The 144,179-nt window shown below is 44.8% G+C and overlaps 1 protein-coding gene across 5 annotated transcripts; it reads left to right on the top strand.

The window, feature by feature from the left end:
• The first annotated feature begins 88,078 nt into the window (after window positions 1-88,078).
• Window positions 88,079-138,407, top strand: LOC141074232 (uncharacterized). 5 transcript variants are annotated; one of them, XM_073561814.1, is made up of 6 exons: window positions 88,079-88,142; window positions 97,948-98,074; window positions 102,893-103,148; window positions 103,256-103,353; window positions 103,455-103,572; window positions 109,516-110,523. In XM_073561814.1, the coding sequence occupies exons 2-6, from the start codon at window positions 97,997-97,999 to the stop codon at window positions 110,232-110,234; spliced, it is 1,269 nt and encodes a 422-aa protein (XP_073417915.1). In that variant the 5' UTR covers window positions 88,079-88,142; window positions 97,948-97,996; the 3' UTR covers window positions 110,235-110,523. The 5 variants fall into 5 exon arrangements, with proteins under 5 accessions (XP_073417915.1, XP_073417917.1, XP_073417914.1 ...); XM_073561816.1 differs by lacking the exon at window positions 88,079-88,142 and adding an exon at window positions 90,467-90,606 and having other exon boundaries at window positions 102,893-103,067; XM_073561813.1 differs by lacking the exon at window positions 88,079-88,142 and adding an exon at window positions 90,469-90,606.
• Window positions 138,408-144,179: the final 5,772 nt, after the last annotated feature.

Genomic DNA, 144,179 nt, shown 5'->3' with positions numbered 1-144,179 from the left:
GTAGCAAATATTTCTACACCAGATAATAATACTACATAAAATATATATCATATGTGTATGGACTTATACACTGATCAAACACATCAAATTCATGTCAATAATTAGCAGTACAATCATGTTCATGGAGTTCACAAAATAATGTTACTACTAATCAGAATCAGTACAATTACATGTTAAGGAAAACCGAACCCAAACCAATTTGCTATTAACCCAATTGTAGCAAATTATTATTTTTACATAATATACACATTACATCAACACACACTCTGGCTTAACCTAATGCACTCATTCAGTAAGCAGGAGAGATTCTCATATATAGACACACACCCTTTGGGTACCCACACATTTGCATTGCATGACTCAGGTGTAGGTGAACAAAGCTATATCAAGACATTAACAAACTAGCATTCATTGAAATCATTTAACATATATATTCTTCAAAACCCAATTTGCATGGGAGCTCCCAAAAAAATAAAAAATGTTAAAACTCAAAAATAAGTCATAAAATATAATCTTATATTATGTAGATGGACTCCTTTTTCACTACTGCAGGAATGAACAATTTACTGTGCACTGTATTTACATGTTAATTAAATGGCCAAGGTTTATTCTTTCACTCCTGCAAACAAACAAAAGGTTAATTACACCCCCCACCCCCAATCCAACATGTAGTGGACTGAAAATAGAAAAAAAAAACAATTCCTTTAAAAAACAAGAATGCTAAACACAGTACAATTAAAATTCAGAAAATGAGCTCATAAAAAATAAAAATATACCAAATAAAAGGTAAAAATAAAAATACCACGTGGATTTTTTCTTTGGCTGTGAACCAATTTTAATCAAGGGATATCTGTTGTGAGTTCATTTTCCACTTCACCATTGAGGTCTGATGAACTCCCTCTTCTGGTGAAGGAAGGTAGTGAGGCTGATTACCAAGCACCTGGGCAGGATGATGATGACTGGGTGACGGGAATTACTGACTGGATATAAGGCAGCCGACGCCCTTCTGCCTTGCTGGTGATCTCTGAGGGATTCTAGGAGACCAGTCTGATTCCTGCTCCTCAAAAGCTAAGTTTTCTGCTCTACTTTTTGCATTTGTGTTTTGGTTTTGCTTTGCATTGTTTTCCTTGATTTCTGCCATTCCCTGCTGGGGTAAGCTGAATTCCTTTTTGCTCTGTCTTCAGAAAATACCTGAGTACTGATATAGTCTTTTTGAAGCCTAGTGTCTTCAGGGCTTTTTTCCCTATCAGCTGTTGGCTCTTGTTTTGATAGGGTTTTGGCGGATTACAGACAGCAGCTTTTCTATCCTGTCCTATCTAGTTAGCTTGGGCCCCATCATTTGCTTAGCCTATCTTTCTATCTGTGTTAGTGTTTTTTCATCTTGCTTCACTGTCATATGTTGGGGCTGCCTATTGCTTTGGGGTCTGCTCTGGGGCAGTTTAGATTTCCCTTTCTGTCTTTAGGCTATGTAGTTCTCCAGCTGTGATCGAGGGGTCTAGGGCACCGTAGGAACCCCCCACGGCTACTGCTAGTTGTTGTTGATAGGTTCAGGGGTCTGCAATCCGATAGCTGCCAACTTCTCTGGTTTTCTGGACTTAGCTAGTATTTCTGTTTTTGCCTCCTACGGTGACTCATTCATAACAGAGTCTGCTCTGGGGCAGTTTAGATTTCCCTTTCTGTCTTTAGGCTATGTAGTTCTCCGGCTGTGATCGAGGTGTCTAGGGCACCATAGGAACCCCCCACGGCTACTGTTAGTTGTTGTTAGGTTCAGGGGTCTGCAATCCGATAGCTGCCAACTTCTCTGGTTTTCTGGAATTAGCTAGTATTTCTGTTTTAGCCTCCTACGGTGACTTATTTCATAACAGATATCCATGACAAATACACAAAGCACGTACAGTGACAAAGACAAACACTTAGTACAAATAAGTCATCTATTATCTTGTCAACCCCCCAGTATATTATCAGTCATCTAACTTTAGGTCAGTCTTAAATTCATTGTCTGTACTGTCACCCCCTCTTTGCCTTGTATGTTTCCCTCACAATGGCTCCCACATACAGAATCATCTTATATCTGCTGTGGTCTTTTGCCTTTTAAAACATCAAGGTCTATTACAAACCATCAGGTGAGGAATGCACATTTATGCATCACCAATACCAAACCCAATTCATCATAAATCAGCCAGCGCATACGTCACAGTATGCTCACAGGAGTATTTCTCTAAGAAACTCTAGAATGAAAACAAACATCATTAGACATCAAAACATGGCAAAACTGTTCAAACAACAATTTTCAGGGATGTTCCACAACTTTTATAATTAGTCCAAGAGGGAATCTTGGCAGGGGGTGTAGTATGCCAAGGTATTGGAAGAGTGCAAGGGGTGGTTACAGTGGGGACTTTGCATGCCTCCATCAGGTGTCCCACCTCTAACTTTCCAACCCCCTGTCTCATTTGTCGCCACCCTCTTGGGTCTGGCGAGTTGCAATCTACCTTTTCTCCTCAGATCTTGCCATCTCCTCAACAGGTCACTTATAGAGATCCCATCTATATCCTGGAATGGAACTCCACTAGCTATCAGGTCACAAAAAACTCCGTCCTGCTCTTTCTAATTTGAGTATCATCCTCTTTTATCCTTTCTTGATCTACTCTCTTTACTGTACTATTTGTTGATACTTTTGCTCTCTCAAGAGCAGATAGCTGGGAGATTAGATTGCGTGCTGTGTAGACATTAGTGGAATTTCCCATAAGTGCACTGAACATAGTGAACAATGGGGCTTTGTATGACGCTGGGGCACCTTCTATGAACTTATTCTTCATCAATACTGTCAATATTGCAGCATCTGGTCCCTTCCAATCCTCTACAACAGCAAAGTGATCATTCAGATCTGGCACAGGATTGCGAGTTATGCCACCTATACCTGCAATTTCTCTCAATCTCTGAACTCCATCTGCAAGAGTCTCCTATCGTGTCTGTGGTATTAATTCCATGGGAGAGTCATACACTTGTGCCACAGAATCCCTCACCAAATGCAGCAAAGAGAAAGTCTCTGTAGTGTCCCTTGTCCCTTGCACGTCTCATTTTAAGACGCACCATAGGATCAATACAAATACTACAAAGTCCTACTGCCTCAAGACGGTTCAAGATTATAGTATCGGCTCCCTGATCCTATAATCTGAGAATCCATGCTAATAAAGGTTCTCCTGCTTGCTGCCTGTACCTGGTAGCTAATTCTGTTAATTCTCCGGCTGTATAATTCCTAGTTTCCTCGGTCATTGAAGCTTCTGCTCCTACAGCTGCGTTTCCTGCATCCATCGTATCTCCACTACGCTGTGTGACTTCTCTCCTAGTTTTAGTAGTCACAATCAATCTGGCTTGCTTTTCTTCCCCATTTGTCTCGCTGTCGGAGCCATCCCATTCTAGCAAATCTGACCATTTCTCACGTGCAATCATGGTTCTAATCTGTGCAGTACAAATATCTGACACTGGCTGCTGTCTCCTCCTGCGCCTATTCTTATTCACATTTTTCATTACATAAGCTTCAAAATTCCTTTGCATATTGTCATGCTGTTTCATTTGATCTCTCAAGGCTGATTGCAAGCTAATCCTTTGCTCTATAGCTGTATGCAGCTCTAAACGCAAATGATCTATCTCCTCCTGTAAGCTTTCAGACACTTGCACAAAAATCCATCCAACGGCTGCTGCAGCTTTCTGCTCTTTTGCATCATACCTTGAGAGATCAAATTTTGCAGCCACTTCCTGGGGATTTGATAACCGCTGTCCCTCCATACACTTGTTACATTCCTGTGCCATTTCAGTCCACTTTCCTGGTAACACCCATTCTGGCAAAGATCTGACACTACTCTCAACTGCTTTCCTACTCTTAACAAACTTATTCAATTTTGCAAACACTTTTATTCAAAACAATCCCACTTCTGACACCAATTTGTATTGTAAGGGTTCCAATGGATTGCAATGAATAAGAAAATGCTCACACAAGAATTGAATTTACTAAATTGATTTACTTAATAAGTGATAAGATCAAATAAACAGTATGAAACTATAAATACATATGCATTAATCAGAAACAGGCATTATTCATACATTACATTATTCAGATATTCTCATCTCCATGTCCTCCCTCTGGTCTGTCACATCTCTTTCTCTGTGTCTCCCCTTCTGCTAATCAGTACCCTCCTTTTATATGTAAGAACTTCTCTAAAGCCTTTGATGTCCCAAAGTAAATGTGAGACTTAAACAGTATCTATCCTTGGATGCCAGTGAGACGACCCCCTGAGGCCAAATAGATGAGATTTTACCAGTTGACAATCCATGGGGAAAGTTAACACACCCAATCTAATTATGGCAACGAAGGTCCTTTGTTGGTAGATAAGTGTAAGCCAGTTATTTGCTCTGCTTGGACAATTTGACCATCTGGTTGAAACAAGTTTCAATGACCTTCTAGGAAGGTTCAAAGATCTGAATATAGTATAACTGATTGAAACTATATCAATAGTTGGTATTAATTAATTGGAGTGTTGAAACCATTAAAAATAAATCATAGTATACAATTTGGAACATGCATCTTATTTATAAAAATATACTGTTTTCATAGGCAGTTTGTTCAAAAACATTGCAATTATACTAGAATATTAGATGACTGGAAAATAACAATGACTGCAATTCATATAGGTAATTTAGAGAAAATATGAGGAAATATTTTTTGCAATAATTTGGAACACAGTGTATATCACTTTGGAAATGTTTATTTTGAATAAAAATTGACAATTTAAAAAAAAATGCTTACTGTACCCCTAAATGAATTCCACAAGAAGTTTAGCTTCCAAAATGGGGTCACTTGTGCGGAATTCTGCTGTTTTGGCATGTCAGGGACTCGTTAAACGTGACATGGTATCCTCAATGTATTACAGCCAAAATGGAGCTCCAGAATTCAGTTGTTGGCACTCTTTCTCTCCTGAGCCATACCATGTGCCCAAACTGTAGTTTTCCATCACATATTGAGTATCGGTGTACTTAGTAGAAATTGCTCAACAAATTGTATTGTCCATTTTTTCCTTTTACCGTTGTGAAAATGACAAATTTATGGCAAAAGCTACATTTTTATAGGAAAAATGTTTTCTTTTTTTCATTTTTGCAGCTCAACATTATAAAATTCTGTGAAGCACCTGTGGGTTCCAAATGCTCACTACACCTATAGATAAGTTCCTTGAGGGGTGTAATTTCCATAATGGGTCACTTGTTTAGGTTTTCCACTGTTTAGGCACATCAGGGGCTCTGCAAATGCCACATGGCATCCGCTATCTATTTTAGCTAATTTATAACTCCAAAAGTCAAATGGTGCTCCTTCCTTTCCGAGTCCTGCTGTGCACCCAAACAGTAGTTTTCCTCCATATATAGGGTATTGGCGTCCATACAGTATAATGCACCCCATAGTCCTTTGTTTAGTATAGTGTACCCCATACTCTATACAGTACAATGCACCCCATAGTCCTTTGTTTAGTATAATGCACCCCATAGTGCATACAGCACAATGCACCTCATAGTCCTCTACACAGTATAATGCACTGTAGAGTTCATACAACATAATACAATACATGGTCCATACAGCATAATGCACCCCATAGTTTATACAATATCATGCACCCACAGTCCTCTGTATAGTATAATGCACCCCTCAGGCTATACAGCATAATGCACTCAATAACCATACAGTATAATTTATCCCAACATCAGCATACCCATCGCTCTTCCCCTCTCCCCATCTGCTACTAACCTTTTATCTCTAACCTCTTCTTTCGGCCTTTCGCAGCTTACGAACTCTCTAACGTATGAAGACAGAAACTCCCTCGACTTGGTCTTCTCTCGGCTTTGCTTAGTAGATGATTTCACAAACTCCTCTCTCCCATTCTCTGACCACAACCTTCTCTCATTCTCTATCAAGAACTGCCACTCCGCTCAGGTCACCCCCACTTTCCATACTTATAGAAACATACAGGCCATTAACACTCAGAAACTCATGAAGAACTTGTAGTCATCATTGGCCCCTATCTCCTACCTCTCATGTCCTGACTCTGCACTGAAGCATTACAATGAAACACTTCAAAGTGCACTGGATGAAATTTCACCTCCTATACATAAAACAACACGACGCAGATGGCGACAACCCAGGCACATCTTGCAAACACGCTTTCTGCAGCGGTGCTCCAGGTGCGCCGAACGTCTGTGGAGAAAATCCAACCTACACAAAGATTTCACCCATTATAAGTTTATGCTTAGAACATACAACACTGCCCTTCACCTCTCCAAACAAACCTATTTCAACACCCTCATTACCTTACTGTCCAAGAACCCGAAACGTCTCTTTGACACTTGACACTTTTCATTCCCTACTCAACCCAAAAGTGCCGGTCCCAACCACGGATCTTCGAGCCAACAGTCAGGCTAATTACGTCAAAGAAAAAATTGACCATATCCAACAGGAAATTATCTCCCTATCACCTCATACCATGCATCTTCCTTCCTCCCCAGTGCAGCTAGCTCACTCTCTGATTTTGAACTAGTCACAGAAGAAGTAAGCAGGCTCCTTGCATATTCTCACCCAACCACTTGCACCAGTGACCTAATTCCGTCACATCTCCTCCAATCCCTTTCCCCTGATGTCACCGCCCACCTAACAAAATATTTAACCTCTCTCTCTCTTCTGGTATCTTTCCCTCCTCATTTAAGCATGCCATCATACATCCACTACTTAAAAAACCATTCCTCGACCAAAACTGTGCCGCTAACTATAGACCTGTCTCTAATCTTCCCTTCATCTCTAAACTCCTGGAACGCCTGGTCCACTCCCATCTTATCCGCTATCTCTCTGATAACTATCTTCTCGATCCTGTACAATCCGGTTTCTGCTCTTTAAACTCTACTGAAACTGCTCTCAATAAAGTCTCTAATGATCTACTAACAGCTAAATCTAATGGTCACTACTCCATGCTAATTCTCCTGGATCGCTCTGCAGCATTCGACACTGTGGATCATCAGCTCCTCCTCACTATGCTCTGTTCCACTGGCCTCAAAGACACCGTTCTCTCCTGGTTTTCCTATCTCACTGACCGCTCCTTCACTGTATCTTTCGCTGGCTCCTCCTCCTCTCATCTTCCACTTACTGTTGGGGTTCCTCAAGGATTGGTTCTAGGACCCCTTCTATTCTCTTTGTATACTGCCCCTATTGGTCAAACAATCAGTAGATTTGGTTTCCAGTACCATCTCTATGCTGATGACACCCAATTATACGCTACTTCTCCTGATATCACGCCTGCCTTTTTAGAGAACACCAGTGATTGTCTAAACGCTGTCTCTAACATCATGTCCTCCCTCTACTTGAAACTGAACCTGTCAAAGACTGAACTCCTTGTGTTTCCTCCATCTACTAATGTACCTATGCCCAACATTTCCATCTTGGTGTGTGGTTCCACTATTACTCCTCAGCAACATGCCCGCTGTCTTGGGGTCATACTTGACTCTGAGATTTCATTCACCCCCCACATCGAATCACTGGCTCGCTCTTGTCATCTGCATCTCAGAAACATTTCCAGAATTCGATCTTTTCTTACTTTTGATTCTGCAAAAACTCCTACTGTTTCTCTTATTCATTCTCGTCTGGACTATTGTAAATCTCTACTAATTAGTCTTCCTCTTACCAAACTATCCCCCCTCCTATCTGTCTTAAATGCTGCAGCCAGGATCATATTCCTCAACAATCGTTACACCAATGCCTCTACCTTGTGCCATTCCTTACACTGGTTAGTAGTTACCCATCCACTTCAGAATCCAGTACAAACTTATTACCCTCACCCACAAAGCACTCTACAGCTCAGCACCATCCTATATCTCCTCCCTCATCTCAGTCTACCACCCTACCCGCGCCCTCCGTTCTGCTGATGACCCGAGGTTAGCATCCTCAATAATAAGAACCTCCCACTCGTATCTCCAAGACTTTACACGTGCTGCGCCAATTCTTTGGAATGCACTACCCAGGTAAATACGATTAGTCCCCAATCCCTACAATTTTAAGCGTGCCCTAAAAACTCATTTATTCAGACAGGCCTACCGCCTCAACACATTAACCTAACTATCCCTGGGTGGCACAGTCAAAAGTTTTATCATAACCAGGTTCCCGCATCATGTTCCCACATGCTTTATGCATCTATTATCTCTCTGTGTCCATACTGTTACATACTCAACACTATGGCTGGTCTGAATAATGAAGACAACTGTTACCACCCACCTTTCGTGCCTCCCTTCTTTTTCCTCATAGATTGTAAGCTTGCGAGGAGGGCCCTCATTCCTCTTGGTATCTGCTATGATCTATGTGGCTATTGTTATGCTGTAATGTCTATTGTCTGTACAAGTCCCCTCTGAAATGTAAAGTGCTACGGAATATGTCGGCGCTATAGAAATAAAATTATTATTATTATCCAATTTTCTTCTGCATAGTATAATGCACCCCATAGTCCTTTGTTTAGTATAATGCACCCCATAATCCATACACCATACTGTACCTGATAGTCCATACAGAATATTGCACCCTATAGTCCATACAGTATAATGCACCCTATAGTCCTAAAAGCAATGTGAGAATTCATTTTTTGTTCTTACAATTTCTCCTCGCTTGGAATTTTTTAATGTTTTCCTGTACACTATGTGGTGAAATGAATGGTGTCATTCAAAAGTACAACTTCCCCCCCCCCAAAAAAATGAAGCCATCATATAGCTATGTGAACAGAAAAATAAAAAAGTTGTGAGTTTGGGAAAAGTGGAGGAAGAAACAAAGACGCAAAACTGAAAATTGATCTTGTTGTTAAGGGGCTTAAATAATGACTTTACAGGGAGCAAGAAAGCAGATGACAATTACTCTCTTCCATTGGACGATCTAGTGAACATGTTACACATCACACTTCTCTCATCACATGACTTTAGTATCATCATTATTACATAGGGTTTTCACTGCTGCCATTTCCCAAACATCAGTTAATAAATGGAATAACATGACAACTTCCCCAAATATCACTAATTGGAATAGAAAAATATTCAGGATTGAGAGTCCTCAGTAGTTGATACCTGTTAATGGCTAACTAAAGGTATCAACTACTGAGGACTCTCAATCCTGAATATTTTTCTATCTACTGGCTAACACGGTACAAAGATATACATCTTTACTGTATCACTAATTGGAATAAAGAGGGAAACTACAAAGATAGAGATAAAAGTCATACACTGCATCTCCTTATAACATTACTAGAATGCGCTGTCCCTTTAAATTTAGCGCCGTATGCATCATGTGTCTCAACCATCAACCAATCACATCGCAGGATTTGAATTCAAAGAAAGAAAAAAAACGTCAGTTGGTGCCAGTCTGCGATTGCTCTATTAGAGAAAAGACCGACTCCTTATTGATTCCTAGAAGCGACACTTTATTGCATTTATACCCGGATCGTCACCTGCTGATTGGGAGAGACAGCCGCCACCGGCCGCTCTACAGAGGTGAGAATCATTGTGTGATGAGTAAACTGCCGATTTATCTCATCCCGGATACTGACAGTTGGGATCTATACTGGAAGCAACACATAGAAAAAAGGAAATGATTTCACCATAGAGACCCAAATATAGATAACGGGGTGATAACTAGTGTTGAGCATTCCGATACTGCAAATATCGGGTATCGGCCGATATTCGCTGTATCGGAATTCCGATACCGAATACCGATATTTTTACAATATCGGAATCGGAAGTTCCCATAATGCAAAGAGCCACTGCTGTGGCTCTGATTGGCTGCCGAAATGACAGCATCATGATGCGCAGTCTGTGCGCATCATGATGCGCCGTCAGTTCGGGCCTTCCGGGGGGGGGTCTATGCCGACTGCCCGGGGTTCCGTACCGGCCTGCCGGGGGTCTGTGCCGACTGCCCGGGGGTCTGAGCGGACTGCCGGGGGTCCGTGCCGGCCTCCCGGTGGTCTGTGCCGACTGCCCGGGGGTCTGTACCGGCCTGCCGGGGGGCTGTGCCGGCTTGCGGGTGGTCTGTACCGACTGCTGGGGGGCTGTGCCGGCCTGCGGGTGGTCTGTTCCGACTGCCCGGGTGTCTGTGCGGACTGCCGGGGGGCTGTGCCGGCCTGCCGGTGGTCTGTACCGACTGTCCGGGGATCTGAGCAGACTGCGGGGGTCTGTGCAGGATCGTCCGATGGGAATACAAGTCCCATCGGGCGATGCCTGCTACCATGACGGTGATTGACACATTAGCCAATGATGGGACAGTAGTAGAATGTACAAAAAAAAACAAAATCCCTACTACATACATGCTACATACATACTACATGCTACATACATGCTATATACATATTACATGCTACATACATGCTACATACATGCAACATATATACTACATACATACTACATGCTACATACATGCTACATACATGCAACATACATACATACTGCATATATACCACATGCATACAACATACATACATACTGCATATATACCACATGCATGCAACATGCATACTACATATATACCACATATATACTACATGCATGCAACATGCATACTACATATATACCGGGGGTCTGTGCCGACTGTCCGAGGGTCTGTACCGGCCTGCAGGGAGGGCTGTGCCGGCCTGCAGGGAGGGCTGTGCCGGCCTGCCGGTGGTCTGTACCGACTGTCCGGGGGTCTGTGCAGGCTGCGGGGGTCTGTACCGGCCTGCCGGGGGGCTGTGCCGGCCTGCCGGTGGTCTGTACCGACTGTCCGGGGGTCTGAGCGGACTGCCGGGGGTCTGTGCCGGCCTGCCGGTGGTCTGTACCGACTGTCCGGGGGTCCGAGCGGACTGCCGGGGGTCTGTACCGGCCTGCCGCGGGGCTGTGCTGACTGTCCGGGGGTCTGTGCCGACTGCCCGGGGGTCTGTGTGGACTGCCGGGGGTCTGTACTGGCCTACCGGGGAGCTGTGCTGGCCTGCTGGGGGGCTGTGCCGGCCTGCCGGGGGGCTGTGCCGACTGTCCGGGGGTCTGTGCCGACTGCCCGGGGGTCTGTTCGGACTGCCGGGGGTCTGTACCGGCCTACCGGGGGGCTGTGCTGGCCTGCCGGGGGTCTGTGCCGACTGCCCGGGGGTCTGTGCGGACTGCCGGGGGTCTGTATCGGCCTACCGGGGAGCTGTGCTGGCCTGCTGGGGGGCTGTGCCGGCCTGCCGGGGGGCTGTGCCGACTGTCCGGGGGTCTGTGCCGACTGCCCGGGGGTCTGTTCGGACTGCCGGGGGTCTGTACCGGCCTACCGGGGGGCTGTGCTGGCCTGCCGGGGGGCTGTGCCGACTGTCCGGGGGTCTGAGCAGGCTGCGGGGGTCTGTGCAGGATCGTCCGATGGGACTACAAGTCCCATCGGGCGATGCCTGCTACCATGACGGTGATTGACACATTAGCCAATGATGGGACAGTAGTAGTCCCATCATCCGGCTAATGTGTTGAATGTACAAAAAAAAAAAATCCCTACTACATACATGCTACATACATACTACACACTACATGCTACATACATGCTACATACATACTACATACAAGCTACATACATGCAACACATATACTACATACATACTACATGCTACATACATGCTACATACATGCAACATACATACATACTGCATATATACCCCATGCATGCAACATACATACATACTGCATATATACCACATGCATGCAACATGCATACTACATATATACCACATATATACTACATGCATGCAACATGCATACTACATATATACCGGGGGTCTGTGCCGACTGTCCGAGGGTCTGTACCGGCCTGCCGGAGGGGCTGTGCTGGCCTGTCGGAGGTCTGTACCGACTGTCCGGGGGTCTGAGCGGACTGCCGGGGGTCTGTACCGGCCTGCCGGGGGGCTGTGCCGGCCTGCTGGGGGGCTGTGCCGGCCTGCCGGTGGTCTGTGCCGACTGCCCGGGGGTTTGTGCGGACTGCCGTGGGTCTGTACCGGCCTGCCGGGGGGCTGTGCCGACTGTCCGGGGGTCTGTGCAGGCTGCGGGGGTCTGTACCGGCCTGCCGGTGGTCTGTACCGACTGTCCGGGGGTTTGAGCCGACTGCCGGGTGTCTGTACCGGCCTGCCGGGGGGCTGTCCCGGCCTGCCGGGGGGCTGTGCCGGCCTGCCGGTGGTCTGTACCGACTGTCCGGGGGTCTGAGCGGACTGCCGGGGGTCTGTGCCGGCCTGCCGGTGGTCTGTACCGACTGTCCGGGGGTCTGAGCGGACTGCCGGGGGTCTGTACCGGCCTGCCGCGGGGCTGTGCCGACTGTCCGGGGGTCTGTGCCGACTGCCCGGGGGTCTGTGTGGACTGCCGGGGGTCTGTACTGGCCTACCGGGGAGCTGTGCTGGCCTGCTGGGGGGCTGTGCCGGCCTGCCGGGGGGCTGTGCCGACTGTCCGGGGGTCTGTGCCGACTGCCCGGGGGTCTGTTCGGACTGCCGGGGGTCTGTACCGGCCTACCGGGGGGCTGTGCTGGCCTGCCGGGGGTCTGTGCCGACTGCCCGGGGGTCTGTGCCGACTGCCGGGGGTCTGTATTGGCCTACCGGGGAGCTGTGCTGGCCTGCTGGGGGGCTGTGCCGGCCTGCCGGTGGTCTGTGCCAACTGCCCGGGGGTTTGTGCGGACTGCCGTGGGTCTGTACCGGCCTGCCGGGGGGCTGTGCCGACTGTCCGGGGGTCTGTGCAGGCTGCGGGGGTCTGTACCGGCCTGCCGGTGGTCTGTACCGACTGTCCGGGGGTTTGAGCCGACTGCCGGGTGTCTGTACCGGCCTGCCGGGGGGCTGTCCCGGCCTGCCGGGGGGCTGTGCCGGCCTGCCGGTGGTCTGTACCGACTGTCCGGGGGTCTGAGCGGACTGCCGGGGGTCTGTGCCGGCCTGCCGGTGGTCTGTACCGACTGTCCGGGGGTCTGAGCGGACTGCCGGGGGTCTGTACCGGCCTGCCGGGGGGCTGTGCCGGCCTGCTGGGGGGCTGTGCCGGCCTGCCGGTGGTCTGTGCCGACTGCCCGGGGGTTTGTGCGGACTGCCGTGGGTCTGTACCGGCCTGCCGGGGGGCTGTGCCGACTGTCCGGGGGTCTGTGCAGGCTGCGGGAGTCTGTACCGGCCTGCCGGTGGTCTGTACCGACTGTCCGGGGGTTTGAGCCGACTGCCGGGTGTCTGTACCGGCCTGCCGGGGGGCTGTCCCGGCCTGCCGGGGGGCTGTGCCGGCCTGCCGGTGGTCTGTACCGACTGTCCGGGGGTCTGAGCGGACTGCCGGGGGTCTGTGCCGGCCTGCCGGTGGTCTGTACCGACTGTCCGGGGGTCTGAGCGGACTGCCGGGGGTCTGTACCGGCCTGCCGCGGGGCTGTGCCGACTGTCCGGGGGTCTGTGCCGACTGCCCGGGGGTCTGTGTGGACTGCCGGGGGTCTGTACTGGCCTACCGGGGAGCTGTGCTGGCCTGCTGGGGGGCTGTGCCGGCCTGCCGGGGGGCTGTGCCGACTGTCCGGGGGTCTGTGCCGACTGCCCGGGGGTCTGTTCGGACTGCCGGGGGTCTGTACCGGCCTACCGGGGGGCTGTGCTGGCCTGCCGGGGGTCTGTGCCGACTGCCCGGGGGTCTGTGCCGACTGCCGGGGGTCTGTATTGGCCTACCGGGGAGCTGTGCTGGCCTGCTGGGGGGCTGTGCCGGCCTGCCGGGGGTCTGTGCCGACTGTCCGGGGGTCTGTGCCAACTGCCCGGGGGTCTGTTCGGACTGCCGGGGGTCTGTACCGGCCTACCGGGGGGCTGTGCTGGCCTGCCGGGGGGCTGTGCCGACTGTCCGGGGGTCTGAGCAGGCTGCGGGGGTCTGTGCAGGATCGTCCGATGGGACTACAAGTCCCATCGGGCGATGCCTGCTACCATGACGGTGATTGACACATTAGCCAATGATGGGACAGTAGTAGTCCCATCATCCGGCTAATGTGTTGAATGTACAAAAAAAAAAAATCCCTACTACATACATGCTACATACATACTACATACTACATGCTACATACATGCTACATACATACTACATACAAGCTACATACATGCAACATATATACTACATACATACTACATGCTACATACATGCTACATACATGCAACATACATACATACTGCATATATACCACATGCATGCAACATGCATACTACATATATACCACATATATACTACATGCATGCAACATGCATACTACATATATACCGGGGGTCTGTGCCGACTGTCCGAGGGTCTGTACTGGCCTGCCGGAGGGTCTGTGCTGGCCTGTCGGAGGTCTGTACCGACTGTCCGGGGGTCTGAGCGGACTGCCGGGGGTCTGTACCGGCCTACCGGGGGGCTGTGCTGGCCTGCCGGGGGTCTGTGCCGACTGCCCGGGGGTCTGTGCCGACTGCCGGGGGTCTGTATTGGCCTACCGGGGAGCTGTGCTGGCCTGCTGGGGGGCTGTGCCGGCCTGCCGGGGGTCTGTGCCGACTGTCCGGGGGTCTGTGCCAACTGCCCGGGGGTCTGTTCGGACTGCCGGGGGTCTGTACCGGCCTACCGGGGGGCTGTGCTGGCCTGCCGGGGGGCTGTGCCGACTGTCCGGGGGTCTGAGCAGGCTGCGGGGGTCTGTGCAGGATCGTCCGATGGGACTACAAGTCCCATCGGGCGATGCCTGCTACCATGACGGTGATTGACACATTAGCCAATGATGGGACAGTAGTAGTCCCATCATCCGGCTAATGTGTTGAATGTACAAAAAAAAAAAATCCCTACTACATACATGCTACATACATACTACATACTACATGCTACATACATGCTACATACATACTACATACAAGCTACATACATGCAACATATATACTACATACATACTACATGCTACATACATGCTACATACATGCAACATACATACATACTGCATATATACCACATGCATGCAACATGCATACTACATATATACCACATATATACTACATGCATGCAACATGCATACTACATATATACCGGGGGTCTGTGCCGACTGTCCGAGGGTCTGTACTGGCCTGCCGGAGGGTCTGTGCTGGCCTGTCGGAGGTCTGTATCGACTGTCCGGGGGTCTGAGCGGACTGCCGGGGGTCTGTACCGGCCTGCCGGGGGGCTGTGCCGGCCTGCTGGGGGGCTGTGCCGGCCTGCCGGTGGTCTGTGCCGACTGCCCGGGGGTTTGTGCGGACTGCCGTGGGTCTGTACCGGCCTGCCGGGGGGCTGTGCCGACTGTCTGGGGGTCTGTGCAGGCTGCGGGGGTCTGTACCGGCCTGCCGGTGGTCTGTACCGACTGTCCGGGGGTTTGAGCCGACTGCCGGGTGTCTGTACCGGCCTGCCGGGGGGCTGTGCTGGCCTGCCGGGGGGCTGTGCTGGCCTGCCGGGGGGCTGTGCCGACTGCCCGGGGGGCTGTACCGGCCTTCCGGGGGGCTGTGCTGACTGCCCGGGGGTTTGTGCCGACTGCCCGGGGGTCTGTGCGGACTGCCGTGGGTCTGTACCGGCCTGCCGGTGGTCTGTACCGACTGTCCGTGGGCCTGAGCGGCCTGCCGGGGGTCTGTACCGGCCCGCTGGTGGTCTGTACCGGCCTGCCGGGGGGCTGTGCAGGTTGCGGGGGTCTGTGCAGGCATCGTCCCATCGGGCGATGCCTGCTACCATGACGGTGATTGACACATTAGCCAATGATGGGAAAGTAGTAGTCCCATCATCCGGCCTATGTGTTGAATGTAAAAAAAAAAAAATGCATACTACATACATACTACATGCTACATACATACTACATACACACTACATGCTACATACAACATATATACTACATGCATGCAACATACATACATACTGCATATATACCACATGCATGCAACATGCATACTACATATATACCACATATATACTAGATGCATGCATACTACATATATACCACATATACCGGAGGGCTGTGCCGACTGTCCGGGGGTCTGTGCCGACTGCCCGGGGGTCTGTACCGGCCTGCCGGGGGGGCTGTGCCGGCCTGCCGGTGGTCTGTACCGACTGTCCGGGGGTCTGTGCAGGCTGCGGGGGTCTGTACCGGCCTGCCAGGGTGCTGTGCCGGCCTGCCGGTGGTTAGTGCCGACTGCCCGGGGGTCTGTGCGGACTGCCGTGGGTCTGTACCGGCCTGCCGGGGGACTGTACCGGCCTGCCGGGGGGCTGTGACGACTGCCCGGGGGTCTGTACCGGCCTTCCGGGGGGCTGTGCCGGCCTACTGGTGGTCTGTGCCAACTGCCCGGGGGTCTGTGCGGACTGCCGTGGGTCTGTACCGGCCTGCCGGGGGCTGTGCTGGCCTGCCGGGGGGCTGTGCCGACTGCCCGGGGGTCTGTACCGGCCTTCTGGGGGGGCTGTGCCGGCCTGCCGGTGGTCTGTGCCGACTGCCCGGGGGTCTGTGCCGACTGCCCGGGGGTCTGTGCCGACTGCCCGGGGGTCTTTGCGGACTGCCGTGGGTCTGTACCGGCCTGCCGGGGGGCTGTGCTGGCCTGCCGGTGGTCTGTACCGACTGTCCGGGGGTCTGAGCGGCCTGCCGGGGGTCTGTACTGGCCTGCCGGGGGTCTGTACCGGCCTGCCGGTGGTCTATACCGACTGTCCGGGGGTCTGAGCAGGCTGCGGGGGTCTGTGCAGGATCGTCCGATGGGACTACATGCATACTATATATATACCACATATATACTACATGCATGCAACATACATATATACTACATATATACCACATATATACAACATGCATGCAACATATATATAATGCATATATACTACATGCAACATACATACTACATACATACTACATATATACCACATGCATGCAACATGCATACTACATATATACTACATGCATGCAACATATATATAATACATATATACTACATGCAACATACATACTACATACATACTAAATATATACTACATGCAACATACATACTACATATAGACCACATGCATGCAACATACATACATACTACATATATACCACATGCATGCAACATGCATGCTACATATATACCACATATATACTACATGCATGCAACATACATATATACTACATGTAACATGCATCCAACATATATACTACATGCATGCAACATACATATATACTACATGCATGCAACATGCATACTACATATATACCACATATATACTTCATGCATGCAACATACATATATACTACATATATACCACATGCATGCAACATGCATAATATATATATATATATACCACATATATACTACATGCATGCAACATACATATATACTACATATATACCACATGCATGCAACTTGCATACTATATATATACCACATATATACTACATGCATGCAACATATATATAATACATATATACTACATGCAACATACATACTACATATATACCACATGCATGCAACATGCATACTACATGCATGCAACATATATATAATACATACACTCACTGGCCACTTTATTAGGTACACCATGCTAGTAACGGGTTGGACCCCCTTTTGCCTTCAGAACTGCCTCAATTCTTCGTGGCAGAGATTCAACAAGGTGCTGGAAGCATTCCTCAGAGATTTTGGACCATATTGACATGATGGCATCACACAGTTGGCGCAGATTTGTCGGCTGCACATCCCTGATGCGAATCTCCCGTTCCACCACATCCCAAAGATGCTCTATTGGATTGAGATCTGGTGACTGAGGAGGCCATTTGAGTACAGTGAACTCATTGTCATGTTCAAGAAACCAATCTGAGATGATTCGAGCTTTATGACATGGCGCATTATCCTGCTGAAAGTAGCCATCAGATGTTGGGTACATTGTGGTCATAAAGGGATGGACATGGTCAGCAACAATACTCAGGTAGGCTGTGGCGTTGCAACGATGCTCAATTGGTACCAAGGGGCCCAAAGAGTGCCAAGAAAAAATTCCCCACACCATGACACCACCACCACCAGCCTGAACCATTGATACAAGGCTGGATGGATCCATGCTTTCATGTTGTTTACGCCAAATTCTGACCCTACCATCCGAATGTCGCAGCAGAAATCGAGACTCATCAGACCAGGCAACGTTTTTCCAATCTTCTACTGTCCAATTTCGATGAGCTTGTGCAAATTGTAGCCTCAGTTTCCTGTTCTTAGCTGAGAGGAGTGGTACCCAGTGTGGTCTTCTGCTGCTGTAGCCCATCTGCCTCAAAGTTCGACGCACTGTGCGTTCAGAGATGCTCTTCTGCCTACCTTGGTTGTAACGGGTGGCAATTTGAGTCACTGTTGCCTTTCTATCAGCTCGAACCAGTCTGCCCATTCTCCTCTGACCTCTGGCATCAACAAGGCATTTCCGGCCACAGAACTGCCGCTCACTGGATTTTTTTTCTTTTTCGGACCATTCTCTGTAAACCCTAGAGATGGTTGTGCGTGAAAATCCCAGTAGATCAGCAGTTTCTGAAATACTCAGACCAGCCCTTCTGGCACCAACAATCATGCCACGTTCAAAGGCACTCAAATCACCTTTCTTCCCCATACTGATGCTCGGTTTGAACTGCAGGAGATTGTCTTGACCATGTCTACATGCCTAAATGCACTGAGTTGCCGCCATGTGATTGGCTGATTAGAAATTAAGTCTTAACACACAGTTGGACAGGTGTACCTAATAAAGTGGCCAGTGAGTGTATATACTACATGCAACATACATACATACTACATATATACCACATGCATGCAACATGCATACTATATATATACCACATATATACTACATGCATGCAACATACATATATACTACATATATACCACATGCATGCAAGATGCATACTATATATATACCACATATATACTACATGTATGCAACATACATATATACTACATATATACCACATATACACTACATGCATGCAACATATATATACTACATGCAACATACATACTACATACATACTACATATATACCACATGCATGCAACATGCATACTACATATATACTACATGCATGCAACATACATACATGCTACATATATACCACATGCATGCAACATGCATACTACTTATATACTACATATATACTACATGCATGCAACATACATATATACTACATACAATACATTCATACAATACATACATATAGACATACAGTACATATAACATGGAGTACATACTCACCATCACTTGTCACTTTGATCCCCGAAGCCATTGTCGTCTATGGAATAAAGATTAAAATAACAAAGCACAAATATACTCACCCCTGATCCGCAGAAGTCCACGGGTGTCCCACAACGATCTTGCGTGGAGAACAGCAGCATCAGCTGATGCTACCGTTCTCTACGGGCTCCAGGAAACCAGTGTCGGGAGGTAGGTATCCTTCTGCCCTGTATTCCTCCGCCACTGTAAAGAAAAAAAAAAAGTCCCTAGTCTCATTTCATGGCATTGCTGTGTGAAAAATTTCCCATGCAGCTTTTGCCATAAAGAGAGACTAGGGACTTTTTTTTTTTTTTTTTTTACACTGGCGGAGGAATACAGGGCGGAAGGATACCTACCTCCCGACACTGGTTTCCTGGGCCCCGTAGAGAACGGTAGCATCAGCTGATGCTGCTGTTCTCCACGCAAGATCGTTGTGGGACACCCGTGGACTTCTGCGGATCAGCCCCCCAGAAGGCCGGTACAGACCCCCGGCAGGCCGGTACAGCTCCCCGGCAGGCCGGTACAGCTCCCCGGCAGGCCGGTACAGACCCACAGCAGTCCGCACAGACCCCCGGGCAGTCGGCACAAACCCCCGGGCAGTCGGTACAGACCACCGGCAGGCCAGCACAGCCCCCGGAAGGCCGGTACAGCCCCCCGGGCAGTCGGCACAGCCCCCCGGCAGGCCAGCACAGCCCCCCGGCAGGCCGGCACAGCCCCCCGGCAGGCCGGTACAGACACCCGGCAGTCGGCTCAGACCCCCGGACAGTCGGTACAGACCACCGGCAGGCCGGCACAGCCCCCCGGCAGGCCGGTACAGACCCCCGCAGCCTGCACAGACCGCCGGACAGTCGGCACAGCCCCCAGGCAGGCCGGTACAGACCCACGGCAGTCTGCACAAACCCCTGGGCAGTCGGCACAGACCACCGGCAGGCCGGCACAGACCCCCGGCAGGCCGGCACAGCCCCCCGGCAGGCCGGTACAGACCCCCGGCAGTCCGCTCAGACCCCCGGACAGTCGGTACAGACCACCGGCAGGCCGGCACAGCCCCCCGGCAGGCCGGTACAGACCCCCGCAGCCTGCACAGACCCCTGGACAGTCGGTACAGACCACTGGCAGGCCGGCACAGCCCCCCGGCAGGCCGGTACAGACCCTCGGACAGTCGGCACAGACCCCCGGTATATATGTAGTATGCATGTTGCATGCATGTAGTATATATGTAGTATGCATGTTGCATGCATGTGGTATATATGCAGTATGTATGTATGTTGCATGCATGTGGTATATATGCAGTATGTATGTATGTTCCATGTCTGTAGCATGTATGAAGTATGTATGTAGTATATATGTTGCATGTATGTAGTATGTATGTAGCATGTATGTAGCATGTAGTATGTATGTAGCATGTATGTAGTAGGGATTTTTTTTTTTTTTTTTGTACATTCAACACATTAGCCGGATGATGGGACTACTACTGTCCCATCATTGGCTAATGTGTCAATCACCGTCATGGTAGTAGGCATCGCCCGATGGCATCGGACGATCCTGCACAGACCCCCGCAGCCTGCTCAGACCCCCAGACAGTCGGCACAGCCCCCCGGCAGGCCAGCACAGCCCCCCGGTAGGCCGCTACAGACCCCCGGCAGTCCGAACAGACCCCCGGGCAGTCGGCACAGACCCCCGGACAGTCGGCACAGCCCCCCGGCAGGCCGACACAGCCCCCCGGCAGGCCAGCACAGCTCCCCGGTAGGCTGGTACAGACCCCCGGCAGTCCGCACAGACCCCCGGGCAGTCGGCACAGACCCCTGGCAGGCCAGCACAGCCCCCCGGTAGGCCGGTACAGACCCCCGGCAGTCCGAACAGACCCCCGGGCAGTCGGCACAGACCCCCGGACAGTCGGCACAGCCCCCTGGCAGGCCGGCACAGCCCCCCGGCAGGCCAGCACAGCTCCCCGGTAGGCCGGTACAGACCCCCGGCAGTCCGCACAGACCCCCGGGCAGTCGGCACAGACCCCCGGACAGTCTGCACAGCCCCGTGGCAGGCCGGTACAGACCCCCGGCAGTCCGCTCAGACCCCCGGACAGTCGGTACAGACCACCGGCAGGCCGGCACAGCCCCACGGCAGGCCGGTACAGACCCCCGGCAGTCCGCTCAGATCCCCGGACAGTCGGTACAGACCACCGGCAGGCCGGCACAGCCCCCCGGCAGGCCGGTACAGACCCTCGGACAGTCGGCACAGACCCCCAGTATATATGTAGTATGCATGTTGCATACATGTAGTATATATGTGGTATATATGTAGTATGCATGTTGCATGCATGTGGTATATATGCAGTATGTATGTATGTTGCATGCATGTGGTATACAGTATATGCAGTATGTATGTATGTTGCATGTATGTAGCATGTAGTATGTATGTAGTATATATGTTGCATGTATGTAGCATGTATGTAGCATGTAGTATGTATGTAGCATGTATGTAGCATGTAGTATGTATGTAGCATGTATGTAGTAGGGATTTTTTTTTTTTTGTACATTCAACACATTAGCCGGATGATGGGACTACTACTGTCCCATCATTGGCTAATGTGTCAATCACCGTCATGGTAGCAGGCATAGCCTGATGGGACTTGTAGTCCCATCGGACGATCCTGCACAGACCCCCGCAGTCTGCTCAGACCCCCGGACAGTCGGTACAGACCACCGGCAGTCCGCACAGACACCCGGGCAGTCGGAACAGACCACCCGCAGGCCGGCACAGCCCCCTGGCAGTCGGTACAGACCACCCGCAGGCCAGCACAGCCCCCCGGCAGTCGGTACAGACCACCCGCAGGCCGGCACAGCCCCCCGGCAGGCCGGTACAGACACCTGGGCAGTCGGTACAGACCACCGGCAGGCCGGCACAGCCCCCCGCAGCCTGCACAGACACCCGGGCAGTCGGTACAGAGCCCCGGCAGTCCGCACTGACCCCCGGGTAGTCGGCACAGACCTCCGGAAGGTCCATACACCCCCCCGAGAGGCTGTACAAGGAGAGAAAAGGGTTTTTCTTATTCCGATACCGGAAGTCCCATAGACTTGAATGGGACTTCTGGTATCGGAATCGGCGATACCCGATACTTTTTTCGTATCGGGCCGATACCATCCGATCCGATATTTTAGGGTATTGGATGGTATCGCTCAACACTAGTGATAACGGATAAATGGGATAAAATATGGGGATTCTGAGTACATATTTACAATGTGGATAATGATGTGTAAATATTAATCTGAAAAATACGGGGCCACATATTTCTCCTAGAAATTCCCAGACCTAATATTTAGAAGTGCATGGCCATTATTAGCCTGTATATAATAGTTATATAATACATATAGTGGAGATATGAAGAATATGTTACTGGCTCATCAGTTACTATACAGGGAGGTAGCGGATATATGCAGAGGTTTATATGGCGGGTCACAGTGCAGTCAGTATAGTGTAGATATGTGTAGTCTTCTCTTACCATAGGGCATAAAATCAATCTGGATAGACATAGATGACCGATTATATATATATTTTTTAAAGCACCACTCCAGCGGTTCTCTTTCTCGTTAGTGCACCGCAGGAGTGGTGCTTTATATGTGATTCTCCTGGCCCCTGCCTCATCCTCATCTGTCACTACTTTAATCCTTTTCCAGTGTTGTTCCTTTCAGTCTCTGGTGAAAAGTGACCTACCATCAGCGCCAGTGTTTCATGGAGCGGCGCAGAGGTCCCTTTTCAATACATCTGTATGAGAGCCTAGTTCTGGCGCTCATAGACTTGCATTGAGATCTTGTGACGTAACTTCTCACTTGCAGCCAGTCAGAAGTTACGGGCACAAGATGGCACCACAGGAGCGGAGCACCGTCGGTATAAGAACGTGGTCAGGCGGCTTACATTTAAAGCGCCACTCCAGCTGTACAAGCAAAACAAAACACTGAAGTGGCGCTTTAAGTAGAAAATAGGGTTTGCTTTGTTTACTAGCTACAGCGCCACTTCTGTCAGTGGGTCATGTTGGGTATTACAACTAAATACCAATCAAATCAAAAAGCTGCAATACGGCAACACATGTAATGCAGGCCGTGGCAGTTACGTTTTTGGTTACACATTAGGTTGATAGCATTACTCTACTAGAGATCCTATAGAAAGCGTAATACTCTGCATACTCAGGTTTTCCTTTTTCTGTATGGTAGTTTCCAGGAAGAAGAGTAAGAATGGCCATGAGGAAGCGGAAGAGAGAACTGATCGCCCAGTATGAAGAGGAGTGGTAAGTAGATGAGGTTCCATGACTGCGGTCATCACAATCCATACACTTACACCGGAAAGTCCATAGTGACCATTACACATCACCACTACACATATGTATCCCATGTACAGCTCAAAACTAATGTCAGATCCCCATGAGGACAACACCCATCAGGATGTGAGTTATGTGTAGCCACAGTACGGCCATGAGCGTGAGGCCTAATACTATAATATCTACCTCTTCTATTACAGCTCACGGTCTGCCGCCCAGGAAGAGGCCAAGAGGAGGAAGACAGAAGATGCCATCCCCCAGCCGGAAGAGTGGGCAGCTTTCACCGCACTCCTTGGTGAGACTCATTGCACCTTCCAAGATTTCCAGATACAAAGTGTTAGATTATATGACATGTATTTCTATATTAATCTATTTTATGTGTATTATGGTGGAGAAACATGTAGGGAAGTGTTCTCCCTCCTCCTCTTATAATCACAGCTAGTATGATACAGCAGACACTATGTGGTGAGCAGTGTCGGGGCTTTGGTGTCTCCTCAATACTGATGGCATGTCTTTAGGACAATTCTTCAGTATCTGATCAGTGGGTGTCAGGCGCCAAATCTCCACCAATCTGACACTGATGAGCGATCCTGAGGATAATCCATCATTGATGAGGAGCCCTGCAACCCCATTAATTTAGAATTAATAGCAGTAAAAAGGATTTCATTACAAAGCTCATAGTGAAATAATTCTATTTTCTCATTTTTGTAGAAGAAGAACACATCAGGTGTTTTCTAGCCAGGGACAGCTGTCTTAAGATTTCGGACAAGGTATTATTGTAGTGAAGGATAAGAAATCCTCCAGATCTGAGAAGATCCATCATAGGGAAATAAAGGGCTTATTCTTATGTAATAGTTGCCAGATATGACCAAACCTAGGAATCTCCTGACAGATATGTGCTGCATTATATATCCCGCTAACTCTGCTTCTCCTCCCTCCAGTATCTCCTCGCCATGGTCGCCGCTTACTTCAGGAGAGCAGGACTGCCATCTTCAGAATATGGAACCTTCTTCTTTCCAGCTCTGTGACTCTCTTTTATTATTACACATTCACGTCTATAAATAACATTGTTTTATTTTACTGTAAAACCAAAATCTCTTTTCTGCCACTCGGCTAAATACATGATAACGGCATTTGTTGTTGTCTGTACTTTCTTCTGAAGTGGATTGTAATTTATCTGGTTTCATTTCTCTTCCCTCCAAGGTTTTTAGCCAACCAGTTTGAGCAAGAAGAAGTACGATGTCGACAGGAGATCTACCGCTGGGCCCTTGGACGGAAGTGGAGGATGAAGAAGGACCGACTGCTACAATGCCGCAATGTTCTGCTCACCAGGATGGGATTCCGGGCTTGGGTGGATCGGGACACGTGTGATCTGGTGAGCAATACAAACCATAATAATATAAAGCTGATCTGTAAACAGAGATCACAATATAAACAGTATGCTTAAATAAATCCCTTAGACCTGATGAGGCACTTGTACTTACTCTGTAAAGCCACGTCAAAATGGTCGTGTAATCCTGATATTAGGCAGAGCATTTTATGACTGCAGCCATAGCTGGACTCATAACATGCTTGTTTTAATGTCAAGCAAGAAAACTTAATAAGTGATTATAAAGTCATTCTGCCATGGATTTTCAGTCATCACACCAGTATCATTAGGCCTAAAATATATGCAAATTGGATTATGATTAATGGTGACATATGCCCTTTACACTCTGATTATAATCACTTATTTTATTCTAGATCATGGCAGAAGACCCTGACCACTGGGCATGGAAGAGAGAGAGGACTATCCACTGATGCCTGGAAACCGAGCTGCAGGACCTACAAGGAGAAGAACATGGCTGGAAGAGGAACATGGCTGACGGTCCGAGAAGAACAGCTAGAAGACGTGACGGATGAAGAACTGGAGAAAGTAGAGAAGTATTGTGTACAGGGGATATATACTAGATTCCTTGATAGGGCGTTGATCCAGGGAACTAGTCTGATTGCCGTATGTGGAGTCAGGAAGGAATTTTTTTCCCCAATGTGGCGCTGTTTGCCACATGGGTTTTTTTGCCTTCCTCTGGATCAACATGTTAGGCTATAGGTTGAACTAGATGGACTTAAAGTCTCCCTTCAACCTCAAATACTATAAATCTAACATGTTAAATATATAATATATTAATATATATATTAAATATATATAATATAATAAATAATATAATTTAATAAAATATAATATAATAAATATATAATATAAATATAATATGTTAAATATATAATCAATTAATATATATAATATAATAAATATATAATAAATAATAATAATATAATTTAATATAATAAATATATAATAAAATATAATAAATATATAATATAAATATAACATGTTAAATATATAATATATTAAAATATATATAATATAATATAATAAATATATAATATAAATATATGTTAAATATATAATAGATTAATATATATAATATAATAAATATATCATAAATAATAATATAATTTAATATAATAAATATATAATATAATATAAATATAATATATTAAATATATATAATAAATATATTATATAAATATATAATATATATAAATATAATAAATAATATATAATAAACTTACCACTATTTAAACTTTCCATGATGTGTCTGAGTCTTTATTTTATACTTTTATGTGTGGACAGGACCGCCATCAGAGCATTACTGCCCTCACTGTTGTGAGGGACCCAGTGAGCAGAAGCACAAGAGGGAGGGCCCAGACTCAGTCTGCGTCCTCCCTCTTGTGCTTTTGTTCACTGGTCTCCAGGGTATAATAAATGAAACTGAAGAAAAAATTGAATGCTGACTTCATAAATATAAACAAATATATGTTTTTTATTTAATCAAAATCAGTAATAAAGAAAATATATACAGGCTGTACATCAAGAAAGAAACAACAAGTGTCACCTGGGGAGCACTCACAGTACTTGGGCTCTCATAGAACAGAGGAACAATTGAAAGTATATAAAGGATAGTATAAATCCAGCAGATAAACATACATCACCTCAAAAGATGGGAAAATAATCACAGCAGACAAAAAGTTATCAGTATGAGTCAAGTACATCCATAGCTTCTCTATATATACTTATCCTAAGAGAGGTAATGTGTAATGGTGGCTAATATGGATATATCTAAAGTGCGCGTCCGGAGAAATCCCCCGATGGCGTCACAGACAGGTGCGTTGTCAAGTTGGATTCCAGGAAAGACGGACCTACGTTCAGGTCATAGAGCGCACTCTCAGCTGGCGGCCATGTTTAAGGAGTCCCATGGAGTCTACCATTATTAGTGAGGTAAAATAAATCACCATATTAGATAATGAAAACAACAGATATTACAAGTGCCAGTGTAAAATCATAACCACTAGTCACATTAATGAAAGTGTGTCACACAATGGGGTAACATTAGGTACAATAAAGTGCACATGTGCTTAATATACTCAAATAGAGAAGACAACATTATTGCATTGGAATCCACTAATATACCATAGCATTATAAAGTGCAGCATTTAAAAAAAACATATAATTAAGGTGCACATGTGCAGAAATGTAAATAGCTATATACAAGAGTACATGAACAACACTATTATTACTGTGTCAACCAATAATATGGCGTTCAAGATGAAGTGTTCATAAGTGTTCATCCTGACACCAGAGGGGTCCTCATATGATGGTCACACAAGAATCCTATATCACACACAAATTTCATGAATAGCCATAAGAAAAAGATAAATCTTCAATAATGTATCAGCTACAAACAGACGAAAAACACACATAATTAAAATAAAAGCGCAGAGATATCAGGAACCTTGAATATTCCCTATACAATGGACATTGTTGATGTTGATGGATTATTCAAAGAAATGGGAGAAAGCTTCATTTTTCAGTTAAGTCTTTGGGGAGCCATGGATCCCAAATGACTGATCCACTGGCATTCTAATTGTGCCAATATCTGTTTTAAATCACAACCCCTAATTCCCCCATTAACACAATCAATCCCCTTTACCTATAGACTTTTCGCATCACATACATGAAAAAACTTAAAATGTCAAGATAACGAGCCATCAGAGGACATAAATTCTGTACTCCTGATGATATTTTCACAGGCCCAACAGTCACCACAGGGGTAACAGCCCGTCTCGGTTTACTTTCGGAAGAGGTGAAGGGATTGGACACCTTGGCCGTATAATGGCTCCTCAGTAACAAGTCCTTCAGACTCCTACCCCTCCTGGCCATCATAAGGGGATTTTTTGGTAATTGTGCTGCCAGAATTGGGTCTGTTTTTAGTACAGGCCAATGCTTGTGGAGAATGTTTTCATCTCTTTCCACTCCGGAGTGGGCCTGTGGGGGAGGTCTTCATGTGGTGCTCTTCTTAGCTTTTCATACCGATGGCTTCTGTCAGGTCACTGATCCCTCAGTGATCTGCCCCCTATTTTACACACTGACTATATGTTTTGAAAAAAAAATCACATTCACCAGGCAGGCGCCGGCGGTTTGCTAGAGGAAAAAAATATTGTCTCCACCAAGATTGGTCATCCAATAGATGTTACTGCGCAGGCGCGGCCGGTGCCAATTTGAGAGAGAATTTTACTTTCATCTTAATAAATTTATATCAGCAAATAAATTAATTAAATGCATATTAAAGATGTGATCTTGCTGCATTTGATGATCTGGAGAATAGATCCCGGTGAAGCAATCTTAGGATCATGGGTTTACCAGAATCTATTACCTGTAGCCAGCTTACAAGTATATGTGTGGCGCCCCTGAGGCTCAGCCGCCACAGAGGTACTGCACCTTCTCCTAAGGTGTAGTGCCCCACCGACTAGGTAAGTTGGGAACTCCTTTCCACACTCCAACACCTGCATCCCACACACAGGATAGTTCAGTAGGTCCGCCTAGCAGCTTCAGGCTGGGGGTAGCAGAGCACCCTTCGTGGAACCCTGCTTCGTAACATGAGATGTGCTGGGAGGTGGGTGGAGTTAGTATAAAAGAGGGGGAAAGTAGAGAATTGTAGGTCAGTCTGACGGGAGGTCAGGCGAGAAGAGTTCAGTTCTGAAGTTAGTTTAAGTTCAGTTTGAGTTCAGTTTAGAAAGAGTGCTGCAGCTGCCTTAGTGATCTGAGCCAGCTGGCACGGGAGAGAGAAGAGAAGGATAAAGACGTAGACCTGCAACCTAAGCTTCCATAAGAGAGAGAAGGAACAGCGCGGAACGAAGGAGTAGGAGAACAGAGAGGAGTTGTGGGTTGAGAGAGTACCCTGCCTATAGGTTCTCAGCGCAAGGCCGGGGCCCAGTCCCCGAGGTTGTATGGACACTTATGGTTCTGCAGCAGACACCGGTGGAGTAGTTGGCTGTAAATGCACTGCTCCCATCAAAGACTTGGGACACAACAGCAACCGATTAGTGAGCCAGGACTCTGAGATGAGTCCCCGATAGAGGCTACAGCTGTCTGTCATACAAGTAATGTTCTAGGAACATCTGACAGGAGGAATTCCAGAGAACTACGGTACTGGAGTTCTTCACACTAAAAGGCGCAATAGAGGAGTCATTCAAGAAAGGCACATGTTGGCGGAGTGTTGGAGAGGAGAACCCTGACTTGCCCTGGAGGTTGATTGAGTCTCTACCCCGGAGGACACGGCACGGAGGCAGGCACCAGTGGGTACCACGAACTGTGAGTCAAGCTTTGAAACTGCAAGCCCTGGTGTCCTCCATTCATTCGCCGCTAACACCTTCAGCACTGTTACATCTGGGTACCAGCATCTATACCATTCTGCGCCTCTCCTCATCCATTGCACCCACACTGCCCTGGGACTACAGCTCCACCTGTGGGGAGCTACACCATCTTTGCTGCACCACACCATCAGTCCCAGTGGATCTGCATGCAGCGTTGGCTCAACATCTTATTTGCTTATTTGCCAAACACCACGGGTGGCGTCACAAACTATCCATATAAACTATACTATTAACTTCACCGCCATTGATCTTGGGCGCCCAGGGCCACGGACCGGGTCACTGCTGCTGTGACACATCCCCCTGACACCGGCCTGGTACCGGGTACCCCGCTGCCCTGGATATGAGAGGCTACCCGATTTTGGCGTCACGAACAGGATGACGAGACCCGATGCCATCGGGTTCTGTGCGCCTGAAATTTGTGAGACTTTGTGCTTTTGAAAATGTGCAGAAGACCAAATTTAATAGACTGTAAAATGGACATTAGAAATGGCCGCTGGCACGGTGAAGAAGGGCGTGAAGAGATGGGAGGTCCTAAGAAAAGACAGCAAAGAGTATTGGGCCTTCCCAGCCTGAATTACTATGTGACAGATACATGGCCCACCCCCCGAGGGGTTCATATACTGGCTTGGTATGGAGGCGCTGGAAGAAGACGCCGCCCCCGGAAGGAGGGGCAGAAGAAGCCAGTGGCGGGAAAGGGGCCGAGGCAGGAAGAACGCCAGAACGCCATTTTGGAGAGTGAGGGAAGGAGGCTTGCGGAGCGCGGGGAAATGGATCTCCCCGGCGCCATGGCTGACGGCTCCAACCCGAACTATGAGATGAACTGCCAGCAATTAGAAGACGAAATTACCGAATTGACCACCCGTCTGCAGCTGAGGAAGGAAACCTTAGAGAAGCTGAGAAGGCAGCGCGCCCCGGCGGGGCCTACACCAGCGGTACCCTCTCCATCGGTACCTGCCACTACCGCACCTGACTGTCCCCGGTCAGCGCTGATCTATACTTCTACTCTGACCGTACGGCTGAGTGCCACCTGCCCGAAGGGGTTACCGGAGGAACCGGAGTGGAAGCAGAGCTCCCGCCCGGACCTGACGCGGCTGCGCAGGTCCCCGCAGAGACCCCTGCGGACCAGGAGCCACCATCCGCACCATCACCACCTGCACCGGAGCAGAGGCCGCACCGCAAGGAGGCCCCAGGTATGTCGGATGTCCATACACCTGGGGAGGCCCTGGGGTGTACCACAGTTGCAGCGGCTGGCCAGGTCGTCCTGGATCTGGTCTGGGACCGGGATACCAACCCCAGGAGGGGAACAGCATTAAGAAACACTTTTCAAATCTCGTTACCCAGGAGGGTTTGTTTGCACCAGTTGTGCCTTGTGTTGCTATCATGTTTTTCCGGTAGCACTTTTGTTGCCCTGTTTTTGATTGGCAGCGTTTCTACATTTGGAACTGAGGAGATCATGAACGCTGTATGATCCAAAACTTTTACTGTACATAGTTTGCACCTCTTTAGGTGCCCTTTCTTGGTTTTACATAAAAAGACACTTTGCGAAGATAATGTCAAGTTTTGCATAAAAAGACACTTTGCGAAGATAATGTTCTTGCATAGACACTTTTCGAAGATGATGTCTACCTCAAGGGACACTGCAAGAGATCCCGGCTGGGAGCTGTGTCCAGCACCTTACAAGAATAACTGTTGAATGTTTTACTGTGAAGTATTTGATAATGTGTTTTATAAGAGTATTAGTAACTTAGAAATGGCTTTTATAGAAGAATTAGGAATGTCTGATCTAGAGATGACTGATGTGAATAAAGAATTGAAAGTAGACAGGTGACGGACCAGGTACTTGCGGTCAGCGTCTTACGTCTAGAAGAGACAGTGAAAGTAGAAAAATAAATGTGTACTGATGAAAGAAAATGAGAGAAACTGTGTTACAGAGAATAGCACTTTGAATTGAGAATTGCACTTAGAATTAAAAATTTTAGATAGGATTTAAGATAGAATTGTTTGTAACCTTCAAGATGAGTACCTCCTATACTAGGAAGATTAGTATAAGAAAAGTTGTTATGCATTACAAAATTTTTGTATGTTTCTTTGCTGTCTGCTTTGTTATCTTGCAGCCCGCGGATGTGCTGTGTTTAACGGGGGGTATGTGGCGCCCCTGAGGCTCAGTCGCCACAGAGGTACTGCACCTTCTCCTAAGGTATAGTGCCCCACCGACTAGGTAAGTTGGGAACTCCTTTCCACACTCCAAGACCTGCATCCCACACACAGGAAAGTTCAGTAGGTTCACCTAGCAGCTTCAGGCTGGGGGTAGCAGAGCACCCTTTGTGGAACCCTGCTTCATAACACGAGATGTGCTGGGAGGTGGGTGGAATTAGTATAAAAGAGGGGGAAAGTAGAGAATTGTAGGTCAGTCTGACGGGAGGTCAGGCGAGAAGAGTTCAGTTCTGAAGTTAGTTTAAGTTCAGTTTGAGTTCAGTTTAGAAAGAGTGCTGCAGCTGCCTCAGTGATCTGAGCCAGCTGGCACGGGAGAGAGAAGAGAAGGAGAAAGACGTAGACCTGCAACCTAAGCTTCCATAAGAGAGAGAAGGAACAGCGCGGAACGAAAGAGTAGGAGAACAGAGAGGAGTTGTGGGTTGAGAGAGTACCCTGCCTATAGGTTCTCAGCGCAAGGCCTGGGCCCGGTCCCCGAGGTTGTATGGACACTTATGGTTCTGCAGCAGACACCGGTGGAGTAGTTGGCTATAAATGCACTGCTCCCATCAAAGACTTGGGACACAACAGCAACCGATTAGTGAGCCAGGACTCTGAGAGGAGTCCCTGAAAGAGGCTACAGCTGTCTGTCATACAAGTAAGGTTCTAGGAACATCTGACAGGAGGAATTCCAGAGAACTACAGTACTGGAGTTCTTCACACTAAAAGGCGCAATAGAGGAGTCGTTCAAGAAAGGCACATGTTGGCGGAGTGTTGGAGAGGAGAACCCTGACTTGCCCTGGAGGTTGATTGAGTCTCTACCCCGGAGGACACGGCACGGAGGCAGGCACCAGTTGGTACCACGAACTGTGATTAAAGCTTTGAAACTGCAAGCCCTGGTGTCCTCCATTCATTCGCCGCTAACACCTTCAGCACTGCTACATCTGGGTACCAGCATCTATACCATTCTGCGCCTCTCCTCATCCATTGCACCCACACTGCCCTGGGACTACAGCTCCACCTGTGGGGAGCTACACTATCTTTGCTGCACCACACCATCAGTCCCAGTGGATCTGCATGCAGCGTTGGCTCAACATCTTATTTGCCAAACACCACGGGTGGCGTCACGACCTATCCATATAAACTATACTATTAACATCACCGCCATTGATATTGGGCGCCCAGGGCCACGGACCGGGTCACTGCTGCTGTGACACATCCCCCTGACACCAGCCCGGTACCGGGTACCCTGCTGCCCTGGGTGTGAGGGGCGACCCATATGCACACTAGTTGTACCAAACACTCTGGGCATTAATACACCATTGTACAGCAGTACAATTAAAAAATCATATTTTTTCCACAAAAATGATCGTTTCACCCTCAATTCTTATTATTCCAAGGGTAACAGGACCCTAAAAGTTATTGTGCAATTTGTCCTGAGTACGCTGATACCCCACATGTGGGGGTAAACCACTATTTGGGCGCATGGCAGAGCTCGGAAGGGAAGCAGCGCCATTTGACGTTTTTGGCTGGAATTGAGATCGGACACCATGTCGCGATTGGAAAACCCCTGACGTACCTAAACAGTGGAAACCCCCCACAAATGACACAATTTTGTAAACTAGACCCCCTAAGGAACTTATCTAGATGTGTGGTGAGAACTTTGAACCCCCCAGTGCTTCACAGAAGTTTATAACGCCCGGGCGTGAAAATAAAAAATGTGTATTTTTTCCACAAACATGATCTTTTAGTCACCATTTTTTTATTTTCCCAAGGGTACCAGGAGAAATTGGACCCAAAAGATGTTGTGCAATTTGTCCTGAGTATGCTGATACCCCATATGTGGGAGAAAACTACTGTATGGGCACACGTCGGGGCTCGGAAGGGAAGTAGTGACGTTTTGGAATGCAGACTTTGATGGAATGGTCTGCGGGTGTCATGTTGCCTTTGGAGAGCCCCTAATGTACCTAAACAGTGGAAACCCCAACAAATGACCCCATTTTGAAAACTAGACCCCCTAAGGAATTTATCTAGATGTGAGGTGAGCACTTTGAACCCCCAAGGGCTTCACAAAAGTTTATAATGCCCGGGCATGAAAATAAAAATATCGTATTTTTTCCACAAACATGATCAATTAGTCCCCAATTTTTTTATTTTCCCAAGGGTAACAGGAGAAATTGAACCCCAAAAGTTGTTGTCCAATTTGTCCTGAGTACGCTGATGCCACATATGTGGGAGAAAACTACTGTATGGACACACGTCGGGGCTCGGAAGGGAAGTAGTGACGTTTTGGAATTGTCACGTCGCCGTCAGACTCGGGGCCCGCTGTTCCGCCCTCAGCCACTAGGAGGCGACGGACTGTCACGCCGCCCTCGGGCTTGGGGCCTGCTGTCCAGGCCTCGGCCACCAGGAGACGCCGGACTGACATGTCGTCGTCGATCTCGGGGCCTGCTGTTCCGCCCTCAACCACTAGGAGGCGCCGTGGCTCGCGCCCGAGTGAGGGCGGCAACAATGAAAGGGCTTCTGCGCAGGCGTCTACTGGACGCAGACTCCGCTCCTCTGTCAGTCATGATGGGGCTGGTGCATCATCATCAGGTCTGGTCCTGGGGGCGGTCCTGATGACATCACCAGCCCGGGAGCCTGTGAGGGACGACCTGATCCCTCAAATACCTTGGGACTGGGCTTGCAAGCCGCCGGATATATTCTTGGTTCCCCTACGTGTTACTTGTGATTGCCTATCGTTAACTCCGACCTCAGCCTGAACTTCTGACTACTCTGTTGCCTGCCGTTTTTGTACCTTGCATTTCTCCTGATTACTGACGCTGACCTTGGCCTGGATTCCTGACCCCTCTATTGCCTGACGATTTTGTACTTCTGCTATTCTCCCGGTTTTTGACTTTGGCCTGGATATTCTGACTCTGCTACTGCCTAACGATTCTGTACCTCTGCTGCCCTCCTGGTTTTTGACTCTGACCTTGGCCTGAATTTGACTCTGCTATTGTCTGCCGTTTCTTGTACTTCTGCTGTCCGCTCGGTTAAGACTCTGATTCCCAACTACGCTTTTGGTCCCGTTTTTATTCCTCTCTGACGACCGTCCTGCTCTGGTCACTGTTCATATTCAGACAGCGCCTCCTGGGCTCTGCTGTAAATCCAGATCCCTGTATAGGGGTAAAGGGTATCAGTGTTTCTCGGGGTGTTGTCTGGCTGCAGCCCAGAACCGCAGACGGACGTTACATTATATCCGGCCCGACAAAATAAAACTGCTTTTTGTGTATACTCCTAACATATATAAAAGCAGTTTCCCTGAACTTTTTTTTTTCTTTCTCCTGACTGAGCTGATTGTTGGCCTGAACACCTGTTGCACTGCACTGCTTGGAAGATCACTCTCATTCTCCTGCACAAGCATGCTGCAGTCTGGAATCTTCAGGGAGAGAGCTATACGTCAGAGATCCATGCTCCTGGGACGTCGCCCTCTGGGCAACCACTCTGGCTATGGTTGTCCAGAGGCTCAGGTATTGCCCGCAGATGCGGCGAAAGTTTTATTACCTATCTCAGTTTTATTTGGTCAGAAAACTCTCTGTTTAAATGCGTATGTGGATAGTGGGTTTGAAGGCAATTTTATGGATTCTATGACTGCTAGGGATCTGGGTGTACCATTACTAAAACTTAATATTCCAATTAAAACCACGGCTATTAATGGCACATCCATTATTCAGGAGGGGGTTAAATTTGTTACTGCTAAGATAACTATGTCAGTAGGAGCACTACATACTGAGCTTATTTCCTTTTTTGTGTTGGACAATCTATCTTCTGCAGTCATTTTGGGAATGCCGTGGCTACGTCAACATAACCCTGTCATTGACTGGCACCTGGGTGATGTGGTGCGCTGGAGTTCGCAATGCCAGGATAATTGCATGTCTGTAGCAGTAAATCAAACCAAGCTTAAAAAACACCCCTTCATACCGTTTGCTCTCAGGGATTATGGAGATGTCTTTTCCGTTATAGAGTCTGAGAAACTACCGCCCCACAGAGAGTATGATTGTCCTATAAACCTAATTCCAGATGCCCGTCTTCCAAAAGGGAGAATATTTAATCTCTCTGGTCCAGAGCGTCAGGCCATGAATGAGTACATAGCGGATAGCTTAAGAAAGGGGTTCATTAGACCATCTATTTCACCAGTTGGAGCTGGGTTCTTCTTTGTAGAGAAGAAAGATGGTGGTCTCAGACCCTGCATTGACTACCGGGAATTAAACGCAATCACTATAAAGAACCAGTACCCGCTTCCACTCATCCCTGATCTTTTTAATCAGCTAATTGGAGCCCGTTGGTTTACTAAACTTGACCTCCGGGGGGCATACAATCTAATCCGCATAAGAGACGGCGATGAGTGGAAGACAGCGTTTAATACACCTCTTGGTCACTTTGAGTACCTAGTAATGCCTTTCGGACTCAGCAATGCTCCTGCAGTGTTTCAGCACTTTGTTAACGATATTTTCAGGGACATCTGTGGTGTGTATGTCGTTGTGTACTTGGATGATATTTTGATTTACTCCACTGACCCTGTGACGCATGCTCAACACGTCCGTTCAGTACTGCAGAGACTACGGGAGAACTCCTTGTTTGCTAAGTTGGAGAAATGTGTCTTTTTCGCTGAGGAGGTACAATTTTTGGGGTACATGGTCTCAGGCAGGGGGTTCCGCATGGATCCTGCCAAGATCCAACCTATTAAGGAGTGGGTGCAACCCAAATCGCTGAAAGCATTGCAGCGATTTTTGGGATTTGCCAATTACTACCGTAAGTTTATCAAGAGTTTTTCTGAGATTGCCAAGCCACTCACGGATCTAACCCGAAAGGGGGCGGACGTGACCAACTGGACTCCCGAGGCCATTCAAGCATTTTCTACGTTAAAAGAATGCTTTGTGGCCAACCCGGTTTTAGTACAACCTGACTTAGACCGCCCATTTATTGTGGAGGTGGATGCCTCCGAAGTCGGAGTGGGAGCAGTGCTATCGCAAGGCACTGCAGCCCTCACTCAGCTGCGCCCATGTGCTTTTTTTTTCCCGAAAGTTCTCTGCCACAGAGAAGAACTATGATATTGGGAATCGGGAATTACTAGCAATCAAATGGGCCTTCGAGGAATGGCGTCACTTTCTCGAAGGCGCCAAACACAAGGTCACCGTCATTACAGACCACAAAAACCTGACCTACCTGGAGTCAGCTAAAAGACTGAATTCCAGGCAGGCCAGGTGGGCCTTGTTCTTTTCAAGGTTCGATTTTTTTTTTTTTTTTTTTTTTTTTTTTTTTTTTTTTTTTAATCACCTTTCGCCCTGGCACGAAAAATGTGAGGGCCGATGCCCTCTCTCGCAGTTTTTGCCCCACACAAGCCGAAGACTGTGAACCCGTTCCGATATTAGCCAATGGGATCGTCGTGTCGGCAGTTTCCTTGGACCTTCTGGAGGAGATCCGTAGGTCTCCAGAACGAGCTCCTGACACTACACCCCCCAAAAAATTGTTTGTTCCGAATTCCTTTCGCCTTCAAGTTCTTAAAGAGTCACATGACTCTGTTCTGGCAGGTCATCCTGGGCTCAACAATACCACCAGGTTGGTAACTAGGAACTTTTGGTGGCCGACGGTGGTCAAGGACTGTAAGAACTATGTTTCAGCATGTGAAGTCTGTGCCCGCGCCAAATCCACCCATAATCGCCCTGCTGGCTGGCTTCAGTCCTTGCCCACCCCTGAGAGTCCATGGACCCACATCTCCATGGACTTCATCACAGACCTGCCGACCTCAGATGGGAAAACATGTATCTGGGTGGTGGTAGACAGGTTCAGCAAACAGTGCCATTTTATTCCCCTGTCTGGCTTACCTAACTCCGAAACCTTGAGCAAATTGTTCCTTGTGCACATTGTACGTCTTCATGGTGTTCCGTCAAATATTGTGTCCGACAGAGGTACCCAGTTCGTCTCAAAATTCTGGAGGGCGTTCTGTAAACGCATCGGTGTTGAGTTATCCTTCTCCTCGGCCTACCACCCCGAAACAAATGGGCAAACCGAACGTGCTAATCAAGCTCTGGAGCAATACCTCCGTTGTTACGTGTCAGGACACCAGTCCGACTGGGTAGAACATCTGCCATTGGCTGAGTTTGCCTTAAATAATCGCTACCAGGACTCCATTAAAACTACCCCTTTTTTTTGTAACCTTGGATTGCATCCGCGCTTTGGGTCGTTCTCGGCTAGGATGTCGGAGCTCCCTGGGGTAGAGAAAAACATACATCGCTTGAAAACAATATGGTCTGAAGTAAATACGAATTTGAAAGGGGCTCAAGTTAGACAGGCTTCAGCTGCAAACAAACGACGGTCCAAGGGGCCACACTTGGGGGTTGGGGACAAGGTTTGGCTTTCGACTAAAAACATCAAACTGAAAGTACCGTCTGCCAAACTGGTCCCAGATTTATCGGCCCATATGAAATTATAGAAGTGGTTAATCCGGTAGCCTTCCATTTGAAACTTCCGCAGTCATTTAAATTACCTAACGTGTTCCACAAGTCTCTCCTCAAACTGTATCGCTCCCCAATTCACCCTGTCCAGTCCCCTCCTCCTCCTGTTTCGGTCGGAGGGTTTTTGACTCTGACCTTGGCCTGAATTTGACTCTGCTATTGTCTGCCGTTTCTTGTACTTCTGCTGTCCGCTCGGTTAAGACTCTGATTCCCGACTACGCTTTTGGTCCCGTTTTTATTCCTCTCTGACGACCGTCCTGCTCTGGTCACTGTTCATATTCAGACAGCGCCTCCTGGGCTCTGCTGTAAATCCAGATCCCTGTATAGGGGTAAAGGGTATCAGTGTTTCTCGGGGTGTTGTCTGGCTGCAGCCCAGAACCGCAGACGGACGTTACAGGAATGCAGACTTTGATGGAATGGTCTGCGGGTGTCATGTTGCCTTTGGAGAGCCCCTAATGTACCTAAACAGTGGAAACCCCCCACAAATGACCCCATTTTGAAAACTAGACCCCCTAAGGAACTTATCTAGATGTGAGGTGAGCACTTTGAACCCCCAAGGGCTTCACAGAAGTTTATAATGCCCGGGCATGAAAATAGAAAAATCGTATTTTTTTCCACAAACATGATCAATTAGTCCCCAATTTTTTCATTTTCCCAAGGGTAACAGGAGAAATTGTACCCCAAAAGTTGTTGTCCAATTTGTCATGAGTACGCTGACACCCCATATGTGGGAGAAAACTACTGTATGGACACACGTCGGGGCTCGGAAGGGAAGTAGTGACGTTTTGGAATGCAGACTTTGAGGGAATGTTCTGCGGGTGTCATGTTGCATTTGGAGAGCCCCTAATGTACCTAAACAGTGGAAACCCCCCACAAATGACCCCATTTTGGAAACGAGACCCCCTAAGGAACTTATCTAGATGTGTGGTGAGCACTTTGAACCCCCAAGGGCTTCACAGAAGTTTATAATGCCCGGGCATGAAAATAGAAAAATCGTATTTTTTCCACAAACATGATCAATTAGTCCCCAATTTCTTCATTTTCCCAAGGGTAACAGGAGAAATTGGACCCCAAAAGTTGTTGTCCAATTTGTCATGAGTACGCTGACACCCCATATATGGGAGAAAACTACTGTATGGACACACGTCGGGGCTCGGAAGAGAAGTAGTGACGTTTTGGAATGCAGACTTTGATGGAATGGTCTGCGGGTGTCATGTGCGTTTGGAGAGCCCCTGATGTACCTAAACTATTGAAACTCCCCCCAAGTGACCCTGTTTTGGACACTAGACCCCCCCATGGAACTTATCTAGATGTGTGGTGAGCACTTTGAACCCCCAAGTGCTTCACAGAATTTTATAACGTTCGGACGTGAAAATAAAAAAATCATTTTTTTCCCACAAAAATGATATTTTTGCCCCCAATTTTTTATTTTCCTAAGGGTAACAGGAGAAATTGGACCCCAAAAATTGTTTTGCAATTTGTCCTGAGTAGGCTGATACCCTACATGTGGGGGTAAAACACTGTTTGGGTGCATGTCAGAGCTTGGAAGGGAAGGAGCACCATTTGACTTTTTCAACTCAGAATTGGCTGGAATTGAAATCAGATGCCATGTTGCATTTGGAGAGCCCCTGATGTGCCCAAACAGTGGAAACCCCCAATTCTAACTCCAACCCGAACCCCAACACACCCCTAACCCTAATCTCAGCCCTAGCCCTAGCCCTAACACTAGCCCTAGCCCTAGCCCTAACCCTAACCCTAACCCTACCCTAACCCTAATGGAAAAATGGAAATAAATAAAAAAAATTTATTTTATTATTTTTCCCTAACTAAGGGGGTGACAACGGGGGGTTTGATTTACTATTTATGGCGGTTTTTATGTTTGGCGGCTGTCGCACGCTAAAAGACGCTTTTTATTGTAAAAATAGTTTTTGCATCACCACATATTGAGAGTTATAATTTTTCCGTATTTTGATCCACCGAGTCATGTGAGGTCTTATTTTTTGCGGGACGAGTTGACGTTTTTATTGGTACCATTTTCGGGCACGTGACATTTTTTGATCGCTTTTTATTCCGATTTTTGGGACGCAGAATGAACAAAAACCAGCGTTTCATGAATTTCTTCTGGGGGGGGTGCGTTTACACCGTTCCGCGTGTGGTAAAATTGATAAAGCGGTTTTATTCTTCGGGTCAGTACGGTTACAGCGATATCTCATTTAGGTCGTTTTTTTATGTTTTGTCGGTTTTATGCAATGAAAACTATTTTATATAAAAAATAATTATTTTTGCATCGCTTTATTCTGCGAGCTATAACTTTTTTTTTTATTTTTTTGCTGATGATGCTGTGTGGTGGCTCGTTTTTTGCGGGACAAGATGACGTTTTCAGCGGTACCATGGATATTTATATGCGTCTTTTTGATCGCGCGTTATTACACTTTTTGTTTGGTGGTGTGATAATAAATCATTATTTTTTGCTTCGTTTTTTATTTTTTAAGGGGTTCGCTAAAGGGGTTAACTAATGGGACAGTTTTATAGGGCGGGTCGTTACGGACGCGACGATACCTAATATGTGTACTTTTATTGTTTTTTTTTTATTATTTTCAAAAAATGGATTTATTTGGGGGAATATTTTTTTTTTTTTTTGTAATTTATTTGGCTTTTTTTTTTTTTTTTTTTTTTTTTAAATTATTTTAACACTTTATTTTTATTTTTTTTCAGCGATCTGTCACAGGCAGTGCACAAGGCTTCATCATGCCTGCGCTTTGCAGGCACTGAGGAAGCCAGCTTCCTGCAGGCCCCCGAAGGCCCCCGTCGCCATCTTGGATTCGGGGGCCTGCAGGAAAGGAGTCCCCGGCAGCAGCGCTGCACATTGCGCTGCCGTGGGGGGCTCAGGGAAGCACGGAGGGAGCCCTCTCCCTGCCGATGCTTCCCTTTAACCTCCGGTACACCGCGATCATGTTTGATCGCGGTGTGCAAGGGGTTAACGTGTCGGGGGCGGTCCGTGACCACCCCTGACACATTGTGCCGGGTGTCAGCTGTGATAATCAGCTGACACCCGGCCGCGATCAGCGGCGCTCACCACGTGGGCGCCGCTGATCGCGGTAGACGTACTATCCCGTCCATGGGCATAGGGGCCCGGGTCCCATGGACGGGATAGTACGTCGGATGTCAGGAAGGTGTTAATTAGATGAGGGTTTGTCGGTAAAATTTTGGACTTGTAGGGGTTAATTTAAGGGGTTAATTTGTTGTATGAAATTGCATGGACTCCTGCTGACGTCACTGAGGCTGCAGGGAGTCCCCGTAATTTCATACAAATTAACCCCTTAAATTAACCCCTACAAGTCCAAAATTTTACCCACAAACCCTCATCTAATTAATTGTGATAGACATAACAAAAAAAACATGAAATGAAATGGTTAGCTATATGTAAACCATGTGTCATTTCATGTCGGGCAGGAGAATAATTATACAAAAGCCGGCAAATGTTTCTGCGGCTATTCTGCTATGATGAACTGTATGAATTTGTAATATATATATTAATGTGTCTCTGACATGTATAAAATATATATATATATATATATATATATATATATATGTCTAGATCTATTCATTCTTTATTTAACCGGTCTCTGTGATTTTACTATATTGGAAGAATTGCCGGCTTTTGCTAAAGGATACCGGGTGCGATTTTATCGCAAGTCACACATCTGGTCCGTTTTTAGGCTGTGTGCCCACGTAGCGATTTTTAAGCGTTTTCGGCGCGAAAACGCTTAAAAATCGTGTACAGAACGCCCCCCATGCATTCCTATGGCATTCCGCACATGCTGTGCTAATGCTGCGCTTTTTTCCGCGGCGGAATCGTATCGCGGAAAAAATCGCAGCATGATCATTCTTTTGTGCGGAATCGCAAAGAATTGCCGCGATTCCGCACCCATAGGAATGCATGAGAATCGCTTACTTCCTGCATGTGGCTATGCCCACCATGCGGGAAGTTAAGCATCTCATGTGCGGTTGGTACCCACGGTGTGGAGGAGAGGAGACTGTCCTCTAGGCCCTGGGTACCATACCCCTGTAAAAAAAAAAGAATAAAAAATAAAAAATCGGGGTATATTTACCTTCCGGCGTCCCGCGCTGCCATCCCGGGCCTCAGCGTTCCCAGTAATGCCTTGCGGCAAGGCCCTGTAATGACGTAGTCTCGCGTGACTCTAGCGGTCTTGCGAGATCGCTATAGCAATGCGAGACTACGTCATCACAGGTCTCGCAAGGCATTACTGGGAACGCTGAGGCCCGGGATGGCAGCGCGGGACGCCGGAAGGTAAATATACCCCGATTTTTTTTTTTATTTTTTTTTTTTTTTTTAGCATTTTAACATCCTATCTTTTACTATTGATGCCGCATAGGCAGCCTCAATAGTAAAAACCTGGTCACACTTGTCAAACACTATGTTTGACGAGTGTGACCAACCTGTCAATCACTTTCCAAGCGATGCTTCAAATCGCTTGGAAAGTGCTTGAATAACGCACACAAAAATCGCGGCAAAATCGCGGTGAAATCGCGCTGAAAAAACCGCCCGATTTCTGGGAAGGAGTCCGGTTTTTGGTGTGCGTTTTAAAACGCTACGTGTGCACATAGCCTTAGTCTCATTTTTTCTCGCCCCCATAGACTTGCATTGTCGAATCCAATCCGAAAATCGGTGACAATCGCAGCATGCTGCGATTGTCTCGGTCCAAGGATCGGATCCGATCAAAAATCGCATGATGTGAGCTGCCCCATAGAAAAACATTGGGACGAATGCAATGCGTTTTTTTTTTTTTTTGTTTTTTTTTATCGCATTGCATTCGTCCGATTTAATTGCCAGTGTGACCCCGGCCTAAGTGTTTTTCCTGGAGGAAGAACACAACATTTTCAGCACCAGAACAAGCATCAGACTTTCTTAAAGACAGAGAAGATCTTCTCACGGAAAACAGCAGAAAAAAGAATCACCAACAAAACGTCTGAGTATTGTCGGGACTTATTCTGATTATCCCCTTTTGAATGATTAAAACTCTTTCTCAAAGGGATAAAAATCTTACACTATGCAAAAGACTGAGAAATCTTATATCGCTATGAGAAGAGAAATTTTGGGAGTTGATATATAATTGCGGAGGAGAAGGGGGTGGAGATTAGGGAGAGAGGAGGGAGAGCAATGGAAAAGGGGAGGAAAAAAGGAGAAAGAGTCCACGTGAAAATGTTGTGAAAGATGTACTTGTTACGAATTGCTCTTGTGGAAGCTATAAGAAGACATTGGAATGTATTTTTTTTTTTTTTCTAGAAATAATACATGTTCTGACTAAAGAAGGAGGAGTAGAGATAGAGGGTTCATTCAATATTGGAATACTTTGAAGATATATATATATATATATATATACAGTGCCTTGCGAAAGAATTAGGCCCCCTGGAACTTTTCAACCTTTTCCCACATGTCATGCTTCAAACATAAAGATACCAAATGTAAATTTTTGGTGAAGAATCAACAACAAGTGGGACACAATTGTAAAGTTGAAAGAAATTTATTGGTTATTTTAAATTTTTGTTGAAATTCAAAAACTGAAAAGTGGGGTGTGCAATATTATTCAGCCCCTTGAACTTAATACTCTGTTGCGCCACCTTTTACTGCGATTACAGCTGCAAGTCGCTTGGGGTATGTCTCTATCAGTTTTGTACATCGAGAGACTGAAATTCTTGCAAACAGCTCGAGCTCAGTGAGGTTTGATGGAGATCATTTGTGAACAGCTGTTTTCAGCTCTTTCCACAGATTGTCGATTAGATTCAGGTCTGGACTTTGACTTGGCCATTCTGACACCTGGATACGTTTATTTGTGAACCATTCCATTGTAGCTGTTGCTTTATGTTTGGGATCATTTTCTTGTTGGAATACAAATCTCCGTCCCAGTCTCAGGTCTTTTGCAGACTCCAACAGGTTTTCTTCAAGAATGGTCCTGTATTTGGCTCCATCCATCTTCCCATCAATTTTAACCATCTTCCCTGTCCCTGCTGAAGAAAAGCAGGCCCAAACCATGATGCTGCCACCACCATGTTTGACAGTGGGGATGGTGTGTTCAGGGTGATGAGCTGTGTTGCCTTAACGCCAAGCATATCGTTTGGCATTGTTGCCAAAAAGTTCGATTTTGGTTTCATCTGACCAGAGCACCTTCTTCCACATGTTTGGTGTGTCTCCCAGGTGGTTTGCTGCAAACTTTAAACAACACTTTTTATGGATATCTTTGAGAAGTGGTTTTCTTCTTGCCACTCTTCCATAAAGGCCAGATTTGTGCAGTGTACGACTGATTGTTGTCCTATGGACAGACTGTCCCACCTCAGCTGTAGATCTCTGCAGTTCATCCAGAGTGATCATGGGCCTCTTGGCTGCATCTCTGATCAGTCTTCTCCTTGTTTGAGATGAATGTTTAGATGGACGGCTGGATCGTGGTAGATTTGCAGTGGTATGATACTCCTTCCATTTCAATATGATCGCTTGCACAGTGCTCCTTGGGATTTTTAAAGTTTTGGAAATCATTTTGTATCCAAATCCGGCTTTAAACTTCTCCACAACAGTATCACAGACCTGCTCGTTGTGTTCCTTGGTCTTCATGATGCTCTCTGTGCTTCAAACAGAATCCTGAGACTATCACAGAGCAGGTGCATTTATACGGAGACTTGATTGCACACAGGTGGATTATATTTATATTTATCATCATTAGTCATTTAGGACAACATTGGATCATTCAGAGATCCACAATGAACTTCTGGAGTGAGTTTGCTGCACTGAAAGTAAAGGGGCCGGATAATATTGCACGCCCCACTTTTCCGTTTTTGACTTGCCACAAAAATTTTAAATAAACAATAAATTTTGTTCAACTTCACATTGTGTCCCACTTGTTGTTGATTCTTCACCAAAAATTTACATTTGGTATCTATGTTTGAAGCATGATATGTGGGGAAAGGTTGAAAAGTCCCAGGGGGCCGAATACTTTTGCAAGGCACTGTGTATACAATTGTGGCCAAAAGTATTGACACCCCTGCAATTCTGTCAGATAATGCTCAGTTTCTTCCTGAAAATGATTGCAATCACAAATTCTTTGGTATTATTATCTTCATTTAATTTGTCTTAAATGAAAAAACATAAAAGAGAATGAAGCAAAAAGCAAAACATTGATCATTTCACACAAAACTCCAAAAATGGGCCAGACAAATGTATTGGCACCCTCAGCCTAATACTTGGTTGCACAACCTTTAGCCAAAATAACTGCAACCAACCGCTTCCGGTAGCCATCAATTAGTTTCTTACAATGCTGTGCTGGAATTTTAGACCATTCTTCCTTGGCAAACTGCTCCAGGTCCCTGATATTTCAAGGGTGCCTTCTCCAAACTGCCATTTTTAGATCTCTCTACAGGTGTTCTATGGGATTCTGGTCTGGACTCATTGCTGGCCACCTTAGAAGTCTCCAGTGCTTTCTCTCAAACCATTTTCTAGTGCTTTTTGAAGTGTGTTTTGGGTCATTGTCCTGCTGGAAGACCCATGACCTCTGAGGGAGACCCAGCCTTCTCACACAGGGCCCTACATTATGCTGCAAAATTTGTTGGTAGTCTTCAGACTTCATAATGCCATGCACACGGTCAAGCAGTCCAGTGCCAGAGGCAGCAAAGCAACCCCAAAACATCAGGGAACCTACACCATGTTTGACTGTAGGGACCGTGTTTTTTTCTTTGAATGCCTCTTTTTTTTCTCCTGTAAACTCTGTTGATGCCTTTGCCCAAAAAGCTCTACTTTTGTCTCATCTGACCAGAGAACATTCTTCCAAAACGTTTTAGGAATTTTCAGGTAAGTTTTGGCAAACTCCAGCCTGGCTTTTTTATGTCTCGGGGTAAGAAGTGGGGTCTTCCTGGGTCTCCTACCATACAGTCCCTTTTCATTCAGATGCCGACGGATAGTACGGGTTGACACTGTTGTACTCTCGGACTGCAGGGCAGCTTGAACTTGTTTGGATGTTAGTCGAGGTTCTTTATCCAACATCCGCACAATCTTGCATTGAAATCTCTTGTCAATGTTTCTTTTCCGTCCACATCTAGGGAGGTTAGTCACAGTGCCATGGGCTTTAAACTTCTTGATGACACTGCGCACGGTAGACACAGGAACATTCAGGTCTTTGGAGATGGACTTGTAGCCTTGAGATTGCTCATGCTTCCTCACAATTTGGTTTCTCAAGTCCTCAGACAGTTCTTTGGTCTTCTTTCTTTTCTCCATGCTCAATGTGGTACACGCAAGGACACAGGACAGAGGTTGAGTCAACTTTAATCCATGTCAACTGGCTGCAAGTGTGATTTAGTTATTGCCAACACCTGTTAGGTGCCACAGGTAAGTTACAGGTGCTGTTAATTACACAAATTAGAGAAGCATCACATGATTTTTCGAACAGTGCCAATACTTTTGTCCACCCTCTTTTTTTATGTTTGGTGTGGAATTATATCCAATTTGGCTTTAGGACAATTCTTTTTGTGTTTTTTCATTTAAGACAAATTAAATGAAGATAATAACAAAGAATTTGCAATCATTTTCAGGAAGAAACTGAGTATTATCTGACCGAATTGCAGCGGTGTCAATACTTTTGGCCACAACTGTATATACAAACACATTGCCATGGAAGGTTCAGATATCGATCAGATGCTGGAGAGGGCCTGTGTTGAGAGGAAGATTTGTTCTCTGTGCCAGTAGGACTGTAAGCATCTCCAGGCTTGGTAGACAGTCGGCTGTAGCCGAGGACCGTTCCTGTGGGCCATTGCTTCCACTGCAGGCGTACGGTATACATGGGCTGGGGCTGTGCTTCATGGTACGGCGATGGCCGGTGTATATCCTGTGACTCGCATATCTAGGACTTGGGGCCTAGCGGGAAATACCGGTGACCCCCACTAGCGCCAGTGTAATGATCACAGGAGCTTACGGAGACTGATGGGGACAGGCCTAGTACTGAAAGTGACACCCGTCAAAATGTAAAGGCATAAACAGCCATTTAACTGCTAGAAAATTAGACCATTCAGAACAGTGTATATAATAGAACACAGTGTCGGACTGGGGTGCCAAGAGCCCACCAGTAACATTGACTTTGGGGGCCCACTTTTCACCTGCATGCAAATATTACACGACCCTGGTTAACAAATTTACCTATAGCTCTATATAATAATTAGTGTTGAGCGACTTTTGGTTTTTTAGGGTCGAGTTTCGTTTCATGAAACCCGACTTTTCCAAAAGTCGGGTCGAGCAAAATCGGCCGACTATAGGGAAAAGTCGGGGTCGTCCCGAAACACGAAACCCAATGTAAGTCAATGGAGAATTAAAGTCGGCATTGAGAGGAGGACAGGAAACACACCAACAGTGCCCATTTGAATGCCAAAAGCATAAATTCTTGTTACTGAAGCTTGTCAACCTTAATTAACTTCATAATACTAGTTACGCACTGAAAAATGGGGGTTATTTGGCTACAGTTGTGGGGGGGGAGGGCTGGCTCCAGGTTTTCGTGGGCCCAGGGCCAAAGAGCGCCCCTTTAACACATACCACAACTTATGATGCTCCGATACGGCAGAGAAATAGCAGTATAGTACAATGAAAAATACTTCACTTCTTACATCTCATGACTGATATCCATTTTAAATTCTCCAATACCTCCAAAAACGGACAGTATATAACTCCATACAGTATTATGGCCAGCGCTTAGTGCGCTATACAGAGTAATGAGGCCCATATATTTCTCCATATGGAATCATTGATCCCATATAATGTTTCAAACCGTATATGATGAGCTCCACATAATGCTACAGTATATGTTGGTCCCAATGGATGAAGCTCCACTGTCTTATGGGCCCAAATAATGCTCCATATATAATGGGCCCCATTTCTACTGCTCTAGTGTATAATGGGCCCTGTAAATGCTGCTCCAGTGTCTGATGTCCACCTTTAGAATGCTCCAGTGTATGGTGGGCCCCATATATTATTCACCAGAGTATAGTGCTCCCCAAAAATTGCTGTCCCAACATTGAAAACCATTACATAAGTCTCCTTGCTAGGGAATCCCTGCACTACTCTGAACTCCTTGTCGTCCCCATCTTCCATCTCACTGCACTTGGCTGTTTAGGCCCTCCCACCGGCAGAGACACTTTTGCGTACTATGCGGTGCCCTGTGCCAGTGCTATCGCCCATGAGTATGCCCCCCCCACCTGCTCAAGGAACCTGCACTTTCATCTGCACCTTCCTCTTTGTCACCGTGTAAGGTGGTATAGTATGCGGGAAGGGGAACCTGAGTTTCCTCTGGGTCAGATTCTGGCTGTGTAGAGTGCGAGGGGAATGTAGTGGTCTGGGTCAATGTACCAGCAGCATCATCCAGCAGTGGCTGGGCCTCAGTGCACTTGTGGCGTCCCCAAGAGTACGGTCGCCACTGTGGCATTGCCTTCCTCCTAGGGAGTGTGTTGTCAAGCTTGGGAGCAATGAACGATCTCTCTAGCAGTGAAACCAACACACAACACATTTCCCACTCCAAGCCAGCAGGAAGACCTCTGAACCTGACTGCTGAGGAGCTGCCCTCTGTGGTCGGGAGGAGGTAAGTTAGGGCACTCTGTGCAGGGAAGGGGAAGTGTGTGGACGTGAGAATGGGAGCTGGAGGATGAGCAGAGTTAAGGCTCACTCCTAGCTGGAGCGCATGGTCCGGATTCCGGTCTCCGAGTTTGTAGGGACACTGACGTTCCTGCAGCAGAAACCGGGGGAAGTAGCAGCTATAAATGCTCTGTACCCAACTAAGGCTCGGAGGCCCCAGCATCGACGTGTGCGAGGCAGAAGGAAAAGGCTACAGCTGTCTGCCATACAAGTAAAGTCTGAGGAACATCTGTTAGACAGGAGGCGTTTCAGTGAACCACGGTCCTGTGAGTGCTTCCCCCACAAGCGCTAGAAAGGAGACGTTCAGGAAGGTACATGTTGGCGGAGTGTTGGAAGGGAGCTTTCCATTCTGGTCCCGGAGGTTGGCAGAGGTCCTGACCCGGAGGACACAGCACGGAGGCAGGCATCTGTGTAACCTGCAGACTGTGAGTAAAGCTTTGGAACTTAATGCTCTGGTGTCCTACAGTTATTCCAGCACCGCTACATCTGGGTACCAGCACCTACACCGCCTGTGCCTTTCCCCCATCACTACATCTACACTTCCCTGGGACTCCAGCTCCACCTGTGGGGAGCTTCACCATCTTTGCTGCACAACACCATCAGTCCCAGAGGATCTGCATGCAGCGTCGGCCTAACATCTATGTTGCAGAACACCACAGGTGGCGTCAAACTATCTATATAAACTCTTTACCATTATACCACGCCATTTACATGGGCGCCCAGGGCCACCGCTGCTGTGACACATCCCACTGACACCGGCCCGGTACCGAGTACCCCACAGCCCTGGGAGGGCGACCCATATGCCGACTGCTGATCGGGCGGCGTTATTCCCACGAACCTCCAAACAGCATCCCTGAAGGCAAAGTTTTTGGTTTCCGGGGGGCAGTATGATTGCAAAGCTGAACCTTAAAGGAATGTCCAAAAGGGCACCACCAGGAGTGGAGCCTGTGGCTTAATTGGACTGCACCCGGGAAACCACTACCATACAAGCTACAGAAAAGATCGACAGATTGCAAGCTTTGTCGATACTGTGTGTGGTGTGGTATGTCCGTTTGTAGTTGTGCTAGCGATTTCTCAGCTTTATTCCGTTAACGACCGAGACTCCGGCATGGCCCCGCGGTACGCGTCAAGCTTACTAGAGGGATACGCGAGGCTGTGGCACGTGAGATCGAGCAATAACAGGTCTAGCATTCCAGTACATGTCCGGGGCTGCATGCACGCTACACTGAAAGGACCAGCTTTTGTCGCTTACAGGTGCAGATAACCTGCTGAACTCCGTTAGTGATGGGGATCTGGGATTCAAATTATTCCCCGCGAACGATGATTTCCCAGTAAGTTCAGGTCAACCGCAATTCCGGAGTTAGGCATAACCGTCATTCCTGAAAAAATTACATGTCCAAACCACAGGTGCTGTAGCTTGCTTAACAGCTCGGCAGCCATTCTCAGGCCCAGTATGGATTCAACAACATTGTAGAAAGTTGATAAAGGGTACAGTTTCACCGAATAACACGTACAGTGGGGCAAAAAAGTATTTAGTCAGTCAGCAATAGTGCAAGTTCCACCACTTAAAAAGATGAGAGGCGTCTGTAATTTACATCGTAGGTAGACCTCAACTATGGGAGACAAACTGAGAAAAAAAAATCCAGAAAATCACATTGTCTGTTTTTTTTTCATTTTATTTGCATATTATGGTGGAAAATAAGTATTTGGTCAGAAACAAGCAATCAAGATTTCTGGCTCTCACAGACCTGTAACTTCTTCTTTAAGAGTCTCCTCTTTCCTCCACTCATTACCTGTAGTAATGGCACCTGTTTAAACTTGTTATCAGTATAAAACGACACCTGTGCACACCCTCAAACAGTCTGACTCCAAACTCCACTATGGTGAAGACCAAAGAGCTGTCAAAGGACACCAGAAACAAAATTGTAGCCCTGCACCAGGCTGGGAAGACTGAATCTGCAATAGCCAACCAGCTTGGAGTGAAGAAATCAACTGTGAGAGCAATAATTAGAAAATGGAAGACATACAAGACCACTGATAATCTCCCTCGATCTGGTGCTCCACGCAAAATCCCACCCCGTGCGGTCAGAATGATCACAAGAACGGTGAGCAAAAATCCCAGAACCAAGCGGGGGGACCTAGTGAATGAACTGCAGAGAGCTGGGACCAATGTAACAAGGCCTACCATAAGTAACACACTACGCCACCATGGACTCAGATCCTGCAGTGCCAGACGTGTCCCACTGCTTAAGCCTGTACATGTCCGGGCCCGCCTGAAGTTTGCTAGAGAGCATTTGGATGATCCAGAGGAGTTTTGGGAGAATGTCCTATGATCTGATGAAACCAAACTGGAACTGTTTGGTAGGAACACAACTTGTCGTGTTTGGAGGAAAAAGAATACTGAGTTGCATCCATCAAACACCATACCTACTGTAAAGCATGGTGGTGGAAACATCATGCTTTGGGGCTGTTTCTCTGCAAAGGGGCCAGGACGACTGATCCGGGTACATGAAAGAATGAATGGGGCCATGTATCGTGAGATTTTGAGTGCAAACCTCCTTCCATCAGCAAGGGCATTGATGATGAAACGTGGCTGGGTCTTTCAACATGACAATGATCCAAAGCACACCGCCAGGGCAACGAAGGAGTGGCTTCGTAAGAAGCATTTCAAGGTCCTGGAGTGGCCTAGCCAGTCTCCAGATCTCAACCCTATAGAAAACCTTTGGAGGGAGTTGAAAGTCCGTGTTGCCAAGCGAAAAGCCAAAAACATCACTGCTCTAGAGGACATCTGCATGGAGGAATGGGCCAACATACCAACAACAGTGTGTGGCAACCTTGTGAAGACTTACAGAAAACGTTTGACCTCTGTCATTGCCAACAAAGGCTATATCACAAAGTATTGAGATGAAATTTTGTTTCTGACCAAATACTTATTTTCCACCATAATATGCAAATAAAATGAAAAAAAAACAGACAATGTGATTTTCTGGATTTTTTTTTCTCAGTTTGTCTCCCATAGTTGAGGTCTACCTATAATGTAAATTACAGACGCCTCTCATCTTTTTAAGTGGTGGAACTTGCACTATTGCTGACTGACTAAATACTTTTTTGCCCCACTGTATATATGTAGCCTAGTTTACACATTAAAAATATATGTCTATAGATCAGGAGGCAGACTCAGATGTTCTCAGGCCCAGCATGGATTTGACCAGATTGTACAAAGTTGAGAAAGGGTACTTTATCACTGGATAGCAGGTATATATAGCATAGTTTAAACATGTAAAATCTCCGTGTTCTCAGTATGGATTACACAGCAATCTAAAAAGTGGAAAAAAGGAAATGCATTTGAGGCGTACACAACTATATACTTTTGGTGTTATTTTTAAATCTTCATATGTATTTCTGTCTTAGTAATACAGTCCAGCCTCTCCGCAATAGGAAATGAGATGCATACAATTAGTGACATAAAGGCTATTGATTGCAGAAATCTAGGAATTATTATTCACGGGAAAAACTTCCATCACAATTCTCATAGGCGATGCTGACCCTCAATTAATTTGTGTGTTGAGACAGTGAAAACATTTTTTTGTGAATAAAGTCTTGCTGTATCGCACTTCCGTTGATTCCATCACTGTTACTCATCTCAATCCAATTTTTATCACAGGGAGCGATGTAAACATGGTGCTCACTGGCTATCATGATCTGTCAGGTAACTTTGGAGTGCAAAAGACAGAAGCCACAGGCCGTAGGCGATTCTATTTGATTGGCATGAGAGGGCACATTTTGATATGTGCGTCGGAATGTCACACGTTTGTGAGTAGGAAAACTGTGAAAGCTGATGATAAACCACCACTGCATGTAATTGCGAGTCGACGTCCATAAGAAATGGGCAGCACGGTGGCTCAGTGGTTAGCGCTGCAGCCTTGCAGCGCTGGGGTCCTGGGTTCGAATCCCACCAAGGACAACATCTGCAAGGAGTTTGTATGTTCTCCCCGTGTCTGCGTGGGTTTCCTCTGGGCACTCCGGTTTCCTCCCACACTCCAAAGACATACTGATAGGGAATTTAGATTGTGAGCCCCATCGGGGAAAGTGATGAAAAATGTGTGCAAACTGTAAAGCGCTGCGGAATATGTTAGCGCTATATAAAAATAAAGATTATTATTATTATAAATGGAAGCCACTGATCATCTGGAGCCAGAGCCTGGCCAGCATAGCTACATCTTAACCATCATCTTTCAGTTCAATCAATTTGTAGTGGCAGTCCCAGTGAAGGATTTGATAGAGGTAAACATTGCAAATGCTGGGGCCCTGCCCAAGCAAGGGGGGCACACTCGTGCACGTCGGTACTGGCACTGGGCCCCTCATAGTACGGTGGTGTGTCTGACGGCGGGTGTGCACCACCACTGTCAGACACTTGATTGCACTATGAGGGACCCTATGCCAGTGCCCGTGCCCAAGAGTCGGCCTACCCACCTGTCCAGGGCAACGGCACTCGCACGGTTTTGTGCGCTAGGTGGTGACCCCGGCCATGGGGGGGGCCGCCCACTTAGGGAGGTTTACAAAGTGGCATATGTAGATGTGGGTCATTCAGCTGCTGCAAAAGGCGAAATAGGTCAAGTTCGCGGAATAGGAGGAGGACCAAAGCAAGCCATTTTTCTGGCAACCTATGTGTCATCAAGGGAAGGTGGGACAAAATCCTTGGAAACCCATGCATGGTTCATTTTAATGAAGGTTAGATCATCCACATTTTGGGTTGACAGACGGGTCCTTTTTTCTGTCAGGATTGATCCAGCTGCACTGAAGACTCTTTCCGATAGCACACTTGCAGCTGGGCAAGCGAGCTCCTGTAAGGCATATTGTGCCAATTCAGGCCAGGTGTCCAGTTTAGCGGCCCAATAGTCAAAGGGGAATGACCTGTGCAGGAGAACATCGATATGGGAGGAAAAGTAGTTGTTAATCAAAGTTGACAACTGCTGTCTCCTGTCACTTTCCATTGATGCAGTATTACCAGTTGTGTGAGCGGTCCGTGAAAAATCAGTCCACAACATTGTCCTGAAACCCCTGTCTCCAACGCCACTTCTGCTGTGTGCACCACGAACACCTCTGCCAAGCTGCCCCCGGCCCGTACGGCTCGTGTGAGAACCCTCACCGCTGCTGTGTGCTGGGAATGCCCCAACCAACCGGTTAACCAGAGTTGCTTGTTTAGTAGCCAATATTAGGTCAAGGTTCTCCTGTGGCATGATGTTTTGTAATTTGCCTTTATAGCGTGGATCCAGGATGCTGGCCAACCAGTAGTCGTCATCGTTCATCATTTTGGCAATGCGTGGGTCCCTTTTTACGATCTGCAAGGCATAATCTGACATGTGGGCCAATGTTCCCGGTGTCAATGATGCACTGCGAGTGCTGGGTGGAGGAGCACTTTCTGGCAAATCCACATCCCTCCAGTCACGCACAAACCCTGTACTAGACCTTGCCACGCAAACATTTTCACTTGCCCCACGAGATGCATCCTCCTCCCCTAAGTAATCATCCCCATCATCATCCTCCTCCTCCTCCTCTTCTTCCTCCACCTCGTCCAGGAGAGGTCCCTGAGCAGACAATGGCTGAATGTCATTAAGGATTCCCTCCACCTCTTCCTCCTCGTCAACATTGGCTGCAGACGCCTGCTCCTTAAGGTGCGTCAAAGTTTGCATGAGCAGACGCATAAGTGGGATGCTCATGCTTAGAATGGCGTCGTCTGCGCTTACCACCCCCCAATCTGGGCCCTACCACATGTGCACCATGAACACCTCTTCCATTGTGCCCACTACGGCTCGTGGGAGAACCAGCACCGCTGCTGTGTGCTGGGAAAGCCTCAAACAAACGGTTTACCAGAGTTGCTTGCTTGTTTGCCAATATTATGTCTAGGTTCTCCTAAGGCATGATGTTGTGTAATTTGCCGTTGCAGCGTGGATCGAGGATGCTGGCCAGCCAGTAGTCGTCATCCCTCATCATTTTGGCAATGCGGGGATCCCTTTTTAGGATCCGCAAGGCATAATCGCACATGTGGGCCAATGTTCCAGGTGTCAATGATGCACTGCCCGTGGTGGGTGGAGGAGCAGTTTCTGGCAAATCCACATCCCTACAGTCACGCACAAACACTGTCCCTGACCTTGGAACGCCAACATTCTGTTGCCCCCTGAGAAACATCCTCCTGCCCAAAATAATCATCCCCCTCATCCTCCTCCTCTTCCTCCACCTCGTCCAGGACAGTTCCCTGACCAGACAATGGCTGACTATCATCAAGGCTTCCCTCCTCCTCCTCCACTGCAGACGCCTGATCCTTAATGTGCATCAAACTTTGCATGAGCAGACGCATAAGTGGGATGCTCATGCTTATGATGGCATCGTCTGCGCTTACCAGCCGTGTGCATTCCTCAAAACACTGAAGGACTTTACAGAGGTCTTTCAGCTTCGACCACTGCACACCTGTCAACTCCATGTCTGCTCTCAAAGTGCCTGGCCGTGTATCCTCCCACAAATGCATTATGGCCTGCCTCTGCTCGCACAGCCGCTCAACCATGTGCAGGGTGGAGTTCCACCTTGTTGCAATGTCGATAATGAGGTGGTGGTTGGGAAGGTGGAGCAATCGCTGCAGCTTCTGCATACGAATGGAGTGTACAGGCGACCGGCGGATGTGCGCGCACAGTATTCGCACCTTCTGGAGTAGGGCTGTAAACTCCGGATAATTATTGAGGAAGCACTGCACCACCAGGTTCAAGGTGTGAGCCAAGCAAGGTATGTGGCTGAGTTTTGAAAGGGCTATGGCTGCCACAAAATTACGGCCGTTATCACTAACTACCTTGCCTGCCTCAAGATGTACACTGCCCAGCCATGACTCAGTTTGTCGCTTCAAGTACTCGGCCAGCACCTCGGCGGTGTGTCTGTCGCCCAAACACATCATCTGCAACACAGCCTGCTGACGCTTTCCACTAGCTGCTCGATAGGGGGACACCTCGTGTGCAACAGTGGCAGCTGCAGATGGAGTACTCGTACGACTGCGCTCTGTGGACGAGCTTTCGCTTCTGGAGGAGGAGGAGGAGGAGGGTCGAACGCCTACAGCCAACTGTTTCCTATACCGTGGGCTAGGCAGCACTGTCCCACCACCGCTGTCCCCTGTGGACCCTGCATCCACCACATTAACCCAGTGCGCAGTGATGGACACGTAACGGCCCTGGCCATGCCGACTGGACCATGCATCAGTTGTGAGGTGCACCTTTCGACTCACTGACTGCTTGAGTGCATGGACAATGCGGTCTTTCACATGATGGTGGAGGGCTGCGATGGCTTTGCGAGAGAAGAAGTGGCGACTGGGTAGGTCATAGCGTGGTACTGCATAGGCCATGAGTTCGCAGAAAGCTGCGCTTTCCACCAACCGATAGGGCATCATCTCTAACGAGATTAGTTTGGCAATGTGGGCATTCAAACCCAGTGTACGCGGATGAGAGACTGAGTACTTTCTTGACCTACTCATAGTGTCTGGGAGGGTGAGCTGTACTTGAGAGCTGCATATGGTGGAAGTAGCGGTGGACAGGGCGGACTGAGAGAGGGTTGATGATGGTGATGGAGTTGGTGTTCTTTCTGATGACCTAGATTCAGTCTTTCGTTGGTATAACAGTGGGATTCCCTGACTGCTGTGGCCTTGCAACGACACCTCAACATTTGCTGCTGTGCTAACCGGTGGGCTTACAGTGGGGGAAACAATGTAGCATTGCTGACTACCTTCTTTGTGATCAGTTGCACATGTGGTACTTGAGGTTTGGTGTTGTGTCCACACTTGCAAGTGCATGCTGGTTAAATGTCTAAGCATGCAACTGGTATTCAAATTTTTCCCTCGGCTAAAGGTCTTTGCGCACTTCTTACAGATAACCTTGGCCTGATCATGAGGATTTTGTTCAAAAAAAGTGCCACACTGCACTCTTCCTACTCTGGCAGACATTTTGCGGCCTAGCACGCTGTGATATTTTGACCCTCTGGACAAGCTGTCCAGCAACTCTTTTGATTTTTGGAACCTGTCTTTGGAGTGCTCCGGGCCTGCCAGATAACAGCTGTTGCGATGTCGATGTCTGCTGTGGATGCTCCTCCTCCTCATCTGAACTATTGGAAGCAGCACCCTCTTCCCCCAATGGATGCCAATCTGGGTCAACAACTGGGTCATCCATCACCTCCTCTTCAATGTCATGTGCACCTTCCTCTGTGTCACCGTGTATGGTGGTATAGTGTGCGGGAAGCGGCACCTGAGTCTCATCAGGGTCAGAATCTGGCTCTGTACACTGCGAGGACAATGTAGTGCTCTGAGTGAATGTACCAGCAGAATCATCTATCAGTGGCTGTGCATCACTGCACTCCATGTCAGATTCATCTTGTCCTGGGTAATTCACCATTTCACTTGATAATCCAGGCATGGTATGTGAAAACAGCTCTCCATGGAGTAATCAGTAGTATGGCCTGCGTCATCCTTCAATCTTGGTTGGGGTGAAGGACACAAGGAAAGGTGTGGTTCATGAACATGAGCCTCCAATGACGACTCAGTGCTTTTATTTTTTACAACTTCAGAAGAGGAGGCGATAGAGCTGGAGGCTGAGTAAGCAATGTAAGCCAAAACCTTTTCCTGAAGCTCTGGCTTTAAAAGCGGTTTGCCAACTCCTAGAAAACTAAGCCTTCGAGGCCTTGTGGAGCCAGACGATGACACAGGCTCAACACCTCCTGCATTCGGTCCTATTTTGCTTTTGCCACTACCATCAGATCCACCACCAACACCATCATTACAAGCTGCCAACCGCCGCCAAATTCCACGGCCTCTTCCACCAGCCTTCCTCATTTTTGGTAGAAATGTAGACAATATCCAACAAACTATATAGTAATGTAAAACAAGGTACAAGGTGTCTATAGGACAGGGGAGATTTTGAATTTCTGCACACACTTGTGGACACTGGACACTTTTGGATTGTGTGAGGCCCACTGAATATCACAGCGCTATGTCACAGGCTCGATGTCGCAGGTGTGAAAAATGTCACTAGAGGATAACGGAGATTTTGAATTTCTGCACACACTTGTGGACACTGGACACTTTTGGATTGTGTGAGGCCCACTGAATATCACAGCGCTATGGGCAAGGCAAGGGGAAAGGGACGGGGAAGTGGAAATGATGCTGATGGTGCATGCAGAGGACGAGGCCGTGGCCAAGCTGAAAGTGGGTCACAGCAAAGACCCACATCTTCACGCTCGAGCTTCCTGTCCCAGTTTCTAGGGGACCGCACCACAACACTATTGAAGCCAGAGCAGAGTGAAACAGTTGGTGGTTGGATAGCGGATAATGCTTCAAGTCACCTAGCCACCAACACCACCATGTCTTCCACACGGTCAAGTCTGAGTAGCCGTGAGTGTGGACCGGATATTACTCACCCTGCTCCTCCTTCCTCCCACCATGCCGAGTGCCCTGAGACATCTGCTGCCACACTTGGACACTCAGAAGAGCTGTTCAGTCATCCATTTGTAGATTCGGGCCTCTTGCCCGCTCCACTAGAAGTGGGGCAAGATGATATTCCATGTAGCGATTCACAAATCTTTGAGCAGCCACAGTCACCTGAGGTGGATGATGATGAGACACAATTGCCGGAAAGTCAGGAGGAGAAGCAGGGTGCAGATGTGTAAGACGAGGTGGTGGATGACATAGGTACTGACCCAACCTGGCAGGAGGACATGCAGAGCGAGCAAAGCAGCACACATGGGGAAGGAAGCATATCACCCCAACAGGCAAGAAGCAGCAGTGTGATGGCCTCAGACAGAAGGCGTGCATCCGTTCCCCGTCACACCAACAGGCCGGAAGTTGCTATTCAAAGTGTTAGATCTTCCAGAGTCTGGTTATTTTTTAAGGACTCTGCCGATAACCCCAAACAGGCCATTTGCAGCACTTGCCATGCCCGCATCAGCAGGGGTAGTAAAACAACTAGCCTGACCACCACTAGCATGATTAGGCACATGGCATCAAAGCACCCGACTTTGTGGGCAAAACCACAGTCTCCAGAAACACTGTCTGTAGGTGACAACACTTCTTCTTTCATTGTTTTGCATACATGCCAATCCCCAGTTCCACGTGTCTGTGAAGATGCCTCGAGCCCTGCACCTGTTGTTTTCCACAGTCAACCAGCACCATCATCAAGCCCGTTCATGTCCTTGTCCCAGCCCAGCCTTCAGTTGTCTATACCCCAGCCATTGGGACGCAAGCGGAAATACCCAGCCAATGCACCACAGGTCACATTACTTAATTCGCACATCTCTCGTCTGCTTGCGCTCGAAATGTTGCCTTTTAGGCTTGTGGAGACGGAAGCTTTCCGCAACTTGATGGCAGCGGCTGTCCCAAGGTACTCGGTCCCCAGTCGCCACTATTTCTCCCGTTGTACCATACCGGTCTCACACTACCCGTGCCCTCAACAATGCTGTTACTGGTAAAGTCCACCTAACCACGGACACGTGGACAAGTGCCAGTGGGCAGAGACGTTATATCTCACTGACGGCACACTGGGTTAAAATAGTGGAAGCCGGCACCCTGTCGGACCTTGGGATGGAACACATCCTTCCCACACCGAGGATTGCTGGCCCTACTTCACTCAGGGTTGTTCCCACAGTCTACAGTTCCTGCACCTCCTCCTCCTCTTCTTCAGCCACCATCTCTGAAATGAACACATCAGTCAGAAGCTGGAAGCACTGCCTCAGCCAAGCCGCAACAGGCTGTGCTGAAGCTAATCTGCACAGGTGACAAACCACACAATGCAGAAGAGTTGTGGACAGCGCTGAAGGAGCAGTCAGATATTTGGCTGAACCAGCCAATGGATAGAATAATTAATTAAAATATACCTCTTATTGATTTTTTAAAATTAAAGTGCAAGGTGCTCAAGTAACGTTAAACACAACAAAGAAGAACGCATAAATGAAAAAAGCTAGTATTGCCCATCGTTACTGAGTATCCCAATTATCAAGCATATTCATTGGGTATTTTAAATCAGTCCAGAACAACCAACCTTTTCAAAAGACATAAGAGTTTCTCAAAATAGTCTCTAGACTTATCATATCATAGCGTTGGCCGTTTTTATTGGAAACCGGTGTCATGCCATCAGTATGTTCCCAAATATGGCATACCCGTTTCCCTCTCCTCATCAGGAGTACTGTATACTACAGGGTACAATACTGCTATACAACATAAAACAGAACCACATAACCTCAGTTATTACGTTCGCTGCAGGTTCTATGACACATACATAGTATATCAGATAGAAATGTATCAAGTGTCCTATAAAAGATATAATCCCGCATACCCTCCTTATATATCAGCAACAAATCTGAATCCACCAAGTATGCATAAATATCTTAGATAGACCGTCTCTTATATAATGAGACCAATATCTAGACACCAAAGTATTATATACAACACGGAACAATCTCACCCAATTAGCAGGGGCATTTTTTGATTGATTGCCATCTCCGTGACTAGTAGGCGCGACACCCCTTTCTCCCGACGCGTTTCGTCCTATCAGGGGAGTCCAGTGGGGTTCATCTGAATGGTGTATCACGCATGGCCGTTCTATACTTCATCCGACATTATGTGTACATACACTCATGCATGCCTCCTTTTAAATGTTGGCGCCGTGGCGTCTCAGGAAGCCGTCACTTCCGGTCCCTGATCCACCTCACATCCTGTGTTCGGGTCGCGCGCGTCATCAGCGTGCTCGCTCAACAGAGCGCGTCACACGCTGAGAGCGCGTACCACCAACTGGGCATGCGCACATAGCGCTGCCCCCTCCAAAGGGAAAATGATATATATACTTTATATTATTATATTGGCGTCATTTAATTGCGGCATCACACAGCCCCTGTTGCACTATATATGCGCCTATCATTACCATCCATACAACAGCAAAATATCATCTCATGCTAATTGTGGGAGCCCCTCTAGAGTTTTAATTCTTGGAGATATTTATCATATTTTGAAATATCCCCCTACTACGATCATGTGCAGGAATTCATATATATGGGATTAGTTCCATATTAAATCAAGGGTTTTAGTTAATACAACTGCAGAATCAACAGACTCCTTCAGAAATATATCAGTTCTAGAAAAATAGGCAGTTATGAAAATTATTGCTATGACAGTACCGACTCACTTTGACCAGATGGGCCTTATAACCACCGAAAAAGTGAAAGGGGTGCCACTATATTCTCCCTATAACAGTTCCTAGGCTACCTCTCCCTACCTACCGCGGAGATTGGCACCCTAAGACCTGCGCAGATGGCGTCCCCACTCAACGTAGGCTTTCCCTCACTGCTGACCCTATTAATCCCTTTGCTAGATGAAAGATACAAAGGATAGTTGATCATTAAGACCCTTTGGATATGTAGTTTGTAACCAGAAGATCCATTTTGTTTCTTTTTGAAGGATCATCTGGTCCCAATTGCCTCCACGTGTAGGTGGTCTTATTTTGTCAATACCCATAAATGTAATAGCCTTGGAGTTACCCTGATGGTATCCATTTATGTGGTTAGCAATGGACGTGTCTCTTTTATTACTGATGTCACGTATGTGTTCTCCTACTCTCCTCCGAAACTCTCTCCTGGTCTTTCCTACGTATTCCAGGCCGCATTCACATGTTGCCTTATACACCACTCCTGTGCTTTGGCAATTAATAAACTGTCTGATAGAGTACACCTTTCCAGTGTTATTACTTTTAAAGGTTTTACCCGGGGATATAGAAGCACAAGTTTTGCATTTCCCACATCTATGACATCCCAGTGGAGGTGACCCCAACCATGTCTGGTTGCACGGATTCTGAAAATGACTGTGGACCAATCTATCCCTCAGTGATCTACCTCGGCGAAAGATGACCTGAGGGGTAGGGCCCACTGTATCCCTGACATCCAAGTCCATACACAACACTGCCCAGTGTCGTTCTAAGATTTTACGTATCTCTTTAGCCCCACTAGAAAACTTCGTTATGAACCTAGAGATATTATCCTCCCGTTTCGGAGGTGCATGGCTCAATAGATCTCTTCTGTTTTTTGTCAGAGAGTTTTGGTAGGCTTCCGTTAGCACATTCTTAGGATAGCCTCTATCCAAAAACCTTTGCCTTAAATCATCAGCCTGTTCCTTATAATTGGCTGTATTTTAGCAGTTCCGACGGATTCTAAGATATTGTCCCTTCGGAATGCCTCTCTTAAGGGAGTTGGGATGCCCACTTTCCCATCTTAAGAGGGAATTTGTAGCCGTAGGTTTACGGTAGTTTTTTGTCATGAGCTCACCATTCTCATTCTTTTGGACTAGGATGTCTAGGAATGTCAGACCGCATTTATTAACCTCATAGGTAAAATGCAAGCCAATCTCATTGTCATTTAGTCCCCCAACGAACTGACCAAAGTCAACCTCTGTACCTTTCCATATGACGAACACGTCGTCTATGTAACGTACCCACATCACTATCTTCTCGCTGAATTCAGTGAATGTATCATTGAACACTATATTCTCCTCCCACCAGCCCAGGAGTAAATTTGCATATGTAGGGGCACAGGGGCTCCCCATCGCAGTACCCCTGAGCTGGTGGAAGACCTTGTTATCAAACAAGAAGATATTGCTATTTAGGCAAAATTCCAAAGCTTTCATGACGAACTCATTATGTCTATGGTATTGACAACCTCTTGTATGTAAATAACTATCAACTGCTTTAAGACCAGCATCATGAGGGATTGAGGAGTATAATGCTTCCACATCTATACTTCCCATTATCATATCAGCATCTAAACATACACCATCTAGTTTCCCAAGAAAGTCGGTAGTGTCACGCACATATGAATTTAGAGACAGGACAAATGGTCTGAGTATCTGATCGAGATATATACCCAAATTTTGTGTAATACTGTTAATACCTGCTACAATCGGTCTCCCCTTAAGGGGATTCGTGCCTTTGTGAATTTTCGGAAGGCAATAAAACGTAGCCATAACAGGGTGCACTGGAATGAGAAAATCTCTCTCATTCACATCAATTACACCAGCATCAAAGCCTTCATTAATCAGGTTTGTTAGATTATGAACAATGTTATTAGTGGGATTACTCTGGACCACTTCATAGTTTTCACCATCATTCAATATTGCCATACACATGGACTTATACTGCATTATGTCCATCACCACTACATTTCCTCCTTTATCTGAAGGTTTAATTATGATGCTTTTGTCCTGCTCCAAAATCTTCAAACTACCCATTTCCTTATTTGTAAAATTGTGAAAGTTAGCCTTAAAGGTACTTGACAAATTCATTAAATCATTCGACACAAGATTGACAAAGACATCTATCGAGCTTAAATCTCCCGTTGGGGGTGGCATTTTTGTACTCTTGTTCTTTAATTTTGTAAATGGACCCACTCCTCTATCATTGGGGTTCACATCTCCCAAATGATACAAGAAGCGTACGTCCGCCAATAACTCGTCATCAATGCCAAGCTCTGTCGATGTCTTTTTGTCCTCTCTTATAAAATGCTTTCGCCATTTCAATTTTCGTGCGAATAGGTGCAGATCTTTAATTGTCTCAAAGCAGTCATAATCAGTTGTGGGAACAAAGGATAACCCTTTACTTAGAACGCACATTTCAATTTCCGTTAATGGTCGTGTAGAGAGATTAACTACTTGAGGTTCTAAGGGGCGTTGTGGGTGTTCTGTCAACTTCTTAGGGGGTAGCTGAGGTCTAAAAAATCTCCCTGCGGGGACCTTCTACTACTCCCTCTATTACCACCCCTGTTTCCTCTACCTCTTCCCCTCTGATACCTAGACTTTGTCTCAGTATCTGACACCTCCGCTTCAGAGGAGGAGATGTCTGTTTCTGGTATTTTAAAGTTACGACCAATGGATACTGAATATGCTTTATTTTCTCTGAATTCCAGAAGGTCCCTATTGTAGATTTTATGTTTCCGTTCTTTCAAATGATATTGAAATCTTTCAAGGCTATTTTGCAGACTCAGCTCTTTAGCTGCAAAATCTGGTTCACTTGAGAATTTTTTTGTGACTTCTATCTGTTCTTTTAAAGTCTCGTTTAATTTATTTAGGGTCACCTTCTCTTCATCTAATAATAGTTTCATAAGTCTAAGGGAACTTTCTGTTGCTTCTTTTTCCCACTTTGCTATAAGACCTGGGTTCTTGTATCTATAACCCGGTGCCAGAGTGATTCTTAAATGTCGTGGGACTATTCCTGCTCTGATATAAATGTCCAAACTTTGGACCTCCCACCAGGATGAAACTTGATCTTTATATGTTTTTGTCAATTCCTTAAAGGCAGCAGTATATGAAGGAGTATATCTCTTCTGTATAAACGTACGGTCCGAAAAAACGTCCCGTGCCTCAGATACCCAAGCATTGGTATCAATCCCTACTGTTAGAAATCCTGCCATAATCTTCAAACAAAATATATATACAGCACTAGGATATCCACTTCCCAAATTGTTTAACCAGCCAATGGATAGAATAATTAAAATATATACCTTTTATTGATTTTTTTAAAATTAAAGTGCAAGGTGCTCAAGTAACGTTAAACACAACAAAGAAGAACGCATAAATGAAAAAAGCTAGTATTGCCCATCGTTACTGAGTATCCCAATTATCAAGCATATTCATTGGGTATTTTATATCAGTCCAGAACAACCAACCTTTTCAAAAGACATAAGAGTTTCTCAAAATAGTCTCTAGACTTATCATATCATAGCGTTGGCCGTTTTTATTGGAAACCGGTGTCATGCCATCAGTATGTTCCCAAATATGGCATACCCGTTTCCCTCTCCTCATCAGGAGTACTGTATACTACAGGGTACAATACTGCTATACAACATAAAACAGAACCACATAACCTCAGTTATTACGTTCGCTGCAGGTTCTATGACACATACATAGTATATCAGATAGAAATGTATCAAGTGTCCTATAAAAGATATAATCCCGCATACCCTCCTTATATATCAAAATTAAAGAACAAGAGTACAAAAATGCCACCCCCAACGGGAGATTTAAGCTCGATAGATGTCTTTGTCAATCTTGTGTCGCATGATTTAATGAATTTGTCAAGTACCTTTAAGGCTAACTTTCACAATTTTACAAATAAGGAAATGGGTAGTTTGAAGATTTTGGAGCAGGACAAAAGCATCATAATTAAACCTTCAGATAAAGGAGGAAATGTAGTGGTGATGGACATAATGCAGTATAAGTCCATGTGTATGGCAATATTGAATGATGGTGAAAACTATGAAGTGGTCCAGAGTAATCCCACTAATAACATTGTTCATAATCTAACAAACCTGATTAATGAAGGCTTTGATGCTGGTGTAATTGATGTGAATGAGAGAGATTTTCTCATTCCAGTGCACCCTGTTATGGCTACGTTTTATTGCCTTCTGAAAATTCACAAAGGCACGAATCCCCTTAAGGGGAGACCGATTGTAGCAGGTATTAACAGTATTACACAAAATTTGGGTATATATCTCGATCAGATACTCAGACCATTTGTCCTGTCTCTAAATTCATATGTGCGTGACACTACCGACTTTCTTGGGAAACTAGATGGTGTATGTTTAGATGCTGATATGATAATGGGAAGTGTAGATGTGGAAGCATTATACTCCTCAATCCCTCATGATGCTGGTCTTAAAGCAGTTGATAGTTATTTACATACAAGAGGTTGTCAATACCATAGACATAATGAGTTCGTCATGAAAGCTTTGGAATTTTGCCTAAATAGCAATATCTTCTTGTTTGATAACAAGGTCTTCCACCAGCTCAGGGGTACTGCGATGGGGAGCCCCTGTGCCCCTACATATGCAAATTTGCTCCTGGGCTGGTGGGAGGAGAATATAGTGTTCAATGATACATTCACTGAATTCAGCGAGAAGATAGTGATGTGGGTACGTTACATAGACGACGTGTTCGTCATATGGAAAGGTACAGAGGTTGACTTTGGTCAGTTCGTTGGGGGACTAAATGACAATGAGATTGGCTTGCATTTTACCTATGAGGTTAATAAATGCGGTCTGACATTCCTAGACATCCTAGTCCAAAAGAACGAGAATGGTGAGCTCATGACAAAAAACTACCGTAAACCTACGGCTACAAATTCCCTCTTAAGATGGGAAAGTGGGCATCCCAACTCCCTTAAGAGAGGCATTCCGAAGGGACAATATCTTAGAATCCGTCGGAACTGCTCAAATACAGCCAATTATAAGGAACAGGCTGATGATTTAAGGCAAAGGTTTTTGGATAGAGGCTATCCTAAGAATGTGCTAACGGAAGCCTACCAAAACTCTCTGACAAAAAACAGAAGAGATCTATTGAGCCATGCACCTCCGAAACGGGAGGATAATATCTCTAGGTTCATAACGAAGTTTTCTAGTGGGGCTAAAGAGATACGTAAAATCTTAGAACGACACTGGGCAGTGTTGTGTATGGACTTGGATGTCAGGGATACAGTGGGCCCTACCCCTCAGGTCATCTTTCGCCGAGGTAGATCACTGAGGGATAGATTGGTCCACAGTCATTTTCAGAATCCGTGCAACCAGACATGGTTGGGGTCACCTCCACTGGGATGTCATAGATGTGGGAAATGCAAAGCTTGTGCTTCTATATCCCCGGGTAAAACCTTTAAAAGTAATAACACTGGAAAGGTGTACTCTATCAGACAGTTTATTAATTGCCAAAGCACAGGAGTGGTGTATAAGGCAACATGTGAATGCGGCCTGGAATACGTAGGAAAGACCAGGAGAGAGTTTCGGAGGAGAGTAGGAGAACACATACGTGACATCAGTAATAAAAGAGACACGTCCATTGCTAACCACATAAATGGATACCATCAGGGTAACTCCAAGGCTATTACATTTATGGGTATTGACAAAATAAGACCACCTACACGTGGAGGCAATTGGGACCAGATGATCCTTCAAAAAGAAACAAAATGGATCTTCTGGTTACAAACTACATATCCAAAGGGTCTTAATGATCAACTATCCTTTGTATCTTTCATCTAGCAAAGGGATTAATAGGGTCAGCAGTGAGGGAAAGCCGACGTTGAGTGGGGACGCCATCTGCGCAGGTCTTAGGGTGCCAATCTCCGCGGTAGGTAGGGAGAGGTAGCCTAGGAACTGTTATAGGGAGAATATAGTGGCACCCCTTTCACTTTTTCGGTGGTTATAAGGCCCATCTGGTCAAAGTGAGTCGGTACTGTCATAGCAATAATTTTCATAACTGCCTATTTTTCTAGAACTGATATATTTCTGAAGGAGTCTGTTGATTCTGCAGTTGTATTAACTAAAACCCTTGATTTAATATGGAACTAATCCCATATATATGAATTCCTGCACATGATCGTAGTAGGGGATATTTCAAAATATGATAAATATCTCCAAGAATTAAAACTCTAGAGGGGCTCCCAAAATTAGCATGAGATGATATTTTGCTGTTGTATGGATGGTAATGATAGGCGCATATATAGTGCAACAGGGGCTGTGTGATGCCGCAATTAAATGACGCCAATATAATAATATAAAGTGTATATATATATCATTTTTCCCTTTGGAGGGGGCAGCGCTATGTGCGCATGCCCAGTTGGTGGTACGCGCTCTCAGCGTGTGACGCGCTCTGTTGAGCGAGCACTCTGATGACGCGCGCGACCCGAACACAGGATGTGAGGTGGATCAGGGACCGGAAGTGACGGCTTCCTGAGACGCCACGGCGCCAACATTTAAAAGGAGGCATGCATGAGTGTATGTACACATAATGTCGGATGAAGTATAGAACGGCCATGCGTGATACACCATTCAGATGAACCCCACTGGACTCCCCTGATAGGACGAAACGCGTCGGGAGAAAGGGGTGTCGCGCCTACTAGTCACGGAGATGGCAATCAATCAAAAAATGCCCCTGCTAATTGGGTGAGATTGTTCCGTGTTGTATATAATACTTTGGTGTCTAGATATTGGTCTCATTATATAAGAGACGGTCTATCTAAGATATTTATGCATACTTGGTGGATTCAGATTTGTTGCTGATATATAAGGAGGGTATGCGGGATTATATCTTTTATAGGACACTTGATACATTTCTATCTGATATACTATGTATGTGTCATAGAACCTGCAGCGAACGTAATAACTGAGGTTATGTGGTTCTGTTTTATGTTGTATAGCAGTATTGTACCCTGTAGTATACAGTACTCCTGATGAGGAGAGGGAAACGGGTATGCCATATTTGGGAACATACTGATGGCATGACACCGGTTTCCAATAAAAACGGCCAACGCTATGATATGATAAGTCTAGAGACTATTTTGAGAAACTCTTATGTCTTTTGAAAAGGTTGGTTGTTCTGGACTGATATAAAATACCCAATGAATATGCTTGATAATTGGGATACTCAGTAACGATGGGCAATACTAGCTTTTTTCATTTATGCGTTCTTCTTTGTTGTGTTTAACGTTACTTGAGCACCTTGCACTTTAATTTTAAAAAATCAATAAAAGGTATATTTTAATTATTCTATCCATTGGCTGGTTAAACAATTTGGGAAGTGGATATCCTAGTGCTGTATATAGATATTTGGCTGACCCCACTGAACCTACAGCCAGGAATAGTCGTGTGTGACAATGGCCAGAACCTGGTGGCGGCTCTGCGGCAAGGTCAGCTCATACACATACCTTGCTTGGCCCATGTGCTTAACCTCGTGGTTCAACATTTTCTCAAAAGCTACCCGGAGCTGCCTGAAAATACGCCTTATGTCTGCCCATTTTCGAAAGTCAGCGACAGCTGCAGCAGCCCTTGCTAGCCTTCAGCAGCGTTTGCAGCTTCCACCTCACTGACTGGTGTGTGATGTCCCCACGCGTTGAAACTCTACACTGCATATGTTGCAAAGGATTTGTGAGCAGAAGAGGGCAGTTGTTGAGTACCAGCTTCAACAAGGCCGTCAGTATTCAGGTGAGACACCAAATATAAGACCTCAGGAGTGGACATGGATGTCAGACATATGTAGCATAGTAACATAGTTAGTAAGGCTGAAAAAAGACATTAGTCCATCCAGTTCAGCCTATAAAATTCTGTCAGAATAAATCCCCAGATCTACGTCCTTCTAAAGAACCTAACAATAACTGTAAGATACAATATTATTACGTTCCATGAAGACATCCAGGCCTCTCTTGAACCCTTCGACTGAGTTCACCATCACCACCTCCTCAGGCAGGGAATTCCAGATTCTCACTGCCCTAACAGTAAAGAATCCTCTTCTATGTTGGTGGAAAAACCTTTTCTCCTCCAGACGCAGAGAATGCCCCCTTGTGACCGTCACCTTCCTTGGTATAAACAGATCCTCGGAGAGATATTTGTATTGTCCTCTTATATACTTATACATGGTTATTAGATCGCCCCTCAGTCGTCTTTTTTCTAGACTAAATAATCCTAATTTTGCTAATCTCTCTGGGTATTGTAGTTCCTCCATCCCCTTTATTAATTTTGTTCGCCTCCTTTGTACCCGCTCTAGTTCCATTATATACTTCCTGAGCACTGGTGCCCAAAACTGTACACAGTACTCCATGTGCGGTCTAACCAGAGATTTGTACAGAGGCAGTATAATGCTCTCATCATGTGTATCCAGACCTCTTTTAATGCACCCCATGATCCTGTTTGCCTTGGCAGCCGCTGCCTGGCACTGGCTGCTCTAGGTAAGTTTATCATTAACTAGGATCCCCAAGTCCTTCTCCATGTCAAATTTACCCAGTGGTTTACCGTTCAGTGTGTAATGGTGATATTGATTCCTTCTTCCCATGTGTATAACCTTACATTTATCATTGCTAAACTGCATCTGCCACCTTTTGGCCCAAGTTCCCAACTTATCCAGACCCATCTGTAGCAGAATACTACAGTACAGAACTTTGAGGACTGCACCAAGATGGTGAGCGGCGATAATGCCATAACTAGCGTGACCATCCGGCTTCTCAGCATTCTGAAAACCTCTCTGCTCACAATAAAAGAGGATGCATTGCAGGAAGGACACGAGGACATTGAGCCAGGAAACATACCGGGTGATTACACTCAGCCCAGCCTCATGTCGTCACAACGTGGAGTGGTGTAAAATGAAGAGGAGGAGGAGGAAGAAGAACAGGAGCTACTTTCATGCACTGTAGATGGTACTACAAGCACAGCTGTCATACCGTCTGTTCAGCGGAGATGGCCTGCGGACAGGGAGGAGGAGTATGAGAATGAGGAGGACACCATGGTCAGTCGTCCTGTTGATGAGGCTATGGAAGGCATGTCTGTTATTAGTTTGGCACGCATGGCTGACTTTATGTTGTGGTGCGCTTCCCGTGACCCTTGCATTATAAAAATTTTTGGGGACACTCATTGCTGGTTGGCGACACTTTTAGACCCACGCTGCAAGGAAAATTTTCAATTTCTTTTTCAAGAGTCAGACAGGGGTCTAAAAATGGTGCATTACCATAGGGCCCTTGTAGTGGAATTATTTAAATAATTCCCATCTGAGAACGCTGGCAGCAGACGTCAGAGTTTGTTGTACAGTCAAGGAGTCCAAGCAAGAGAGACAGAAGTACAATCCAGGTCAGACAGGGGAACAATGGCAAAGTCCTGGGAATATTTTCTCCGACCCTACCATTGCACTGCCGCAGAGGCAAGGGGTGTTGTCACAAGAAGTTCAATGTTTGGGAAGATGGTGATGAAGTACCTTGCAGATCGTACAAACGTCCTCCGGGATTCCTCTCTGCCTTTTAGTTATTGGGTATCCAAGCTGGACACAGGGCATGACCTGGTTCTCTACGCCTTGGAGGTCCAGGTCTACCCTGCTGCTAGCGTTCTGTCACAACGGGTTTTTAGTGCCGCTGGGGGAATTATAACAGATAAGTGCATCCGCCTGTCAACTGACAATCCCGACAGGCTGACTATTATCAAAATGAATAAGGGCTGGACTGGGCAAGACTTTGGTACACCTCCAAATGAAAACACCGAGATATCACCTTAAATGTCTTTTTTGGGGAGGTGTATTACCAGGCACTTCTTGACAAGCACACATGGGTATCTATCCGCTTCCTGGGTTGGTCTGTTTGCTGTTAGCCTCCTCCTTATCTTCATCATTCACAACCAGTCGAACATCAGGCCGAAGGGATTGCGTGATGCAAAAGTAACTCAACTATTATCAAGGGTATTAGATAATATTTCTGTTTATATCACTGTCTCTGAGCTGTTGCTAGGGACAAACCTATCTCATTGAACACATTGTGGCTTGATATCTATGAACCTGTGTTTGCCCATCCGTTTTATTTTCTTTCATACGTGGCTTCACATTTGTAATTTAGTCTTTTAATTTCAGTATGGTTTCTCATTGTCTCCTCATTGTCCACGGCTACATGACCAGGGTTAACGTGTTCTGTGCTGCTACAGGCAGTCCAATTTTTTGCAAAGGTCTCCATGATGCCCATAGTCTATTTTTTAAAAAAGGTAACCCCCATTGGGGAATTGTTTGTCAGGTCATGCACCCCATTACAAGTCTCATAGACCCACACCCCTACATTGGGCCTACTTCTTAACTGTGTTTCCTGCAATGTCTCTTCCTTATCTCCGAATACATGACCTGGGTGAACATGTTGTGTACTGTTATAGGCTGGTGAATTTTGGGCAAGGGGGATGTGATGGCACTAGTATATTTATAAAAAAGGTACCCCCATTGGTGAAATGTTTGTCAGCCTATGCACTTGGTCTACTGAACCACCGCACGACCTGCTCTACCCTCTCCTACTGTATCCTTACCCATCCCTGTAGACTGTGAGCCCTCGCGGGCAGGGTCCCCTCTCCATATGTATTTCTGTGTCCCTTGTCTTACACATGTTTATTGTACCTGTCTATATTTCCCCTTTTCACATGTAAAGCGCCATGGAATAAATGGCGCTATATAAATGCATAATAATAATAATAATAATTACAAATCTAAGAGACCCACACCCCTACATTGGGCCTACTTCTTAACTCGGTTTCCTGCAATGTCTCATCCTTATCTCATACTACCTGACCTACATGCACGTGTTCTGTCCTGTTATAGGCCGTTGAATTTTGGGCAAGGGGGCTGTAATGGCACTAGTATATTTTTAAAAAAGGTACCCCCATTGGTGAAATGTTTGTCAGCCTATGCGCTGCGTGTATGGGCATTACTAATGTAGGATACCAGGTCCTTTACATTTGGCCTACTTGTTACTCAGGCCTTCATCACTGTCTCCTCCTTAACAGCCAATAGATGACCAGGGGGAACGTCTTCTGTGCTGTTATAGGCAGTACAATTTTGGGCAAGTGTGTCTGTGCTGACAAGAGTATATTTGTTACCAAGGTACCCCCGCATGTGTAAACCACACCCTGGTTTGCAAATACCGTATATACTCGTGTATAAACTGAGATTTTCAGCCCATTTTTTGGGGCTGAAAGTCCCCCTCTCGGCTTATACATGGGTCATATACCTGGGGGTCGGCGGGGGAGAGGGAGCGGGGGTGTCAGAGATCATACTTACCTGTCCTGCCGCGGTCTCTAAAGCCTCGCTCGCTTCTCCACTGTCTCCCTTCCTGTCTTCAGCGGTCATGTGGTACTGCTCATTACACTCATGAACATGCGCATATTCATGAGTGTAATGAGCGGCACCACGTGGCCGCTGAAGACAGGAAGGGAGACAGTGGAGAAGCGAGGCTGCAGAGACCGCGGCAGGATGGGTGAGTATAGTGATATTCACCTGTCCCCCGGTCCATCGCTGCTCACCGCTGTCTCTGCTGCGTCCTGTGTCAGTGACGTTTAGGCAGCAGGGGGCGCGGTGACGTGTTAGTGCGCGCTGCCCCTCTGCTGGCTGAACAGTCACTGACACAAGAAGTGGCAGACAGCAGCAATGGACCCAGGAGAGGTGAGTATGGCTTTTTTTTTTTGCAGCATATGGGGGCATATTCTATGAAGCAGCATATGGGGGCATATTCTATGGAGCAGCATATGGGGGCATATTCTGTGGGGCAGCATATGGGGGGAATAAACTATGGAGCAGCATATGGGGCATAATCTATGGAGCAGCATATGGGGGCATATTCTATGGAGCAGCATATGCGGGCATATTCTATGGAGCAGCATATGGGGGCATAAACTATGGAGCAGCATAAGGGGGCATAAACTATGGAGCAGCATATGGGGGCATAGTCTAGGGATTGCACCCTCGGCTTATACACGAGTCAATAAGTTTTCCCAGTTTTTTGTGGCAAAATTAGGGTGTCGGCTTATACGCGAGTATATACGGTACTTCAGAAAATTTTCGTGCTTTAACCCCTTTCTGCCATCTGACGTACTATCCCATCCATGGGACCTGGGCCCCTATGCCCATGGACGGGATAGTACGTCATAGCGATCAGCCGGGTGTCAGCTGATTATCACAGGTGACACCTGGCACTATGTGCTATGTGTCAGGGGCAATCACAGACCTAGACCTAATATTAACCAACAGGCCAGACCGCATATCAAATGTAAGGGTTGAGGGTCACTTGGGCAATAGTGATCACAAATTAATACGTTTTCATGTACGAAGCTGAAATTGGTTTCTTATTCGTTCAGTTTCTTATTCGGGCTGAAGTTGGTTTCTTATTCGGCTATTTTTTATTTTCTGTTTTTTTCGGGTTTTTCAATTAAAAAAAAAAAAGCAATCTAAGTATATAATATGCAATCATGTGTCCTTTTGTGAATACACTTAAAAACAGATAAAAAAAATAGAAGGCTGGCACAAAAATGGGCATCAAAGTGGGCACTGAGGTATGGAATTGAAGGGGTTAAATGGCTTTGTGCCACTGATCTGACACCTGATTTACATACCTTGTGATGCCACACATCAAGTTCATGTCAATCCAGCCTGGCACAAATGGGTTATGGGCATCAAAACTGGCATCAAAGTGGGCAGAGAACCAATTTTCACACATGTGAATAAGTAACAGCTAAATTTAAGGGGTTAAATGGCTTTGGCCCACTGATCTAACACCTGATATACATACCTAGTGATGCCCCACATGAAATGCATGTCTCTCCAGCCTGGCACAAATGGGTTCTGGGCATCAGAACTGGCATCAAAGTGGGCAAATCGCAAATTTTTACAGATTTGAATAAGTAACAGCTATTTTGAAGGGGTTAAATGGCTTTCGGCCACTGCTGTAACACCTGATTTACATACCTACTGATGCCCCACATGAAATCCATGTCAATCCAGCCTGGCCCAAATGGGTTATGGGCATCAGAACTGGCATCAAAGTGGTCAAATCACCCATTTTCACAGATTTGAATAAGTAACAGTTATTTTTAAGGGGTTAAACGGCTTTGTGCCACTGATCTAACACCTGATTTACATACCTACTGATGCCCGACATGAAATCCATGTCTATCCAGCCGGGCCCAAATGGGTTATGGGCATCAGAACTGAGATCAAAGTGGTCAAATCACCCATTTTCACAGATTTGAATAAGTAACAGCTATTTTTAAGGGGTTAAACACCTGATTTACATACCTACTGATGCCCCACATGAAATCCATGTAACTCCAGCCTGGCACAAATGGGTTCTGGGCATCAGAACTGGCATCAAAGTGGTCAAATCACCCATTTTCACAGAATTGAATAAGTTTGTTTTTTGTGTGGTGTTTTTTTTCTTTTCTCAGCTCAGCCTGCAGTGGCTCAGTGGGAGTCAAGAAGGTGACAAGCGGCTTGCTGTAACTCGGCGGGGTTACGAAGGGGACAAGCGGCTTCCTGTAACTCGGCGGGGTTACAAAGGGGACAAGCGGCTTCCTGTAACTCGGCGGGGTTACGAAGAGGACACCAGCCGCTGTGTGTGAACAGCAGCCGGTGGTGTCGGTGATCGTGACAGCAGGAGCTGTGGTGGTGCCAACAAGAACTTGTGTGGTATCGTAAAAGAGACAAACTGTGTTGTGTGAACTGTGGTCTAAGGAGACCGGTATAACGGACATGGGGAAATCCTGAAAGGGGGCGGTGGCCCAAATCAGGGTGGTAGCCCAAAAGGGGGTGGTGACCCAAATCGAGGTGGTAGCCCAAAAGGGGATGGAGTCCCAGAAGGGGCGGTGACCCAAATTGGGGTGGTAACCCAAAAAGGGTGGAGTCCCGAGAGGGGGCGGTGACCCAAATTGGGGTGGTTCAGGAAATGGCAGCACTGGTTGCCTCAGTGAGTATGTCTGGGGAACCGCAGTGTGTCTGTATGAGTTTTGTGGAGTGCGGCACGTATTTTCCGGATAATGATGGGCCACAGGTGTGTACCGTGATGCTGCACCGGGAAGGAGTCTCTGGTAGACTGGACTCAGAGAGTCAGGTGACTCTGACAGGAACGCCTCTCGTTTTATCTCTAACCGAGAAAAACGCCAGGGTTCGCTGTAAACATGGGGTCACGGTGAACTATGCAGTAGACAGAGTAATGTTCGAGGGGACCAAAGGTGGTGCGTGCCAAGGGGGCGGGATACCGCGGGACTTAGTCTATGCCTTGGACAGGGGCCGGGACTTTGTTTTGTTTGATGACGGTGATGACGTATGGTCGGACGATGGAGACGTTTCGACTGTGGGGCCAGCAGCTATTGAGACGGTGACGGCTCCTGACATGGACAGGTCAGAGGTAGAACTGACCGGAAGAAAAGGTACATCTGCCCAACGTACGGACCTGACGTCTCGTGACATGACGGATGGTGGGCTGGGAGATGAGACGACTGGACTAGACACACAGGTGGTGGACGGTAACTGGAGGGTTCACTCGACTGGTGTGACTGACCCAGTGGTACCCTTTGACAATATAATTAAAGAGGTAGTGGTGAGACACGTGCTGGCCAAAAGAGAACAGGATCGTGAGATACAGCTGATAAAGGAGACAGTGGAAGGACATCTCGAACGGGAAAGAGTCCTGAGACAAATGGCCGAGCACAGAGTTGAGGAGCTCGAGAAAGAGGTGTTGGGGCTCAAAGAAACTGTAAGTGGTCTTCTGCGGGAGAAGAACTTGGACAGTGAGGAACAGCAGCCGAGTCCGACGGGTGGTGGAATGGAGCTGCCGATGCCCGTCTTAGCAGATGGTCGGGAAGAGATGAGATCTCGTGAGGTTGAGGAGCTGAGAACTGAAGAAGACAGTCACCCGGTTGGGTCAACTGTAGTGAGGGAAGTGTTCGTGGTAAAGCCAGAGCCTCCTGGCCAGGAAGAGAGCAAGGCCATGACCTTCAAGTTTGTGATTGATGTACCAAAAGACATGCAAGAGGCCTGTGCTGAGGAAGGTGTGCATGAGGCTTTCAAAGAAGCGGTCAAAACGTGTAAGGTGCACTGGGCGCCTGAGACTCGGCAGTTGGTGATAATGTCAGCCAGGGAAGACACAGCAAAGCGGGTGTCTGTCCTGAAAAACATGCATCTGCAGTGTCTCCATGTCAAACAGTTGGTTAGGCGGAGTAATATGAAAGCTGCTCGACGCCTAGAGTTAGCAAGAGAAGCTATGGATTGGTTGGGTTCGCGGAAAGAGGTAGTTCCAGTTCCCAAAGGTCTGATTGGGAGAATCATTGGAAGATTCGGGAAGGTAATGCAAGACCTTGTATATAGCTCCGGTGTGGTGAGGGTGAGGATCCCTCCTGATGATGAAGACCAAGTATCCAGTGAAGAGGGTAGGATTCCCGTACTGGTGGTTGGCTCCATGGAAAGCCTGAGAAACTTTCGGATGCTCTAGGAGTATCGAGTGGGGTACCTGCAAGAGATTGAGCAGTTGAGGCTGGACTGTCAGCGAATCAATAAAGAGGTTCGGAACACCAAGTGACGGCCGCCTTCAACCCAAGATGTAAGGACCCGAAGGGTTCCGCCAAGAAGTGACATGGCAGATGGCCGAAGAATGTCAGCAAGTGGTAGTTCAACTAGCAAGATGACGTTGAGAGAGCGTAGTTCCTGTGAGACCCTGAATGAGTCAGACTCAGGCCAGACAGTAGGCCTGATTAAGACTGATGGCCGTACCAACCGGGGGAGATGGTCGGGGAACGGAACAAACAGGGAGAGGAACGTGGTGACCAAACAGTGTCTGATGATGCAGACAGACTGTAACTGGAGGGCCAAAGATCAGGGCCAGTACTCTGACCGCTGGGGGCGGGGGAGACCTAACGTAGAGATGAGGCCGTATGATGGACGGAGACGGATCTCTCGTCCTGTGGGGCAAGGTGTAATGCGTGCTGTTGTGAGTTCATTTTCTGGTCTACCAGTTGTGAGTTCTCCTTCCAGGCTCCCTCTGGTGGTAAAAGGAGGTAGTGAGGCTGATTTAATCAGTAGAGATCTGCCACCTGATAATGAGGATGACGATTGGACCTCAGGAATCTCAGATTGTATTTAAGACAGCCGACGCCCTACTCTGGTGCTGGTGATTCCTTATGCTTGTCAGGTCTTGGTTCTCAGCTCTGTTCCAGTCAGCTCAAGCTAAGTTTCTCTGCTAATGTTCACATTTGATTTTGTTGTTCTATTCAGTTTTTTGTGTGGTCAGCCAACCCTAGCTGGGGCTGTGCTGAATTTCCACTCTTATTTATCTGTATTTGCCAATTTGCTTTTTGCCCCTTATTAGATTGGCCTCTTTTTGCTCTGTCTCAGAATATTTCAGAGTGCTGATATAGTGGGAGAAGTCTAGTGACTTCAGGGTTAATTTTGTTATCAGAAGTGTTGGACATTATTTTGTAGGGTTTTGGGCAGATTGCAGACAGTGTCTTTCCTTTCTAGTTAGTTTGGGCCCCATCGTTTGCTCATCCTATTTTCCTGCCTGTGTTTGTGTTTTCATCTTGTTTCACCATCATTACATGTGTGGGGGCTGTCTATTCCTTTGGGGTCTGCTCTGGGGCAGTTAGTTTTCCCCTTTTCTTGCTTTAGGCTTATTTAGTCCTCCGGCCGTGACGAGGCATCTAGGTTCATCGTAGGTACGCTCCACGGCTGCTGCTAGTTGTGTGGTTAGGATCAGGGATCTGCAACCTGCATAGTTACCAACCTCTCTGGTTTTTCTGGGCTTAGCATGTTTAGATTTTTCCTCCTCGGTGACCCATTCATAACAGAGTCACCAGCCATACCGCAGATTCTAGGGTACTCAAAAGCAGGAAAAAGTTGTTTTAAAAAAAAAAAGTGTCTTTTTTTTATATGTATTTTTTCCTTTTTTTCTCTGGGGCTGTAGGAGGATTTTTTTTCCCCTAATGGAGATTAAGCAATTGTCTGATCGTGTTGTTGAAGTGCAGGGAATTTCCACCTACCTCATTCAGTCACATGCTGCTGAACCTAAGATCCCTACTCCTGATGTGTTTTCTGGGGATCGGTCTAAATTTCTAAATTTTAAGAATAATTGTAAATTATTTCTTGCCTTGAAGCCTAACTCATCGAGGAGCTCTGCGCAGCAGGTAAAAATTGTCATCTCCTTGCTGCGCGGCGATCCCCAGGATTGGGCTTTTTCTCTGACACCTGAAAATCCTATTCTCACTAATGTGGATGCATTTTTTCAAGCCTTGGGTTTGTTGTATGATGAACCTAATGCTGTTGATCAAGTTGAGAGAACCCTGTTGGCATTAAACCAGGGTCAGGATTCTGCAGAGTTATACTGTCAAAAATTCCGAAAGTGGGCGGTCCTTACTACATGGAATGATAGTGCTTTGGCAGCTCTCTTTCGCAAGGGTTTATCAGAGACTGTAAAGATGTTATGGTGGGATTTCCGGTTCCCTCTGGTCTGGAGGATTCCATGTCATTAGCCATTCAAGTTGATCGGCATTTACGTGAACGTAAAACTACACGGGAGGCGCTGCCACCTTTTGAACAAACGTTTGAACCTATGCAATGTGATGGGGTTTTGTCTAGGGCGCAACGTCAGGAGTTTAGAAGGCGTAATAAGCTGTGTTTTTTTCTGTGGAGACGTCTCTCATACTATTTCTGTCTACCCAAAACGAGAGAAACGTTTTGCACACACATTTGCTGTGGGCAGTGTACAACCTAAGTTCCTTTTGGCAATTACTCTGATCGGCTCCTTATCCACGTTTTACACTAAGGCTTTTGTGGATTCAGGAGCAGCGTTGAATCTGATGGATTTGGACTTTGCTAAACGTTGTGGTTTTTCCATGACGCCTCTGTGGACGCCTATTCCTTTGAGGGGTATTGATGCTACTCCTTTGGCGGAGAAAAAACCTCAGTTTTGGACCCAGGTGATAATGCGAGTTACCCCAGACCACCAAGAAAATTGTAAGCTTTTGGTGCTGCATAATTTGCATGATACTATTGTTCTGGGTATTCCCTGGTTGCAAACTCATAATCCAGTTTTGGATTGGAAATCTGGGTCTGTGGTGAGTTGGGGTTGTCAGTGTGTTCTTAGGGACGCTCCTGTTTTCTCCACCTCTCCTCAGTCTCAAGATATTCCTGATTATCTGGCCAATTTTTCTGATGTATTTAGTGAGAGTAAGTCTGCATCTTTGCCTCCTCATAGGAGTTATGACTGTGCAATTGAGTTGATGCCTGGGTGTAAATTTCCCAAGGGTCGGCTTTTCAACTTATCAGTACCCGAACATGATGCTATGCGATCCTATATTAAGGAGTCGTTGGAGAAGGGTCATATTAGACCATCCTTGTCACCTTTAGGTGCTGGTTTTTTTTTGTGGCCAAGAAAGATGGTTCATTAAGACAGTGTATTGATTATCGTTCCCTTAACAAGATGACGGTTAAATATCAGTACCCATTACCTCTGATGTCTGATTTATTCTCCAGAGTTAAGAGTGCCTGCTGGTTTACTAAGCTTGACCTCAGAGGGGCGTATAATCTTAATCGCATCAAGCACGGGGATGAATGAAAGATGGCGTTTAATACTCCGGAGGGACATTTTGAGTACCTGGTGATGCCTTTTGGGCTCACTAATGCCCCTTCTGTCTTCTAGTCCTTTATGAATGATATTTTCTGTGACTTTGTGGATAAGTTTTTGATCATCTATCTGGATGACATTTTGATCTTTTCTAGTGATTGGGATTCTCATGTAGAACACGTCCGGACTGTGTTCCGGATTTTGAGGGAGAATTCCCTGTTTGTTAAGGGATCGAAATGCCTCTTTGGTGTACAGAGGATTTCATTTTTGGGATTTATCTTGTCTCCATTGACTATAGAAATGGACCCGGCCAAGGTACAGGCCATTTATGATTGGGTTCAGCCTACTTCTTTGAAGGCCCTCCAGAAGTTTTTGGGTTTTGCTAATTTCTATCATAAATTTATAGGTAATTTTTCTGGTATTGTCAAACCACTGACTGATCTGACCAAGAAGGGCGCTGATGTGCTGAATTGGTCTCCTGAGGCTGTCTCAGCATTTCAGGAGATTAAGCGGAGATTTACTTCAGCTCCGGTTTTACGGCAACCTGATGTCTCACTTCCATTTCAGGTGGAGGTAGATGCTTCTGAGATTGGTGCAGGAGCTGTTTTGTCCCAAAAAGACCCTGTGACTACTAAGATAAATCCCTGTGCCTTCTTTTCTCGAAAGTTCTCCCCATCTGAACGCAACTATGACGTGGGGAATCGGGAATTGTTGGCCATGAAATGGGCATTTGAGGAGTGGAGACATTGGTTGGAGGGAGCTAGACATCAAGTTGTGGTCCTCACCGATCACAAGAATTTGATTTATCTGGAGTCGGCCAAACGCTTGAATCCTAGACAGGCTAGATGGGCCTTGCTTTTCACGCGTTTTAATTTTGTGGTCTCTTTTCTTCTGGGCACTAAGAATATTAAGGCAGACGTCCTTTCTAGGAGTTTCTTTGCCGATTCTCTTAATGTAACCGAGCCTACTACCATCCTAGGTGAGGGGGTAGTTCTTTCTGCCATTTCGCCCGATTTGATATGCGCCCTGGAGGAATTTCAGGAGGATAAACCTGAGCGTTGCCCTATGGGAAAATTGTATGTTCCTGACCAGTGGAGAAAGAGAGTGATGTCTGAAATTCATTGCTCCACATTGGCTGGTCATCCAGGTATTTTTGGTACCAGAGATTTGGTGAGTCGGTCCTTTTGGTGGCCTGCCTTATCTCGTGATGTCAGGAATTTTGTACAGTCCTGTGGGACTTGTTCTCGGTCTAAACCCTGTTCTCGTTCTAGTGGGTTGCTGATGCCCCTGCCGGTGTCCGAGAGGCCATGGACCCATATTTCAATGGATTTTATTTCTGATCTTCCTGTCTCTCAGAGGATGACTGTTATCTGGGTGATTTGTGATAGATTTTTGAAGATGGTCCATCTTGTACCACTCCCAAAGTTGCCATCTTCCGCTGAGTTGGTGCCCTTGTTTTTACAACAGGTGGTTCGGTTACATGGGATTCCTGAGAACATTGTGTCCGACAGAGAAGTTCGGTTTGCTGCCAGATTCTGGAAAGCCTTTTGTTCCAGTCTGGGAATTCAGTTATTCTTCTCCTCCGCGTTTCATCCCCAGACCAATGGAAAGACTCAGAGAACAAACCAGACCTTGCAGTCTTATTTAAGATGTTTTATATCTGCTGATCAGGATGATTGGGTCTCATTTTTGCCCTTGGCCGAATTCACGCTGAACAATAGAGCTAGTTCTGCCACTTTGATGTCACCCTTTTTCTGTTATTTTGGGTTTCATCCTCGATTCTCTTCAGGGCAAGTGGAATCTTCGTCTGCCCAGGTGTGGACACTGTGGTTGAGAGAATGCAGCAGATATGGGACCAAGTGGTGGATAAGTTGTCACTCTCTCTGGAAAAGGCCCAGCGATTTTCCAACCGGCATAGGACCATTGGTCCCCGGTTTAAAGTGGGTGATATGGTTTGGTTGTCGTCTAACAATATTCCTATGAAGGTTGCATCTCCAAAATTTAAGCCAAGATTTATTGGACCTTATAAGATTTTGGAGATTCTTAATCCTGTTTCTTTTCATTTGGCTCTTCCAGTTACGTTCAAGATCCATAACGTATTTCACAAATCTCTGTTGAAGAGGTTTGTTGAGCCAGTGGTTCCTATGGCAGCACCTCCTGACCCTGTGTTGGTTGAAGGCAATGTGGAATATGAGATAGAGAAAATATTGGATTCTCGTTTGGTTAGACGGAGACTCCAGTATTTGGTCAAATGGAAGGGTTATGGCCAGGAGGATAATTCTTGGGTCTCTGCCTCTGATATTCATGCCAATAGATTGGTTCGTGCTTTTCACCGGGCCCATCCTGATCGGCCTGGTTGTGTGGATGAGGGTTCGGTGACCCCTCCTCATGGGGGGGGTACTGTTGTGAGTTCATTTTCTGGTCTACCAGTTGTGAGTTCTCCTTCCAGGCTCCCTCTGGTGGTAAAAGGAGGTAGTGAGGCTGATTTAATCAGTAGAGATCTGCCACCTGATAATGAGGATGACGATTGGGCCTCAGGAATCTCAGATTGTATTTAAGACAGCCGACGCCCTACTCTGGTGCTGGTGATTCCTTCTGCTTGTCAGGTCTTGGTTCTCAGCTCTGTTCCAGTCAGCTCAAGCTAAGTTTCTCTGCTAATGTTCACACTTGATTTTGTTCTATTCAGTTTTTTGTGTGGTCAGCCAGCCCCGGCTGACCACACTTTTTGTCCCTTATTAGATTGGCCTCTTTTTGCTCTGTCTCAGAATATTTCAGAGTGCTGATATAGTGGGAGAAGTCTAGTGACTTCAGGGTTAATTTTGTTATCAGAAGTGTTGGACATTATTTTGTAGGGTTTTGGGCAGATTGCAGTGTCTTTCCTTTCCTCTCCTTTCTAGTTAGTTTGGGCCCCATCGTTTGCTCAGCCTATTTTCCTGCCTGTGTTTGTGTTTTCATCTTGTTTCACCGTCATTACATGTGTGGGGGCTGTCTATTCCTTTGGGGTCTGCTCTGGGGCAGTTAGTTTTCCCCTTTTCTTGCTTTAGGCTTATTTAGTCCTCCGGCCGTGACGAGGCATCTAGGTTCATTGTAGGTACGCTCCACGGCTGCTGCTAGTTGTGTGATTGGGATCAGGGATCTGAAATCTGCATAGTTACCAACCTCTCTGGTTTTTCTGGGCTTAGCATGTTTAGGTTTTTTTTTCTCCTCGGTGACTCATTCATAACAGAGTGCCCAGTCTCGAGATCCTGGCGTAATGTTGTGTGTTCAACCCCACAAGTTTGAACAGAGGGGGGAGGTATGTGGTGTAGTGACCACTGTGTCCACTAGGGGGCGCTGTATGGATGTCCCAGGAGAGTGGATGAATGGCAAGATACTGAATGACCGTTATGTATCTCAAGGTGGGTGACCTTGAGATAGAGATTTATGTGTGTGTTAATCAGCAGTGATACTGTTGAGGTGCTGGTTCAATGTGTCAGGGACTAGTTACCTACAAACCCACCCAGGGGGTGTGTTTAATAACGCTATTGTAAAGTGTATATGTGTGTGTGAAGGACCTGTGATAAGGTCATAGTCATGTGACCCGGTGGGCGTGGCTATGGACCATATAATGTGGCCAGGGTAGGTCACATGGGGTGAATGCTTGGACCCGGTTGGTCCAGTGTGGAAGGTCCCACAGAGATGGGGCTTCCTGCCTGACAGCACGTGTGGACACTGAGTAATGGCTGCAAGTGCCTGAGAGTTCCCTGGAGGGAATGAATGTCTGCAGGATGGAGAAGCAGCCACGAGAGAACCCTGACGTGGGTGAGATATAACTGTGAGGCTGAAAAGCCTGCGTATTGGAAATTGCTAACAGAGTGAAGCTCTGTCATGGACGCTATGCCGTTTATATATTGCTGTTCATGGTATATGATGTTTAATAAACCGCATGGACTATACTGGTTTATGGAAAACCTGTGCCGGATCTGATTTTGTGGCTGCCAAGCGAGTGATCCCCTACTTAAATGACATCGCTACCTCACAACATGTATAGCCCCCTAATGCTAATGTACCATATGTAAAAAAACAAAAAATAAATTTGAAAATATAACTTTATTTTATAACCAATAATCAGAACACAAAAAATATTGTCATTATTTTTTCAATATGAAAACATAGTCAACTTATGGCCAAATAAGTACATTTTTGGACCACATAACAAAAAAGTTGCCTGGCTTCAAAAAAGTTGATTAGTCTCTTGGTTGTGAAGTGGGCCTTGTGGTGGCAACGTCCAACTCGGCGTGGCAAACTTCAAAGATCTTCACCAAAAATTGCAAACTAATTTAAATACTGGTAGTCCAGGCAATACCCATAGGATGTTGCTGGATCAGAAGGGAAAGTGGCAGTCGGTGAGGGTCCCAGCCTTTGTGTGCTTCCTGACTCAGAATGGTGGGAATAACTGCTGGCTGGTCTACTGAATCAGTAGTCAGGTTCTCGTTGTTGGGGTTGTTGTCTCGGATGGAAAAGTCCAAAAAACCCCATCAAAATGTCTTGATAGGGAGAAATTGGAGCAGGGTCCTCCAAAGCTGTTAGGCCGGGGTCACACTAACCAACGCAAAATACGGTCAGTATTTTACATGCGTAATACGGATGACAGACCCCTAAATAGTGCTCCGTATGTCATCCATAATCAAGGTGTGGTCGCGTATTTTGCGCTTGTCAGCATCCGTATGTAATCCGTATGGCGAGATTTTCTCGTCACCTTGCAAAATGGACATATAATGGAGCCCTATGACAGGTTTTATAACACAAACCAAAGAATAGATATAGACACATAGAATACATATATATATATATATATATGTATTCTATGTGTCTATATCTATTCTTTCGTTTCTTTATTAAACCTGTCAGTGTGAGTTTACTGTAAAGCGCACTGAATTGCCGGCTTTGCTAAAAGACACCTGGTGCGTACTTCTCGCAAGTCACATGTGTGGTCCGTGTGTAATGCGTATTTTTTGCGCACCCATAGACTTGCATTGGCGTACTACGGCCGTAGTGCGCTGACAATCGCAGCATGCTGCGATTGGCACGGAGCCTAGAATACGGATGAGAAATATACGGCTGGTGCGAGGGACCCCATAGAGAATCATTTGTCCGTGTCTAATGCGTGCTTTTTGCGCCTCTCACTCGCCCGTATTCCTCGCCAGTGTGACTCCGGCCTTAGTGACATCTGCACCATACTCATAAAAATTGACTGCCTAGCCGGGGTCAGGGAGCAAGCCTTGCTTGCAATAGTTAATGCAACAAAATCGAAATGATCCTCTGTAGTTAATTTTTTTTTAATCAAATCCAGAGTATAATTAGCGATTTTTACTGTTTTATAATTTTTTTTTTTGTTTGCTCAGCTCTTCTGCCACCAGATAGACAGCTCTTTCTCTCCTCTCTGTTACATCAGCTTCTGCTGAACCTGAAGCTCCAACAGCTACAGAAGCAGATGTGTCAGCAGCAGCTGAAGATGTGGCACCAGCAGAAGCTGTTGCACCAGATGGAGAACATGTGGCACCAGCTCCAGAAGAATTTCCTGCTCCATCTTCAGATTCTTCATCAGCAGGGGGCCCAGGAGGACAAATGTCCCCTTGAGTGCTATGTGAAAAAAGAAAACAATTATTCATTATTAGGGTATATTTCCACGCTGCGTAGGAGCAAAGCTTTGGGCGCAGCAAAATGCCTGCTCCGCCCAAAGCGCTACCCCCTTTTTTGTTGCGTGGTGATAACGCATGTTTTCATTGAACACATGCGGAATCACCGCATGCTATCAATACACTGTGCTAGTTATCTTGTGGAGACAGAGCGCCAATGCAAGATAACTAGACATGCTGTGGTCTCAAAAGACGTGCCGCATGTCCGGTGACATAGGTCTGACACCTCCATCATTGTACGCAGTAGAGACGGGATTTCAGAAAATCCCCTCCACTATGATGTAACATCTGGACACTGCAGATTGAACGCTGTGGCTGTACGCAGCGTTCAAAACGCAGCCAATTGTTCTGTATTATGCCACTTGGAAACATAGAGGCTAGATATATCATTAATTACAGATTTATCTATTTTTTTTTTTTTTTTTTTTAAACTTACCCCCGCAATGTCCTGCTTGTGAGAAGAAATTGCAACTCGTCACAAAAAGGAAACGTTTGACTCATGGGAGAGGAGCCACTTTTTTGACAGCTGGTGATAAATTTATTGAACCTGTCCCTCACCGATCGCCACCTCTGTTTAATATCTTTCTCTAAAAAAACAAAAATAAACACACTATTATCAATATTAGTCCATTTTTTTTAATGTATAATATTAATTGTTAAATAACCTTATAATTACCAATTTGCAACTGCCTTGCTTTTGTGCAGCAATCCCATTCGGGATATAGCTGGTGAAATATTTTGGTCGAGCATATGTCCCGGAAAAATTTGTCCTTATACGAATCATCTGCGGGGTCCCATATCGCTGGAAAATCACGTACCTACAATGTATACAATAATGTCATTAGATAGTTTATCCAACAACCAAATAATATATAAAAAAAAATTAAATTTGGTAAATATTTAGATAGAACCCCTACCCTAACCCTAGGCCTAACCATAACCCAAACACCAAAAAAACCATAACCCTAATCCAAAACATAATGCCATGCCTAACCAGAACTCTAATCCCAACACATCCTTAACCCTAATGCCAACCCTAACCCAAACCCTTACCCTAATCTCAACCCTAACCCTAATCCCAACCCTAACCCCAAACCTAACACCCTAACCTTAGTCCCATCTCTAACCCTAATCTCAACCATAACCCTAATCCCAAACCTAACCCTAACCATAATCATAATTTGAAAATGGAAAAAATGTTCAAAAAATTTACGTTATTATTTTGACATAATTAATGGGGTGACAAGGTTTTTTTTTAACTTAATATTTAATTGCAGGGTTATTTTTTTTATACCTTTTTTTTTGTGTTAACACGAGGGGTTGGCGAAAAAAATTGCATGGGCTCCCGCGCAATTTTCTGCGCCAGTGGGAAAGCCGACAGCCAATATTTGTAGCCTGGGAAGGGGTTAATAACCATGGCTCTTTCCAGGCCATGAATATCAGCCCACAGCCGTTTGCATAGCCTTTACTGGCTATAAAAATAGGGGAACCCCCCCCAAAAAATGACGTGGGGTCCCCCTACAGAAAGGCTACGCATTCAGCTGCAGGCTGATATTCATAGCCTAGGAAGGGGCCATGGATATTGCCTCCCCGGCCTAAAATTCCAGACCGTAGCCACCCCAGAAATGGTGCATCTAAAAGATGCGCCAATTCTGGCGCTTAGCCTCTCTCTTCCCACTGCCATGTAGCGGTGGCATATGGGGTAATAAGGGGTTAATGTCACCTTGCTATTGAAAGGTGACATTAAGCTCAGGTTAATAAAGAAGAGGCGTCAATAAACCCTTATTGTAAGAAAGGGGAAATAAAACACAAAGACATTCCTGAAAAGTATTTTAATCAAATAAACACATTTTTTGACAAAATGTTATTATCCTGCTATTCCAAGCGAAGCCCTCGTTCTCCTAGAAAAAAAATAAAAAATAACAAACCAATTATATACTCCCTAGTCCATTAAAATCGAGTGTCCCACGATGATCTGCCATAGAGAACGGCTCCTGCAGTGTGTTACTGCGCATGCGCGAGAGTTTACCGGAGTACATTGACTCCGGTACTCTCCCTTTACGGCACAGCTGCGTGGGAAAATTCTCACGCAGCTCTAGTGCCGTAAAATGACAGCATGGAGCTGCAAAACTCTGTCAAAGTCCGCGATACACTGACAAAAGCATAGCTCCTGGTAGTGTATCGCCGGAGGACGGAACAGATCAGTGTGGGACACTCGTTATGGGATTTCTGCGGACCAGGGAGTATATTATTGGCCTTTTTTTTTTTTTTTTTTTTCTAGGGGACCGAGGGCTTCGAGGAATTAGGTGTATGTGGTGAGTATATACTCTATGTTGTATGTACTGTCTGTAATGTATGTTACATGTATTGTGTTATGTGTTTTACTCACAATTGTACTCAGTCGCCGGACACAGTGACTATTCTCCCATCCTAATAGTCGGATGGGAATATATTAGATAGGACTGCTCCGAGAAGGGTATGCCTTGACGCGGCGGAGTGGCTTAGCGTACATTTTTTTTGCAAAAAAACGTATCAACAAAATACCCTGGTTTTGTTAACATCTTTTACTAGCACTTGCTACTTACAGTTACATATGTTTTACAGCAGAGTATTTATGCACGTTTGTCATACTGTGTTCTGTTTTTGTGTCTTAGTTCTTGGGTGGTGTGAACAGGGTCTTATGACCCGTTCAGTTTTTGTGCATGTGTCATGTGTTCTGAATCCATTGATTTCTTGCTTATGCAAGCTTTGGGAGATCCCCGCCTCTCTCCTTTGGGACATGCATAAAAAGCCATTTTGCCCAGCGAGCCCATACCGGGCAGCACCTTTCTGAACCCTGCTCATGAAGGTATTATTCACATGTTCAGGTTTTTAAATATATTAGATAGGACTGCTCCGAGAAGGGTATGCCTTGACGCGGCGGAGTGGCTTAGCGTACATTTTTTTGCAAAAAAACGTATCAACAAAATACCCTGGTTTTGTTAACATCTTTTACTAGCACTTGCTACTTACAGTTACATATGTTTTACAGCAGAGTATTTATGCACGTTTGTCATACTGTGTTCTGTTTTTGTGTCTTAATGTATGTTACATGTATTGTGTTATGTGTTTTACTCACAATTGTACTCAGTCGCCGGACACAGTGACTATTCTCCCATCCTAATAGTCGGATGGGAGTCCCATACGGCGTCTGAGTACAATTATGTCGCACTATCGTCGCATGGGGACAGACAGACGGACACAGACAGACACACACACACACACATACATACCAAGTCAATCAGACACCCGACATCCATCCCCATGCGGCGATAGCCCTTCATTTTGGCTCCAAGATGGTGACTTCCTTTTCCTGCACACACACACTCCGCCTACACACTTGACATCACTTCCCTCTGCAGCGTTTTTGACATCCTTATCCGCAGCAAAACCGCAGATCTTTTTTCCATCTGCGGTTTTGCTCCAGATTTGACAAAATCAATGGAAGTCAACGGGTGCAGAAACGCTGCAGATCCGCAAAAAAATTGACATGCTGCGGAAAAAAAACCCGCTGCGATTCCGCACGTAATTTTCCGCATGTGCACTGCGGATTTTGTTTTACATAGGTTTACATGGTACTGTACTGTACACCGCATGGAAAACTGCTGCGGATCCGCAGGTCCAAATCCGCTGTGGATCCGCAGCCAAATACGCAAAGTGTGCACATTGTGGATTGCTGTGCGGAATATTCTGCATGGAATCTGCATCTCTTGGCAGAATCCGCAGGTCAAAATCTGTGCGTTTTTTTTGTGGATTTATTGCAGATTTTGTGTGGATTTGGCCTGCGTTTTTACACCTGCGGATTCCTATAATGGAATGGGTGTAAAAACACTGCGGAAACCGCACAAAGAATTGACATGCTGCGTAAAAAAAACAGCTGCGTTTCTGCGCGGATTTTTCTGCAGCATGTGCACAGCAAATTTTTTTCCCCATAGAATAACATTGTACTGTAAATCACTTGCGGATCTGCAGCGGTAAATCCGCAATGTGTACACATACCTTATATTTCATTGATCCAATCCAGAGAAATTAAAATTTTTTTGCTGTGTGTCTCTTCAGAGTCTTTTCTAGGGACGTGTACTCATCTCTGCCTCTCAGCCGCTGCCAATCAAAGCTCAGCAGCGCATGTGACTGTTATGTCTGCTGATGAGCTATGATTGACAGTATCTAGGTGCCTGGGTGAAGGTGCCTGTCCCTATAGGCAAAACACTGAAGAAATGACCAGGTGAAATACTGGCAGAGATTTCACATAGTATGCTCCGGAAAAAATAAATGTTAATATCAATGCGATGGAACGAGGCAGCACAATATCAAATTATTGCAGGGTCAAGGTCCCTATGGGGACTAAAATGAAGATGAAAAATAAAAGTTTCCCCCCAAAAAATCAACTATTAATAATAATCTTTATATATATTCCGCAGCACTTTACAGTTTGTACATATTTTCATCACTGTCCCCGATGGGTGCTCACAATCTAAATTCCCTATCAGTATGTCTTTGGACTGTGGGAGGAAACCGGAGGAAACCCACGCAAACACGGGGAGAACATACAAACTCCTTGCAGATGTTGTCCTTGGTGGGATTCGAACCCAGGACTCCAGTGCTGCAATGTTAACCACTGAGCCACCGTGCCGCCTGTATACTCCACATCGAACATAGTACTGGAGCATGCGGCAGACACTTGGCTAGCACCCGAGCATGCTCTAATAACGCCTTATCCCAGCAGGGTTGCTCAGCATCACTAGTAATTACATAATAAAATTAAATGTTATCGCTGAAGTCATGCTGATCAGAAGAATCCCGGGGTCGGGTCACAATGAACGCTGTCAAATCGAAACCCCAAAAATAATGGTGGAATTGTCATTTTTTTCATTATTTCACTGCAATTGCAAGTTTTCTTCCCATTTTCCACTACGTTACATGTAAAACGAATGGTGTCACTGACAACCACAACCCTCTAAAAAAAAAAACACAACGTATGGCTCTGGGCAGAAGGGGAGGCAAAACCAACAATGGTTAACCCATAAGCCTCCCTATGGCTGAGGTTACGTCCTGCTGACTGGATGTCGTGCAGTGGAAGCAAGCAGCACAATAGGAGGCCCCCAGCAGCCCACCATACAGCCCAGTGACTGCAGGACCTTGTGCCTGCACGGCCAGGAGAGGGGGCAGGCTACAGCTGCCACTGGTCACATGACAGGAAGTGCAACCCAGCTGTGACTGGTCACATGACTGCCGCATCAGCTCCCGCAGCCACTAGGCTAGTACACCTACAGGTAAGTTTGGGTGACTGGTAGGTAGTGATGACCTGAGTCTGAGGACCCTCATATACAGGACAGTAATGCTGGACAAGGAGTGTGAGAGTGTGACTGTCCTCTGGGGGCTGCTCCAGGGCTGAGGAGCGCACTTATTAATCTATTGTTGTCTGAAGTTCCAAATATCTATTAGGAGTGCAGCGAAGCATTCATACATCCCAAAAGCTAGCTATGCGTACAGCAGTGATGATAAAATATAGAATGAAATGGGAATTCCAAGACTAAAATCTGATATTCTACACCATAGTACAAGTAAGTATTGGTGTCCTGTGTCCACATTCCCCCCGGTAAGTGGTAGAGTGTCAGAATGAGTCCTCCTCATCTACTCACACACCTCTATCTGCTATCAATGAGGTCATTAATGGTTGGGGACTATTCTAACATGCTGAAGGCACTTGGGCAAGTCATCAAGATCCACTGTTGGCAGTTGCCGACTAATAAAGTTCCGTATGTTTTTTGATGGGAGACCAGTCCGGAGACACTGTAGGCCATAGTAGCATATTCAGGCCATACAGTAGCACAAGCAACATGCAGTCTGCCTTCATTATGTTGAGAAATAGCTACCGGGAATAAGGTTTACTGTGAAATGCTGTAAAATGTACCCACGGGCTGGAGATTGTACAATTATGTCTTGTCTAGAATGTAAACAACATATTTACGCAGACTGCAGCATCTGATCACATAGAGCCAATAAATCTTGCTTGTATATATATATATATATTATGGAAAATGTTGTTGGACAGAATCCCGGGGTGAATGTAAGGGTCACTGATTTCCAATGGTTAAGATGATGAGGTCAGTCTATAGCTCTTTATAGTGTCTTCTTTAAGTTGCACTTATTTCACTAGGAGCTGGGTGTGCAGTACCCTACTGTGACCACTTATCAGTGTATGGCGCTGTGGGGTTCTGTTCCATGGACTGTTTACATCTAACTGCTGCTGGAGCTGGCTACAGCTAATTAGTGACTATGCTGGTGATCGTTCCACTCTGATCTGATTGTGAAGGGGGATCCTAAGGCCAAGACATCAACATAATAGTAGTATAACCTCCCTAAAAGAGAGAATTTACTGTGAGCAGCTATTCTGTGGCTATTCTTCCATCATCTCACCTCTTTTAGTGATGAGGAGACCAACGTTCAACCAATCAATAAAACTTTACTGAGTACAGTAAGTCCATATTTGAAACCTTAGCAATTACATTTTCACCAATTTGTTTCTTTGTTTTCTCAGTGTATGGTCCATGGTAGATACGAGCAGAGCATAGGAAACAGTAATGCAGAACTTAGCAGGGAACTTAGAAGTTTGGTTTAATAATTTTATGTGCCATAAAATAACAATTCTGGAGCATTGCTGATTATTATAACTCTGCATTGTGCTTTTCCTCCTCTGTTGTTCCCAATAGAAGTATAACAATAAATAGTCAACTGGGTGTTACCATTCCTCTTGTCAACGTGGTGTGACTCTTAAGGGGAATCTGTTAGGAGGTTTTTGTGATTTAATTTGAGAGTAGTGTGATATAGTAGCAAAGAGCCTGATTCCAGGGATGTGTCACTTGCTGAGCAGCTTGCTATGGTTCAGTACAGTGTTTTATAAGCAGGAGATTATCGCTGCCTGACTTGGTCTCATGTGCACTCCAGTCCAGCTAATCTGTGTAACCCCACCCCACCACTGATTGGCAGCTTGCTGACAATGTACAGTAAGCTGCCAGTCAGTGATGCAGGCGGGATTTTACACAGCTCTGCATTCTGCCCAGTGCTACAACTACAGCAGAGAAAACAAAGATTCTATCAAAACTGCACCAAGTAGCCCAGTAAGTGGCACATCAGGATCTCTGCCCTATATTATGCAACTCTCAGATTGGATAGCAAAAACCTGCTGACAGCTTTTTTTTTAATAGTGATACTGTCAGTTTCAGTGTAAGGACATACGCACAACTGATAGTTGTCAATTTGCTCAGACATTTCTAGTCACAACATAGTTGTAAAAAAAGATGCTCTAGGATGCTGACATTGAGAGGGTGACAGGTCTTCTGTAACGTCTGTTATTCTCCTCTGCCGGGTGTCTCCTATTATCTTCCTGACTTCTTCGTCTTGGACCTAGGACCAGGTATAAACAATGTTTTTACCTTAGCAGCTCATCGACGTAATTCTTTTTTATATAACTGAATTTTTATTAAATTTTTCCAAAAATACAATTATAGAATTACATCATAAAGTTCAAAATATTAGCAAACAATGTTGCATACTTTGACTTAGTAATCAGAAACGTTTAGTAAACTCAACACTGAAGAGTTCACAATTGCAAATAAACATGGAAAAGGACAGGAGAGGACAGTACAGTACAGGACATGACAGTGACACGGAAGAAAGAGGGAAGAAGAGTTGGATAGCAATTCTAATTCGACACCTACTACATAACCTACTTTTCTCTAGTCACCTTCCACGACAGCAGCATCGGATGATTTTTCCCAGCTCTAATGGGGGGACAGGAAACACAAGAGGTTAAATACCCCTCCCCTTCCTACAATCACCAGTGTTTTTCCTATCCCCTATGGTGTTACCGTGGTCGGCGATCGAGAGTACCTTACAAGATTTCCTACCATATGCCGGGCAGCCGAGGTCGTGGGCTCCGCTCTCCTCCTCTAACAGCTGCTCCCGTCTTCATGAGACATGCGACTCGGGACCCCTTTCCAGCCCATCCTGTGTCTCCTCGGGAGGTAAAGCGGAGTTTCCCTCTGCATATAATAAGAAGCTTTGCCAGCCTTGCACAGATGATGTATTGCGTGCCGAACAGCCCTCTCTTCTGGACAGCATCAAAACCCACATCAAGCAGGAGGTTCAATCCTCTGTGGCTGCCGTTACCCAGGCCCCAGTACCACAACCTCCCCCCTCCTAAAAAAAGTAAGATGGCACCCGTGGAATCTGACCCAAACTCGGGCGAAATCCGTACCTCAGGTTCGGAGGATATTTGGGAGAATGAGGGTTCCACTTCCATCCCCAAGTCCGAAAATAAAAAATTTTACTTTTCTTCCGAAGATAAGGAAGAGCTGATTAGTATGGTGAGAAGCACCATGGGGGTTCAGGAAGAGGAAGTGAGATACTCTGTACAGGATGAGATGTTTGGGGGTGCTGAAACCTAAAGATCAGAAAGGGTTTCCCATAAGCAATAATATTCAAAACCTTATCCTTCATGAGTGGAGCTTCCCTGAGAAAGGACTTGGTGTCCCTTCAGAGTTGAGGAATCGCTTCCCCCCCAGACGGGGATTGTTCTCTATGGGAGATCCCCCAAAGTGGATGTGCAGGTGTCCAGGGTGGCCAAAAAGACGACTCTTCCTTTCGAAGATTCATCCCAGCTCAAGGATCCCATGGATCGAAAAATTGAGAACTTGCTAAGAGAGTTCTGGGACACCTCCACCTATCTGCTCAAAACGAACGTGGCCTCAACGTGTGTCGCCAGATCTCTATTCCGCTGGCTGCGTACGTTGGAAGATCACCTTACTCAGGGGACTTCTAGGGAGGAGATACTTGACTCTCTTCCCCTCCTTCAGAAGGCAATGGGGTTCCTTGCTGATTCCTCTGCTGAGTCCGTCCGGGTAGCGGCAAGATCTGCAGTCCTCTCCAATTTGGCTAGGAGAGCACTATGGCTGAAGTCATGGGGGGAGATTTTACCTCCAAAACTAAACTTTGCTCTATTTACTTTCAGGGACACTATGTGTTCGGCCCAGTTCTAGACAAAATACTAGAAAAGGCTACGGATAAAAAGAAATCATTTCCCGAGCGGAAAGGTTTTTTCGTCCCTCCTGTGACCAGTTCTCCAAGAGGGATTTCAGTGGGAAAGGCAAAACAGGCCGATGGAGTTATCCCAAAGGTGGTAAGGGCAAAAACATCCTTGTCCCCCACAACCAGCAAGCCCATGACAAACAATGACTGCTCTCCGGTCGGGGGTCGAATCTTGGACTTCATCGCTCAGTGTCAATCCATCTTCAAAAACCAATGGGTTCTCCATACCATACGGGACGGATTGAGGCTAGAATTTGAGAGTCCTCTCTGCAGTCTTCACATTTCCAAGAACCTTGCTGTTAGATCTGCAAGGTCTACTTCAAGCAAAGGTGATCTCTCAAGTACCACAACAGGAGATAGGCAGAGGCCACTATTTTCTATGAAGCCCTCAGGGAAACACGGAGTTATCATAAATCTGAAGCCTCTGAACCAGGTGGTCAAATGCAGATGATTCAAGATGGAATAAATCATTAATCACGCTCTTTGGACAGGATTGGGTGATGGTACAGTAGATCTGAAGGATGCCTATTATCATGTGCCGATCCATCCGGACCACAGGAAGTTCCTCAGATTTGCAGATTCCCATGGTCACCGGGTCAGCCATTACCAGTTCAATGTCCTGCCGTTCTGGGTTTCATCAGCACCACGAGTGTTTACCAAGATTATGACGGAGGCAGTGATCTTCATCCAACACCAGGGGGTTTGCATCATCCCATATCTAGACGACTTTCTCATCGGCGCACCATCCATCCCTCGTCTGAACCTAGATGTGGCGAAAACCCTGGAAATCCTGAAATCCCTAGGCTGCATCCCGAATTTGGAGAAATCGGATTTTCATCCTTCATCAAGGAAGAAATTTCTGGGAATTCTTTTAGATTCAGAAAAGAAAACTTCCTTCTTACCCAGGGATCGTCAACTCGACCTCTTCCAGAGGATCTCCAGGTTCAGAGACCAGGGACTCGATGTCTATTCTGGGATCATTGACGTCATGCATCCAGGCAGTCTCCTGGGCTCAAGCCCATACATGAGTCCTGCAGTCTCATGTGCTTCTGTATTCAAGTAGGCATCAAAATACACTGACCAAGAGAGTTCCCCTTCCTGGTCACGTGAAATCTGCTCTTACATGGTGGCTAAACTACCGAAATCTCCAGCAAGGAGTCAGCTGGGATCAGTTCCCCTGAAGGTACTCACTTCAGGCATCAGTCGGAGAGGCTGGGGTGCTGTGGTGGAGGAATCTTACTTCCAGGGGTTGTGGCCACCAGACATCAGTTCCAGCTCCTCAAACCTGAGGGAACTGAAGGCAATGGAGGAGGCGTTGAAAGCCGCATCAACCCTCATCCAAGGTCACCACGTGCGTGTTTATTCCGACATGACCACAGTGGCCTACCTCTGGCACCAAGGAGGCACGAAATACGCCAGTTTAAAATCGATCCCTGCAAGGATTTTTTCCTAGGCAGAAAAACATCTTTTGTCTATCACATCAGTACATCTAAGGGGATCGGACAATATCCAGGTGGACTTCCTCAGCAGGAAGGGCGTCCATCTGGGAGAATGGCGCCTGGACGAAGCGGTCTTTTTGCCCTTGGCCTCAAGGTGGGGGGAGTCCCGATGTAGACCTGTTGCCAATGGTCAGAACGCAAAGGTTCTATTCCCTCAATCCCAGGAACGGAGCGCAGGGAATAGATGCCTTCTCCCATCCTTGGAGGTTCAGCCTGGCATACGCCTTCCCACCAATTCCAATGCAAGCAAGAACACTGCAGAAGATTCAGTTAGATCGAGTCCTGATTGCTCCCATGTGGCCAGGAAGAAGCTGGTACAGCGGTTTGATGGACATGGCTCAGGAAGGTCCTCTGCTTCTGCCCCAGAAGGTCGACCTCCTTCAACAGGGTCCCCTACTATACCCAGACCTGCGCAGATTGAACCTTGCGGCCTGGCTACTGAGGCTAAAATCTTAAAAGCTAAAGGGCTCTCGGATGGAGTAAAACAAACCCTCCAGAAGAATAGGAAGCCAGTGACCGACGCCATCTATGACAAAGTTTGGAAGAGATTCTCATCCTGGTGTTTTCTGGATACTCCTGATCCCTTCCATCCCAACATTGCACAAATTTTAGACTTTCTTCAAAAGGGTTTGGATCTAGCGCTTACACCTAGTACACAGAAAGTGCAGGTGTCAACTCTTAGTTCCTTTTTTGATCAGGACTTAGCTGGACACCGCTGGGTTAAACGTTTTATGACCTCTGCAACTAGGATTCGTCCTAGGCTTCGTAGTCGGGTTCCCCCCTGGGATTTGAACCAAGTCCTTATTAGTTTAACCCAAGATCCATTTGAACCCCTATAATCCTTGAGTTTAAAGAACCTGACCCTCAAAACAATTTTTCTAGCAGCAATTACTACCGCTAGACGCGTAGGAGAGTTGCAGGCCCTATCAGTACAGGAGCCCTACTTAACTATCACTACAGATAGCATTATCCTTAGATTAGATCCTTCCTTTATGACTAAAGTAGTCTCGGACTTCCATAGAGGTCAGGATATTGTTACCCTCATTCTGCCCAAATCCTTCAAATGCGAAGGAAGAAATCTTTCACACCCTTGATGTTCGCAGGGTGGTTTTCTATTACCTCCAACAAACCAAAAGTTGGAGGATTGACCAAAACCTTTTTATTCAGTTCTCAGGACGGAATAAAAGCAAGAAGGCGGCTAAAAATACGATTGCTAATTGTTTCAAGCAAGCTATCTGTCTGGCATATTCATCGCAGAATCTTTCTCCTTCTGCATCACTGAAGGCTCAATCCACTCGTGCAGTATCAACATCGTGGGCAGAGAGAGGGAACACATCTTCTGAGCAGATATGCAGCGCCGCCACCTGGTCGTCTGTCCATACGTTCACCAGACACTATAGACTAAGTTTCAGTAGGGATTTAACATTTGGCAGACAAGTTCAGCAGGCTGTTGTCCCTCCCTAAAGAAATTAGTTGTTAGTATTACTCTGATGCTGCTGTCTTGGAAGGTGACTAGAGAAAATAGAATTAGTCTTACCGGTCATTCGGTTTCTAGGAACCTTCCACTACAGCACTAATTTCCCTCCCTATCTGAGGTTCTTATTGGATGATTCCTGCTTTTTGGTGGTAACTATACATTCCTACACTGGTGGTTGTAGGAAGGGGAGGGGTATTTAACCTCTCTTGTGTTTCCTGGCCCCCATTAGGACTGGGACATCCTCCGATATGGCTGTCGTGGAAGGTTCCTAGAAACCGAATTACCGGTAACCATGTTAATTACCGGTCTCTTTGTACCCAATATGTGTCTAAGAGGGTTCATTAGGGTAATTAAAGACTTGTACAGTGTCCAGTGGGACTTCCAGTTTCCACTTTATAGGGACAACTTTGACCTCAGTCATGCAGAATTGGATATCCCATCCTTTTTGTGTTTTTCTATAAAGCATATCAACATTTACAAGTCATGTGCGATGTGTCACTAGCTGTTTTCTCTCACAGAATTGTTTAATCACTATTTTTTTTTCTCAGATTACTGCCAGTTAACTGTGACAACCCATTACCTCGACTGGCTCCGAGGATGGATCAAGACCGGAAAAAAGTGACAAACAAGATTTTAAAACTTACCTTGGAAATTATCTATTTGCTTACTGGAGAGGTGAGGGAATATTTTGTTATCCTTAGGCTCAGTTCACATCTTTTAAGTTAAAAACAAACATATATATATACAGTAGCATGGAAACGTTTTGGCACTGCTGGTTAAAATTACTGTTATTGTTAACAGGTAAGCAAGTTGAAGATGAAATGATCTCTAAGGGTACGTGCACACGCTGTGGAATGCTCTGCGGATTTGACCACATGGATTTTGTAAAATCCGCAGGTAAATCTGCAGGTCAAAGGACCTGTGGTTTTACCTGCGGTTTTGCCCTGCGGTTTATCATGTCTACAATAAACCACAGCGGAATCCGCAGAAAGAATTGACATGTCAATTCTTTCTGCGGTTTAGAAACCGCAGCAAATCCGCGCCGAAAAATCCGCACCGTCTGCACAGCGGTTTTTGATATCCATAGGATATTATGGTACTGTACACCGCAGCAGAAACTGCTGCGGATCCGCAGCGGCCAAGTCCGCTGCGTATCCGCAGCAGAATTTGTAGCGTGTGCACACACCCTAAAAGGCCTAAAGTTAAAGATGACACATTTCCTTTATATTTTAGGCAACAAATATATATTATCATCTTTTACATTTATATGGAGGTGGCTGCTCCTAGTATGCACCTGTTCTCATTGGCTTGGAAGTGCCAGTCAATCTTTTGTTATTTGTATGTTTGCTCTCTGACCGAGCACTCCACCCTTCAACATGTGGTTTTAATTACAGCAGGATCCTAATTACCCATAAATACAGGCTTTAGAGAGAGGTGTCCACATTGACCCAGGATTTCAGACTTCAGCCTTAAGGTACTGTCACACTTAGCGATGTATCAGCGATCCCGACCAGCGATATGGCGCGGTCAGGATCGCTGGTACATCGCTAAGTGGGCGCTAGTGAGCTGCCATACAGGCAGATCTCACCAGCGACATCGCTGGGGACAGGAGTCGCTACTTACCTGTCACACTAGGCGATCCTGCGTCCTCCCGCCCGGCTCCAGGCTCGTCGCTCGTCTCCCCACAGGAATCTGACGACGAGAAGCAGTCCAGGACGTTCTCGCGCGATCAGCGATAACCAGCGGGGGAGCGGTCGTAGGTAAGTATCAGACACAGCGATGTCGCTAGCAATATCGCTATAACGTCACAAGTTATAGCGATATTGCTAGCGATATCGCTTAGTGTGACAGTACCTTAAGGCTTGCGTCACACTGCTTTATGGCACTCCGTTAGACGGACTGCATTACATCGCGACATAACGCAGTGTAACGTAGTCTGTTAACGCTGCCATTCCCTCCCATTATCGGGCGCATCGCTAACGCATGCCATAATCGGCATGCGCTAGTGATGTGCCGTCATTCTGTGATGGAGCCTCGGACGCGGGCTGCAGCGTCCGAGGCTCCGTCACCACTAGTGCAGATGAAGCATCTGCGCTAGCGGTATAGCATAACACGATCGCGTTATGCAATAGCGTTAACGCAGTCCGTCAACGCTATGCGTTGAATGGACTGCTTTAACGCAGTGTGACCATAGCCTAGGAGAGATATTCACACTAGACAGATAGGGTCACAGCAGCTTGAGACCACCTTGTTGTTGGTTGCTGGGCATGCATGAATTGGCTAAATTATGTGCTAAGCGGTTTAATTTTTTCTTATTGTCCAGAGCAATATTGCTATTCATATTTCATATATTCCATGTCTACATGCTTTAGCACGACATAGTGCAACTTCTTTTGTAAATTGTTCACCATCATCGTTAGGAAAGGGACAGGTGATACAAATTTCCCAGCTTTATAAAAACCCAGCCTCCTCTAACCTTGTGCCAAAAAACAGCAGCCATGGCTTCTTCTAAGCAGCTGCCTAGCATTCTGAAAATGATGGAGGCCCACAAAGCAGGAGAAGGCTATAAGAAGATTGCAAAGCATTTTAAGTTGCCTTCAGTAATGTAATTAAGAAATAGCAGTTAACAGGAACAGTAGAGGTCAAGATATGGTCTGGAAGACCAAGCAAAAATTCAATGAGAGCTGCTTGTAGGATTGCTAGAGAGGCATCAATCTTTCTTTGGGGTTGTGGTGCAGCCAGTGGCACATGCAGCATTTCACAGGTAGAGAGAAGAATGCATTCAATAAAATTTCAACAAATTCTTGATGCAAACATAACACAATCTGTAAAAAAAACTGTAGTTTATAAGAGCATGGCTTCTACAAATGGATAATGATCCTAAACACATGTCAAAATCCACAATACACTACCTCAAAAAGCTGAGCTGAAGGTTTTACAATGGCCCTCACAGTCCCCTGATCTGGTCATCATTGAAAATCTGTGGCTGGACCTCAAAATAGCAGTGCATGCAAGACGACCCAGGAATCGCACAGAAGTAGAAGAATTTTCCAAGGAAGAATGGATGAAAATCTTTCACACAAGAATTGAAAAGACTCTTAGATGGCTAGAAAAAAGCGTTTACAAGCTGTGATACAGGGGTGCCCAAACTTTTACATTTCACTGTATGTATATGTACATTTGCACAGTGGCTTGCAAAAATATTCACCCCTTTTGACTTTTTAACTCTTTTGTTACATTATAACCTACTTTAAAATATTTTGGTATTCCGAGTTGTGTGTGATGTAACAGCACTAAATAGTCTAAGATGGTGAAGTGAGAAAAATATAGGCATAAATTAAATTTATGGGATCAAATAACTAAAAATTGGCATGTGCACATATATTCACCCCTTTTGAGATGAAGTCCCTAAAGATTTCTGGTGCAAGCAGTTGCCTCCATAAGTCACATGCTTAGTGAAAGGAAGTCCTCCTGTGTGCATTCTGTTACTTGGTCTGTCAGTATATACACACTTTTCTGAAAGGTCATAAAGGCTACAAGACCATTAAGCAAGAGGCACCACTAACCAAACAACACCATGAGCACCAATGAGACCTCCAACATGTCAGGGGCAAAGATGTTGAGAATTACTAGTGAGGTTTGGGTTATAAAAAGTAAAAAAAATCCTAATCTCTGATGATCCCCCAGAGCACCAGGGCATTAATCGGAGAGGCAGCACGTCTGGCTTGAATAGATTGCAAACACCATATTAAGCTGTCAATATAGCAAAACCCTTTCACAAGTGACCCTTCAAGGAATTCACTTGGGGGTACAATGAGCACCTTGAAGACCATACATACTGTACCTCCTTGTGAAATTGAAAAAATACACTTTTTTGCACTAAAATATTGCATTACCCCTTTTTTCAATTTTTATGGATTAACGGGCAAAAATATACTACATTATTTGTAATACAATGCCTCCCAAACCCGGTGACACCCCATATGTTTTCAGAAACTACGGAACGGAAAAGGCATAGTATGTCTTCTGGAGCGCAAATGTGACTTGAATAGATTGCTGACATCATATTTCAATTGCAGAGGCCCTGAGGTACCAAGACAGCAAACCCTCAAACCCCCCCCCCCAAAAAAAAAAAAAAAAAGTGATTCCTATTGTGCTGGGTCAGGGGAAGCAAAAGTACTAAGAGAATCCTTATGTGACACACAATTGAATGATATCATTATATGATATCTCAAAAAAGGGGTGACAGATTCCCTTTAAGTGACCCCATTTTACAAACTACACTCCTAAACAAATCATCTAGGGGTGTAGTGAGCATTTTACTGAATTTTATGAGAATGCGCCAAATGTTGTTTTCCCAGTTCTAATTTTAATAAGAAATATGCCACTGTAATGCCCAATATATTGCAGCTTGTGCTTCTGGAGATATGCATTTTGTAAATAGTTAAGTGGGTTCCCCCTACTACAGTAATGGTATACGTATACATGTAAGAGCAAACTGCTGCTGTGCACACATATGGTTTTGAGAGTGGATTTTGCGAGATTTTTTTTAAGGCAGAATGTTTCTTTTCCAGGGCATTCAACCCTTAATGACCTCTGATGGACATTGTGTCAAAGGTCGCTAAGAAACCTTTTTTTTTGTACATTCTAGTATGCAATCTGACTGACATGTCTCTCTTTTCATGGCCACATGGATGGTTCATCATTGATGCTTTTGGTTTAGATTTTTTCGTTCTATATTATTCTGCTTTTTGTTTACTTATACTTTATCTGCACAATTGTGTTTTATTTTTTGTGTTTATTGTTTACAGTACATGAGTTGCATAATTTGTGTGTGTGTGTATATATATATATATATATATATATCTCTGTGTACTTTCTGTAGGCCATTATCAAGGTCCAATAACCAAAATGTTGGCCATTTTTGCGCAGACCTGCTGTTATGAGATAAAGTCAAGTTGATTTGTATAATTGGAAGGTGCCATTGTATTCCCTCCACAACCAGTGGATTCTCTTTATCTCTGAGCACCCGCCCACATCTACCATTGAGTGCCTACCATCCCTACTTCTGCTAAGATAACTGATGGCAGCTGAGACTGCTTCATCTTCATACTAAGCAGATGCTAGCTGTGTTACTTACCTCTCATCTGCCTGAACCTGCAGCAACCAGATCTAGCTCCAATTTCTGCAGCTTAAATGCCGCCGTCAAACTAGGACAGTGGCAATTCAATGACGTTGGTGCTTGTGCGCACGCTCCCAGCTCCTATTGAATGCTCATGGTGCCATCACAAGGATAAACCGCAACTGCTATGTTGGTCCCTCCTGCATAGCTCTTCTACAGGCTGAGCTACATAGGAGAACTGAAATTTCTCAATATACTGCAAAACTTTAAATATATACGGTATGTACTGCTATTTAGCGAACCCATTCTTATATTTGTCCTTGTTTGGTTTACAAAAATGTATTAGAGTCTCTTTCTCTTGTCATATGTAGGACTACACAGTAGTGAAGAAGACATCTGAGAAGTATATGACACCTTGCAACTATCCCTATGTATCAGAATTATGGGGCATGATCCAGAGCCCTCACAATGAACAGAAGGTCCTAGAACTAACCCTCAAGATTCTAGAGCTGCTGACTGGAGAGGCAAGCACTGCTGGAGCATACAGTAAGTCGATCGGAGTGAATGTAGAGGAAAGCAGAGATTTCTACATTGATGTCAGGGAGAAAAAGACTGTCGCATCACTGGGTAAGAGAAGACTTTTTTTTTTTCTTGGTGTTTTTGGGTGAGCCTCAAAACTGCTCTCATTAGTCCTCATCACATGTATTAACTGATTGTGTTTGGGGCTCCCATAGATGGATCCAGTGAAAGAAATCCACAAGAGAGATGTCCAAGTCCTATTTACTCACAAGATTGCCCAGTGGAAAAGAAAAATGTGCACTTGAAGCATCAGGTAGATCGAACTGACTCCGATTTCTATAAATCTTGTATGGATTCATGCAATAATGCTTTATACTAGACTCCTCAGTTGCTTAACATTTCTTCCACATATAGAATCGGGGTGAAGATCTGATCAATATTAAAGTGGAAGTTATAGCATCAGCAGAAGAAATGTGTGCAAGAAATGACCATCAGTGTAAGGAGGAAGAAATTCCTGTAGCTGTTAGCCGAGGTGAGTAATAACATCTCAATATTTAAATGAGACTGTGTCACTGCAAGATACTGAAAGCAAATATTGCTGATTCTTATTCATTCTCATTGCCAACCACAACTGCTTCTTTCTCCGCCAGGACTGATCTTTCATTGTCAAAATTTTCAATTCACAGGTAAAATCTGTATTCATTGAAGACTAGTGATGAGCACAAGTGCTCCTTGCTGAGGGTGCTCGGATATGCATTGAATAGCGCAGGTGATCGAGTGAAATGGTCGTGTTCTCACGGCCACATGTTTTGCGGCTGTTAGACAGCCACAAAACATGAAGAGATTACCTGACAAACATGGGCAACAGGTCTAACAGCTGTGAAACATGTGGTCGCGAGGACATGAACATCTCACTCTAGACCCGGGCTACTCAGTGTATACTTGAGCACCCTCGGCCAACTCAAGTAATGAGCACTTGCGCTCATCAGTGGTGAAGACAGATTACTGAGATGGGAAATACACTGAAAAAGATAGACGTAACACTTTTTTTTTGTTTTTTGCTCTCATTTTTAATGAGCTGAACTCAAAGATCTAAGACTTTTTCTTTTTTACTGAGAGAATCCCTCCTCCTCACAGGTGTGGCATATCAAGATGCTGATTAGACAGCATGATTATTGCACAGGCATGCCTAAAGGGCCTGTCACACTAAGCGATATCGCTAGCAATATCGCTATAACGTCACTGGTTTTTGTGATGTTATAGCGATATCGCTATGTCTGATACTTACCTCCGACCCGCTCCCCCGCTGGTTATCGCTGATCGCGCGAGAACGTCCTGGACCGCTTCTCGTCGTCAGCTTCCTGCTGGGGCTTCCTGCTGTGGAGACGAGCGACGTGTGGACGCGGACGGGAGGACGTCAGGATCGCCTCGTCTGACAGGTAAGTAGCGACCCCCGACCCCTGCGATGTCGCTGGTGAGATCTGCCTGTGTGGCAGCTCACTAGCGACCACTTAGCGATGTACCAGCGATCCTGACCGCGTCATATCGCTGGTCGGGATCGCTGGTGCATCGCTAAGTGTGACAGTACCTTTAGGCTGCCCACAATAAAAGACCACTATAAATGTGCGGTTTTACAGTATTGGGCGGGTCAGAAAACTAGTCAATATTTGATGTGACCACCACTTGTCCCACGTCCAACACAGTGCAACACATCTTTGCATAGAGCTGATCAGTTTTTCATAGAGCTGATCAGTTTCTCCGATTCCAACGCATGGAATATATGTATATACCCCTGGTGCAGTCAATGCCAGCTCTGCAATAACAAAAATAACTACTCACTGCCAAGAATAGAACTATTACATTTTATATTTAATCCAGAAAGATAGGCAGGTATTTCTCCACCTTTTATTAAACAAACTCCAGATTTCATGTCTGCTCCCAGCAAATATACCAGTCTTAATTACCTATCCACACCAGGGGGTCCTAGCTTCACTGGGTGTTTTAATGAGTTTTTCTTACCTTCTAGCTACACATAATTTCCTCTCTTTCCCTGTGTTAAACATGTGGTTTTACTTCAATGAAGTCCAAGCTCTTTCTCCTTTCGGAGTTTTCTATTTTTCTATGTCATGCACATTTTAGAGTTTCCTTTTATTGGGGCCATCCTAAGGCACACCTGTAAAATAAGCATGCTGTCTACTCAGCATCTTGATATGCCACACCTGTGAGGTGGATGGTTTATCTTTGCAAAGGAGGAGAGCTCACTAACACAGATTTAGATAAATTTGTGAACAATATTTGAAAGAAAGCTGCCTCTTGTGTACATAGAAAAAGTCTTAGATCTTTGAGTTAAGCTCATTAACCCCTTAATGACCGCCGATACGCCTTTTAACGGCGGTAATTAAGGGTACTAAAACCACAGCGCCGTTAATTCACGGCGCTGTGATTTAAGTGAATAGCGCCCCCCAGTGTCGGATTTTCTCCGGGGTCTCGGCTGCCAGGGGTAGCCGAGACCCCAGAGAACATGAATCGGTCGTTTTTTACCGACCCCCGCTTTTGCGATCGCCGTTATTAACCCTATAACGGCGACCGCAAAAAAAAATAAAAAAAGCCGCGATTTTACATTTGAATAGGGTCCCCGATCCCCCCCCGGTACCTCTCCGTGGCCCTCCGTCCCCTCCCGGTGGTCCCACGTCCCGCCGGCATCCTCCGATGGGCGCCGCCATCTGGAAAATGGCGGGCGCATGCGCAGTGCGCCCGCCGGGAATCTGCCGGCTCCGGCTGGCAGATTCCATTCATTATTTTGATCACTATGATAAACGATCATAGTGATCAAAATAAAAAAATAGTACATAACCCCCCCGTTTATCACTCCCTTATATAGGCCAATATAATGAAATAAAGAAAATATTTTTTTTTTTTCAGTTTTCCATTAGGGCTAGGGTTAGGTTAGGGCTAGGGTTAGGGTTAGGGTTGAGTTAGGGTTAGGGTTGTGCTAGGGTTAGGGTTAGGGTTGGGCTAGGGTTAGGGTTGGGCTAGGGTTGGGCTAGGGTTAGGGTTAGGGCTAGGGTTAGGCTAGGGTTAGGGTTAGGGTTGTGCTAGGGCTGGGCTAGGGTTAGGGCTCGGGTCACGACTAGGGTTAGAATTAGGGTTAGGGCGAACTAGAATTAGGGTTAGAATTAGGATTAGGGATTAGGGTTGGGATTAGGGTTAGGGTTGGGATTAGGGTTAGGGGTGTGTTGGGGTTAGGGTTGGAGCAAGAATTGAGGGGTTTCCACTATTTGCCAACTTTGGGGGTCTAAAAATTGGGGTCTAAAAAATCACTTTTGTGGAAATAAAAAAAGACTTTTTATTTTCACGGCTCTGCGTTTATAAACTTTTGTGAAGCGCTTGGAGGTTCAAAGTGCTCACCACACATCTAGATAAGTTCCTTAGGGGGTCTAATTTCCAAAATGGGGTCACTTGTGGGGGGTTTCCACTGTTTAGGCCCATCAGGGGCTCTGCAAGCGCAACATGATGCCCGCAGACCATTCCATCAAAGTCTGCATTCCAAAATGGCACTCCTTCCCTTCCGAGCTCTCCCATGCGCCCAAACAGTGGTTCCCCCCCACATATGGGGTATGGGCGTACTCAGGACAAATCGCATAACAACTGTGCAGGTATGATTTCTCCTGTTACCCTTGTAAAAATAAAAATTTGGGGGCGAAAAGATCATTTTTGTGGAAAAAAATGGATTTTTTATTTTCACGGCTCTACGTTATAAACTTCTGTGAAGCACTTGAAGGTTCAAAGTGCTCACCACACATCTAGATAAGTTGCTTAATGGGTCTAGTTTCCAAAATGGGGTCACTTGTGGGGGGTTTCCACTGTTTAGGCCCATCAGGGGCTCTGCAAGCGCAACATGATGCCCGCAGACCATTCCATCAAAGTCTGCATTCCAAAATGGCACTCCTTCCCTTCCGAGCTCTCCCATGCGCCCAAACAGTGGTTCCCCCCCACATATGGGGTATCGGCGTACTCAGGACAAATCGCATAACAACTGTGCGGGTATGATTTCTCCTGTTACCCTTGTAAAAAACAAAAATTTGGGGGCGAAAAGATCATTTTTGTGGAAAAAAATAGATTTCTTATTTTCACGGCTCTACGTTATAAACTTCTGTGAAGCCCTTGGGGGTTCAAAGTGCTCACCACACATCTAGATAAGTTCCTTAATGGGTTTAGTTTCCAAAATGGGGTCACTTGTTGTAGGTTTCAACTGTTTAGGCACATTAAGGGCTCTCCGAACGCAACATGGCATCCGATCTCAATTCCAGCCAATTCTGCGTTGAAAAAGTCAAACGGCGCTCCATCCCTTGCGAGCTCTGCCGTGTGCTGAAAAAGTGGTTTACCCCCACATATAGGGTATCAGCGTATTCAGGAGAAATTGTACAACAAATTTTGTGGTTGATTTTCTCTTTTAACACTTGTGAAAATAATAAAAATTGGTTCTGAAGTAAATTTTTTGCAAAAAAAAGTTAAATGTTAATTTTTTCCTTCCACATTGCTTTAGTTCCTGTGAAGCACTTAAAGGGTTAATAAACTTCTTGAATGTGGTTTTGAGCACCTTGAGGGGTCTAGTGTTTAGAATGGTGCCACTTTTGGGTATTTTCTGTCATGTACACCCCTCAAAATGATTTTAAATATGATGTGGTCCCTAAAAAAAAATGGTTTTGTAAATTTTGTTGTAAAAATGAGAAATCGCTGGTCAACTTTTAACCCTTATAACTTCCTAACAAAAAAAAATTTTGCTTCCAAAATTGTGCTGATGTAAAGTAGACATGTGGGAAATGTTATTTATTAAGAAATTTGTGTGACACATCTCTCTGATTTGAGGGCATAGAAATTTAAAATTGCAAAATTTTCAAAATTTTCGCCATATTTCCGTTTTTTTCATAAATAAACACAAGACTTATCGAAGAAATTTTACCACTAACATGAAGTACAATATGTCACGAAAAAACATTCTCAGAATCAGCAGGATCCATTAAAGCGTTCCAGAGGTATAACCTCATAAAGGGACAGTGGTCAGAATTGTAAAAATTGGCCTGGTCATTAAGCTGCAAACTGGCTCTGTCGCTAAGGGGTTAAACATGGGAGCAAAAACAAGTGTTGTGTTTTTATAGTTTTGTTCAGTGTAGATTCTATGATGAGATGTTATTATGGAGAGGTGAGAGGAGGGAGGAGCTGGAGGCTCCCTCCTATATAGAACTTTTGAGCAACAATTGCCATCTACTGTCTCAGTAATGTAAAAACGTCTTCACTGAATATAGATTTTACCCAGGAATTGAGAATTGATGATCAGTCCATGAGGAGAAAGAAGTAGATTTCTCTGATAAGATATATTACAACGTTTCTTATATTCATGTGTTTATTTTATGCATTATTATTAATGCATAATTTGCATCTGTGACCTCCTGGTAGAAGCTTATGTTTAAAGATGGGCGGACCCCTGAATGTGCAGGTTCGGCTGAATAGTAAAAAAAAAAAAAAAAAGTTTGGGTTCTGGTACCAGACCCCATTCACTTCAATGGAGGCTCGGACATCCAGTGTTTGCCCCGCTGTCATGTGCCTGACAGCGCGGCAAACATCGCTTCTGATCGGCAGTAAAATCATTACCGCCGGTCAGAGAGCCGCGGTTCCCACGCTGTCAAACGACAGCATGAGCACGCAGCTGTGATCGGAGATATAAAGTTTACGTCCAATCACTGGTGTTGGCTGATGGGACTACTACTCCCATCAGCAGACGCCTGCTGCCGCTAATAACAGTGAGAGCAGGATCGGCTGATAGGAGTATTCATCAGCCTCTTCCTACGCTCTAAATAAATAAAAACAAAAACTGCATGGGTTCCCCTGTATTTTTAATAACCAGCCAGGCAAAACTCCCAGCTGAGGGCTGTATGGGAACCGCGGCTGTTTGAACGGCGATAACTATTTTACCGCTGATCAGAAGCAGTGTTTGCCGCGCTGTCGTGCACATGCCAGCGCGACAAACACCAGGTGTTCGGGAGCCGAACCCGAACAGTAACACGGACTTCCTGGTAAAGTCTGTGTTCGGTGTCTGTGCCTGAACATTAGGTGTTCGTTATGGACGCCGAACTTTACAGTTCGGGTTCACACATCTCTACTTATGTTACACAACATTTAGATGATTTGAAAGGTTTTAGTACCCAGGCTACAGACTAGCAGCTTCTGAAAATAGAATACTTCCGGCACAAGGTGCCCAAGATGTGATCTTCTGCATCTAAACCACTGCAAAATCCTTGAAGGTAGATACAAGACAGATTGAGTATCATAGAACTTGATTTCTGGCTGGAAGGCAGCTGGCAATGTAAATTTGAGACCCCTGTTAAAAGGGTATAGTAAGCTTTTTGCTAGGTATGTTGTTTAATTTATTTTCTTGAAAACCAATAGATAAAAGAATTGTTTTTAATTTATGTAGATGCCCAGTACAAGAGCTCAAAGAGTCCGCTCTTTTTATCACAAAGCTCCAAAATAGAAGATAGAAATATGATACAAGATGGTCAAAAGGATCAAGCCTTTAGCCAAGATATACTCCAAGGAATTCCTATTTCAAATGTACTTCCTGAGTTCTTGGATCATGAAGATGCTCCAGACACATCACATTTTATTGCCCAAAGTATTGATCATAGAGGAATTAAAACCTTTCAGTGTTTTGAATGTGGGAAATCTTTTGCTAAGAAATCAGTACTTGTAGAACATCAGAGAATTCACACAGGGGAAAAACCATTTTCATGTTCAGATTGTGGAAAATGTTTTACACAGAGATCAAATCTTGCCCAGCATCAGAAAACTCACAGAGGGGAGAATCCATTTATGTGTTTGGAATGTGGAAAATATTTTTCCAAAAAATCAAATCTTTTCAGACACCAGAGAATTCACAGAGGAGAGAAGCCATTTGCATGTTCTGACTGTGGAAAATGTTTTACAAGTAAAAGTCAACTTGAGGTGCATCAACGAATTCACACGGGAGAGAAACCATTTACATGTATGGATTGTGGAAAATGTTTTATTCAGAAGTCAGATCTTGTTAGACATCAGAAAGTCCACCCAGATTCAAGAGTCGCCTCAAGACTTCAGTTTGGAGGCTTGGAAGGAGTTTCTATTGGGCTCCCACATCCCCGAATTATAGCTATTTAAAGTTTACAATGATGAGGAGCTAAAAGCAACATTTTTTATTGAAAGGAGGCTCATTGACTTTCCAAATAATGACGCAAAATTGTCACCTTGAATTACACAGTCCAAAACGACCCACAAGTTTATATCGACCTCTAAATCTTACCGGATCTACCAGAGAACTTGTTGTGTGGTCTTCACAACTATCCCTGTTTCTGAGCTGTAATTAAGCATTTGAGCTTACATGTAAGGGCTGTAGTTATTGCACTTTGTATAACATAAGTAAAAACTGTTTTTGTTTTTTGCACTTTTATTTACAAGAACTTTCATTTAAAGAACATTACCTTTTTGGAAACCACTTTCCATTTTCCTTATGATCCATGATCTACAATAGGTTCTCTGCTTGCATTAGAGAATTAAATTACTGGTACAGTGCCCATTGTTATATGGAAATTCAATCCTCTGGTCCATTCGTACTTGCCTAAAAATGTGAAGGGAGCATTACCCAAAGGATTCTTTGTGAATATGTCTCTTAACCGATCTGGGTTTATTATTTATTGGCAGTAAAAAAGTTGTCTTGGTATGACAACCATGGTCAACATGCCCTCTCGAAGCATATTCGAGTCATACAGGGAGGCCTCCAGTTTGAGATCTTCTTCTCTGTACTAAAACAGAGAGCTACTCTGACAGACCTTGAGAAACTAGGTCTGAGCTGAAAAAGTAAATTAATGTGTATGCAAAATGTAAATGCATATGAAGACATGACCATTACACAGAGAAAACAAAAAACAAATATCCTAAAATAAAAAAGTAAAAAAATTGCATGAAGGTAGTAATAATAATGAGGGTATTTAGTAAACATAATTTAGATCAAAAGAATGTACAAGCCATCCCACCACGTCAAGGCAAGGCAATTTATTTTTTTACTTTTTTATTTTAGGATATTTGTTTTTGGTTTTCTCTGTGTAAAGGTCATGTGTTTATATGCATTTACATTTTGCATACACATTAATTTACTTTTTCAGCTCAGACTCTAGTTCCTCATTTAGTTCAGCGTGCATTCAGTGCATATAAGGGTGTGACCGCCCTGTTTCTGAGTTGGAAAATCCATCCTGTCTGGCCTATGCTATTACTGGTGGTTCAGTCCCTTGGTGTCATGATCTGACAGTTTTAAATTGGACAAAGTGAATTTTTTTTACTTTGTCAAGTGCAATGTGTGACGTGATTGCCCCCGGTGGCCATGGGAATTATCACACGTGGTGTCTTTCATTCTAAGTTGCCCGGTGGTGGGGAGTGGTATCGCACCTTAGTGGTAGGTTTAATTGTAATTATAAATCAGGTGTGAGGCTCTATAAATGAGTCTCAGGGTGTTCAATCATTGTTGGTGATAGTTGTTCATTTGCAACCAACCTTGGTGGTGGAAGGAGCTGGAGAGATTGCTCAGCTCAATTTGAGTCCTGATGTGGAAGGAGTCACCGAAGGGAGTTCTTTGCAGCGCTTACTGAACTTGGTGGCAGCTATTCAGGAGGAAGGCTGCAGTCGGTTGCTGGACTCTGTGCTGGAGCATTTGCACAGAGAGAGCTAAGTTTTCTACTTCCCCTGTTTGTGACTTTCCTTATGTGTGATCTAGTGCAGTGGTGGGATTAGTTTCCGCACCGGCCAATGCCCTAGCGAGGGACTAGGTTCAGGGCGAGTCAGGGCATAAGGTTCGCGTGCGGCGACAGGTGCGGAGCCTGTATAGGGAACGTAAGGAGTGCAGGGACGCTTCCTCAGGGGAGCTTAGGAGGTCTCCACGTCCCTATTTCCTATTACAGGGCCACCACTGTAATTGTTCCTGTGTTTCCCCTTATTATTTAAATTCGCCAGCTGGAGGCGGGGTATCCAGTTTTACGTGTACTTTTTAAATTCGCCAGCTGGAGGCGGTGTATCCGGCTGCACGTCCCGGTATTATTTAAATTCGCCCTGCTGGAGGCGCTGTGTCCAGTCACACGTTGACCATTACATTATCACCAACCATAAAAAATGTTTTTCTGCTGAGCCATGGACCTAATGCAAACCTTTACCCAGGTACTGCAGACCTTTACTGAAGAGATCAGGGGGCTGCGCGGTGAGATGGTGCAGCAACTGCAGCTGTTGGTGGGCTTTGGAGGTTTGATTCAGGCACAGGCACAGGCTCAGCCAGAACCCAAGATATCTCTCCCAGACCGGTTTTCTGGAGGGAGAGATCAATTCTTGGTATTTCAGCAAGCCTGTAAATTATATTTCAGGCTGCGTCCTCGTTCTTCAGGGAGCGAAGAGCAACGGGTGGGGATCAATATGTCCCTTTTGAAGGGGGATCCCCAATCCTGGGCCTTCTCCCCGGAGGTGGTACCGGTGCTTGTGGACAGTGGAGCAGGAGTTAGTCTGGTGGATGCTCGTTTTGTCCAGACTCATGGCCTGAAGTTTAGGACGCTGGCCCAACCTATAAGGCTAAGTGCACACGTACCGGAACTCTCGCGGAAATTACGGCGAGAATTCCGGAATTCCAGTCCGCGGGAAAATCGCATTTTAAATTCCCGCGATTTTCCCGCGGAAAAACTAGCATTTTGCAAGCGTAATTAGCTTGCAGAATGCTAGCGTTCTCCAAGCGATCTGTAGCATCGCTTGGAGAACTGATTGACAAGTTGGTCACACTCGTCAAACATAGTGTTTGACGAGTGTGACCAACTTTTTACTACTGAGGCCGCCTATGCAGCATCAGTAGTAAAAGATAAAATGTAAAAAAAAATAAAAAATGGTGCTATTCTCACCCTCCGACGTCCCGCGCATCCGTTCCCAGTAATCCTTTGCGAAAATGCCCGCGAAGACGTACGTTCTCGCGGGATCGCGATGTCTCGCGGTCATTCGCGATGACGTCGCGCGAATGACCGCGAGACTTCGCGATCCCGCGAGAACGGACGTCATCACGAGCATTTTCGCAAAGGACTACTGGGAACGAGAGCGTGAAGAGAAGCAGGAAGACTGCGCGGGACGTCGGAGGGTGAGAATACAGTATTTTTTATTTTAAATTCTATTTTTTACAGGGATATGGTACCCAAAGCCCGGAGGACAGTCTCCTCCGGACCGTGGGTACCATCCGCAATTGTTCTGCTTACTTTCCGCATGGTGTGCACAGCCACATGTGGGAAATAAGCGGAACAATGCATTCCTATGGGTGCGGGATCGCCGCGATTCCGCAAATTAATGAGCATGCTGCGGTTTTTACCGCGAAGCGATTCCGCCGCGGTAAAAACCGCAGCATTAGCACAGCATTGCGGAATCCCATAGGAATGCATGGGATGCTTGTTTTTCGCGTTTTCGCGGCAAAATCGCGCGGTTAAAACCGCCGCGGAAACGCAAAAAAAAGCCACTTGTGAACTCAGCCTAAGCGTCCAGGCCATTAACTCTGTTCCACTGAGCCAGGGGAGCCTTACCCAAGTCGTAGAAAACATCCATCTGCGTATAGGACATCATGAGGAGTCCTTGTCATGCTACGTCTTGGAGGGAATGCCAGTACCTATCGTTTTAGGCTTCCCCTGGCTGAAAAAACACAACCCGGGGATAGATTGGCGAGCAAGGGAAGTAGTCAGCTGGGGGCAGTCGTGTGAGGGCTGCTGCCTTGGGACTACTGTCTCTGCCGTCTCTCTTCAGGGGACCCCTTCCTCTCCAGTGAGAGCAGCGATGGTGCGGCGGGAGAGTAGGGGCAAGTTTCAGCCCTCGCCGCTAGCTAACCCTGTGAGAGGCAGACCTCGTGGTGGAAAGGGTTGGAGTGTGGTGTACCCTATGGTGTAGTCCGGGGGTGTGAGTGTGGTGACACAGGGGGACGCCTCTGTTATCAGGTCCAGAATGAGTTCACCAATTTTATGACATAACGAATGTGTGCAATAAACGTTCAGGTCCGGACCTGTGTGTGAACGAGCATGTATGGGTGGCCACCAAAAAAAAACATCTTGTGGAAGAGTGTTGTGGAGCCTGATCAGCTCATAACAAAGATACTCATACATAAACTCGTTCCCCAGGTTGGCACTGTGGAGATGAGTGATTCCTCCAAAATAAACTTTATTGCCAATACCAGCTGTGTGTTTGTCATAAATTTGAATTCAGGTGATGGTGGGGTGAACTCAGGGTCTGGCCGTCCCCGCTGTAGGGGTTTCCCTAATGAGGGGTGGTCTTGAGGGTCCAGAGGCCCCTCATTAAGGAGGGGGTACTGTCATGATCTGACAGTTTTAAATTGGACAAAGTGAATTTTTTTTACTTTGTCAAGTGCAATGTGTGACGTGATTGCCCCCGGTGGCCATGGGAATTATCACACGTGGTGTCTTTCATTCTAAGTTGCCCGGTGGTGGGGAGTGGTATCGCACCTTAGTGGTAGGTTTAATTGTAATTATAAATCAGGTGTGAGGCTCTATAAATGAGTCTCAGGGTGTTCAATCATTGTTGGTGATAGTTGTTCATTTGCAACCAACCTTGGTGGTGGAAGGAGCTGGAGAGATTGCTCAGCTCAATCTGAGTCCTGATGTGGAAGGAGTCACCGAAGGGAGTTCTTTGCAGCGCTTACTGAACTTGGTGGCAGCTATTCAGGAGGAAGGCTGCAGTCGGTTGCTGGACTCTGTGCTGGAGCATTTGCACAGAGAGAGCTAAGTTTTCTACTTCCCCTGTTTGTGACTTTCCTTATGTGTGATCTAGTGCAGTGGTGGGATTAGTTTCCGCACCGGCCAATGCCCTAGCGAGGGACTAGGTTCAGGGCGAGTCAGGGCATAAGGTTCGCGTGCGGCGACAGGTGCGGAGCCTGTATAGGGAACATAAGGAGTGCAGGGACGCTTCCTCAGGGGAGCTTAGGAGGTCTCCACGTCCCTATTTCCTATTACAGGGCCCACCACTGTAATTGTTCCCGTGTTTCCCCTTATTATTTAAATTTGCCAGCTGGAGGCGGGGTATCCAGTTTTACGTGTACTTTTTAAATTCGCCAGTTGGAGGCGGTGTATCCGGCTGCACGTCCCGGTATTATTTAAATTCGCCCCGCTGGAGGCGCTGTATCCAGGGTCACGTGTATCATAATTTCGCCCTGCTGGAGGCGCTGTGTCCAGTCACACGTTGACCATTACATTTGGTCCTTGTTCACATTTACGTCACTTGGCAAGTGGAAAGGTTTTAAATACAATAAATACAAGAGTTAGGACTGTCCCACAAGGGTTGCCGTGACATGGCGGGATGGCTTGTACATTCTTTTGATCAAAATTATGTTTACTAAATACCCTTATTATTATTACTACCTTCATGCAATTTTTGCAATTTATTTTTTACTTTTTTATTTTAGGATATTGGTTTTTTGGTTTTCTCTGACAGACCTTGTAGAATGAAAGCCCTCAGTGGCAGGGTCCTCTCTCCGCTTTACCTGTCAGTCACTATTAGTTTGTTCATTGTAATTTCAACTTGGATGTAACCCCTTGTGTCATGTACAACACCAAGGAATCAATGGTGCCATGAAAATAAACTATAATACTTTATGCATTACATAGATGGCCATTTCTTAGAATAGTGGTCATGTAGTTCTGCATTACCCTTATGGCCTGCCTTTCCCTTATGATATCCGCTGGTGAGAGAAGTTGGACCCACAGCTGATTAATGTGCTGGATATGTTTTTAAAAGGGAGTTGTCTTCGTAAGATAACTCATTTTAGGAGAGGCAGAATTTTTAAAGAGGTCCTGTCATCAGGGCCAAATTGGCCAGTTTTTCCTCTTTTAGTCCTGTTGCTCCTAAATTGTTATTGAAGAATTTTTCATGTTTCACAAAATTATACATTTCAAGAAAAATAAAGAGGCAAGGATATGAACATATAACAGATTTCAATTAAAACAGATTAAGCCAGTTATATAGTAGAAATGCATTGATTATGCTGTTTTTCAGAAATTATGATATTTAACAATCTGAAAAAGTGGAAGACATACAAGACTTACAATAGACTGGGAGTGAGGATAAATGTAGGTATTGGGATATAAGGATGAGGGGAGATGAGTAAGTCAGTAGATGTGATTTTCAGGGATATCAAAAAAAATCTCAAGGGGACAAGGTGAGATTAAATTTCTCAATCCTATTTTCATTCATAGCAGTTTGATATTCAGAATTTCTAATGTCTTTGATCCTAGTGTATAGGTCTAGTTGAGACGGGGGAGAGGTTTGCTTCCAATGGGATGGTATTAAACATGTTGCAGCTGTTAATGCATGCAATAGGAGTCTAATAATCCTCCTGGAATGATTCTGTGGAAAAACATTAAGTAAGAAGATCTGTGGTTCTAGTGACGGGCTCATTAGTCCAAAAGGGAATTGTAAGGGAACAATCCCAAAATAAGTGCCTGTCGCTCACAGTGTGGGAAGACTAAGTGCAACACGAGGGGAAGAAATCCCAAACGCTAGGGAAAGGGGGAGTGGAGACCCCAAGGCAGATCTAATTGCACCCTGTCTCCACTACTGTCCCTATATTGGTTCCACACCAATCGCCGAGCAGGAACCTAAGCCCTGTATATCCCTATAGCTAGGCCCTGAACAGTGAAGGGGGAAGAGATAAGCACTGGTCAGTCCCCACTTTACACTAAAGAGAAGACAAAAAAGGTGGAAGCAACTTAGCTTGAGCAGACTCAGAGCGGTAACATAAAACGTCCTCCAACAGCACCAGAGAGGAAGTTAGCCGATTGCTATTGCTCCATACCTTCACAAGGGAAAATGTGAATATCACCGGCGACTCCCTGAAGCAGACTGAGAGTCTATAAACACCCAGGTTCAGGTGTGTCAGAGCCGGAGGGAGGTTGCCACTGGGTCCAAAAAGAAGGATTAAGAAGGGATCCGCAATGCCAAAAGCAGAGACCTTCTGCAGTCAGATGCAAAGTGACTGCAGCATCTGACACACCCATGAGATTGCCAAGGCACATCTACAACACAAGGGAGAAATAGATGAGTCTAACTTATGTAGGAGTTCTGGAGTGTGGTACCAGAAATGTAGGATTTTGTATTGATCCTTTGTAACTGATACGTGATGCTGTAATAGCTGCACTTGGGGGGCGTGGCCTATGCCTTCTACCATGAGGACATAGGAACCGGGTGCTCCAGTGAAACCCACAAAATCCGACTTAATCTCCGGCGGTTTTGAACCATCCAAGCTCAGATTCCTCTGTATTAGCTTCCTAAAAAGCTACAGGATCTTTCAAGATCATTTTGGACTAATTTTGGCCCTTATTGAAGATGTTGCGGCCTATACCTCATTGCAGACCTGAAGCCAGGGACTAAATTTTCTACATGAGGCCTGGCTCCTCCTCCCCTCCTAGGAAATCTACAACCACTGGAGACGCCGCAGACCCGGAGAGGAAGACCGGGAGGAGCAGGTGCCACTGCCGAATTCTCGTCACCGGGACACTGTCACGCCTGTCACGCCAGCAGCTAAAGAGGTGGGTCATCTGTAGTGGCAGTGGCACAGAATCCCCCTAGAGCTGATGAGCACAGCAGGCTCTGAAAAAGCTCTGAAAGATCAGCTAGCCAGCGCTGATATAGAGACAAGGATCACCGCTCACTATGAGCCAGGGAGCAATGCTGTGGTTCTAATTGTGCCTACATCAGGGAAAGGTCTTTCCTTTATAGACGGCTGGGAGTTTAAGAAGCGGACTAGTAATAATACTTACCACAAACTTTATTAGCAGGGAGCCGCTGTGGTTGTATATACTGAGGATAACAGACCCTCACATCCCTCTTGCCCCAAGAAATACTAAAATCTGAGGAGGGGTTAATCACACTGCCTGAGTGGGAAGCCCTGTTGTGTTACTATAAAAGCAAGGGTTAATCTCATTCCCTTAAATGGACAGAGAGCTAAGTTGTGATAACAACAAGCTCAAAGCACACAATTCCTATTAGAGAGACTGGTCTGGGGAACACTCAGCACAATAGCACCACCTGGTGGCTTATACCTTAAAAGGTGAAGCTCTTTTTCCCATACTCTTTGTGAACCTATATCTTCTAAATCAGCCACCACTACTCAAGTAAAAAGGGGAAACATAAAAACAAACAAGGGGGGTGAGTCGGACAACGCTTTACACATCCATAAAATCTCTCCTTATCTCCAGAATGAGCACCACTAGAAACAAAGGTTCCTCTCCTGCCTCAAAAATCCCTATCCTACCAAGAGGCAACAAAGCTCTCTCACAACGCCAAGTTAACAGCGATAGAGCTACTACTACTAATAGAAGCAGATCCCGCTCACCACGCAGGCTTAACTCTCCCACAAAGCAAACCTACTACCCCCAACACATACCCCTAAATACTGGTAAAAATAACCAGTTCCTCGTGGAGATGGACACTTCTCAGAGACTTAAAAGAAGCGCTCCAGGAGTGTGGGGAAATGTTCATACCTCTTCACACGAACAATCTGGCTCGGACGAAGAGTCAGAGGTTATCTCTCCGAATTCCTCCCCCGCGAAATCCAAGGCCAAGAAAAATCTCCCAAGTTACAATTATGAAGAAGATTTTCCATCTTTAAAGGGTTCCAAAGCAAGTCTCGAATCGCTACAGGGAGACGTACTTTCATACTTGGTTAATCTATCTGAAAAAATGGAAAAAATGGGAAGGGATATGGACAAAAACTTCAAAGACCACAGTAAACAGCTTGACCTCAAATTAAATTCAATCTTCGAAAAGTTCTCTGAAAAAATTATCAATCATGAAGAGAGACTACAAAAACTCGAACGCAAATCAACTGATTCGTCCTTTGACTTAAAGGAACTTTCTGCTGAGGTCTACAAACTCAAACTCAAACTCTCAGACGTGGAAGATAGAAGCCGCCGCAACAATCTAAAGATACGTGGCATCCCGGAAAGCATTCCTCCAGAACATCTCTCTGACCATATTAAAGATATCTTCAAAACAGCTATCCCAAACCTCTCCTCTTCCGATCTCGAGATAGACAGGGCTCATAGACTTCCACGGCCATCAAAACTAGCAGCTGACATCCCCAGGGACACAATCCTGAGGGTACACTTCTTCCAAACGAAGGAGAAAATTCTAAAGTACCTAAAGGACCAAAAAACATTCCCGGACCCGTACAGTGATCTGAAGGTCTTTCCTGACTTGTCAAAATTCACATTGGACGCTAGACGCTCCTTTTCCAGCGTCACCTCTGCCCTCAGAGATAAAGAAATCCCGTACAATTGGGGGTTCCCCCTCAAGCTCCTAATTCGTCACCAGGGCAAAGTTATCCCTGTCTTCACCCCAGAGGAAGGCGTCAATTTTCTAAAATCCATCTCCAGACCAAGACAAAATACTGGAAAATGATAAATAACTTTAATGTCTACTAGGTTCTTTTCACGTTTACATTGGGTTTCACTATTACCCGTCCATGTGTAATACCCCGAGTGCTTAGTAGCAGTTCATTATTTAGTGTTCTGCTTATGATTACTGTTTATTGTTCACAATCTACTTTTCTCTTTACAGGTTGTTTCTTTTGCCGATACATACCGATTGTATTCGAGTATTGGTTTATTCTCTATCATTGTATTCATTTGCTCCAGGTTCCAAGCTACATAGCTCCTTACTGATCATCCCCATACCTAATCCAAATTAGATCTATCATGAGTTTTAAACTCACCTCCTACAATGTGAAAGGCCTAAATAGCCCATGGAAGAGGTTCTTCCTTTGGAGGGAACTAGAAAGATCACACATTGACATTGCATGTATTCAGGAGTCTAAGTTCATGATTAACAACCATCCACACCTTCACCACAAAAAGTTCCCCCACATTTTTACATCTTGTGGCCCTCAGAAAAAAGCAGATGTAATCACTATGATAAGTTCTTCAACTCCCTTTGAAATCATAGATGAACATAAAGATACTAACGGTAGATACCTCATCTTGATCTGCAAAATTAATGAACAAATCTGTACCCTAGTTAACCTATACGCCCCCAACCGGCACCAGCTTCGCTTTCTAAACAAGCTCCTGAAAATCATTTCCAAGGTTAGAAAAGGTGATCTAATTCTTGCTGGAGATTTCAACATTACACCGGATAGCACTGTTGACTCTTCCTCACACACCCGTAGTCCCTCAAATAACCTAAATCAGTGGATCTTTAAAAACGAACTTTTCGACGTCTTCAGGTGTCTGAACACGTCTTCAAGAGAGTACACTTTCTTTTCAGACGTACATCAGTCCGCATCCCGGATTGATCTAATCCTTACAGATGTGTTCACTCTCCCCAGACTCCAGGAGGTTTCTATAGGCAAAAAATCCTTCTCTGATCATTCACCAGTACACAGTCTTATTCAATTAGGTCCCCCTCTTAAGAAAGCTAATATGTGGAGATGTAACTCCAACATCCTTCATGACACCTTACACAAGCAAAAGATAGAAAAGGCCATTTCCCAATTCTTCCTAGATAACAAATCCTCCTCAACCAACCCTTTCAACAATTGGTGCACCCACAAGGCTGTACTCAGAGGTATTTTCATTGATATTTCATCAAAAATTAAAAAAGAGAATAGAAGGAATATCTTGGAAGGCCAAACCAAAATTCACAATAAAGAATCCGAATTATTAGCCCATCATTCCCAATTTTCCTCTCTCCAACTTGAACTCTTGACTCTGAGACAAAAGCTCAAATCACTTATCAGCACTCCTTATGATGCTGTAGTAAAATCCTCAAAATTTAAATATTATTCTGCACTAAATAAACCAACTTCTTTCATGTCAAATAGGGTAAAGAATAAAAGAGTTCACAATAGAATCAACAGAATAGTAGCCACCTCCAAAAACGGCATTCTATCCCACCCCCAAGACATAGTTAACGAATTTGCCCAATTTTACCAAAAATTATATAACCTCAAACCAACTTCTTCCTCTTCCCAACCTAACTCGCAAGATATTAATGACTACCTCAACTCAATCAATCTTCCCTCTTTATCAACCGACGACCTGGCCTTTATGTCTGCCCCTTTCTCCCCTATTGAAATAGAAGATACTATTAACAAATTCCCCCTCCACAAATCCCCAGGCCCCGACGGTTTCAACAATTCATACTACAAAACCTTCAGTAAACTCTTATCTCCTCACCTTGCAGAAGTATTCAACTTTGCCGCAGTCTGGGGGCTATTTCCAAAGGAAATGCTTGAGGCCTCGATTGTCCTGATTCCAAAACCTAAAGGTAACCCTGAACTAATGACCAATTATCGCCCCATTTCCCTCATCAACACAGACATAAAACTGTTCTCCAAAATAATAGCCAATAGGTTGAGTAACTTTCTCCCGTATCTTCTGGCCAATGACCAAATGGGATTCACCCATGGGAGACAACCCGCAGACGCTACAAGTAGATTAATAAACGTTATTAGGTACGCCAACTCAACTAAAACTCCAACAACTTTAATATCACTAGATGCCGAGAAGGCCTTTGACCGCATAAATTGGGACTTCCTTAGACACACTCTTTTCAAATTTGGATTTAATCAAAAATTAGTGACCACTATTATGGCACTATACTCAAACCCAAGCGCGAAAATAACCTCCAACAATCATATCTCAAACCCCTTTGCTATCTCGAACGGCACCAGACAGGGGTGCCCTCTATCACCCCTACTTTTCAACTTGGCCCTCGAACCCTTAGCCGAACACATTCGTAACAATGCCAAAATTAAAGGTATCCATACCCAACACAAGGAACACAAAATCAGCCTATTCGCAGATGACATCATTTTGACTTTAACTGACCCCCAAAACTCTTCATCTGAGGTCTTCAATGAACTAGACAAATTCTCGGATCTATCTAATTACAAAATCAACCAGTCAAAATCGAACATCCTTCCCCTTTATCTTGACACTAAACAAACAGATGCAATAAAGGAAAAAACATCCCTTAACTGGTGCAACAGAGAGATTCCTTACCTAGGTATTTCCCTCTGTAATAATCTCCACCTTATGGGGAAGATAAATCTGAGAAATTTGACAGATTCAATAAGCAAAGACTGCTTAATCTTTAAAGAGAAAAATCTCTCTTGGTGGGGAAAAAATTATATCCTTAAAACACACATCCTTCCAAAAATTCTATATGTTCTCCGATGCCTCCCTCTGCCCATCCCGGTCATACTTCTGACAAACATCCAATCTTTGTTCAAAACCTTCCTGTGGGGAGGAAAAAAAGCTAGGACTTCTTCCTCATCATTATACAGGAAAAAGGAATGGGGGGATGGGCCTTCCCAACATTATTGCCCATTATCAAACTCTTCTGATTAAACAAAGTGTCCATTGGATTTCCCAACGTGAACCTCCGGCCTGGTTTGACTTGGAACTATTTTTAAATAATGGTAAACAGTTAAGCAACATCATCACTCAAGCAATCTCAAATCATCTTCCTAACTTTAACGCTCACCCTCTATTCCTGGCCATTGCTCAAGCTTGGTGTAAATTCTCCAAACCAAGCAGACGGTCACACAAATCTTACTCTTATTTTTAGCCTCTCTAACGTAACCCTCCCTACTATTTGGCCAGAATTAAAAATCACAAAATTGGGAGATATCCACAACGGCTCCAATTTCGTAGACTTTGCATCGCTAAGAAAAAATTTTAACGTCCCTCATTCCTTATTCTTAGAATTCATCCTCTTAAAAGATAATGTCCTCGCTTTTCTTAAGTCAAAAATGAACTTTACTCATGCTTCCATAAGTCTTACTCAATCCTCATCATAAAATCTTTTGGAGTCATGGCTTTCTCTATGACTCCTTCAATAACGACGATAGTTTGTCAAAAAGCCCTTATATGGTTACCTGGGAAAAAACCCTAAAATCCACCTTTTCTCCTGAACAATGGGAAGAGGCTCTCTCCAAAACGTACAACTCCACAATCTCATTTCCACTTCAAGAGACATACTTTAAAACTATTAGTAATTGGTACCTTACTCCGGCAAAATTAGCACACTTCGGTCCTTCAAACTCATCCTCACCCCTTTGCTGGAGAGACTGCGGCTTCAAGGGAGACCTATTGCATATGTTTTGGGAATGTCCCAGAGTCAAAATAGTCTGGTCTTGGATCTCTACCTCTCTCAATAAACTCTCTAACAAAACTTTAACCCTCACCCCTCAAATGGCCCTTCTTTCCCTTAACCTAGACGAACTAGACTTGGCACTCCAACCCATATTCATTCATCTTTGTCTTGAAGCAAAAAATTTCATCACTTTCCACTGGAAAAACAAAATACTCCCAAATCCAGAGGTTATCTTCCACCTAGCCCAGCAACATAGAGCACATGAACTGAATTTTGCTCTGATTAATAATCAGTTTGGAAAATTTTATAAAAAATGGAACAAATGGGACAAGGCCTTTCCATCCCCTATAACTTAATTTCTTTCACCACCAACTTCTAGGTGCTACCATTTAATTGTATATTTTGTCTACTAATCCCTGTTAAATACTTGCTCACTTATGATTGGCCTTAATTGGCCTACAATCTCTCGTTATGCGTTTGTTCGCAGTCGTTTGTTTATACCTCTTACACCCCCAGTGACCTGGGCATTATGTACCCTATAAGTGTAATATCACTCTTGTTATATTGTTGCATTGTTATTTTACCTATGTCCCTCCTTTTTTTTTCTTCCCCTCCCCATCCCTATCCTCTCCCCCCCCCTCCCTCCTCTCCTGCCCTTACTCCCTATTCTTGCCTGTTATTTTAAAATCCAAATAAAATCTTTGGAAAAGTAATAGCTGCACTTGGCTATACAAGTCTCCAGTCAAAATCACTAAAGAGTTTTAAATAAGTATTTTTCCCATTTGAGCATGTATGGATTCCTTATCAACAGATTTTCATCAGGACATAGTAAAATACCATATACATCAAAGATTAGACCCTACATTGAGGGGCCAATTTTACACAGACATACAAAGGGGGTTGTACTGGAAACTTGTAAAGTGTGAAACAAGGATGATACAAAATGCCTAATCTTACTGTATTAAAATAACGAGAGTTTGTGTACATATAGTTTAGGTTTCATCTTATATGTGAGTAGGTTCCTTGTTACTCTGTTAGCTATATCTGCAAATTGAAACAGACCAGTATGGGTGACCCATATAGTTGTTAAAGATGAATTCAAGCTATCAGGAAAACGTGGATGAAATTGGAAGGATGTAAGGGGGTATCTTGTAGCTGTCCATTTGAATTTTTTTTATGGCAAGTCCTCCGGATGTCTCTGGTATGATTCATTGGGCTTAGGAGTTCATTGAAAAGGTGGTTATAAGGTCCATTCCAGTTTTTCTATTTGCATCCACTTTGTATAGGCGGGTTTAGATGGCCATTCTGGGATTCTCCGTAAGTGAGTTAGCCCAATAATAGTGTACAAAGTAAGAACACCCAAACCACCTGAACTTTTACTTAACATGATTGTTTTTCTGCCCATGTGAACCTCAAAGTAGCTGCTTAATGTCAGTAGCCCCTTAATGACAGCCAATACGTCTTTTTACTGACCTGAGATATAAGAGAATATCATCCCCACATGGGTGACAATCCAGCAGCTGTCAGCTGTACACTATAGCTGACAACTTGCTGTATCACAAATGATTAGTGTTCGCACCATCCAGATCTGTTTAACCCCTTAGTTGCTGCTGTCAAAAGTGACTACATCTAATAAATGGTTAATAGATTGTGGGGGCTTCTGCTTTAATCTAATTGACACACCGAGATTATGATTGTGTGGTCCTGATGTTTTCTATAGCAGTTCATGGCCAAATAGCGGCCTTAGAGTCTCCAGGCTCTAGCGGTCAGTTCAGAAGTCAGCGTCATTTAGGAGGTAAACAAACACTTTTTCATTCCTGCTATACCACTTTGCATTAATTCCTGAAAATCACATGAAGGGTTAATAAACTACCTGACAGAAGTTTTCAATATGTCAGGAGATGCTGTTTTTAAAATGGTATCACATTTGGGGTCTTCCAATATATAGGACCCCCAAAGTCACTTCAAACCTGGATAGATCCCTCAAAAAAAAAATTTTTGTAAATTTCCTTGAAAAAATGAAAAATTGCTGCTACATTATTAAACCTCCTAAAAGGCTAATAAAATAAATTAGCATTTTAAAAATGGTGCTGATGTAAAGTAGACATGTGGGAAATGTTATTTATTAATGTTTTTGTGTGATATGACTATCTGGATTAAAGGGATAATCATTCAACTTTTGAAAATTGCAATTTTTTTACATTTTTGTCAAATTTCTGAAACTTTTTATAAATAAACACAAAACATATCAGCCTAAATTTACCATTATCATAAATTATAATGTGCCACGAAAAAACAATCTCAAAATCACTGGGATTTGTTGAAGCGTTCCAGAGTTATCACCACATAAAGTGACATTGGTCAGAATTTAAAAAATTGGCCCCGTCACTAAGGGGTTAAGTGCCTTTAATTCTCTGAGGGGAACAAGTATGGGCAATGTTTCAAATAAATATTGTAGTTTTGTAAGGATGGTCATTTTTATTGCTGAAGTACTGCCAAACAAAGATAGGGGTAGATGCATCCATCTTGTCAAGAGGGAGCGAATTTCTTTATAAAGTGGTGGGAAGTTATTATTGTATAGAGTTGAAAATAAAGATGCGAGAATAATTCCCAAATACCTGAGTATAATTTTTCCAGTGGTATTTCAAGTTATTGTGAAGGGGATTCAATTGTGAATCTGGATTTTTTTTTTTTTATTGGGAGAGTCTCTGTTATAGTTGTATTTGTTTTGTAACCGGACAAGTTACCAAATTCTACTAGAAGGGAATGTAGGTTAGGGAAAGAAGTGGGGATTGGTGTGAGTTGAGAGAATGTTATCCGCAAAGAGAGAAAGTTTGAATTCTTTATCCTTTACCCGGACCCTTTTATATCTTGGCTCAATCTGATGGCAGCAGTAGCAAGGGGTTCAATGCACAGGACAAAGAGTAATGGAGATAAGGGGCACCCCTGTCTAGTGCTGTTCTTTACTGTAAATAGTTTGGGAGAACTATGGGGAAACCTAACTATTGAGGAGGGTTTTGCGTATAAACCTTCGATAGCCTTTAGAAAGAGACTGTTTATGCAATATACTTTAAGGGTCTTGAGCACAAATGGCCAGCTGAGGCGATCAAACGCCTTCTTCACGTCTAAACTTAGGAGGAGAGTAGGAATGTAGGATGTTTGGATTTTTGTACTATGCCTATAAGCCTCTTCTGGTATTGTCACCTCTCTGTCTAAATGGGATGAAAACTACCTGATCCTTATGAATCAGCGAATGCAGGTATAGATTCAAACAAACAGCAAGTAGCTTAGTAAGTATTTTGACATCTGAGTTAACCCCTTAATGACAGCCAAATACGTCTTTTAACTGACCTCAGATATAAGAGAATAGCATCCCCACACAGGTGACAATCCAGCAGCTGTCGGCTGTCCACTATATCTGACAACTTGCTGTATCACAAATGATCAGTGTTGGCACCGTCCATATCTGTTTAACCCCTTAGTTGCTGCTGTCAAAAGTGACTACATCAAATAACTGCAATGCAAGAAAGCGGGCGGCACCGCTATTACCTTACTGAGATCCGTGGCTGGCAGCAGGCGGAGAGCTCACATCCAGGATTCCCGGGTGCTTGACCTCATAGCAAAACGATAGTGGTATCCAAGAGAAAAAGATCGCACTCTGCGGGATAATGATGAATGTTTATTGACACTGAATTACATGTCACGTCGGGGATGTGAAGGAGAGTGTGTCAAATGGCTGACTACGGCCGTTTCACGCTACTCGAGCGCTTCCACGGGTCCAGAGTGCGATCTTTTTCTCTTGGATACCACATCAAATAAATGGTTAATAGATTGTGGGGGCTTCCACTTAAATCTAATTGACGCACAGAGATCATGATTGTGTGGTCCTGATGTTTGCCATAGCATTTCATGGCCAAATAGCGGCCTTAAGGGCATGTCACACTAAGCGATATCGCTAGCAATATCGCTATAACTTGTGACGTAGCAGCGATATTGCTAGCGATATCGCTGTGTCTGATACTTACCTACGACCCACTCCCCCGCTGGTTATCGCTGATCGCGCTAGAACAGGCTGGACTGTTTCTCGTCGTCAGCTTCCTGCGGCGCTTCCTGCTGTGACGATGAGCGACGCTTGGAGCCGGGCGGGAGGACGCAGGATCGCCGCGTCTGACAGGTAAGTAGCGACCCCCGTCCCCAGCGATGTCGCTAGTGAGATCTGCCTGTGTGGCAGCTCACTAGCGACCACTTAGCGATGTACCAGCAATCCTGACCACGTCATATCGCTGGTCGGGATCGCTGGTACATCGTTAAGTGTGACAGTACCTTTAGAGTCTCCCGGCTACAGCGGTCAGTTCAGAAGTTAGCGACATTTAGGTGGTAAACAAACACTTTTCCATTCCTGCTATACCACTTTGCATTAATTCTTGAAAATCATCTCAAGGGTTAATAAACTACCTGACAGCAGTTTTCAATATGTCAGGGGGTGCTGTTTTTAAAATGGTATGACGTTTGGGGTTTCCCAGTATATAGCACCCCCAAAGTCACTTCAATCTTGGTTAGGTCCCTCAAAAAAATAAATGTTGTAAATTTCCTTGAAAAAATGAAAAATGACTGCTACATTTTTAAACTTCGTAAAAGGCTAACAAAATAAATTAGCATTTTAAAAATGGTGCTGATGTAAAGCCGACATGAGGGAAATGTTATTTATTAATGTTTTTGTGTGGAATGAGTATCTGGATTAAATGGATAATCATTCAAAGATTGAAAATTGCAATTTTTTTTACATTTTTGTCAAATTTCTGATTTTTTTTTTATAAATAAACACATCATATCAACTTAAATTTACTATTATCATAAATTATAATGTGCCACAAAAAACAGTCTCAATCAATGGGATTTGTTGAAGCGTTCCAGAGTTATCACCATATAAACTGACAATGGTCAGAATTTAAAAAATTGGCCCCGTCACTAAGGGGTTAAGGAGGGCTATAGGTCTATAGTTCTTACAGTCAAGTCTGTCTTTACCTGGCTTGGTTTTAAGGTGATATAGGAATGTAGCATGCATTCAGTAATAGGAGATACGTTTAAGAAGGCGTTAAAAAGGGGCGTCAGTGTGAGTAGAAATTCATTTTGGAAAGTTTTATAATATAAGTAGGGTAAACCGTCGGCCCTGATGTTTTCCTGTTTGGTAGATGTTGAATTATATCCTTGATCTCTTCTGTAATGTGTATTCGGGACTGTTGTTGCCTCTGTATTGAGAGTGGGTAGGCGGCATGATTCTAGAAAAGAACTAATGAGATTATCCCTCGTAATGAGGTTAGGGAGTGACTATAGTTGTGAGAAATACTCATGGAATATATCTGCTATTTCTTTTGAATCATACGTTATTTGACTTTTTTGTTAAGTAAATCGTAAGAAGACAGTTCCTTATGATCTCTAAGTTGTTTAGCCAATAATGTGTGGTGCTTATTAGCTTTTTCTTAGTGTCGTTGGCGTGTATATAGAAGTAGCTTATCCACTTGTTTCAAGCCCCCGTTACACACTGCGATATCGCTAGCAATATCGCTGTAAAGTCACTGATTTTGTGACGTAGCAGCGATATTGCTAGCGATATCGCTACATGTGATACTTACCTCTGACCGGCTCCCCCCGCTGATTATCGCTGATCGCGCGAGAAGGTCCTGGACCATTTCTCGTCGGCCACTTCCTGCTGGGCTTCCTGTGGCGCCAACGAGCGACGCGTGGACGCGGGCGGGAGGACGTCAGGATCGCCGCATCTGACAGGTAAGTAGCGACCCCCGACCCCAGCAATGTCGCTGGTGAGATCTGCCTGTGTGGAAGCTCACTAGCGACCACTTAGCGATACACCAGCGATCCATATCGTTGTCGGGATCGCTGGTGCATCGCTATGTGTAACGGTACCTTTAGTGCCATATTCTTTAGCTGGGCCCTAACATCTATATTTTTTTATGATTTGTTTACAGGGTCTGGGGAACATTCTAGTCTTCAGGAGTTTTAGCTCCAGAGTTAGCGCTTCCTGTTTAATTTTTATAATCTTTAAGTCTGGCTCCCATTGCTATACTTTGACCACGGAAGACTGCTTTGTGAGCCTCACATAATATTGCTTCAGAGGAGACTGATCTTTTATTGAGTTCAAAATAGTTTTGTAGGTGCGGCATAGTTCTTCTTTGATAGAACATTTATGTAAGAAGGTTTCATTAAGCCTCCAATTAAAGGTGTTGGTAAAAATTGAAGAAACCTTAATTGAAATCTCTATTGGATCATGCTCAGACCATGTCATGGAGCCCATCTCTGCTCCTGTTATGATATATGTAACAGGAGTATTTCCCAAAAAGTCCTCTGCGAGTATGGGTCCCATGAGGTGGTGAAAAGAAAGAGAATGATCTATCTACAGGGTAGTTAGTTTTCCATAAATTGTAAAGAGAATATCTTGCAAAAACGGCGTGGAAGTGCAATGAGGACTGCGCTTGCTTCTGGTGGAGTACAAAAGTTCTTTATTCAGCCAACGCGTTTCCTGAGCCTACTGGCTCACTTCATCAGGGCAGATTACATTGAAAGATAATGAAACATTCTTATAGAGGGAAAAAAAAAAAAAATTGGCGCCAATGCAGGGTTAAATGACATCAACAAAGGTAAAAAAAAAACAAAAAAACCTCAAAAACAATGAAATTTTATTACAAACATAAAAACACTACAATAAAAGTGTATTAAAATAAGAAAAAGTATAAAATTATGCAAAAATAAAAATAGAACAGAATGCTATGGATCACGGGGTAAAAAGTGACTAAGGTTAATGAAAAAAAAAGGGGGAGGGGGGAGACCTCAAGGAGTATTAGAACCTGGCTCATGAAGTGCAGATGTATGCTGTAAAGTGCAAGTACCAGGTATTAGTCCACTAAACCATTGGATTTAGCTGAAGTGGTTTAAGAAAAATTTTTTAGAAATTATTTGTTTTATAAAAATCAAAATCTAGCAAAATAACTTGAAGTGGTATTAGAACCTGACTAATATAGTGCAAGTACAGGTTGTAAAGTACGAGGTATTAGTCCACTGAACCATTAGAATAAACAGAAGTGATTTGAAGAACATTAAAGGAATTATTTGTCAATTTATTTTATAGGAATCAAAATTCAAAAAAACAACTTCAAATGGTATTTTTGTAAAGAAATAGTCTTTTCATTTTATTTTGTAAAGGGAAAATCAAAATCGGACATCAGAGAAAAAAAAAAAAGAAAGGCATAAAATTGGGTAAAATGTAATAAAAGTGTATGAAAATCACAATAAGGATAAAATCAAATGAAAGCATCATTGATAATATTGAGGCCATAGGAGCCAATTGTCTTCAATTTATAGATCCAATAGACCTCTTTTCTGTTTAATGCTTGGGTTCTATTGGAAACGTGTTCAGGGATGTGTTCTATAGGAAAAATGATGGCTTTAGAAAAATCTCTTTGGTGAAATGAATCAAAGTGTCGTGACAGACCATGTTGTTGGTATCCAATTTTAGTGTTGTGTCTATGTGAGTTCATTCTACAATGAAGGGGTTGTGTGGTTCTCCCAACATACAATTTAGGACAAGGACACAGGATAACATAAATAACAAAGGCAGACACACAGGACAGGTGATTAGTGATGGTGAATTTTTCTGAGGTGAATGGATGTGAAAAAATGAAAGTATTATGGGCAATATTACTGCAAAGGCTACACCTGGGCCTCTGGCATCTAAAAATGCCAGGTGTCAAGCCGGTATGATTGTCGGGAGTATATTGGCTCAATCTGCTAGGGGCCAGATGATTTTTTTAGTGATCTGGCCTTCCTAAATGTAACAGTAGGTTTGTCAGGAAGAACTTTATTAAGTACAGGATCTTTTTGGATAATGTACCATAGGTCCCCTAGTATATTTTTAATCTCCTTATGTTGGGAGTTGTAGGTAGTGATAAAATTGGCCTGATAATTAGCATGTGTATCTTTTTCTTTAGATCTCCCACTTAAAAGAATTTGCTGGTTAAAATTTTTTGAAACATTATTAAAAGTAGAATGAACCAATTGGGAAGGGTATTTTTGAGCCAAGAATCTTCCCTTGAGGACCTCAGCCTGATTATTAAAATCCTCATCTTCTGTACAGTTCTTTCGGATTCTCTGAAATTGATTATGAGGAATGTTAAAAAGCCATTTAGAATAGTGGCTGCTCTTAAAATGGACATAACTATTGGAGTCTACCTTCTTAAAAAAAGTTTTGGTATAAATTTTGGAGTTTTTTATATAAAAGGTGATATCAAGGAAGTCCATCTGGGTATTACTAATGTGGGGGGTGAACTCCAAACCCCATATGTTGTTCTGTATGGAAGAAGTAAAGACGTCAACTGGCATAAAACTGGTGTGAAAGATTAAGAATAAATCATCAATGTATCTTTTATATAAAACCACGCCCTCTAGAAATGAATCAATGGTAATAAAAGTATTCTCAAAGACCCCCATAAAAAGATTAGCATAAGTTGGCGCGACCCGTGATCCCATAGCGGTGCCTCTGATCTGATGATAAAAATCCCCCAGAAAAGTAAAAAAGTTATTATGTAAAATAAAATCCATCCCATTAAAAATAAAATCCTTTTGAGGGTCAGACAATCGACTGTCAGTAAGTAGAACTTTTTTAAAACAGCTCAAACCCAGTTGGTGATCAATATTGGAATACAAAGCAGATACATCAAATGAAATAAAAACATAAGAATTTTTCCAAGGTATATTGTTAGTTAGGTTGATCAATTGTGTAGAATCCTTTAAAAAACTGGGGAGCTGTAGGACATGAGGCTGCATGATTCTATCTATATAAAAAGATAAATTGCTGGTGAGAGAGTCAATACCAGAAATAATAGGCCTTCCTGGTGGATTAATGGTACTCTTGTGTATTTTGGGTAAATGGTACAGGAAAGGAGTAGAGGGGTTCTTAACTGTTAAAAACTTCCTTTCATGGTCATTAAGAACCCCAGAATCATGCGCCTTTTTGATAAAATCATTGTAAATAACAGTAGCTTGGGGGATGGGGTTCTGGGGGATGGGCAGATAAAATTTTTTGTCAGATAAAATTCTAAAAGCCTCATTCACATAATCAGTTTTATCTTGAATCACTATCCCTCCACCTTTATCTGCAGATTTGATAACCAAATTCGTGTTTTTCTCCAATCTTTCCAATGCCACACGTTCTATTGAGGACAAATTCCGTTTTACTGGTATATTTTGTGTAGGTAGTGTATTAAGACGATCCAATAGAAGATCAGAGAATGTTTCTACATGATGTCCTCTACTTTCTAGTGGGTAGAATGAGGATTTCCCTCTGACATCAAGGTGGAAGGAAGAGACCACTGTGGTGTTAGAAGTGTCAGGGTTAGAATGAACTTTTTTGAGTTCAAAATGTCTCAGTAGGGTAAGTTTCCTAATGAAACGTTTTTGCAAATTTGTCCTAGGACCCTGTGCCCACTTGCTGCTGCTTCTTATGCGTTTATGGGTGTTGTGACTTTCTCACAACCCCAATAGGTGAGCACCTTCCTTTTTCTCTGTTAATGTGTTTTTTGATACGGATTTTACACAGTGGATGCGCCCTGTATTTTTCCTTTCTATTCACAGTTCACTCGTGTCCCTTGGCGGGGGCTCAGCGGTCGGTGTTTTTCTCTGGAGCTGCTCCACTGTCCAGGATCCGTTATGGACTATTTCAATCATCGCCTTCTCTCCAGAGAACGCCTCATATTACAGGTGGTTGGCAAAATCCACCCGGTCAACCAGGAGGAGACCCCACAAGTAGCCTTTTCGGAGGACGACACCAGGACCATGAGGACCCTTTTCCACACCTTAGAAGATTCCATCAAAGAAGAAATCTCCAACAGCCTACAAGCTAGATTTCTAGCTATATATATGGACGAACACATCTGTCCTAAAGGACTCAGGATTTCTTTACAGACACCTTTTCCGCAAGATCTTGCATTCTCAGATGAATGGGAGGATATTCAGTATGACTGTATGCAGAGGCTTTTACATTGCCTACATAAGAAAAGGACTACTCTTGCTCAGATTGCAGCAGAAAAGGTACTGGAAACTAATGCAATGTTATCCAATTTCTCTGATCACCCTCTCTTTAGAAAAATCAATTCTAGTATTTCTATTGCAGCTCTTAATTTGGAGCATGATACAATTGTAAAAAAGTCAAAGAAATTGAGCAGGGATAGAGAGTCCCCTTCCTCCCCTACCCTCGACTCACCTATTCTAGAAGAAAGCTCTGTAGTTCCTAATAATTCTTCTCACTTTAAAAATTTTTCTCACATTAAAAAACCCCCCCTTTTTTCTCCTAACACTCAGACTCACTCCTCCATGAACACCAACCCAGGGAGAGTCTTTATTAATAGCAACAGAGGGAAAAACCAGCACCCTAGAAGCAAACCAAGGGATCCCCCTGGGCCAGCTGTATCCATTACACCCACTCCTTCCACCATTACTATGCCCACACGTACTCTTTCTGAATTGATGGACTCCAACATCAATTCCTTCAAGTCAAGTGGGGAAAGACCTACTTCCATACCCACTGTTAATGTCACTCCTAATTCTGCCAATGACATGGCAGCACTAATTATTGATAGAAGGAGGTCTTCCTCCTTCCCCCTACCTTTCTTTGACCCCCCGCTCACCCCTGCAAAATTAGACACTACTGAGGTCTTTGATCTTGATCCACCGGTCACCACTGATCTCATTGTTCTTAACATTGACAACCCTACTACCTCCTGTACAGACAAACTCCCTGCTGTTTCTACTGAAAAGAGGTTGATCATTAATGACCAGGTCATTATTGACAACTCAACTGCTGGTTCATCAGCAGCAGTGTCCTTTTTACCATCTGCATGCAATCCCATTCCCCAAGCAAAAAGAGATATCCCTTCTTTTTTTCAGAAGGTCACACTAAAAAGAAAAAATCCTATAGAGGAGCCAGAGGCCAAGGAGCAAAGAAAAAAAAGGGAAAAGCGACAATCCATAAAATCAAATGTTTTTAATTTATCATCTCACCCCCTGTCCCCGGATGAGGAAGGGTTATTAAGCAAGGGACTCTCCTTCTGCCCTTCAAATAAAAGCAGTGGTTTTGAATTATTTCTTGATGCCCAAAAATTCATTAGGAAACTTACCCTACTGAGACATTTTGAACTCAAAAAAGTTCATTCTAACCCTGACACTTCTAACACCACAGTGGTCTCTTCCTTCCACCTTGATGTCAGAGGGAAATCCTCATTCTACCCACTAGAAAGTAGAGGACATCATGTAGAAACATTCTCTGATCTTCTATTGGATCGTCTTAATACACTACCTACACAAAATATACCAGTAAAACGGAATTTGTCCTCAATAGAACGTGTGGCATTGGAAAGATTGGAGAAAAACACGAATTTGGTTATCAAATCTGCAGATAAAGGTGGAGGGATAGTGATTCAAGATAAAACTGATTATGTGAATGAGGCTTTTAGAATTTTATCTGACAAAAATTTTTATCTGCCCATCCCCCAGAACCCCATCCCCCAAGCTACTGTTATTTACAATGATTTTATCAAAAAGGCGCATGATTCTGGGGTTCTTAATGACCATGAAAGGAAGTTTTTAACAGTTAAGAACCCCTCTACTCCTTTCCTGTACCATTTACCCAAAATACACAAGAGTACCATTAATCCACCAGGAAGGCCTATTATTTCTGGTATTGACTCTCTCACCAGCAATTTATCTTTTTATATAGATAGAATCATGCAGCCTCATGTCCTACAGCTCCCCAGTTTTTTAAAGGATTCTACACAATTGATCAACCTAACTAACAATATACCTTGGAAAAATTCTTATGTTTTTATTTCATTTGATGTATCTGCTTTGTATTCCAATATTGATCACCAACTGGGTTTGAGCTGTTTTAAAAAAGTTCTACTTACTGACAGTCGATTGTCTGACCCTCAAAAGGATTTTATTTTTAATGGGATGGATTTTATTTTACATAATAACTTTTTTACTTTTCTGGGGGATTTTTATCATCAGATCAGAGGCACCGCTATGGGATCACGGGTCGCGCCAACTTATGCTAATCTTTTTATGGGGGTCTTTGAGAATACTTTTATTACCATTGATTCATTTCTAGAGGGCGTGGTTTTATATAAAAGATACATTGATGATTTATTCTTAATCTTTCACACCAGTTTTATGCCAGTTGACGTCTTTACTTCTTCCATACAGAACAACATATGGGGTTTGGAGTTCACCCCCCACATTAGTAATACCCAGATGGACTTCCTTGATATCACCTTTTATATAAAAAACTCCAAAATTTATACCAAAACTTTTTTTAAGAAGGTAGACTCCAATAGTTATGTCCATTTTAAGAGCAGCCACTATTCTAAATGGCTTTTTAACATTCCTCATAATCAATTTCAGAGAATCCGAAAGAACTGTACAGAAGATGAGGATTTTAATAATCAGGCTGAGGTCCTCAAGGGAAGATTCTTGGCTCAAAAATACCCTTCCCAATTGGTTCATTCTACTTTTAATAATGTTTCAAAAAATTTTAACCAGCAAATTCTTTTAAGTGGGAGATCTAAAGAAAAAGATACACATGCTAATTATCAGGCCAATTTTATCACTACCTACAACTCCCAACATAAGGAGATTAAAAATATACTAGGGGACCTATGGTACATTATCCAAAAAGATCCTGTACTTAATAAAGTTCTTCCTGACAAACCTACTGTTACATTTAGGAAGGCCAGATCACTAAAAAATCATCTGGCCCCTAGCAGATTGAGCCAATATACTCCCGACAATCATACCGGCTTGACACCTGGCATTTTTAGATGCCAGAGGCCCAGGTGTAGCCTTTGCAGTAATATTGCCCATAATACTTTCATTTTTTCACATCCATTCACCTCAGAAAAATTCACCATCACTAATCACCTGTCCTGTGTGTCTGCCTTTGTTATTTATGTTATCCTGTGTCCTTGTCCTAAATTGTATGTTGGGAGAACCACACAACCCCTTCATTGTAGAATGAACTCACATAGACACAACACTAAAATTGGATACCAACAACATGGTCTGTCACGACACTTTGATTCATTTCACCAAAGAGATTTTTCTAAAGCCATCATTTTTCCTTTAGAACACATCCCTGAACACGTTTCCAATAGAACCCAAGCATTAAACAGAAAAGAGGTCTATTGGATCTATAAATTGAAGACAATTGGCTCCTATGGCCTCAATATTATCAATGATGCTTTCATTTGATTTTATCCTTATTGTGATTTTCATACACTTTTATTACATTTTACCCAATTTTATGCCTTTTTTTTTTTTTTTTTTTTTTCTCTGATGTCCGATTTTGATTTTCCCTTTACAAAATAAAATGAAAAGACTATTTCTTTACAAAAATACCATTTGAAGTTGTTTTTTTGAATTTTGATTCCTATAAAATAAATTGACAAATAATTCCTTTAATGTTCTTCAAATCACTTCTGTTTATTCTAATGGTTCAGTGGACTAATACCTCGTACTTTACAACCTGTACTTGCACTATATTAGTCAGGTTCTAATACCACTTCAAGTTATTTTGCTGGATTTTGATTTTTATAAAACAAATAATTTCTAAAAAAATTTTCTTAAACCACTTCAGCTAAATCCAATGGTTTAGTGGACTAATACTTGGTACTTGCACTTTACAGCATACATCTGCACTTCATGAGCCAGGTTCTAATACTCCTTGAGGTCTCCCCCCTCCCCCTTTTTTTTCATTAACCTTAGTCACTTTTTACCCCGTGATCCATAGCACTCTGTTCTATTTTTATTTTTGCATAATTTTATACTTTTTCTTATTTTAATACACTTTTATTGTAGTGTTTTTATGTTTGTAATAAAATTTCATTGTTTTTGAGTTTTGTTTTTTTTTGTTTTTTTTTTTACCTTTGTTGATGTCATTTAACCCTGCATTGGTGCCAATTTTTTTTTTTTTTCCTCTATAAGAATGTTTCATTATCTTTCAATGTAATCTGCCCTGATGAAGTGAGCCAGTAGGCTCAGGAAACGCGTTGGCTGAATAAAGAACTTTTGTACTCCACCAGAAGCAAGCGCAGTCCTCATTGCACTTCCACGCCGTTATTGCAAATTTGTCCTAGGACCCTGTGCAGACTTGCTGCTGCTTCTTATGCGTTTATGGGTGTTGTGACTTTCTCACAACCCCAATACGTGAGCACCTTCCTTTTTCTCTGTTAATGTGTTTTTTGATACGGATTTTACACAGTGGATGCGCCCTGTATTTTTCCTTTCTATTCAAAGAGAATATCTTCAAATTAGCTTGCTGAATACTCTGGATAGTTGAATTTGGGAAGAGGATTGAGGCCTATCATTTAGCAAAAGTCTGTTGTTGTGTTCAGAGAACATCAATTTGAAGTCTTCCTCAAGAATTATTGCAGAGGGCTGGAGACATGAGATTTTCAGCAAAATTCTTCTAAGAAACATGATTTGAGCTTTATTAGGGGTATAGATATTGCAGAGTATAAGGGGATTACCCCCAAGTGTATCTTGCAGAATTATGTATCACCCATTGGGTCTAAATGAGCAGAGGATATCTGGATCAAACATATCTTTGATAAAAGTATTGTTACACATGCTTTCTTTCTCTCCTGTGTGGCAGAGTATATTTCAGGGTAGTAGTTTGAGACAAAGATAAAGGAGTCATATTTATTAAAGTGGCTTTAATAAATCGGCATTAAGGGATTTAATTTCTTTAAGGGTTAGATGCCTTTTAGCATTTGAGTTGAGGCCCTTAACATTTATTGAAACGCATTTAATCATGATGGATGTAACAGATGTATGAACTCTGATATGACTCACCATTTTCAGAGGCTAGGAAGGGTGTGTTGTGCTTGATCCGAGAATAACCCAATGTACTAGGTCTGGAAACGTAAGGAGGGGAGGGAGACACAGGATGGAATAGAAAAATGGTGGGGGGAACAAGAGGCGCAATAGTGCCCTATCACTAGTGACACTAGAAGTATGAGCGGTATAATACAGTTCCACTCACCTATTCCAGTTGTGTAACCCACAACTGGCTTGAGAGCATATCACAGAATCAGCTGCTGCAGGACCTACACCAACCACTCGCACGTGGAAAAACCTTCAGAAAGTTGTGGGAAGCAGGGTGTGTTGCAGTCCGCGCTGCCGAGATTCACAAATCACCTGGGATGCAAGATGTTGTAGCAGTGTACTCCTTTATTTCCTCCAAATAAAGGAGTACACTGCTACAACATCTTGCATCCCAGGTGATTTGTGAATCTCGGCAGCGCGGACTGCAACACACCCTGCTTCCCACAACTTTCTGAAGGATGGAATAGGGCACACATAGTAACTTTAACTCCTTTCCTACATTAGACGTACTATCAATCATGATCGCAGTGTACCGGGGGTTTAGGGAAGCATCGGCAGGGAGGGGGCTCCCTCTGTGCTTCCCTGAGACCCCCACAGCAGCACGATGTGCAGCGCTGCTGCGGGGGCCTCCTTCCCTGCAGGTCCCCGGATCCAATATGGCGGCATTTTCATTACATAAAAGCGCCAAAACAAAAAAAAGATATAAATGAGGTATCGCTGTAACCATATTGACCCGAAGAATAAAACCGCCTTATCATTTTTACCACACACGGAACGGTGTAAAAGCACCCCCCAAAAGAAATTCATGAAATGCTGGTTTTTGTTCATTCTGCATCCCAAAAATCAGAATAAAAAGCAATCAAAAAATGTCACATGCCCAAAAATGGTACCAATAGAAACGTCAACTCGTCCCGCAAAAAATAAGACCTCACATGACTCGGTGGGTCAAAATATGGAAAAATTATAGCTCTCAATATGTGGTGATGCAAAAACTATTTTTACAATAAAAAGCATCTTTTAGCGTGTGACAGCTGCCAAACATAAAAACCCACCATAAATAGTAAATCAAACCCCCCGTTATCACCCCCTTAGTTAGGGAAAAATAATAAAATAAAAAAAAAGTATTTATTTCCATTTTCCCATTAAGGTTAGGGTTAGGGGTGTGTTGGGGTTAGGGTTGGAGTTAGAATTGGCGGTTTCCACTGTTTTGGCACATCTGGGGCTTTCCAAACGCGACATGGCGTCAGATCTCAATTCCAGCCAAAAAAGTCAAACGGCGCTGCTTCCCTTCTGAGCTCTGCCATGCGCCCAAATAGTGGTTTACCCCCACATGTGGGGTATCAGCATGCTCAGGACAAATTGGACAATAACTTTTGGGGTCCTGTTACCCTTGGGAAAATAAAAATTGGGGGTGAAAAGATCATTTTTGTGGAAAAAATGATTTTTTAATTGTATGGCTGTACGTTACAAACTTCTGTGAAGCCCTTGGGGAATGAAAGTGCTCACCACATATCTAGATAAGTTCCTTGGGGGGTCTAGTTTCCAAAATGGGGTCACTTGTGGGGGGTTTCCACTGTTTAGGCACACCAGGAGCTCTCCAAACGTGATATGGCATCCGATCTGAATTCCAGCCAATTTTGCAGTGAAAAAGTCAAATGGCGCGCCTCCCTTCCGAGCTCTGCCATGCGCCCAAACAGTGGTTCCCCCCAACATATCAGGTATCAGCGTACTCAGGACAAATTGCACAATAACTTTTCAAGTCTAATTTCTCCTGTTATCCTTGGTAAAATAAAAAAATTGAGCCTGAAGTAATTTTTTTTGTGAAAAAAAGTTAAATGTTCATTTTTTTTAAACATTCAAAAAATTCCTGTGAAGCACCTGAAGGGTTAATAAACTTCTTGAATGTGGTTTTGAGCACCTTGAGGGATGCAGTTTTTAGAATGGTGTCAGTTTTGGGTATTTTCTATCATATAGACCCCTCAAAGTGACTTCAAATGTGATGTGGTCTGTAAAAATAAAATGGTGTTGTAAAAATGAGAAATCGCTGGTCAACTTTTAACCCTTATAACTTCCTAACAAAAAAAAATGTTGGTTCCCAAATTGTGCTGATGTAAAGTAAACATGTGGGAAATGTTACTTATTAAGTTTTTTGAGTACCATATCTCTGTGATTTAAGAGCATAAAAATTCAAATTTGGAAAATTGCGAAATTTTCAAAATTTTCACCAAATTCCCGTTTTTTTTCACAAATAAACGCAAGTTATGTGAATTAAATTTTACCACTAACATGAAGTACAATATGTCACGAGAAAACAATGTCAGAATCACTGGGATCCATGGAAGCGTTAAGCGTTCCAGAGTTATTACCTCATAAAGGGACAGTGGTCAGAATTGTAAAAATTGGCCCGAGCGTTAACATGCAAACCACCCTTGGGAGTAAAGGGGTTAAGCATGTACAGCAAGTTAGGTATGATATTAACCATTTTTTTTAAGGAATCCTTAATTCAGGATGTTAAGCTCCTAGGGAGATCCGAGGTCGAAAAAAGAATCTGACCTCGGAATCACCTTGGGAGTCTCAGGATTATAAACAAACTCCAATAAAGGATAAAAAATAAGTGTAGCCAATAGAGCTAGTAAACACTAGTAGAACTAATAGACAGGCAATCAAATGGCAGATATCCAATGCCCTGGCAACTTTCCGACTATTGTGAATGCAATAATAGGTTGTAATACAATTGGTGACACATCAGCGATCTCGCTATGTGAGACGGGGCCTTTAGAGTCAAAATCAGAAAACATCCAGAAAATCACCTTGTCTGATATGGCAAGATTTATTTTTTCAAATTATGGTGGAAAATAAGTATTTTGTCATTAACAAAAGTTCATCTCAGTATTTTCTTATATATGCTTTGTTGGCAATGACAGAGGTCAAACGTTTTCTGTAAGTCTTTACAAGGTTGGCACACACTGTTGTTGGTATGTTGGCCCATTCCTCCATGCAGAACTCCTCTAGAGCAGTGATGTTTTGGGCCTGTCGCTGGGCAACACGGACTTTCAAATCCCTCCAAAGGTTTTCTATGGGGTTCAGATCTAGTAACTGGCTAGGCCACTCCAGGAACTTCATATGCTTCTTACGAAGCCACTCCTTCATTGCTTTGGCGGTGTGCTTGGGAGCATTATCATGCTGAAAAACCCATCCACATTTCATCTTCAATGCCCTTGCTGATGGAAGGAAGTTTGCACTCAAAATCTCACGATACATGGCCCCATTCATTCTTTCATGTACACGGATCAGTCATCCTGGTCCTTTTGCAAAGAAACCACCACAAAGCATGATGTTGCCACCTCTATGCTTCACAGTAGCTATGGTGTTCTTTGGATGCAACTCAGCATTCTGTATCCTCCAAACACAACGAGTTTTGTTTCTACCAAACAGTTCTACTTTGGTTTCATCAGACCATATGACATTCTCCCAATACTCTTCTGGATATTCCAGATGCTTTCTAGCAAACTTCAGACGAGACCGGACATGTAATGTCTTAAGCAGGGGGACACACCTGGCACTGCAGGATCTGATTCCCTGGCGGCGTAGTGTGACTGATGGTAGCCTTTGTTACGGTGGTCCCAGCTCTATGCAGGTCATTCACTAGGTCTCCCCGTGTGGTTCTGAGATTTTTGCTCACCGTTCTTGTGATCACTTTGACCCCACGGGGTGAGATCTTGCGTGGAACCCCAGATCGAGGGAGATTATCGGTGGTTTTGTATGTCTTCCAGTTTCTTATTATTGCTCCCACAGTTGATTTCATCACGCCAAGCTGCTTGCCTATTGCAGTTTCAGTCTTCCCAGCCTGGTGCAGAGCTACAATTTTGTTTCTGGTGTCCTTTGACAGCTCTTTGGTGGAGTTTGGAGTGTGACTGAAGTTGTGGACAGGTGTCTTTTATACTGATAACAAGATCAAACAGGTGCCATTAATACAGGTAATGGGTGGAGGACAGAGGAGCCTCTTAAAGAAGTTACAGGTCTGTGAGAGCCAGAAATCTTGCATGTTTTTAGGTAACCAAATACTTATTTTCCACCATAATTTGCAAAATAAATCTTGCCAAATCAGACAAGGTGATTTTCTGGATTTGTTTTCTCATTTTGATTCTCATAGTTGAGGTCTACCTATGCTATCAATTACAAGCCTTTCTCATCTTTTTAAGTGGGAGAGCTTGCACAATTGGTGGCTGACTTTTTTCCTCACTGTATACGACTGCCGACCCGTAGCTATTTGCTGATAGGCGGTGTTAGGAGCGGCGGAAGGCACTAAATAAAAATATAAATAAAGTGCCTTCGCCACTCGGGGTCCACTGTGCAGAAGATGAAATAACTGCTGCTAGGTGACGGCAGAGCAATCTGGCGGTAATGTGCACAGGGTTTAACGGCACCCAATGTGCACTACTCATACTCTGTTGAAACTCACAGAGTCACATAAAGAAAATACAAAGACGCTGAGTCTGTTATGAGCACAGACTGACAGCGCTACACCCGCAGTATATGGTCACAGGAGTAGCACTAGATGGCGGTACTTACTCCGTCTAGACCTACCGACGGAAAGCGGATGTAGTGCGTCGCAACCGCGAACGCACATAAAGCTGCAACTGCAGCGCGGCGAAAACAGCCGCTGCGAAGACACTGCTAACTAGCAGGTGCAATGCTGACGCTAGGCTGTTGAGGCGATGGAGCAATAGCGCGCTGGCGCTGGCAATAATGCAAACACTCTCACAGACGTAGTATCAGAGGGTAGGGGTTTCCAATAAGTCAGTCACCAGTCCATGCATCCATCAACACACATACAGCAGCAGTATGGCTATACTAGCGCATGGCGCAACAGCCATGCGTGCTTTTTATAGCGAACGGGACCTTGGGATCCGACACAGGACCTGAACACCTGACTCCCGAACTCCAATAGGAGTTCGTCCCATGAGCATGCTCAGATGCAGGAGTAGAGGACTTAGCCTCTGGAGAGAGTTGCCGCAAGGCAATCTGCTCTGCAGTCTCCTCTACAGCAGATGCAGAGCAGGAGACTGCAGAATGTCAGCAAGGGAGAGGCAGAAATCTGACTCCTAACAGGCGGTTGGTTAATTGCCTCTTTAGTCAGGGAGACCACAGTAAACAATGAGCATTGGACGACCTGTAATACATCATTCTGGGCAAAAAGGCGGCCATTATCCTTAGCAGCACAAGTCCTGATTACACAAGACAATGGGATAATGAGAACGATCTTTCTGCAGCACAAAAGATGTTTTTTCGAGCTGTGGACTGAGTTCACTTGTTAGGCGACCAGCAGTCTGTTTACACAGTGAGCTGACTGTGATGCAAGCTTTCCCAGGACACGTCACCATTAGCTGTCAGTGTAAATACCCCAAAGGCCCATTTCCTGCAGTTGTACGAGCACCAGCAATGTTCCTTTTGGGCTCTGGCTGTATGAAATAGCAGTTTGCTATACTGCAAACAATGAAAAGTACATTAACACCTAATACATGTTTCCAATGGATGCCTATGGGGAGCGTGCACAACAGTGAGGCTCATGCGGCAACATGCTGAGGTCTTACACTGTTCAGGAGCTTGGCTACTGGCATTCTAAATCCTGGGAAATTGCGCTACGGGCACATAATTCAGTATCATTACACACAGCATAAAAATATTGGATAACCGCGCTGCCATCCATAATATAGATCGCCTCATCATTTGTGCACGAGTAAGCGGTGGACAGACTGTCTACAGAGGAGGTGCAGAACACACCACACACAGCGGGGAAGTCAGGGGAAATCACAACACTGCACAAGGATCACTTTACAGATAACCAGCTGCAACTCCAAGCTAGACCATGCCCACAGGTCACATGATCTCGACGTTGACACAGGTCCTTTAGCTTGTAGGTTCGGCAGGTATAGGTAGGGGTTGCGTCTAGATCGGAGTTGATTTTTTGTGATTCTCATTTTAGCCACTCTG

Source organism: Dendrobates tinctorius, unplaced genomic scaffold, assembly GCF_039654945.1.
Source record: "Dendrobates tinctorius isolate UK_male_01 unplaced genomic scaffold, ASM3965494v1 ptg000331l, whole genome shotgun sequence".
Taxonomy (NCBI): Eukaryota; Metazoa; Chordata; class Amphibia; order Anura; family Dendrobatidae; genus Dendrobates; species Dendrobates tinctorius.
Note: the sequence above shows the minus strand (reverse complement) of the source record. Positions and strands in the feature narration are given on the sequence as shown.

Bases quoted from the DNA above. Each gene is read 5' to 3' on its own strand.
- LOC141074232 (XM_073561812.1), top strand. From the start codon at position 132,957: ATGGACTATTTCAATCATCGCCTTCTCTCCAGAGAACGCCTCATATTA.